Source organism: Podarcis tiliguerta (genome assembly GCF_965153285.1).
Source record: "Podarcis tiliguerta genome assembly, chromosome: 13".
Lineage (NCBI taxonomy): Eukaryota > Metazoa > Chordata > Lepidosauria > Squamata > Lacertidae > Podarcis > Podarcis tiliguerta.
In genome coordinates, this window is record NC_139546.1 from 32316576 (window position 1) to 32460754 (window position 144179).

Consider the following 144179-nt stretch of genomic DNA (forward strand, 5'->3'; position numbering starts at 1 on the left):
CCTAATCTGCCCTATGGGTTTAATCAGGGATCCCAATCAGGATGGTCTACTGTGGGGCAACTCAAGTATCACAGGATACATCCCAAATTAGTTTGGTGAGGGACTAATGTTTAATTAGTTTAAAAATAAAAATAAACCTAATTAAACTTACAGCAGATGGAGGGGGGAGAGATGCCCTTTGCCCTCTCAAACAATAGCAGAGGCATTTGATTTTGCAGTGTATTCCTTTTCGAGGGACTCATCTGCAGGGAAGCTTCTTGAAAAGCAGAACCGTGCACCATGCAAGATTGATAACTCTGTGCAACAGATTCTGTGGGGTGGCATCAATCCCACAGGTACTGCTTCACAAATATCTCTGCAGGAAACCTCTCAATACCTCTGCTAAACAGTTCTTGCACAGAGTCATCTATTCAGTGCTAGATTTACACATGGGCTGAACAGGGTTTCTCAATTCATTGTCATGGTTCACCTTTCAACCTGGAAGACACAAGGCTTAAATCCTTATAAGCAGCAGTTGAATTAAGCATACCTTCTGTCCATCATTTTCATTAAGAGAATTCTAACATAAACCATTCCTTACAGATAACATTTATGGTCCAAAGCTTTGAATTAATATTTATCTGACCAGACATAAAACTCCCCGCCAAAAAAAAATTCTTTACCATGCATATTCCAAACAAATATCACAACACATATTTCCTTTTTTCAGATATGAATGACTGCAATCAATGTTCAGAAGAAGAATATCCAAACAATAATCGGGATGTGTGTATTCCCAAGGAAATAAGCTTTTTGACTTATGGAGAACCTTTGGGGATCATTTTAGCCTGTTTTGCCCTTTCTTTTTCTTTCATCACAGCTCTGGTCCTGGGAACATTTTTGAAGCATCACAACACACCCATTGTCAAAGCCAACAACCGGGACCTCACCTACACTCTTCTCCTCTCCCTCCTGCTCTGCTTCCTTTCTGCACTGCTGTTCATCGGCCGGCCTGGAAGGGTATTCTGTCTCCTTCAACAGACTGCTTTTGGCATCATCTTCTCAGTGGCTATTTCTTGTATACTGGCAAAAACTTTCACGGTGGTTCTGGCTTTCATGGCCACCAAACCAGGATCCAGGATGAGGAAGTGGGTAGGGAAAAGAATGACCAATTCCATTGTAGTTTCCTGTTCCCTTATTCAAATAGGTATCTGTACTGCTTGGCTGGGATCCTCACCCCCATTCCCTGATGTTGACATGCACTCTATGGCTAAGGAAGTTGTACTAGAATGTAATGTGGGATCTGTCACTATGTTTTACTGTGTCCTGGGCTACATGGGCTTCCTGGCTCTTGTCAGCTTCACTGTGGCTTTCCTTGCCAGGAAGTTACCTGACAGTTTCAACGAAGCCAAGTTCATCACTTTCAGTATGCTGGTCTTTTGTAGTGTTTGGATATCTTTCTTTCCAAGCTACCTCAGTACCAAGGGAAAATACATGGTAGCTGTGGAGATCTTTTCTATCTTAGCCTCCAGTGCTGGTCTGCTGTGCTGCATCTTTGCCCCCAAATGCTACATTATTGTGTTACGGCCTGAGCTGAACAACAGGGAACATCTAATAAGAAATAAGGCCTGAAGAATTTGCGTACTTGCATGTTTTAGAACTGGAGTTTTGTTTTTATTTGCACATCAGAATATTTGTAAGATCTTCCCTTTCAGCAGGTGCCATAAATATGTTTCCCCATAGATGTCACTGTGTTCTTAAACCTGTAATCTGTTCTTCACTGTAAAAGGCGCTCTATGTGGGTAGTATTCAAAAATAACAACATTAAATCAATTTAAAACTAGAGCAAATGATCTTTGAACAAAATCCATTGTATACCATCCTTAAACTACAATACTGATGGGAGGGTTCATCACTTTCAGTATGCTGGTCTTTTGTAGTTTGGATATCTTTCTTTCCAAGCTACCTCAGTACCAAGGGGAAATAAATGGTAGCTGTGGAAATCTTAGCCTCTTCTGACTTGCATTTTTGCCCAGAAATGCTACATTTTTGTGTTGCAGCCTGAGCTGAACAACAGAGAACATTTAATAAAAAATAAAGGATGAAGAATTTATATCTCGGCATTATTCACCATAATTTCAAAGTTGAGGGTTTTGTTTCTGTTTGTGCAGCAGAGTATTTATGAGATATTCCTTTCAACAGGTGCCCTAAATATGTTTTCCCAGAGGCCTCAATGTTCTTCTAACTTTCAATTTCTTTCTAAAATGTATATTCCCACCCTCCATATAGAATGTTCTCAGTGTTGGCAACATAACCCATCTAAACACTACAGCAAAGTATCTTTATATAAAATCCTGCATGCAGCATCCTTCAAACTTCATACTATGATATTTAGAAGCAAGCTGTTTAATCAAGAAACCTTCTGATCAACAAAAGGCAACACGTGGGCTAATAATGTATTAGCTATATTTATGAAATACTATTAATTGTTTCTTAATTCATAAACAAAAGCCATATAATACATGTAAGAAGTCACAAGCTAATAGAAGTCAAATAAATATTCCATCAACAGGGATTCTTAGAATGGTGCGAAAACACAAATAAACACCGAAGTTGAGGCAGAAAGCCTTTCCACAGTTTATATCTACATCAAAGTTTGGTTGAGAATGAACTGGAGCTGGGTGGTGTTGTAAGCACAGCAGCAACAAACAGCAACAACCAGCAAACAAAACAGTTCTTCTGGGACAATGAACTATTTCAACGATATTTCTTCATCAGCTGGCAGTAGTATAAAGGAATGAAAAATGGAATACATTACATTAGATACAGTGCAATAATTGAAATGACATGGCTGCATATTCACAACAAAATTATGATACATTAATTAATACATTAGCAAGTTAATAGTCCCAAAGGTACATAAAATGATTCAGTTCTCACTCAAAAGTGTCAACCATAACATCCTTCTTGACCGTCTAGAGGGGCTGGGAACTAGGGTCAATGTTATACAGTGGTTCCGCTCCTTCCTCCTGGGCCATGTTCAGAAAGTGGTGGAGGGGATGAGTTTTCAGACCCCTGGGCCCTCACTTGTGGGGTGTCTCAGGGTTCCGTGCTCTCCCCCATGCTTTTTAACTTCTATATGAAGCCGCTGGGAGAGATCATCAGGGGGGTTGGACTGGGTGTCAGTCAATATGCAGATGATACCCAGCTCTACCTCTCTTTCAAATCAAAACCAGCGAAGGCAGTGAAGGTCCTGTGTGAGTGCCTGGAGGCGGTTGGAGGATGGATGGCGGCTAATGGATTGAGATCGAATCCTGACAAGACAGAAGTACTGTTTTGGGGGGACAGGGGGTGGGCTGGTGTGGAGGACTCCCTGAAGGACCAGTTGCGCAGCCTGGGAATCATTTTGGGCTCACAGCTATCCATGGAGGTACAGGTCAATTCTGTATCCAGGGCAGCTGTCTACCAGCTCCACCTGGTACGCAGGCTGAGACCCTACCTGCCCGCGGAATGTCTCGCCAGAGTGGTGCATGCTCTAGTTATCTCCCGCTTGGACTACTGCAATGCGCTCTACATGGGGCTACCTTTGAAGGTGACCCGGAAACTACAACTAATCCAGAATGCGGCAGCTAGACTGGTAACTGGGGGCAGCAACCGAGACCACATAACACCGGTCTTGAAAGACCTACATTGGCTCCCAGTACGTTTCCGAGCACAATTCAAAGTGTTGGTGTTGACCTTTAAAGCCCTAAATGGCCTCGGGCCAGTATACCTGAAGGAGCGTCTCCACCGCACCGTTCTGCCTGGACTCTGAGGTCCAACGCCGAGGGCCTTCTGGCGGTTCCCTCATTGTGAGAAGCAAAGCTACAGGGAACCAGGCAGAGGGCCTTCTCGGTAGTGGCGCCCACCCTGTGGAACGCCCTCCCATCAGATGTCAAAGATACAAACAACTACCTGACATTCAGAAGACATCTTCTGTTTAGGGAAGTGTTTAATGTGTGACATCTTAGTGTATTTTTGGTCTTTGTGGAAGCCGCCCAGAGTGGCTGGGGAAACCCAGCCAGATGGGCGGGGTACAAATAAACTTATTATTATTATTATTATTATTATTATTATTATTATTATTATTATCTTATTAAGTACACCACATTTTTGGTCTGACACGTACTAAAATTAGGGATGCTGAATCTGAAGTTAGAATGAGCATCATACATCTCTTTCGGCTGTAATCAGGAAACCTGCCAGAATAAGGAATTTATTTATCTGGCTAATGTTAGTGCCAGTTTAATGTATGGAAGAATAGTGGTCCACAGCTGGGATGCTATGTCTGACAAGGCACTGTTTGCAACCAACTGTAAATCACAGAGTAATTCTTGGTTTTATCTCTGGTTAGTCTGCAAAGAGCCACCCGCAAGACTGTGCTGGATAATATGTTAAGCTCAGTTATGCTTAGCTAAGTGATGTGCAGCAGCTGAATGACCAGAAAGGAGCAAATCCCTGTGTCTCCAGGACCCTGTATCTTCATGCTGTGGATATGAGCTCATATACCTTCATCTATTCTTGCTTTGATATGCACTAATTGGCTTGCTTTGATGGTGCGCTTATCTGTGGAACTGGGATGTTGGGCTCAGAGCCCAGAAGAGGAACTATCTGTAATGTTTGAGTATTTGCCACATAACCTCTCTTTTTCAGGTAGGTGCCTCGCTATATAACGAATGTATGCACTTTCACTTGGGTTTGGACAAGCCATCTCCTTGCTGTGAAGGCCACCCCCTGTGAGTTTTGAACTGGGCAAGGGGAACTGGCAGGCTGCTTTGCTGTAAGCCAACGTCTTCCTTCAATAAAGCATTAGACCTGATCATTCTGATGTTTGGGGCTTCTTCCTTTGAACTCCTATACCATACAAACTCCCATGAGCCCTGCTCTGGCTCTGGGGCTGTGCTGTGCAACAGCACACTGGCACACACAAGTGCCATGTTGGTGACGCTTATCATAAAGCAGCGAATACAATATCCCTATCTTGCTGTCAGTGACTCCAAGTCATGCCATCCATTTTTGTCTAGCTGAGAACGAATCTTTCAGTTCAGAATATGTGACAAACAAATTTTCTCTATTCCCCAGTGGCTCCCCAACTTTAACTCAACAATTACTTCCACAATTACATGGTCAGAAGAACTGCAATTACTTTCGATGTTCAGGTAAATCCCAGTGGAATACCAATGCCCACTAGCAAAACAAAGAGCAAAGTCTGTGAACAATGTAATAAATATACCCTGTAAAATTCAAGGGCAGGGAGAAGAACCGGGAGCAGGGCAGAGATCCACAGTTCTGCTCTTGGATATTCCAGGTTTGGGGCTATCAGGGAAATGTACAATGTTCAGCTCAAGCAGTTTTTAATCAGAGAGACTGTAATGATTATGCTGTAGAACAAAATAGGGGCTTTTGTATGTAGCGTTAAAATCTGGGCTTGTACTGAGAATGGTTTTAGTCATTTTGCTACTGGCCCTGTTACCTCATATGGCATGCATGGCTCACAGGGTTCAGTGCAGTGTCCGTTATCCACAGCCGCCAGTTCACACATATTATCAGCCAGGAAACTTCATCATTGGTTCTGTAGCTTATCACGGCTGCGTGGTCACCAGTGAAATACTTTTCTCAGAAGAACCCCTGCCATCATTGACAGATATATTTATGTAAGGCCTTAATAATGGTTGTTTGCTTTTCTTTCATATAATTTGACCCTGGGATAATGAGCGTTAGAGGCGCACCTTCAGAACACTGAGTTCTTGTCTTTAGAAGAGTGAATGCAGGGGTGACCAAGGTGCTGTCCTCTGAGTGCCGTTAGAATGCAACTCCCATCAGCCCTAGGCAAAATGGCCAATGGCCAGAGTTATGGGAGTTGTACAATGGCTAACCATCAATTAGGGGATCCTGAAAAAAATGGAGGGTTTGTTTTGTCAAGTGTCAAAAAAGGTACCATGGATGGATGGAGGAAGTTTGTATATCAGTTTTAGTTTTGACCATCTGTATACTGTAGATCCACCTCTTTATTCACTTTAATTAAAGTCAATTCAAAAAGGACAGATCTGTGATTTTTGCATTTTCTCCAAAATAGTGCACAAGCTTATGCTTGTTATTTAGCATTGCTTCTTTCTTTTGGTAAGAAAGACTTAAGCCAAGCCTCTATTTCAAATAGATATTATTTAACTTACCGTATCACCTGCTATGCAGGGAAACTCAAAATAAAACCGCAGGATATGCATTTGAAGGCAGAACTCCATGTTGTTTCTTCTGGGGCACCATATCAAGCCCCAGTCCATGAAAAGCTTAGAGACTCACACACAAACCCCTTTTGATTCACTTTGATTCACACCAACATTGTTTTAATATCGCCTAAATTTCAACAGATGCTCATCATGAGTATGACTATGCTGAGTCAGCTTGACCATATTGGCTGCAATCCTTTACTAAATTACCTAGGAGAAGGGATGGATGAATCTGTCAGATTCAGCATCTCTGTCAGATGCTACCCAGCCTCTGCTTAATACCTCCAGCCAAGCATAGCTCACAACAACGCAAGGCAGTCTGTTTCATACTCAAAAAGCCCTTACAGATAAAATGTTTCTTCTAACGTTCAGCTAAAATTTTCTCCACCAATTAACTCAAACCTTTTTGTCAAAAACAAGAGCAAATAATGCATTTCCACCTAATTCGTGGCAAATTTTCAGACATTTAACAATGGCTAACAAGTTTCCCCTTAAGCATTTCTTTTCAAAGTAAATATGATCAGCTCATTCAATTTTTCAATGCAGTTCATTTTCGCAAACAATATCAAAAAAGACACCATACTCAGAAAGCAAAAGGTGTGTCATGTTCTGAATGTGAATTCTGGTATTGTTTATCTCTTAGGGCAAAGAATGGATCAAGAAAGTGAATATTTGAATACTGTAATAATGAATAATTCAATAAGATGTACAACACAATGACAATGATTAAACTATGTATAAAATATGCTTTTGATACAGAATGCAATTCTCATTCCAGCATAGTGCCCAAGTATTACCAACACTTCACAGCCTTGGTTTTTGCAGTAAAGGAGATCAATGAAAACCCTCATATCTTACCCAATCTCACGTTGGGATTCAACATCTATGACAGCCATAACAATGCAAGGAAGACCTATTATGCCACAATGCTGCTTCTATCAGCTCTGGAAAGATTTATCCCTAACTACATAAAGAACAACCAGAAAAATCTAATTGCTGTCATTGGGGGACTAGATGCCCACATTTCTTTTAACATGGCAAATCTCTTGAATAACTATAAGATTCCGCAGGTAGGAGATTTGTGTGTGTTATAGGAATTTAACTGACACTTACCATTACTTGTTCCTTCTTTTTAAAAATAATATTTTTATTAGTTTTCAATTACAGTCCAATAATAGCCTCATTATAACAATTCCAATTTATAATATAATTATTACTACAAATCGTTCAAATACCGAATTATATTATTTAGTGGGACCCCAGTGTGCTAGATTTGATGTTTTGATCATTTTCTTTATATTTGTGTTCCAAAATCTAATTAATTTCAATTACGTTCTGGTCATAATAAGAATTCCTCATACAACAACTGCAATATGAATAACTTCTATTCGTGTTGACACATTAAATGATTTATAAAACTACAAGTGAGGAACTCAACATATATCCTTGTTTTTCCTGTGTGTGGCAATTATTCTGTCTGTGGTGTTTCTTCCTGTTCTTGTAAGATGTTATGTTTTTCTTTCCCCTGGTTGTTGCTGTTTTCTGTCATGCCTTGGGTGGAGCTGATATCCCATTGTTGTTCCAAAAATTTCTCTGTTGCTCTGTCCCATGTTTTGTTGTTTTGCAACTTTAATAACAGCTGCAAAAGGCACTCTGTCCTAGTAAATATTACCTGTTGCCACCATTTTTCCTCTCAGCCTGGGAAGAAGAGCAGTCTGTCGAACTGCAGATGACTCAATAAAGAACCTTATCAGTTCTTGGCAGTTCACAGACTCCTTTCATCCTTCCTTCCTACTAAAGATATATGAGCAATTACACTTCCAATTAAATTAAATTCCAAGTCCTTTTAGTGTTATTCAGTTCACTTTGTAAATAACAAAGGATTGGGAAGAGTCAGCTCTAAGTTTCCATCGTAAATCTTTTGCAAAATAGAGCTTCGCTCCCTCTTTCCCTTTTTTACATGCACAGTTCCGTTTGATGTTATAGTCCATATTTATAATCCAATTTCTTCCATCTCATTTGTATAAATATAATTTGAACTAACATTCAGAGGAGGGTTGCTGAATTGTAAATGTAGAGAATAAAACTTTAAACAAAGAAACTGTAGGCTCCTCTCCCCCTCACTGTATTTTGCTCTGAAAGCCTTATCTCAAGTTCAAACCTTAAAGTCCTTGCAGTTGATTTGTTCTGCAGTTTGTGATCTCATCTCTTCTAGCATGTTCCTGTACTTTAGTCCAATTAAGCTCTAATTAACAGGAAAACCTTTGCTTATTAGTGGCAGTGTTGGTGGGTTTTCAGCAGGTGAAGTGATTTTGCACTCAACACCTCCCTGCCCCCCTCATTCCATGTCGGAGCAAGGGTACTGAGATTCAGCTCTCCATATCCTGATAAAGAAAAAAGTTAAAGAACTTGTGTATGGTCAAAATAACATTGCTTGAGAAGGGCTGTTACTCAGTGTTGGAGCATCTTCTTTGTATGCAAACTCTCCCAGGTTCCATGTAGGACTGGGAAACACCCCTGCAAAGTCATTGCCAATCACAATACACAGCTAGATGGACAATTGGTCTTATGCTGTATAAGGCAACTTCCTCTAAGAGTTACCTCTTACTTTATCTTGACAATATTTTTATCAGAATGTTGGAGTCATGTAGCAATTAAAAAAATGAAAATAATGAAAATAATCCCCACTGTATTTCCACCTCACCCATGGAGCCACTCAATGGTCATAGATAATCCCATATTTAGTCACAGCTATCTTGAGAAATAAAGCAGTACAATTCACTTGTATTATTGTTGTGAAGACTGATAATATAAGGTGTGGGATGAATCAAATGCCTTCCCCCCTCAGATGATCATCCATCAGTGGTAGGAATCAATTTTTGGCCATTTCTCCCACTCTTGCTAGGCCCCACACTTTACAAAGATCTACTTTGGAGGGTCCCCAAATCCTCTGGAGCAGATTTAGAGAGGGGCAAGCACTCCTGAGGGGAGGGGGAATTGGCAAATATTGAATCCCTCCTTATTTTGCAGACAGGTAGCTTTGATTAGGAGAGAGATGGCATGGTACTTCATGGTTTTGAAACCTTCAGCATGACAGATACATTCTATTACTGTTCTTTCTCCCCCTTCCCCAATCTCTCTCCAGCTCATATATGGCTCCGTTCCATTGATGAATGATGAAACCACAGGACATTCCTTCTACCAGATGGTCCCCCGTGAAGCCCTTCAATATACAGGGATTCTTTCTTTGCTTCTATATTTCAAATGGACATGGATAGGAGTCTTTATAATGGATGATGAAAACGGCGAAAGATTTTTGCAAACTGTATTACCACTCTTTTCCCAGAAAGGTGTCTGCTATGCATTCATAAAAAGAGTCCCCCTATTCACTGATCCCTCTCAAATTAACAAAGTAGTAGAACATGGTGAGGAAATATATAATGAAGTAATGCATAGTACAACAAATGTTGTTCTGTTTTATGGGGAATCAAAATCAACGGTGTTCTTGAGGTGGATTCCATATTTTGCAGAAAATCCACCATGTCTACCAAAAGCTATGGTATGGATAACAACAGCCCAAATGGAGCTCACTTCACAAGTGTTTCAAAGGGACTGGGAAACAGAAATATTTCATGGTGTCCTATCCTTCACAATCCACTCCAACGACTTCCCAAAATTCAAATCATTTGTTGAGAGAAGAAATCCTTTCAGCACAAAAGGAGACGGCTTCATCAGGGACTTCTGGAAACAGGCCTTTGGCTGTGTATTCCCAGATGCAGATATGGCAGATGTGGATGAGAATATATGCACTGGGGAGGAGAAATTGGAGAGCCTCCCAGCACCATTCTTTGAGATGAACATGAATGGCCACAGCTATAGCATCTACAACGCTGTCTATGCTATAGCCCATGCTTTACATGACATGTCCTTATCTAGACTCAAACACAGAGCAATGGAAAGTAAAATGGAGCATCAGAATCAACAGTTGTGGCAGGTAATATGCTCAGCAACGTTAACTGACAGACTACCACAACCGTGGTACAATAGACTCAAATCTATATAAGAAAATTGTTTCCCCACAACTCTACCACTGTTCATCTTTATTCATTTTCACCAAGTAGTATGAAAATAGTAGCCCATTGGTCTTCTAAGATTGGCTCCTTGGTTCCATTGAATTTAGTGTATGAACCATACTTGGTTTTATATCTATAAAGTGTGTAGGTGTAGCTTTAAGAACCATTCTCTCTGCCCCTCATTATTCTTCCCAAGTGATCCCCTTCTATCACACACTTTGATTAACTAAGTAACCCACATTCTGGTTCAAGGCTCTCCTCCAGATATTTATTGGACTACAATGCCCATCATCCCTAACAATTAGCCATGCTGGTTTGGACTGATGGGGGTTAGAATCCAACAAAATCTGGAGAAGGGCGCTACGTTAAATAGTTCTGCTTTAGGTTGAGTATAGACATATAGAAACATGTCACAATACGTTCCAACATTCATTCATTCATTCATTCATGCTTGCTATGGCTTACTGTACTGCTGCAATTGGTTTATTTTGCTCAAGTCTTTTCGACATTTTGAAATTTTATTTGTTCATTTAAGAGTTTTATCTATGATTTGGAAGCATAATAATGATAATGATAATAATGATAATAAACCTACAGAGACAAAGACAGTGAAACAAGGGCTAAAAAGCAATATTATCCAGAACATAGAACAGAAATCAATTCAATCACAGGTAATTCAATTTCAGTAATTACCTCTTTTTTATGGGGGGATGCAGAGAAACGCATACCCCTAAACATTTTGTGAATCTAAGTTTGGCCTCATTAAGGGGTTGTATTTCAATATGAGTAGGAAAATGAGAGCACCCCTAAACATTTTTAGTAGAAAAAAGCAATGTATATATCTCTGTGTGAGAGAGAATAAAACATTTTTTAAAAAAATTGCAGTCCTCAGCAACATAAAAACCCTACTTATACACAAACAAATTCAGCAAACTATACGTCAGGGGGGGGGAATGAATGCAATGAATCATCTGTTGGGACAGTAGCAGTTATGCATATTATTATTATTATTATTATACCACCATATACCTGGAGGTCTCAGGGTGGCTCACATAAAAGGATCACAGTATATAAAATAAAAATAAAAGCAATAACCAAAAAGAGCCACATTTTAAAAGGGTATGGGATGTTGATCAGGTCAACCAAAGGCCTGTTTAAAAAAGAACGTTTTTGCCCAGTGCCTAAAGGTGTATGAATGAATGTGCAAACTATTCAATGTAATGGGTGAATGTTCAAAAAAGACATTTGCTGTAGAAGCATTTATTGGAAGATACGTTTTCATGATGGGAGTTAAATAGGTGGATGACCAAATAGCTTCCTGGTGGCATCATCACTGCTGTTGGCCAGAAGGGAGATGAGCAGGGGAAAGTGGCAGGGAAGTTGAGATAGAGCAGCTGCCCTGTGGGAGCACTGGTTCTGCTGGTGCACTCAAACTACACAGATCTCTCCACTGCCTTCCTCCTCTCCATCACTCTCTTGGGAAAGAGTACGAACAAACATGACAGGAAGTTTGCTTTGCGGTGGTATAATGTATTGCATTTTGTAAACTGATGTGAGACTTCTGTTTAAGGCAACTCTTGGGTCAAATTCATTATAACATTGATAATAATGTCACAGTTATGATTTTCATCATTAATTGTATCTGCTTCCATCTCTAAATCATAAACTTTGAGAGTATTTTTCATGATTCCCCCCCAAAAAAGATCAAAACCCATACATAACATTACTTCTTGATATGAAAAATCCAATTGCAGTCCTTTCTCAACTCTCACCTTCTTCTAACCAACCTAGCTCCATCATTTCCTCAGAAGTGTCTCCTTTAACAACAATGCTGGAGACACAGTTTCCTTTAACCAGAATGGGGAGATAGTGGCTGGATTTGATGTGATCAACTGGATTGTTTCCCCAAACCAATCATTTCATAGGGTGAAAGTTGGAAGGGTGGATCCTAACCAAGTGTTCACCATCAATGCGGATGCCATAACATGGTACAGTGGGTTTAACCAGGTAGGTCCCTTGCCTAGTGAACATTATATCCAATTTTGAATGAGTACAAACTGTCTGGGGTGTATGTGGTGTTAGCGATGGGGTAGTACCTCTGGTGGGCAACATATCATGCTTTTTCTGGGGTAGTTTTGGTCCCCACCCTGCTCTCAGCCCTCAGCTATAACTCCTAGAAGCTTGCAGCATAGGACAATGGCCAAACCCTGGGAAAGGTTTCAACTGGCCTGATAAGTGAGGTGTGGGTAGTCAAACCCTTGTTTAGTAAGGGACTTCACCTGCAGGCAAATACATGCTCCAATGGATAGAGCAGACAAGAGCAATACTGCGTTGAACGGTCAAGAAGGCAGTTTTTGCACATGCTGTAAAGCAGAGTGAGGGGCAGATAGGACCTAACAACCTGGAAAGGTAGTCCATCTGGGAGAAAGAAAACTCTGGGGCTAAACCTCTGCTACTTGCATGATATTTTCAGGAAAAGAAAATGCTAAGAAGTAAAGCCTACACAGATCCAGAGTGCCATACATCTGGGAAATCCAAGATATGTCCTTTGGGGGAGCATCTGAAACATTTTAACGGAAATGTCTGGGTTTTTGGGTGGGTGGGCTTGAGCTTGGATGCAGGCACGGGCGGCTCGGGTGTGGGCTTGGGAACGGGCAGCTCGGGCGCAGTCGTGGGCTGCTCTGCATGCCACAGCTGCTGCCCCATGCACCCATACCCATACCAATCCACCTCCTTCTGCAGCTTGTGCTGGCAGCAGCTTTGGCTGTCCTCTTTTTTGCTCTTCAAGATATGGCAACACTACCCTAAAACGGTTGGACAGCACATTGTATGCCTCCTTCCGGCAACTCCTGCCGGCAAGCTGGTGCCAAATGTATTGCTCCATTGGACCACATCAGTGAGACGGGGGGGGGGCGTCTTGGGGCTGTCAGGAACCTCCATATACACTACCCGGGTTTATACCCCCAGGGATGTCACTTTGGTTCTGCTAATGCAGCAGTTTGACTTCACATCCAGAGCCACATTCCATTGTCTCCTGAGACAAACAGATGCCTACAACTATCTGTCCTGATGTCTAAAACTGATTTTTTAATCAGATATTAATGAAACCCTATGAAAATATACTGCTGCTGTTGTTGCTTTTTTTCCTCAAAGAAAGATGCACAGTAGATTAAATATAGTATATGGGGTTCCAAAAGTTACTATGGCTAATATATTTTTTTCTCTATTAACCTAGAATGATTTTGAGGAAATGTAATATGGAATTTAATTATATCTCTATGTTATTTAACAGTCACCAAATTCCACCACTAGAAGCAGATGATACCTGGCACCCTTTGCCAGCATATACTAACAATGGGTTGTTGAAACATACCAATAGTTGAAAGAAAATGATATGTATGTATGTCTGAAAAAACATGCATTGCAATGATTGAATAACCTAAAGTGTAAAAGCCCATATAGGAATATAGGAATCAAAATAGGGAATCAATTTACAAAAAACCCATCACTTTGACAAGTGTAATTAATGTAAATATTTAGGCACAATAGGATATCATTTTATTTATGTTAATAAAGAAAGGTAGCAGTCTTAACCATATGCTGCTTATGGTGATATCACTTTGGAACAAAAAAGAAGTCAAAAGAAACAAGAATTACACCTCCTATTTTGCTTTCTCATTTATGGATTAGTCACAGCCGCTTTCTTTATGCAATGAGAGGTGCAATCCTGGCTTTAGGAAGAAAGTGAAGGACGGGAAACCATTTTGCTGTTATGATTGCATCCCATGTCCAGAAGGGAAGATTTCAGACCAGGAGGGTAAGAATTAAGTATATACTGTATTACTCGACACAATTGTTCCAACTTAAAGACAGAGGAAAATGCCTATATCACAGTTACTTTTCTTCAATGTTTGAAGTGTTTGGAATGTGGCTGGAATGATTATGAATGGAGAGCTAGCAGAAAGGTGCTGCTGCAGAAGAAATTATCTGGTGGTTATCATCATTTGCTTCAGGTTATTCATATCAGATTCTATCAAGAAATGATAATGCCTTCTGAGTAGTTATCTGAAGGGAGGTAGTGGTGATATTTAGGAAAGAATGTAACTTTCAATGGTAGGGTTGAATTGTTCATGGATGGCAGCCATTAAACGCCCCAACCCAGGCATTATGTATCCAATACTTTAAACATATTCACATGCACTTTGCACCAGGTTGGGGGGGGGGGCAGCGATATAGGATGCAGGAAGGGGGGGGGGAAGGCATCAGGGCTTGCAGAGGAAGTATGCCACCCTGTGAGAACTTGGATCCTGAGCCAGCACCTCTGCCACCATTGGGACTGATTTGGTCTGAACATTGTGACACAGGCCCACACTGGTAAAGCAATGTCAGGCTGGTGGGGGTAGGATAGAATTGCACACTAATATTACATCTATTCAACAACACTTTGTATTGAGACTCCCAAACTTTTGTAAGATAGCTCACGTCCTAATTTCTACATAATAACACACACACAAACACAGACACCTGATTTTGGATATTGCACATATATCTGCAGCACTGGGAGGGAGAAGCAGTTTCCTTTGAGACTGATGATGATCTAGAGATTTTATGCTGGAGCAAGTAGTGCTAGCACCACTCATCAGCTGACCGCTCCAGGGAAGGAAAGGAAAGTAGGGGAGCACATTTTTAGTTTCTGATTATTACCACATTGAAGCCCAAGATTTACCTGCACCACATCCTGACATTTGGTGCAAGGCAGGTGGACATGGCTTATTCAAAGGGGCCCCAAGAGTCAAATGAGGAGGCCTGGCATGTCAAGTTTGGGCTGCAGGCAGCAGGTTCACCAACCCTGCTCTAGTGAAAGCCAGAGCAGTTCAAGTCACAGTGGAGTACTTTTGATGACGGGGGAGTGTGATTTCACCTGGCTCCATCATTACAGCACTTAGGTGGCATGCCTACAAGTGATAGAAAGGGTAAACACATGCCAACACCATGAGTTTTTTGAAGAACAGAAGTGAATTGGAAAATAATCTTTTTGATCCCCCTCAGCCTAGATGCTGGCAACTTGCAGCTCCAGGCCTTTTTGCTGTGCCATCCTGGGAGCTGGCATAGCACAAATATAACAATTTCTCGCTCCTCTGCTATTCGCCTAGCCTGCATTAGATGCTGTGCTATGGATGTATACCTTTTAAACAAGGCCACCAAAGCAAATTAACTGTGACTTAGTAATCCCACGTTCTGTGCCAGTTAGAGGATGAGTGATACTTTTCATACTGCACATGCTGAAGGAATTATGGACTAAAATATGTTCTCTGTTTGCAAAAACAACAACCCAATTATAACTCCGCCCCCCCAATTAAGACCATATGCCTTCTTTTTCAGACATGAATGATTGTAATAAATGCTCAGAAGAGGAATATCCAAACACAAATCGGGATATGTGTCTTCCCAAGGAAATAAGCTTCTTGTCTTTTGAAGAAACTTTGGGGAGCATTTTAGTCTGCTTTGTTCTTTCCTTTTCTTTGGTGACAGCTCTGGTGCTGTGGACATTTCTAAAGCACCACAGCACACCCATCGTCAAAGCCAACAATCGGGACCTCACCTACACACTCCTCATCGCCCTTCTCTTCTGCTTCCTTTGTGCATTGCTATTCATCGGAAAGCCTGAGAAGCTGACATGCCTCCTCCGACAAACAACATTTGGCATCATCTTCTCAGTGGCTGTTTCTTGCGTGTTAGCAAAAACCATCACAGTAGTTCTGGCTTTTATGGCCACCAAACCAGGATCCAAGATGAGGAAGTGGGTGGGGAAGAGAACAACCACTTCCATTGTAGCTTCCAGCTCCCTTATTCAAGCAGCTGTCTGTACTGTGTGGCTGGGATTCTCACCCCCATTCCCAGATGTTGACACACACTCATTGACTAAAGAAGTCGTACTAGAATGCAATGAGGGATCCGTGACTATGTTTTATTGTGTCCTGGGCTACATGGGTTTCCTGGCTATTGTCAGCTTCACTGTGGCTTTCCTTGCCCGAAAGTTACCTGACAGTTTCAATGAAGCCAAGTTCATCACTTTCAGCATGCTAGTCTTTTGCAGTGTTTGGCTGTCCTTTATTCCCTCCTACCTCAGTACCAAGGGAAAATACATGGTAGCTGTGGAGATCTTTTCTATCTTAGCCTCCAGTGCTGGTCTGCTGTGCTGCATCTTTGCCCCCAAATGCTACATTATTGTGTTACGGCCTGAGCTGAACAACAGGGAACATTTAATAAGAAATAAGACCTGAAGAATTTGTGCACCTTCATGTTTTAGAACTCTGGAGTTTTGTTTTTGTTTGCACATCAGAATATTTGTAAGAGCTTCCCTTTCAGCAGGTGCCATAAATATGTTTCCTTACAGATGTCACTGTGTTTTTAAATTTATAATCTGTTCTTCACTGTAAAAGGCTCTCTATGTGGGTAGTATTCAAAAATAACAACATTAAATCAATTTAAAACTAGAGCAAATGATCTTTAAACTACAACATTCATTCTATATTGTTGGAATAAATAGCTAGTTGCATCAGGCCTCCTCCATTATTTGTCTTCTAACAACAACACTCTGCCCATCTGACTGGGTTGCATTACATTACACATTGAAAGGCTTCCCCATACAGGGCTGCATTCAGGTGTCTTCTAAATGTTATATACTTATTCATCTCATTGACATCTGATGGGAGGGTATTCCACAGGGTGGGTGACACTACCAAAAATCAACCTGTTCAGTCAGAAAGCTTGGTGAAGTGGAATGTGATTTAATGGCAAAACCTTATATTATATAATTGCACATTCTATTTAATTATTTTATTTAAATATTTGTATACTTTTTTTATATAAACTATATCAAAGCAATATGCAACAATGTTAAACAATGAAACTAAGAAAGAAACAAATTTATCATACTTTAGTCCAAAAATGCACACCAAAAAGTGAGCTAGTTAATCAAGAGTCTGCAAATACTTGGGCTAACAAAAATGTGTTCAACCACTGGCAAAGCACATCACAGAAGGTGCCCACCAAATCACTAAATGAAGAATATTCCATAATATAGGTGCCACCACAGATAATGCTCTGGGTTATATTGCAGAATAATGTTTACTAGGTTTGAATTTAATTGGATTAGTGTTTTATTTGGTTGCATCTCATTGAATTGTTAAATAAATGAAAGTATAAAATAAAATAAAACAGGAGTAAGGAGAATTAATGGGACGCGGGTGGCACTGTGGGTTAAACCACAGAGCCTAGGACTTGCTGATCAGAAGGTCAGCGGTTTGAATACCCGCAACGGGGTGAGCTCCCATTGCTTGGTCCCTGCTCCTGCCAACCTAGCAGTTCGAACGCACGTCAAGTGCGTTCCATGCACTGGAACTTTCCCTCCCTCCTCTCTCCCTAAATCTGTTCCACAACACTTTGGAGCAGATGAGACAAGGGAGTGATGGGCCAGGGAAAGAGAGAAGGTCTCTTGAAAGAGAAGGTCTGTTAAACAAGCAGCTGGCAGATAAATCTAGTTGGCTATCTCTCAGAGGGCTGGTCCATTTTGCTAGTGTAAAAATTATACATATATAGGCATGATGCAGCACTGTAATTATTATGTTAATAGAGAAAAGTAGCACTTGCTTGTAACACTGAGCAGAGGCTTGACAACCATATGTCAGGAGTGCTCTGATGGTGTTTCCTGCTTGGCAGGGGGTTGGACTCAATGGCCCTTGTGGTCTCTTCCAACTCTATGATTCTATGATTCTATATTACTGGAAAGAAGTATGAACAGAAGAAATGACCCCCCAAAATATAATGGTTCCAAATATTGTTTTGCTCTCTCATTTATGAATTAGTCACAGCCTCTTTCTTTATGTACTGAGAGGTGCCATCCTGGTTTTAGAAAGAAAGTGAAGGAGAGGGAACCATTTTGCTGCTACGATTGCATCCCATGTCCTGAAGGGAAGATTTCAGACCAGGAGGGTAAGAATTATGCATCTACTGAACTATATTATAAAATACAACTTCTCTGGCTGAAAATCAAAGGGATGTGCCTTTAAGATTATGGCCATATCAAATTCCAGTGTTTGAAATGGGATTGATATATTTGTTATGATGGGGCTTTGAGGGAACAACTGCTGAAGGAGAAACACTTTGATGTGTGTGCATCAGGTTATTCAGAACAGATTCCATCAATAAAATGACAATACAATATAAAAATTTTTTTTTTAAATCTTTAAAAACTGTTTAAAATTTCTGAAGATAAAATATGTAAAATAACTAAGCAAGTATTAGACATGCACATGAAAGCTTATTCCTAGAAAAAGCTTAGTTGCTCTCTAAGGTGCTACTGGACTATTTTTAAATTTTTAATTTTGACTACTTTCAATGCGTAGATAAAGAAGGAGGTTTTATTTCTCATGATCAAATGCTATTAAGTTTAGGCCTCCCAAGGTCTCTTAGCCTAGGAACTCCTGTTGTTTTAATTTGGACCTGCACCTATCTGCTCTGGTACTGCTGCATCAATTTCCTGCAGGCAGCAGCTCCCTTTGCAAGCAGCTCCCACACCCCACAGAATCAATGCATGCCCTCAACAGCTGGTGAGCAGAGCTATCACTTCTGCAGGGCATCAGGCAGGCAGGAGTGTCAGGCAACATCAGGATCCTCTTTCAGCCTAACTTGTCCACGGCCCAAATTCCTCTCAAAGTACCCAATTTGGCTCAGTACTTGAACCTCAGCCAAATCCAGAACACAATCATATCAATGACAACAATGTAGCTGAGTTTTTGAAGAATGCTTGGACCCTACAATTGTTGTGGAACACAGAGTCCGGTCCTTTATTATCAAAGGGCTCCAGGAGTATATAATTGTTTTTACATTTCATACATATATACAGTTCTGGAAACTTAAGAAAGTTGATACCCCACTAGAGGTGGATCTCAAAAAATGGTATTCTATCAATTTATGTACATGTGAAAATTTGAGCATTTTGATAAGATGGAAATTAGAGCTATCTTAGTGTAGTGGTTAGAATGTCAGTTTTCAAGCTGGAAGACACAAAATTTAAATTCTTATTAAGCAGCAGTTGAATTAGGCTTACCTTCTATTCATCATTTTCATTAAGAGAATTCTAGCACAAACCGTTCCTTACAGATAACATTTATGGTCATAAGCTTTAAATATTTTTTTATCAAACCAGACATAAAACCTCAAAAAAAATGCATTACCATGAATATTCAAACAAATATCACAAAACATATTTTCTTTTTAAAGATATGAATGACTGCAATCAATGTTCAGAAGAAGAATATCCAAACAATAATTGGAATATGTGTATTCCCAAGGATATAAGCTTTTTGACTTATGGAGAACCTTTGGGGATCATTTTAGCCTGTTTTGCCCTTTCTTTTTCTTTCATCACAGCTCTGGTCCTGGGAACATTTTTGAAGCATCACAACACACCCATTGTCAAAGCCAACAACCGGGACCTCACCTACACTCTTCTCCTCTCCCTCCTGCTCTGCTTCCTTTCTGCACTGCTGTTCATCGGCCGGCCTGGAAGGGTATTCTGTCTCCTTCAACAGACTGCTTTTGGCATCATCTTCTCAGTGGCTATTTCTTGTATACTGGCAAAAACTTTCACAGTGGTTCTGGCTTTCATGGCCACCAAACCAGGATCCAGGATGAGGAAGTGGGTAGGGAAAAGAATGACCAATTCCATTGTGGTTTCCTGTTCCCTTATTCAAATAGGTATCTGTACTGCTTGGCTGGGATACTCACCCCCATTCCCTGATGTTGACATGCACTCAATGGCTAAGGAAGTTGTACTAGAATGTAATGTGGGATCTGTGACTATGTTTTACTGTGTCCTGGGCTACATGGGCTTCCTGGCTCTTTTCAGCTTCACTGTGGCTTTCCTTACCTGACAGTTTCAACGAAGCCAAGTTCATCACTTTCAGTATGCTGGTCTTTTGTGGTGTTTGGATATCTTTCTTTCCAAGCTACCTGAACACCAAGGGAAAATACATGGTAGCTGTGGAGATCTTTTCTATCTTAGCCTCCAGTGCTGGTCTGCTGTGCTGCATCTTTGCCCCCAAATGCTACATTATTGTGTTACGGCCTGAGCTGAACAACAGGGAACATCTAATAAGAAATAAGGCCTGAAGAATTTGCGTACTTTGCATGTTTTAGAACTGGAGTTTTGTTTTTATTTGCACATCAGAATATTTGTAAGATCTTCCCTTTCAGCGGGTGCCATAAATATGTTTCTTATAAATATGCCTCTTGTCAGCTTCACTGTGGCTTTCCTTGCCAGGAAGTTACCTGACAATTTCAATGAAGCCAAGTTCATCACTTTCAGTATGCTGGTCTTTTGTTGTGTTTGGATATCTTTCTTTCCAAGCTACCTCAGTACCAAGGGAAAATATATGGTAGCTGTGGATATCTTCTTTATCTTAGCCTCTAGTGCTGGACTTCTGACTTGCATTTTTGCCCCAAAATGCTACATTATTGTGTTGCGGCCTGAGCTGAACAACAGGGAACATTTAATAAGAAATAAAGGCTGAAGAATTTATATGTGTGCATTATTCACCATTATTTCAAAGTTTAATGGTTTGTTTGCACAGCAGAGTATTCATAAGATATTTCCTCTCAGCAGGTGCCCTAAATATGTTTTCCCAGAGGCCTCAACGTTCTTCTAACTTGAAATTGGTTTCTTTCTTTCTAAAATTTAAATTCCATCCTCCATACAGAATGATCTCAATGTTGGCAACGTAAACCCATTTAAACACTGCAGCAAAGGCTCTTTATATAGAATCTTTATATAATATCCTCTCTTGCTATGATATCTAGAAGCAAGCTGTTTAATCAAGAAGCCTGCCAGTATAAGGAATTTATTTATCTGGCTAATGTTTGTGCCAGTTTAATGTATGGAAGAATAGTGGTCCACAGCTGGGATGCTTTGTCTGACAAGGCACCGTTTGCAACCAATTGAAAATCACAGAGTAATTCTTGGTTTTATCTCTGGTTAGTCTGCAAAGAGCCACCCGCAAGACTGTGCTGGATAATATGTTAAACTCAGTTATGCTTAGCTAAGTGATGTGCAGCAGCTGAATGACCAGAAAGGAGCAAAGTCCCTGTGTCTCCAGGACCCTGCTATGGATATGAGCTCATATACCTTCATACATTCTTGCTTTGATATGCACTAATTGGCTTGCTTTGATGGTGCGCTTATCTGTGGGACTGGGATGTTGGGCTCAGAGCCCAGAAGAGGAACTATCTGTAATGTTTAGGTATTTGCCACAAAACCTCTCTTTCTCAGGTAGGTGCCTCGCTATATAACGAATGTATGCACTTTCACTTGGGTTTGGACAAGCAATCTCCTTGCTGTGAAGGCCACCCCCTGTGAGTTTTGAACTGGGCAAGGGGAACTGGCAGGCTGCTTTGCTGTAAGCCAACGTCTTCCTTCAATAAAGCATTAGACCTGATCATTCTGATGTCTGGGGCTTCTTCCTTTGAACTCCTATACCATGCAAACTCCCATGAGCCCTGCTCTGGCTCTGGGGCTGTGCTGTGCAACAGCACACTGACACACACAAGTGCCATGTTGGTGACGCTTATCATAAAGCATTGAATACTGTCTTGCTGTCAGTGACTCCAAGTCATGCCATCCATTTTTGTCTAGCTGAGAACGAATTTTTCAGTTCAGAATATGTGACAAACAAATTTTCTCTATTCCCCAGTGGCTCCCCAACTTTAACTCAACAATTCCTTTCACAATTACCTTTTCAGAAGAACAGCAATTACTTTCAATGTTCAGTGAAATCCGAGTGGAATATCAATGTCCACTAGCAAAACAAAGAGCAAAGTCTGTGAACGATGTAATAAATATACCCTGTAAAATTCAAGGACAGGGAGAAGAACTGGGAGCAGGGCAGAGATCCACAGTTCTGCTCTTGGATATTCCAGGTTTGGGGCTATCAGGGAAATGTACAATGTTCAGCTCAAGCAGTTTTTAATCAGAGAGACTGTAATGATTATGCTGTAGAACAAAATAGGGGCTTTTGTATGTAGCGTTAAAATCTGGGCTTGTACTGAGAATGGTTTTAGTCATTTTGCTACTGGCCCTGTTACCTCATATGGCATGCATGGCTCACAGGGTTCAGTGCAGTGTCCGTTATCCACAGCCACCAGTTCACACATATTATCAGCCAGGAAACTTCATCATTGGTTCTGTAGCTTATCACGGCTGCGTGGTCACCAGTGAAATACTTTTCTCAGAAGAACCCCTGCCATCATTGACAGATATCTTTATGTAAGGCCTTAATAATGGTTGTTTGCTTTTCTTTCATACAATTTGACCCTGGGAGAATGAGCATTAGAGGCGCACCTTCAGAACACTGAGTTCTCGTCTTTAGAAGAGTGAATGCAGGGGTGGCCAAGATGCTGTCCTCTGAGTGCCGTTAGAATGCAACTCCCATCAGCCCTAGGCAAAATGGCCAATGGCCAGAGTTATGGGAGTTGTACAATGACTAACCATCAATTAGGGGATCCTGAAAAAAGTGGAGGGGTGGTTTTGTCAAGTGTCAAAAAAGGTACCATGGATGGATGGAGGAAGTTTGTGTATCAGTTTTAGTTTTGACCATCTATATACTGTAGATCCACCTCTTTATTCACTTTAATTAAAGTCAATTCAAAAAGGACAGATCTGTGATTTTTGTATTTTCTCCCAAATAGTGCACAAGCTTATGCTTGTTGTTTAGCATTTCTTCTTTCTTTTGGTAAGAAAGACTTAAGCCAAGCCTCTATTTCAAATAGATATTATTTAACTTACCGTATCACCTGATATGCAGGGAAACTCAAAATAAAACTGCAGGATATGCATTTGAAGGCAGAACTCCATGTTGTTTCTTCTGGGGCACCATATCAAGCACCAGTCCATGAAAAGCTTAGAGTCAGCTTGACTATATTGGCTGCAATCCTTTACTAAATTACCTAGGAGAAGGGATGTATGAATCTGTCAAATTCAGCATCTCTGTCAGATGCTACCCAGCCTCTGCTTAATACCTCCAGCCAAGCATAGCTCACAACAACGCAAGGCAGTCTGCTTCATACTCAAACAGCCCTTACAGATAAAACGTTCCTTCTAATGTTCAGCCAAAATTTTCTCCACCAATTAACTCAAACCTTTTTGTCAAGAACAAGAGCAAATAATGCTGTTCTTCCTAATTCATGGCAAATTTTCAGACATTTAACAATGGCTAACAAGTTTCCCCTTAAGCATTCCTTTTCAAACTAAATATGATCAGCTCATTCTATTTTTCAATGCAGTTCATTTTCGCAAACAATATCAAAAAAGACACCATACTCAGAAAGCAAATGGTGTGTCATGATCTGAATGTGAATTCTGGTATTGTTTATCTCTTAGGGCAAAGAGTGGATCAAGAAAGAGAATATTTGAATACTGTAATAATGAATAAATCAATAAGATGTGCAACACAATGACAATGATTAAACTATGTATAAAATATGCTTTTGATACAGAATGCAATTCTCATTCCAGCGTAGTGCCCAAGTTTTACCAACACCTCGCAGCCTTGATTTTTGCAGTAAAGGAGATCAATGAAAACCCTCATATCTTACCCAATCTCACATTGGGATTCAACATCTATGACAGCCATAACAATGCAAGGAAGACCTATTATGCCACAATGCTGCTTCTATCAGCTCTGGAAAGATTTATCCCTAACTACATAAAGAACAACCAGAAAAATCTAATTGCTGTCATTGGGGGACTAGATGCCCACATTTCTATTAACATGGCAAATCTCTTGAATAACTATAAGATTCCGCAGGTAGGAGATTTGTGTGTTTTTGTGTGTCTTATTGGAATTTAACTGACACTCACCTTTACTTGTTCCTTCTTTTTTAAAATTATATTTTTATTAGCTTTCAATTTCAGTCCAATTATAACAATAATTTCAGCCTCATTATAACAATATCAATCTATAATATAATTATTAATACAAATCATTCAAATACCGAATTATATTATTTAGATACAGTGGGGGCCCCGTGTGCTAGATTTGATGGTTTGATGGTTTTCTTTATTTTTGTGTTCCAAAATCTTATTAATTTCCATTACATTCTGGTTATAATAAGAATCCCTCATACAACAACTGCAATATTAATAACTTCTATTCATGTTGACACATTAAACAAAATAACATTACATGAGAAGGGCTGTTACTCAGTGTTTGAGCATCTTCTTTGTATGCAACCAAGTTCCATGGAGGACTGGGAAACATTGCCAATCACTAGAGACAACACTTAGCAAGATGGACAATTGCTATTACACTGTATAAGGCGGCTTCCTCTAAGAGTTACCTTTTACCTTATCTTGACAATATTTTTGCAGAATTTTGGAGTATTGCAGCAATGAAAATAATGAAAAAAGATAGAATCCCCACTGTGTTTCCACCTCACCTATGGAGCCACTCAATGGCTGTAGATAATCCCATATTCTTTAAGTCACAGCTATCTTGAGAAATAAAATAGTACAATTCATTCACTTGTATTATTGTTGTTGTGAAGACTGATAATATGAGGTGTGGGATGAATCAAATGCCTTCCCCCTCAGATGATCATCCATCAGTGGTAGGAAGCAATTTTCTGCCATTTCTCCCACTCTTGCTAGCACCCCTCCCACTTTACAAAGATCTACTTTGGAGGGTCCCCAAATCCTCTGAAGCAGATTTAGAGAGGGGCAAGCACTCCTGAGGGGAGGGGGAAATGGCAAATATTGAATCCCTCCTTATTTTTCAGGCAGGTGGCTTTGATTAGGAGAGAGATGTTCATGGTTTTGAAACCTTCAGCATGACAGATACATTCTATTACTGTTCTCTTTCTCCCCCTTCCCCAATCTCTCTCCAGCTCATATATGGCTCCGTTCCATTGATGAATGGTGAAACCACAGGACATTCCTTCTACCAGATGGTCCCCCGTGAAGCCCTTCAATATACAGGGATTCTTTCTTTGCTTCTATATTTCAGATGGACATGGATTGGAGTCTTTACAACAGATGATGAAAACGGTGAAAGATTTTTGCAAACTGTATTACCACTCTTTTCCCAGAAAGGTGTCTGCTATGCATTCATAAAAAGAGTCTGCCCATTAACTGATCCCTCTCAAATTAACAAAGTAGTAGAACATGGCGAGGAAATATATAATGAAATAATGAATAGTACAGCAAATGTTGTTCTGTTTTATGGAGAATCAAAATCAACGGTGTTCTTGAGATGGATTCCATATTTTGCAGAAAATCCACCACGTCTGCCAAAAGGTATGGTATGGATAACAACAGCCCAAATGGAGTTCACTTCACAAGTGTTTCAAAGGGACTGGGAAACAGAAATCTTTCATGGTGTCCTATCCTTCACAATCCACTCCAATGACTTCCCAGAATTCAAATCATTTGTTGAGAGAAGAAATCCTTTCAGCACAAAAGGAGATGGTTTCATCAGGGACTTCTGGAAACAGGCCTTTGGCTGTGTATTCCCAGATGTAAATGTGGAAGATGTGGATGAGAATATATGCACTGGGGAGGAGAAATTGGAGAGCCTCCCAGCACCATTCTTTGAGATGAACATGAATGGCCACAGCTATAGCATCTACAACGCTGTCTATGCTGTAGCCCATGCTTTACATGACATGTTCTCATCTAGACTCAAACACAGAGCAATGGAAAGTAAAATGGAGCATCAGAATCAACAGTTGTGGCAGGTAATATGCTCAACAACATTAATTGACAGACTACCACAACTGTGGTACAATAGACTCAAATCTGTATAAGAAAATTGTTTCCCCATGACTCTTCCACTCTTCATCTTTACTCATCTCACACCAGCTAGTGTGAAAATAGTACGCCACTAGTTTTTAAGATTGGCTCCTTGGTTACATTGAATTTAGTATATGAACCATGTACACTGCTATAAATTTCCTGATTCCTGTAAGATAGCCACCAATAATTGCTTTTTTAACTACAGTATCTATAAGGTTTGTGGTATGTGGGTGGCGCTTTGGGTTAAACCACAGAGCCTAGGACTTGCCAATCAGAAGGTCGGCGGTTCAAATCCCCGTGACAGGGTGAGCTCCCGTTGCTCAGTCCCTGCTCCTGCCAACCTAGCAGTTCGAAAGCACGTCAAAGTTTACCGGCGGGAAGGTAAACAGCATTTCCCTGCGCTGCTCTGGTTCGCCAGAAATGGCTGTACGCCGGCTCCCTCGGCCAATAAAGCGATATGAGCGCTGCAACCCCAGATTCGGTCACAACTGGACCTAATGGTCAGGGGTCCCTTTACCCTTTACCTTTATAAGGTGTATAGGTGTAGCTTTAAGAAGCATGCTTTCTGCCCCTCATTATTCTTCCCAAGTGATCCCTTTCTCTCACACACTCTGATCAACTAAATAACCCACATTTCAGTTCAAGGCTATCCAACATGCTGCCCCCCTACAGATATTTGTTGGACTACAACACCCATCATCCCTAACAATTAGCCATGCTGGTTTGGACTGATGGGGGTTAGAGCCCAACAAAATCTGGAGGAGGGTGCTATGCTAAGTAGTTCTGCTTTAGGTTGAGTTTAGGGATGTACAAACATGCCACAATATGTTCCAATATTCATTCATGCTTGCTACTGCTTACTGTACTGCTGCAACTGGTTTATTTTCCACAAGCATTTTTTGCCATTTTGAGATTTTGTTTGCTCATTTAAGAGTTTTATCTATAATTTGGAAAGTTAATAATGACCACTCCCCACATCAAATGGGGGACATACTTTGCGTGGTCACGTGCAGCACCCTGATCCTACACAGCTCCTCTTGTGTACTTTGTGGTATTTTTAATGTATTGCATTTTGTAAACTGATGTGAGACTTCTGTTTAAGGCAACTCTTAAGTCAAATCCATTATAACATTGACAATAATGTCACAGTTTTGATTTTCATCATTAATTGTGTCTGCTCCTACCTCTAAATCATTAAGAGTGAGAGCATTAGTCAATATCCCCCCCCCCCCGGCAAATCAAAACCCATACACAACATTACTTCTTAATATGAAAAATCCAATTGCAGTCCTTTCTCAACTCTCACCTTCTTCTAACCAACCTAGCTCCATCATTTCCTCAGAGGTGTCTCCTTTAACAACAATGCTGGAGACACAGTTTCCTTTGACCAGAATGGGGAGATAGTGGCTGGATTTGATGTGATCAACTGGATTGTTTCCCCAAACCAATCATTTCATAGGGTGAAAGTTGGAAGGGTGGATCCCAACCAAGGGTTCACCATCAATGCGGATGCCATAACATGGTACAGTGGGTTTAACAAGGTAGGTCCCTTACCTAGTGAACATTATATCCAATTTTGAATGAATATAAACTGTCTGGGGTGTTGGGGTCCCCCTCTGGTGGGGGACACATGATACGCCTTCTGTGGTTTGTACACCTTTGGTCCCCACCCTGCATTCCGCTCTCACCTGTGACTCCCAGAAGCTGCCAGCATAGGACAATGGCCAAACTCTGGTAAAGGTTTCAACTGGCCTGCTAAGTGAAGCGTGGATAGCCAATGGGTCTCAAACCCTTGGTTTGTTAGGGACTTCACCTGTAGGCAAATACATGCTCCAGTGGATAGAGCAAACAAGAGCAATACTGGGTTGAACGGTTAGGGTAGTTTTTGCACATGCTGTAAAGGAGAGCGAGGGGCAGATAGGACCTATCAACCTGGGAAGGTAGCCCATCTGGGAGAAGGAAAACTCTGATGCTAAACCTCTGCTACTTGCATGATATTTTCAGGAAAAGAAAAGGCTCAGTAAAGCCTACACAAATCCAGAGTGGAGTCTCTAAGACAGGGTTGCCACACATCTGAGAAATCCAAGATATGTCCTCTTCTTAAACATTTTAAAGGAAATGTCTGGGGGTTTTGGGGGGTGGGCTTGAGCTCGGACGCAGGCACACGGGCAGCTCAGGCGCAGGCATGGGCTGCTCTGCATGCCACAGCTGCTGCCAACCTGAGCAGGAGAAAGATGTGCATGGCCATGGGTGCTCTGCACACCATGGCCACTGCCAGCACGAGCTGGAGAAAGGGGAGCATAGGCACGGTGGCAGCCCTGTGCACCCATACCCATCCACCTCCTTCCTCAGCTTGTGCTGGCAGCAGCTTTGGCTGTCCTCTTTTTTGCTCTTCAAGATATGGCAACCCTATCCTAAAACGGTTGGACAGCACATTGTATGCCTCCTTCTGGCAACTCCTGCAGCCAAGCTGGTGCCAAATGTATTGCTCCATTGGGCAATGTCAGTGATACCAGGGAGGGGGGTCTTGGGGCAGTCAAGAACCTCCATATACACTACCTGGGTTTACACCCCAGGGATGTCACTTTGGTTCTGGTAATGTAGCAGTTTGACTTCACATCCAGAGCCACACTCCGTTGTCTCCTGAGACAAACGAATGTCAACAACTATCTGTCCTGATGTCTAAAACTGATTTATTAATCAGATATTAATGAAACCCTATAAAAATATACTGCTGCTGTTGTTGCTTTTTTTCCTCAAAGAAAGATGCACAATAGATTAAATACAGTATATGGGGTTCCAAAAGTTACTATGGCTAATATATTTTTTTCTCTATTAGCCTAGAATTTAATATAGAATTTAATTATATCTCTATGTTATGTAACAGTCACCAAATTCCACCACTAGAAGCAGATGATACCTCGCACCCTCTGCCAGCATATACTAACAATGGGTTGTTGAAACATACCAATAGTTGAAAGAAAATGATATGTATGTATGTCTGAAAAAACATGCATTGCAATGATTGAATAACCTAAAATGTAAAAGCCCATATAGGAATCAAAGTAGGGAATCAAGAACCCATCACTTTGACAAGTGTAATTAATGTAAATATTTAGGCACAATAGGATATCATTTTATTTGTGTTAATAAAGAAAGGTAGCAGCCTTAACCATATGCTGCTTATGGTGATATCACTTTGGAACAAAAAAGAAGTCAAAAGAAACATAAGAATTACACCTCCTATTTTGCTTTCTCATTTATGGATTAGTCACAGCCGCTTTCTTTATGTAATGAGAGGTGCCATCCTGGCTTTAGGAAGAAAGTGAAGGACGGGAAACCATTTTGCTGTTATGATTGCATCCCATGTCCAGAAGGGAAGATTTCAGACCAGGAGGGTAAGAATTAAGTATATACTGTATTACTCGACACAATTGTTGCAACTTAAAGACAGAGGAAAATGCCTACATCACAGTTACTTTTCTTCAATGTTTGAAGTGTTTGAAATGTGCAGCCATTAAACACCCCAACCCAGGCATTATGTATGCAATATTTTAAACATACTCACATTTGCACCAGGCAGGAGCGGGGTGGTGGAATAGGATGCAGGAAGGGGGGATGGCATCAGGGCTTGCAGGGGAAGTATGCCAGCCTGGAGAACTTGGATCCTGAGCCAGCCCCTCTGCCACCATTGGGACTGATTTGGTCCAAACACTATGACACAGGCCCACACTGCTAAAGCAATGGCAGGCTAGGGGGGGGGGGGCGGGTAGGATAGTATTGCATGCTAAGATTCCATCTATTCAACAACACTTTGTATTGAGACTCCCAAACTTTTGTAAGATAACTAACTTTCTAATTTCTCCATAATAACACACACACACAGAGAGAGAGAGAGAGAGAGAGAGAGAGAGAGAGAGAGAGAGAGAACTGATTTTGGATATTGCACATATATCTGCAGCACGAAGGGAGAAGCAGTTTCCTTTGAGACTGCTGAGGATCTAGAGATTTTATGCTGGAGCAAGTAGTGCTAGCACCACTCAGAAGCTGACTGCTCCAGTGAAGGAAAGAAGGGGAGCTCATTTTTAGCTTCTGATTATTACCATATTGAAGCCCAAGATTTACCTGCACCACAGCCTGACATTTGGTGCAAGGCAGGTGGACATGGCTTATTCAAAGGGGCCCCAAGAGTTAAATGAGGAGGCCTGGCATGTCAGGTTTGGACTGCAGGCAGCAAGTTCACCACCCCTACTCTAGTGAAAGGCAGAGACAGTGGCGTAGTGTGGGTTGTCAGCACCCGGGGCAAGGCAAGTGATTTGCGCCCCCTAACATGTGGATTTGCGCCCCCTAACCCGTGGATTTGCGCCCCCTAACCCTAACCCCCAGATGTTGCGCCCTGTGCGGCCGGGCCCCCCTGCATCCCCCATGCTACACCACTGGGCAGAGAGTTCAAATCACAGTGGAGTACTTTTGATGACAGGGAAGTGTGACTTCACCTGGCTCCATCATTACAGCACTTAGGTGGCATGCCTACAAGTGATAGAAAGGGTAAACACATGCTGACACCATGAGATGTTTGAAGAAAAGAAGTGAATTGGAAAATGATCTTTTTGACCCCCCTCAGCCTAGATGCTGGCAACTTGCAGCACCAGGCCTTTTTGCTGTGCCATCCTGGGAGCTGGCATAGCACAAATATAACAATTTCTTGCTCCTCTACTATTCGCCTAGCCTGCATTAGATGCTGTGCTATGGATGTATACCTTTTAAACAAGGCCACCAAAGCAAATTAACTGTGACTTAGTAATCCCACGTTCTGTGCCAGTTAGAGGATGAGTGATACTTTACATACTGCACGTGCTGAAGGAAGTGTGGACTAAAATATGTTCTCTGTTTGCAAAAACAACAACCCAATTAGAACTCCGCCCCCCTCCCCAATTAAGACCATATGCCTTCTTCTTCAGACATGAATGATTGTAATAAATGCTCAGAAGAGGAATATCCAAACACAAATCAGGATATGTGTCTTCCCAAGGAAATAAGCTTCTTGTCTTTTGAAGAAACTTTGGGGAGCATTTTAGTCTGCTTTGTTCTTTCCTTTTCTTTGGTGACAGCTCTGGTGCTGTGGACATTTCTAAAGCACCACAGCACACCCATCGTCAAAGCCAACAATCGGGACCTCACCTACACACTCCTCATCGCCCTTCTCTTCTGCTTCCTTTGTGCATTGCTATTCATCGGAAAGCCTGAGAAGCTGACATGCCTCCTCCGACAAACAACATTTGGCATCATCTTCTCAGTAGCTGTTTCTTGTGTGTTAGCAAAAACCATCACAGTAGTTCTGGCTTTTATGGCCACCAAACCAGGATCCAAGATGAGGAAGTGGGTGGGGAAGAGAACAACCACTTCCATTGTGGCTTCCAGCTCCCTTATTCAAGCAGCTGTCTGTACTGTGTGGCTGGGATTCTCACCCCCATTCCCAGATGTTGACACACACTCGTTGACTAAAGAAGTCGTACTAGAATGCAATGAGGGATCCGTGACTATGTTTTACTGTGTCCTGGGCTACATGGGCTTCCTGGCTATTGTCAGTTTCACTGTGGCTTTCCTTGCCCGAAAGTTACCTGACAGTTTCAATGAAGCCAAGTTCATCACTTTCAGCATGCTGGTCTTTTGCAGTGTTTGGCTGTCCTTTATTCCCTCCTACCTGAGCACCAAGGGAAAATACATGGTAGCTGTGGAGATCTTTTCTATCTTAGCCTCCAGTGCTGGTCTGCTGTGCTGTATCTTTGCCCCCAAATGCTACATTATTGTGTTACGGCCTGAGCTGAACAACAGGGAACATCTAATAAGAAATAAGGCCTGAAGAATTTGTGCACCTTCATGTTTTAGAACTCTGGAGTTTTGTTATTGTTAGCACATCAGAATATTTGTAAGAGCTTCCCTTTCAGCAGGTGCCATAAATATGTTTCCCTACAGATGTCACTGTGTTTTTAAATTTGTAATCTGTTCTTCACTGTAAAAGGCTCTCTATGTGGGTAGTATTCAAAAATAACAACATTAAATCAATTTAAAACTAGAGTAAATGATCTTTAAACTACAATATTCATTCTATATTGTTGGAATAAATAGCTAGTTGCATCAGGCCTCCTCCATTATTTGTCTTCTAACAACAACAACAACACTCTGCCCACCTGACTGGGTTGATTAACATTACACATTGAAAGGCTTCCCTATACAGGGCTGCATTCAGGTGTCTTCTAAATGTTATATACTTATTCATCTCATTGACATCTGATGGGAGGGTATTCCACAGGGTGGGTGACACTACCAAAAATCAACCTGTTCAGTCAGAAAGCTTGGTAAAGTGGAATGTGCTTTAATGGCAAAACCTTATATTATATAATGGCACATTCTATTTAATTATTTTATTCAAATATTTGTATACTTTTTTTACAAACTATATGAAAGCAATATACAACAATGTTAAACAATGAAACTAAGAAAGAAACAAATTTATGATACTTTAGTTCAAAAATACACACCAAAAAGTGAGCTAGTTAATCAAGAGTTTGCAAATACTTGGGCTAACAAGAATGTGTTCAACCTCTAGCAGAGCACATCACAGAAGGTGCCCACCAAATCACTAAATGAAGAATATTCCATAATATAGGTGCCACCACAGATAATGCTCTGGGTTATATTGCAGAATAATGTTTACTAGGTTTGAATTTAATTGGATTAGTGTTTTATTTGTTTGCATCTCATTGAATTGTTAAATAAATGAAAGTATAAAATAAAATAAAACAGGAGTAAGGAGAATTAATGGGACACGGGTGGCACTGTGGGTTAAACCTCAGAGCCTAGGACTTGCTGATCAGAAGGTCAGCGGTTCGAATCCCTGCGACGGGGTGAGCTCCCGTTGCTTGGTCCCTGCTCCTGCCAACCTAGCAGTTCGAAAGCACGTCAAGTGCCAGTAGATAAATAGGTACCGCTCCAGCGGGAAGGTAAATGGCATTTCCGTGCGCTGCTCTGGTTTGCCAGAAGCAGCTTAGTCATGCTGGCCACATGACCCGGAAGCTGTACGCCAGCTCCCTTGGCCAATAAAGTGAGATGAGCGCCGCAACCCCAGAGTCAGCCACGACTGGACCTAATGGTCAGGGGTCCCTTTACCTTTAAGGAGAATTAATAGGGCTTATTTCATTAGAATCACCAACTGATTTTTTTTTAAAAAAAAAAACCAGGGAGGAACCATTCAGGGACTCTTTCACATATACACAGGAAGGTGGCAGGCCAGAATACAGACAATGTCTATAACTCAATGGATCACAAGTGGTTCACATTTCATCATGGGCAATCAAACTCATAGTTGCCTGATAACAAGGATTGTCAAAGAAACATGTGTGGCATTACACAAGGTGGCGGTTGTGGGGACAAAACACAATAACTTTAATGTCGGAGCAGGTGACCCAATGCAAACATTGGTAATATCTGTGAATATTGATGGAATATTCACAAAGAAACTTCACTCCTATTATTGGAAGTACAGGTGGGCACAGTAGCACTCACAGGCACCATGTTGGTCACCCTTGAATAGAGTCTTCTTTCCTTACTGGGGGGTCATTACAAGCTCTGCCATCTGTTCCTATCTGAGAGAGATAATTCAGCTGAGAATACGTGACAAACAAGTTTTCTCAATTCCATAGGGACTACCCAACCTTAACTCAACAGCTGCCTTTAACCCAATAACTATCTTCACAATTACCTCATCAGATCTGTAATTAGTTCTGATATTCATTCAAACCCCAGTGGGATTTCAGTGTCCTCTCACAAAACAAAGAGCAAAACCTGCTATTAATATACCCAGTACAATTCAAAGGGAGGAAGACAGACTAGGAACAGGCAAAGATCCACAGCTCTGATCTTGGATATTACAGGCTTTGGGAATATCAGGAAAATGTGAAATGTTCAAGTAAGAAGAAAACAGAGGATTTTGTATGTAGAGTGAAGATTTGGTCTTGTACTGAGAATGGTTTCAGTCATCCTGCTACTGTCCCTGTTTCCTCACATGACATGCGTAGCATATGCTGTCCAATGCAGCTTCCATTATCCACAAGCTCCAGTTCAGACTTATAACCAGCCAGGAAACTTCATCATTGGTGGCATTGCTTATCACGCCTGCATTGTCAACAGTGAAATACTTTTCACAGAAGAACCCCTGCCAACGTTGACAGAATCATTTGTGTAAGGCATTAAAGATCATTTCCTTTTCTGTCAACACTCAGATAATGAGTGAAGTTGTAGACCAACATTTGGAGGAAGGTACCAGTTTTACTACCCCAAACCTAGCAGTTTCTCCTAATGTTTAGCAAAAAGTCTGCTCTTTTTTGCAATTCTTACTCATTACACATTTCCCTTTGTAGCAACAGCAAACAGCTCCACCTTCTTCCTGATAGCTTATCAAATATTTGAAGACAGCTATATTTTCTCCTCTTAAGCATTTCTTTTTCAGAATGAATATACACAGCTCATTCGACTTTTCAATGATCTTTAGATACCCTACTCAGACAGCACACGGTGTGTCATGTTCTGAACTTGAACACTAGTTTTGCTTATCTTTTAGGGCAAATAGTTATTTAAGATTAACTGCTGTAATCATGAATAAATTAAAGGGACATTAACACAGTGGAAATAATTAAGTTATGTGTGGAATATCATTTTGATACAGAATAAAACTTTCATTCTAGCATTGTGTCTAAGTATTACCAGCACATCGCAGCCTTGGCTTTTGCAGTAAAGGAGATCAATGGAAACCCTCAAATCTTACCCAATCTCACATTGGGATTCAACATCTATGACAGCCATAACAATGCAAAGAAGACCTATCATGCCACAATGCTGCTTCTATCAGCTCTGGAAAGATTTATCCCTAACTACCTATGTGACAACCAGAAACATCTAATAGCTGTCATTGGGGGGCTGGATGCCCAAATTTCCATTAATGTGGCAAACCTCTTGAATAACTATAAGATTCCACAGGTAGGACATCTCTCTCTCTCTCTCTCTCTCTCTCTCTGTGTGTGTGTGTGTGTGTGTGTGTGTGTGGTATGAGAATTTAAGAGACACAGTTGATGTAGTCTTATGTTTCTGATGCCATTTTATTTTATTAATGAATTTTATTTTCACTTTTCAAAAATTTACAAGTACACATCTTATAGTCACATACTTTCAATACAGATACATATCAAGCCCCACCCCCCAGTTTTGTGGTTTATTCTCTTAGATTTTTAACACTGCATTTTCCACTGTACTCCATTTTTTAGCTACTCTACAATTAATCTTGGTAACACTTTAAACTGCTTGGTTTAAGTTAACCCTACCAATGCACTTAGTTGCATGCCATTATTTTTCAGATATACCACAAATATTTCCCACTCCTTTTAAAAAAAAATCCTCTTAGCACACCTGTTAATTTTGCCATTTTGGCATAATCCTTCAATTTAATCAACTACTCTTCATTAGTTGGAACAGCATCCTCTTTCCATCTCTGGGCAAATGCCATTCTGGCTGTGGTTGTAGCAGACATAAACAAATTTCTAAGGTCCTTCAGAATGTCTGTATTCACTATCCATAAAACAAAAGCTTCTAGCTTTTTTCTAAAAGTTATTTTGAACATTTTCTTCAATTCATTATAAATCATCTCCTAGAAAGCTTGTGTTCTCTTACAGGACCAACTGATGTCATTTATGAGGTTGTCAGTGCTGTCAGTATAGCTGCTTTCCCTTTTCCCTTTACTTAGGATTATTTTTTTTAGTTCAGAGTGATTTCTATTTCTATTTGCAGATCGCCCTGAACTTTATTTAATTACAAGTGCAATAAAAGTGCAATTCAATTTATTACAAGTGCAATGAAAGTGCAGTTCAAGAGATGAAATACATTATAAGAGAAGTTTATATTTATGGTTCATTCATAGATTATAGAAATTATTCATAGAAATTATAGGTGTGATACACAACTATATCATCATAAACTATGTAAGAAGAAATCCTACTTTGCCATGTTAACTCTGATTTGAATTTGAAGCAAAACAAAAGTGCTCAAAACTTGCATTGCTGTTATTCAGGCAACAGAGAAAGTTCAAAACAGGCAGTATACTTTCTGTACCCAATGACTACATGTTCCTATTTTGAAAAGTTAGTTGGCATTTTTCTGTCTTGGGAGACAATGGAGGAGTGTGCCTTTGGAGGTGAAGTCAAACTGTTGGAAGGTTTGCCTGATGTGACTATAGAGAAACAACATTTCATTATTTATGTGAATCCACATGCTCTGGCAACCTCTAGATTGGATTACTGTAATGTATTATATGTGAGGCTGCCTCTAAAGATGGTCTGGTGAAGAATTTGGTAGCCAATGCAAGATGATTTGAATATATAGCACTGATCCTGGCCCTAATGAACTAGTTGAGCGTCAAGCCCCCAAAACCTAAAGACACGATGAAGACAGAATTTAGTTTAAATGTTAATGGGCAAATTTAGGCCATGACTTTATTGAATACACAAGTGTGACTGGTATTGGCTTAGGCGTTGGTATCAATGACTATAACTGGCTCCTGCCCCACTCTGCAGGCAGACTGAAAGGGTAAACTACCAGCAGGAGGTGCTCCATCAATGGCTATTGACTGGTGCTCACCCGTGGGGTTCAATCAGTTTATGGGCCCAATTCAAAGTGCTGATTTTGACCTATACAGCCTTTAAAGGCTCAGGACCACAATACCTCGAAGACCACCCCTCCTCAGATGAACCAATCGAAACCCTGAGATCATCATCAGAGGCCCTTCTTCATGTGCCTCATCTGTGATAGGTCCAGAGGGTGGCAGCACAAGAACAGGCATTTTCTGTGCAATGTCCTTTACAGGAGGCTTGCCTGGCACCTTCATTGCTTATCTTTAAGCGTCAGGCAAAAACGTTTCTCTATAACCAGGCCTTTGGTTGCTTAAACAATCTATATCCTCATAAAATATGCTTGCGAAAGGAGGTTATTGGTTTTGTTATGTATTTTGTGTTCTCTCTCTCTCTATATATATATAGTTGCAAACTGCCTTGTGTTCTTGAGATGAAAGTTGCTATAGAAATGTACCATATTTTTCGCCCTATAAGACGCACCTTTTCCCCTCCAAAAATGATGGGGAAATGTGTGTGCGTCTTATGGGGCGAATGCAGGCTCCTTGGCTTCAGCGATAGCAACACGAAGCCTCCGAAGCCTGCACTCCAGAGGCTTCACATTGCTTCTGCTGAAGCCAGGAGAGTCTGCTCTTTGAGGCTGGTGGTGGGGGGAAGCACCTCCCGCAAAAGCAGGAAGAAGGTCTTGGAGTAGCACACAGGCTGCGTGCAGCCTGTCCACTGCTCCCAAAGCTGCAGGGGGGAAATCATATTTTTCCACTTGATTTCCCCCCCTGAAAACTAGGTGCGTCCTATGGGCTGCTGCGTCCTATAGGGTGAAAAATACGGTAATTGACTAATCAATAAAGCACAAGAGGCAGACTAGCCTCCACTAAAGCCAGTGTCAATCCCTCTGTGTAGCCACAGTGTTTTAAATAGAAATAGAGGTTCTGTGGTATGCAATATAAATTCTGTTATTGTTGTCTTACTTCCCCATCCTGCAATCTCTCTTCAGCTCATATATGGCTCTGTGCCATTGATGAATGCTGAATCCTGTGGACGTTCTTTCTACCAGATGGTCCCCCAGGAATCCCTTCAGTACACAGGGATTCTTTCTTTGATTCTGCATTTCAGGTGGACGTGGATTGGCGTCCTTGTAATGGATAATGAAAATGGTGAAAGATTTCTGCAAACGTTGTTGCCAATGTTTTCCCAGAAAGGTGTCTGCTCTGCCTTCATAAGCAGAGTGCCTACATTAACTACTGACTCCCAAATTGATGAAATACTAAATGATGGGACAAAAATATATACTGAAGTAATGAATAGCAAAGCGAATGTTGTCCTGTTTTATGGAGAATCTAAATCCATGGTGTTTTTGAGATGGATTCCATATTTTGCAGAAAATCCACCATGTCTACCCAGAAGTATAGTGTGGATAACGACAGCCCAAATGGAACTCGCTTCACAATTTTATCAAAGGGACTGGGAAACAAAAATATTTCATGGTGTCCTCTCCTTCACAGTTCACTCCAATAATGTACCAGATTTCAAATCATTTGTTGAGAAACAAAATCCTTCCCATGCAAAAGGAGATGGTTTTATCACGGGCTTCTGGCAACAAGCGTTTGGCTGTGTATTCCCAAATCCAGATGTGGGAGATGTGAAAGGGGATATTTGCACTGGGAAGGAGAAATTGGAGAGCCTTTCAGCACCATTTTTTGAAATGAGCATGTCAGGCCACAGCTACAACATATACAATGCTGTCTATGCTGTTGCCTATGCTTTACATGGTATGTCCTCATCTATATTCAGACACAGAGCAACGGAAGTTAAAGTGGGAGTGAAGCATCAGAATAAACAAATGTGGCAGGTAATGGGCTCAGTTTCAAGTGGTACAGCACCAGAAGCAGTGCATGCTGGAGATGTACATGATATTGCATATACTGTGGGCCTGCCCCAAAATCACATTTTGGGAGGTGGAGAAGAAGATATAACTGAAATTGAATGTGTGTGTGTGTGTGTGAGAGAGAGAGAGAGAGAGAGAGAGAGAGAGAGAGAGAGAAGAGAAATAAAATAACAACTTTCCCTTCAGGAAACCACTAAATGTTTGTTGAAGGCCTTTTTGCCATAACCACCTTATCTGGTGGAAATCCTTGTCTTTAGACCTCTTTCCCAGCTGTTGTGTTGCTTGTTAATTCTATAATCAGGATGTATTTATATATTTTATTTAACAATTTTGCAATTGATCCTTTCATAACCAATACTTAGAATTCCATTGGTGCATGTAGAGCTCTCTGTGTTAAAATTAAAGTATAAATTACATGCCTAATTTGTTGTTATTTTTTCAATGTAAACACAGTGTGTGAGTGTGCACGCGCGCGTCACAGCCCTTTTTAAATTCTTGCCTTTTCCAATTTAACCTAGCTCCACCATTTTCTCAGAAGTGTCTCCTTTAACAACAGTGGTGGGGACACCATTTCGTTTAACCAGCATGGAGAGTTAATGGCTGGGTTTGATATGATCAATTGGATTGTTTTCTCAAACCAATCATTTCATAGAGTGAAAGTTGGGAGGGTGGATCCCAACCAAATGTTCACCATCAATGAGGAGGCCATAACATGGTACAGTGGGTTTAATCAGGTAGGTCCCTCAGTAATTGCAAGTGACATCCAAATTTCAGTGATCACTGACTAAAATTAATTTCATCATCTGGTCATGAACCTCCATAGAATTCTGTTATTCGTTTTTTTTTAAAAAAAAAGCTAACTTACATAATGTCAATACATGCAGATCCCGCTATCTGAACATAATGCATTCTCAGGAAATCGTTTGTTAGCTGAGTGTTTGCATAACAAATCATCAATTTCCTTCAATTCATATCGGGAGATTTCAAATACATTCCCAATCACAGAATTTTGACCCCCAAATAACCCCAAAACAAAACAAAACAGGAAAACCCTTTGAAAACTTGCAAAAAGGGAAGCAAAGGTGGAGGGAAATGATCTCTTATTTGCCTAACTTTTTTCCCTCTTCCCTTGTCCTCCCACCGTTGTTTCAGGCAAAATGCCTGCTATGGACCAGAAGAACACAAAAAACTAAGCCTTTTAAAAGGCTGCTTATTTGTTTACAGTAGTACATGAAGGTCCAGCTGTTTGGATGTCAGAATGTTTGGTGCATTTAGCAAGGTTTGGGCACTAATTCCTTGTGTTTGGATAAGTGATTTTTTGTACAATGAGCATTTGGATAGTGGCACCTGTGTGTTTTGATAACGTATAGGCATGATACGATACCATATTTATTGGGTTAATAAAGAAAGGTAGCAAAAGCTTGCAACCTTGACCATATATGATTTATGCTGATATTACTTAGGAACAAAAGAATAGCCCACAAAAACATTTTATTATGTTTTTATGTGTGCAGGAAGCCACCCAGAGTGGCTGGGGGAACCCAGAAAGATGGGTAATAATAATAAAATTGTTATTGTTATTGTTATATTGATTTCAAAGCTTATTTTGAACTTTCATTTATTAATTAGTTGCAGCCTGTTTCCTTATGTAATAAGAGGTGCCATCCTGGCTTTAGGAAGAAAGTGAAGGACGGGGAACCATTTTGCTGCTATGATTGTATCCCATGTCCTGAAGGAAAGATCTCAGGCCAAGAGGGTGAGTACTAGGGAGTGCCTCTAAGCTTATGGCTGTTTTATGACTACTTTCCTTCAGTGCTTGAAATGTGATCATAATGTTTATTAATGTGTACCTTTACGGTTGTAATTCATTTGCCTTGGGTTATTTACATAACCACACATTGAAGGGGGGGGTCTCCTCAGGGTTGTCATCTATGCTGAGGGGAGAAAGCAGCTGACTGACAGGATTGGTGACCAGGCCTATCTCAGGGCACCACAAGCACCTTTGCCTCCTCCTCCTTGGCCACTTGAATCTCCTCAGCCAGTGGCCTTCCTGCTGTCATTGGGTTTGTGGTGGTGATAAAGGCTTTTGAAAGGCCTCTGCACTGCCTGCTGTACTTCTTCTCTACTGCCATGACACTTCCTCCCTTACTTGGGTTGCACAGTGACAGGGGATTCCAGCAAGATCTTGAATAACTCTTACAGCACCTTGTGCTTTCCACAGAGCAGGCAGGGAGCCCATAGGGACACCAGCACTTGGGTTTCAGCTGGTGGGCCGGACATGATAAAATTACACTGTATTCAATATTTTGCACTGTTCCCTATATACTTTTACAGAGATTGAGAAATTACTAATTTCTCCCTGATTCCCTAATATTCAGTTTTGGATGGTGCTGGCATATATCTGTGGTGTCTGCAGCCCTGGGAGGAGAAAGTGGTGGGAAAATGTTAGCATGTCAACATATGTGTGAATGGAAACAAACGAGTTGAAATCACACCGCTATTTGATTGCTCCAGCAAAGAAATGCACACTGAATCTACCCTGCAATTTAAATATGAAATATTTCCTTTCTGAAAGAAACAATAACACCGTGATATTGAGATTAAAACCACTTATTTTCTTTTTCAGACATGAATGATTGTGATATATGCTCAGAAGAAAAATATGCGAATAATAATCAGGATGAGTGCATTCCCAAGGATATAAGCTTCTTGTCCTTTGGAGAACCTTTGGGAGTCAGTTTAGTCTATTTCGCTCTTTCCCTTTCTTTGGTGACAGCTCTGGTGCTGTGGACATTTATGAAGCACCATGACACACCTATTATCAAGGCCAACAATCGGGACCTCACCTACACTCTCCTCATTGCCCTTCTGTTCTGCTTCCTTTGTGCACTGCTATTCATTGGACAGCCAGAGAGGGTGAGATGTCTCCTCCGACAAATTGCTTTTGGCATCATCTTCTCAGTAGCTGTTTCTTGCATATTGGCAAAAACCATCACAGTAGTTCTCGCTTTTATGGCCACCAAACCTGGATCCAGGATGCGGAAGTGGGTAGGGAAGAGAATGACCACTTCCATTGTGGCTTCCTGCTCCCTTATTCAAGCAGCTGTCTGTATTATGTGGCTTGGATTCTCACCCCCATTCCCAGATGTTGACATGCACTCAATGGCTAAGGAAATTGTTCTAGAATGTAACGAGGGATCAGTGACTATGTTTTACTGTGTCCTGGGCTACATGGGCTTCCTGGCTCTTGTCAGCTTCACTGTGGCTTTCCTTGCCCGGAAGTTACCTGACAGTTTCAACGAAGCCAAGTTCATCACTTTCAGTATGCTGGTCTTTTGCAGTGTTTGGGTATCTTTTGTTCCAACCTACCTCAGTACCAAGGGAAAATACATGGTTGCTGTGGAGATCTTTTCTATCTTAGCCTCTGGTGCTGGTCTGCTAGGTTGCATCTTTGCCCCCAAATGCTACATTATTTTGTTGCAGCCTGAGCTGAACAATAGGGAACATCTAATAAGAAATAAGGCCTGAAAAATTTGAATGTACACATCATTTGCTATAGTTTCAACTCTGAAAATACGTGTCTGTGTGCACAGCAGAATGTTGTAAAACTTTCCCTCTCAGCAATGGATACATACATTTTTCAATAAAAGTAAGAGAGTATGTATCTGAGTCCTATGTTTTACTGTTTTTACCTTTTAAGCAGCTCTTTTAAAATCCTATAATATTATTTTTAAATTGTTCTATAATAGTAGTTGCTGAGGAAACTCTCAGAGTAAATGTCCCTGGGTCATGTGATGGGGTAATGAGTCTGATGTCCCATGCATTGGGCATATAGCACCATATATCCTTAGCACCATAGATCAATCAATGACAGGATGTGGTTTGTCTATTTATTACTAAACTTTATATTCCATCCATCATTAATGTATCACAGTGTGGGTAACAACAACAACAAAAATCAACATATCAGTTAAAAAGTAGAGGAAATAATCTTTATACTCTGGGTTCTCTTCATATTGTATAAATCTTTTGGATCTCTATAACAAGATGCACCATCCTTCAGGTACCATACTCTGTCACCTAGACTCAAGCTTTTTAATCAGAAAGTCTGGTTTATCTGGCCAATGTCAGTGCCAGTCTAAAGCACAAGAGAAGAATGTTTCACACCTAGGGTGTCACCACTCAGAAGGCCCTCCTTGTAATAAGCTGTAAAGCATAAGAGAATCTTTAGTTACAGCCCATGGTTGGAGCTAAACCACAAGCCCAGGCTTGGATAACGTGCTAAGTCAAATCATCACTCTGCTCACTGCAGTGCAGCAGTAGAATAATAAGAGAGGAGCAAAGTGGCCAGGAGCCCATACATTCATTCATTCATTCATGCATTCATGCTTGAATGGCCTTGGTTATCAGGCCATAGTAACAATGAACTCTGAGGTTGAGTTATGATGTCTCTGTATTCAAAATGGGTCATCTGAGAAATAATGCAGGTATTATCATACTAAGGGTAAGAAGGTTGTAGTTTGCCCATACTTGTAAATTTCTTAGCTGTGCAGAAGTATATGTTTGCAACATAAATATAAGAATAAACTGTGAGATAAGAACCTATACATTTACAACATAGTGAGGGCAGTTGAGCCTGTTCATAGAGAAAAGTGAACAATAGTGTCCAAAGGTCACACAGATTGTGTGCGTTTCTATAGTTGAGCAGTTAAGAAACTGAATATGAGCAAACTAAGGTGTCAGTAGAAAACAATCTAACCCCCAAAGCAACATTAATGTCAGTTGCCCATGAGGTCACACAGGACCAAACTGCATTTTGAAGTCAGGAGTTTCCTATTGCTCTTCTGCTTCTGCTTGTCTACTTTTCTTTTTCTTGTTTATTAAAGATATGTTCTCTAAACTTTAAACTCAGTACAAAGAGAGCCCAACTTTTCTTAGACCAGTTTAATGAGGAAAACTTCTGTGCAGAATATGTGACAAACAAATTTTCTCCAGCAATTCCATGAGGAATTGACTTAATAATTACTGTCCTCTTTCCCCTAAGAACTAAACCTGCTGCTTCTCAAAACCCCTGTGACATTTCAGTAGCCACTAGTAAAGCTAATAGACTGTGGAGAATGTTTTTCATATGCACAATACCATTTAGAGCTATGAAAAGGGAATGGGAAGAGGCAAGAATCTATTATTCTGATCTTGGATACCCCAGGATTCAGGCCATTCATGAGAATGTGCCATTCAAATTAGTCTCTTATGGTATTGTTGTAGAAGAAATAAGAGATCTGTTCCAGTGTCAACATTTGTACTCATTCCCGGGATGTCAGTTTTAGTTGTTTTGCTGCTGGTACTGCTTCCTCACATGGTGTGCAATGCTCACAGGGTTAGATGCAGTATTCGTGTTCCTCACCCTCCCCTTCATACATATCATCAGGCAGGAGACTTGATCATTGGTGCTGTTGTTTCTCACCTTGGCATTATAACCAATTCAATAATTCCCTTCACTAAAGAACCCCCACCAACATTATTGGAGGAGCTTGTGTAAGGTTTCATTCTCATTTATTATTATTATTATTTTGTCATTGCAATTATCAGTCCTACCACTCCATTCAGAGCTGGGGTTTATCAGCACAGGTCAGGGATTTAGAACTGTCACAGTGTAGGCCAGATATATTCTTCAGCTAGATCCTCTGGGTCTCCTCCTGCCCCTTAGCTGTCCTGCAGATGTAAGGCCTTTTAAGTGTGCAACTGATGCTCTTTCCTCTGCAAGACGTTCTGCTGCAAGGAGATCAGAACAGAGGAGGTTGAAATAATGAGGTCTCAGCAGAGAGGCGGGCTGTGCTCCTTGCAAATACAGGGGTGGGGTGGGGAATCAGACATGCATTTTGCAATTGCATATATTCAATTCTCAAAATGCAATTGCATATTGAATGTTGAGACTTTGAATACATGTAGAGGATGGCTTGCAGTTCAACTGTATCTTTGCATTATTTGCATTCTACTGGGATTGTGGTACTCTTATTGCACAGTCAGAATTTATAAATGGCATTGGAAATCTTTTCCTTTTTAAAATTTTGTTTAAAAAAGCAAGTCTATAAAAAAATGAAAACTGAAACTTGAATAATAATAATTAAATATATACCTCTGTTTCTATAGGAAATAACCTTTTGTGTTTCCATATGCGTGTGAGAGAGAGACAGACTGCATGTCTACATGCTCATACATTGAGGATGTGTGATTGCCCATGTGTCTGGCTCTGCTTGCTATTGTAATGCATTCCCAAAGAGCTTTTCACTGGGATAATGCAGTCAGCCTGAGAAAAGTTTCCCACATCTGATCCAGGGGCAGAAATGTGTAATATGCTAACATAAAGCAAGGATTTGGGACTTAAGGGTTTCAAGGGACCATGCTGAATTTACTGTTCTGGAGTCAAATTGCAAAACTGGATTTAACTCAGAATTTTTAATCCTGCCCTTCAGTAGACTTGCCATTTATTGACTTCATATAAACCACATTACACTAAAGACTGTCTTAATTAAAATAAGAGTGTATCCAGCTAAGTTCTGTTCAAAGAATGGTATTCCATTCTAGTCTTACACAGAGTAGACCCATTGAAAGTAATGGACATTACTTGTTATAAGGATTTAAGTATAAATAGATTAATGGGATTTTAAAGGTAAAATAAGGTTAGAATGTGTTAAGATAATTATATGACAGATAACAGAGGAAGATGGAAAGGAATTGCTGAAACATTTGACAGAAGTGGAATACAAAAAGGGAGGTGTGAGGAGGTCGGTGAAATATGTGAATGAAAGATAACATATTGAAATGGTTTGAGTGTTTTAAATTGTTTTTGTTTGGTTTTGTTAGTTTAATGTGTTTAGTGTTATGTAGTGTCTTTATATTGTATTGTATTTTTTTCTGTTTTTGTTTGGTTTTGTAGTGTTTAAATTGTTCAAAAAGCAATAAATATTATATAAAAAAAGAAGAAAGTAATGGAGATGACTAAGTAAGGCACCTTAATTTCAGTGGATCTACTCTGAACAGAATTTAATTGGATACAATACACAATCAATGTGGTGTGGTGTAGCGTTAGTGTACCATGAAGCTCACCGGGTGACCTTGGGCCAGTCACTGCCTCTCATTCTAATTTACCTCACATGGTTGTTGTGGGGATTAAATGAAGAGGGGGGAAACCAGGGCTTTTTTTCAGTTGGAACTCATTGGAACTCAGTTCTGGTACCTCTCTGGTGGGCGCCATTGCTATTATAAGAGAACAAGGGAGGTATGCATTGTGAGTTCCGGCACCTCTTTTTCTAGAAAAATAGCACTAAGGGAAACCATGTATGCCACTGTGTGTGTGTGTGTGTGTGAGAGAGAGAGAGAGAGAGAGAGAGAGAGAGAGAGATTTAATGAGTTTAAAAACCTAAATGCAACAATAAGGGCACAGATTAGCACAGAACAAACTAAGTGTGGATATCCTTGCATGTAATATCCTTCTAACAACTCTCGTTCTAGTGTAGTACCTAAGTATTATCAGAATATTCTGGCCTTGGCATTTGCAGTGAAGGAGATCAATGAAAACCCTCAGATCTTACCCAATCTTACTTTGGGTTTCCACATCTATGACAGCTACGACAATGCAAGGAGGACCTATCATGCCACATTGCTACTGCTATCAGCACTAAAGAGATTGCTTCCTAACTATGTATGTGACATTCAACAAAATCTAATAGCAATCATTGGAGGACTGGAACCCCAAATTTCTCTTTATGTGGCAACCATACTGGATATCTATAAGATTCCACAGGTAAGACATCATGTGTGGTGTTGGTTTGAGTATTCAACTCACAGTTTCTTCGGTCTTCCAGATTTGTATATGTGTGTATAATTAAAAGACAGAAAAAAAGTGCTTTGGACCTCATGATATGGATCTTAGAAAAATAAGACTACATGTACAGATAAAGGACAATAGTGTTTATAGTGTGTTCATAAATTACACAAAGGCATACACACACAGTTTGTGTTCTTAGTGTTTAAGTGGGTAAGCTTGGACTTTTGTCCTGTTCAGAATTTCACTTTTTTATTTTTTGCTATTTTTTTGTATTTTATTTATAATTTTCATTTGAAACAAATATACATTTTCAACAGTTCAGCAATAATTCTAACATTTCAAACATCGACTTCCCTCCCCCTCTTCTTTCTTCAGTTCCTTAAATTTATTTTCATCATTCCCTGCATTTTCCAAATTATCTCACCCTTATTCTTTAGTTCAACTGTTTTCATATATGTTTTTGAAACTGCAAGTTTCTACAATAATCCTGCCAATGTCTTGATCTGTTTGCAATTTGTTTGTAAATATTCAATAAACCATTTCCATTCCTTTATTTAAAAAATTGCTGTCTTGATTTCTTATTCTTCCAGTAAGTTTCGCCATTTCTATTAACTTCTGTAGCCATTCTTCTCTCATTGGAACTTCTTCTTCTTTAAGTTTTTTGGGCAAATGACATTTTTGCAGCTGTAGTTACATACATAAATTAATTTCTATACTGTTTAGGTACGTAGCTCCGATCCCATAATCCCCAAGAGAAAAACTTCTGGTGTTGTTGGGTGTGTTTTTTTACAAACGTTCTCTTAAACATATTTTTCAATTCATTGTATTCATTATATACATTTCCCAGTAAACTTTAACCTTATTACAAGACCACCACATATGGAAAAAGGTACCTTCTTTCTCTTTACATTTCCAACACTTATTCAATTTTGATTTATACATTTTTGCCTGTCTACTAGGTGTTAGGTACCATCTATATAACATTTTCGTATCATTTTCTCTTAAACATTTCATATCCATATTCCACAATCGTTCCCATGCTTCCATTTCTATGTTATGACCAATATCTGTTGCCCAGTGTGTCATTGACAATTTCACTTCTTCATCTTTTGTCTCCCATTCCAATAACATCTTATACATTTTAGACATCACTTTAACATTGCAGTCTAAGGTCTCTCTCTGGTTGAGATAATTGTTCCCCAAACACCCATTTCATATCCTTTTAAAATACTTCATTCAAATGATGATATTATATCCATGTACAGTCATACCTCAGGTTACAGATCCTTTGGGTTGCACGATTTCGGGTTGCACACCACGCCGAACCCAGAAGTACTGGAACAGGTTACTTCCGGGTTTTGGCACTTGCGCATGTGCAGAAGCACTAAATCACACTTTGCGCATGCGCAGAAGCAATGAATCGTGACCCACGTGTGTGCAGACATGCGGGTCACGGGTTGCGAACACTGCGGGTTGCGAACTTGCCTCCCACACAGATCACGTTCACATCCCAAGCATCCACTGTATGTATATAACATTCCTAATAAATCCTTAAACCCTTTTAATTTAAATTCTTCACCCTCCTCTCTTAGCAAATTTCTATAGGTTACCCAATTTTCCTCCCCCTCCTCCTCCTCCTTCATCTTCTTCACCTCAATGGCATCCAATGGTGAAAGCCAAAGTGGTGTTTTTGTCTCCAGTAAAGTTTTATATTTATCTCATACTCTGTACAGATTTTTCCTAATTATATTCAGAAATTAAAATATTGTTCTTCCCTTTTTCTTTCTTGCAACCTGCATGTAGAATGAATATTGTTAGAGACTGAACAATTTTGGGTTATATAACTACATATAATGTGAAGAGAACCAATTTTGTGTTATGCTTGTATATTTTATTTTAGTAGTAAATATTATTTTTATTATAACTACTACTACAACTAACAACTAGTGCTTTCTGCAAACCACTTCTGCATGGACAGGCCACCTGCCAACCCCAGAACATCTGTAGGAAGGTGGTGTATTTCACAAAGTAGACCATGATTTTGACTGAAGCAACAATAAAAGACTCAAAACATGAGCAACTTATATTCAGGTGAGAGAGATTGTTCAGCCTATGCAGCTAGTGTAAATTTTTTTGACTAGACATTCATTGTAATGAGTGTTTTGTAATGCTTTTAAGAATACACACATTTTTAATTTAATTTGGAAAGCCTTGTATCTGAATATTAGTGAAAAGAATGGCCATTTTGAGGCAATAAAGCTCAGCACAGTTCCTCTCTCAGATATGAACCCATGAAATTGGAGTTGGCCAGACACAGATTCATTGCATGAGGGCAATAACACACATTTACTTTACAGGGTTGTTGCAAGGATTGTTGGCACAATGTATGCAAATTGCTATGAACAATGTAAGCTGGTTTATAAATGCTGCTAGTATTTCCCTCCATGCATCTCCCCTTAGGTCATATATGGCTCCACTCCAGTAATGAATGATAAAACCCCAGGCCTTGCCTTCTACCAGATGGTCCCTCAGGAAGCCCATCAGTATGCAGGAATTCTTTCTTTGCTCCTACATTTTAAGTGGACATGGATCGGGATCCTTATTATGGATGATGAGAATGGAGAAAGATTTGTGCAAGCTGTGTTTGAAGAATTTTCCCAGAAAGGCGTCTGTTTTGCCTTCATAGAAAGAGCCCCCAAATTCATTTCTGTCAGTCAGTTTAACGATATGCTACAACAGGGTGCAAAAATATATGACAGTATCATGGGCAGCAAAGCTAACACAGTGCTTTTCTATGGAGATTCTTATTCCATGGTGGTTCTGAGATGGTTGTTGTATCTACCAAAAATCGAGCATGTTGTAAACCAACCCAAAGGAAGAGTGTGGATAATGACAGCTCAGATGGAACTCATTGCTTTCCTCTATCAAAGGTATTGGGATACAGAAATAATCCATGGTGCTCTGTCTTTCATGATTCACTCGAATGACCCACCAGGATTCAGGACATTTGCTCAGAGAAGAAACCCTTCCAGCACAAAAGAAGATGGGTTTATCAGAGACTTCTGGCCCCAAGTCTTTGACTGTGATCTCCCAAATACTACTGTGAGTGAAGTGGATGGGAATATGTGCACTGGGAAAGAGAAGCTAGAGAGTCTTCCAGAGATCTTCTTTGAGATGAGCATGACTGGTCACAGCTACAGCATCTACAATGCTGTGTACGCAGTGGCACATGCTTTGCATGCCATATCGTCTTCAAGAGCCTTGACAGAAAAAAGAGTACTGAACTTCCATAATCAAGATTCATGGCAGGTAATGGGCTCAACATCTTCACATAGCAGAGCACCATATCTGTGGCTCTTGCCAGGGCTGTCTTACCCATAGGTGCTGGGGGTGTGGGGAACCCAGGTGCTGGGCTCTCAGGGGTGCCAGGCTGAGAGTCCGTGGCCCAAGAGTTGAGACCGGGGAAGAGCCTGCCCATGGGTCGGAGTGCCACGGTTGGCTCTTCTGTTATGGGCAGCTCTGTGCTGTGAGTTTGGAGATGACCGAGCCAGCGAGATGCTGAGGTGGCTGGCAGGCTCCACCCTCCTGCATACCTGGGACTGGGCAACCGGCGGGGCACTGGGTGGATATTTGCACCCCGGTACCACATATTCTTGGCTGTTGCATCAGACTCTTAACTTTGTAGCAAACTCTCTAACCAATTTCTTGGGCTGTTCACATCACCTCCCCATCAGTTAACAATGAAAGAGTAATCTACACTTTTGTAAGCCTCTTTTTTCTTGTCTCCAAGCTGCCTTTGAAATATTTAGACCCTTGGACTATCTAGCTCAGTCTTCTTGACACTGATAGTTCTTCCAGAGAATTTTGGGCAGCTGTGTTTCTAAGACCTGGAGATGCAAGAGAGTGAACAGTTGCGTCTTTGCATACAAAACCTGTGTTCTACTGTGTTCTAAATGTGTGCCACCACCCAAACAGTGCATATATTGCTGTGACCTTAGAGGCATTAAAATGTGATATACTGTATGTTACAAATGTGCAGTAATTCTGAGCTAGGGCTCAATAATGATTTTATCTCACTCTGAATCAAACTACAATGTCAGAAAAGCTTCCCCAGTCTTTCAGTAATTTCTGCTTTTCTGAGAAAAACATATTTATGCGTTCTTATATTTATTTAGGTTTCTCTAGGTCAATGGGCTTTGCAAGAAATAAGTCTATTTGCTGCTTTTGGAGCAGTAAAGTGTTATGGTTAAAGCAAGGAAGTAGGAACTTTTTTTCTTATGTAAAATCCTTATTATCTTATTAAAAATTGTCCACTACTCTGCCTAACCACAGAAAACATTTCTTCTGCAGAAGGAGGCCTCCCAAGACTTACCAGGGTCAACAAACCAATGAAAAAAACTCAGGTCTCCTCTTTGTGTTTACTGAGATGCATTTCAGTTGAACTCTCCCCCCCCTGCCCCGTAACACCCTCCCTGTGCTGCTTTCTGTGCTTCTTTTCGTTCAAATGAATCTCTGCTTACGAACAATATATAAAAATAACATAATAGAACAATGATACAAAGAATGAGTCATAGTTCTCCCCCTACCAATAGACTATAGTATAGAGCATCCTGGTGCCCTTTTCTGATCTATTGACTTCGCTTTTTCAACCTAGCTCCACCACTTTCTGAGAGGTATTTCATTTAACAACACTGCTGGGGATGAGGTTTCCTTCAATCACAATGGAGAATTGGTAGCTGGATTTGATCTTATCAACTTGATCGCTTCTGTAAACAAATCCTTTCACAGAGTGCACATCGGGAGGATCGACCCCAAAGCTCCTCCAGAGCAAGTTTTCAGCATCAACGAGAGTGCCATAACATGGCCCAACTGGTTTAATCAGGTAGGATCCAAAAGCTGGCAGTTTGGAAAGTCTTTCAATTTTGCATGGAAACACTTGTCAATGAAAATGATTGCATTAGACAATGATAACGAATACCTATAAAATGCTGGTTGTTAATTGAAAGAAGCACAGTGCATATGTCACAGTACCAGAATCAAAAAGCCCCTCAGAGTTTAGGGCACATGAAGGTAGATAAACCAGACTAGCATTCCTTTCCTGATCATTTATCCTACATCAAGTGTCAGTCTCTGTCTTCATTTGGATTCTCTTTGTCTTCCGTTTCCCTGTCAATTTCTCTTTCTGAAGGTTATATGACATCTGGATGAGCTTGTAGGCTGGCATTCTCTCACCAAACCCACCCTTGCCAACCTACAGCCCCTCATGTCTGAATACTAGTATGGCCACTTGCAAGAAAGCAGCTGACCTAACAGATTCTATGGGATGCCTGTGTTGGGCAAGTTAGGTTCTATATGTTTCAGCCCCCATTTTATGATCTTCACTTTATTAACTGAGAAATGTTTTGGAGGGAATTGATATGAATGCTACTTTATTTATTTTTATATATTCAATTATATATCACCCGTTATCAAAGATCAATGAAACTGTGACACAGTTGCTCAAAATTGTCTGCCCAGGAGGATTGAAACTAGATTGAAACAAAGCAGGTACAAAAACAAGTAAATATTATACTATAGGATAAAATGAACATGAAGGAGTACCTATGTATATATGTGAAAATCCAAGCCACATTATACCAGTATATAATATTTATACTATTAGGTAATAGTAAAAGTGTTGTTAATAACATCGATTTGCATTTATTATCAGGTGCAAATTGTATGCTTCAAAGATTGTTTCAACCTAGAGTCAATGGTGAAACTTCCACATAGGAAGAAAATGAGGTAATAAATTTATACAGAACTAGTTGACAAAAATAAGAACTTAATTTTGTAACTTTTTTTAAAAAAAAGATAAAGAAAAGTAAAAAAGGCCGTAGGCTATCTAATGCTATCTGTTGAACACACTCACATACGTATGGAATGTAGTACTGTATCTCTTTAGTAAGAAAAGGAAAGACCCTCCAAACCTTAAAGACTCCAAATTCCTTCTTCTCAAAGCTATGGTTCATTTTTTTTTATTTATGGGTTAGACACAGCCTCTTTCTATCTGCACTGAGAGTTGCCATCCTGGTTCTAGCAAGAAAGCGAAAGATGGAGAGCCATTTTGTTGCTATGATTGTATTCCATGCCCAGTAGGGAAGATTTCAGACCAGAAAGGTAAGAATTAAACTGTAAAGATTTATAAAACATAAAGTCTTTGCTTCAGAGAATTGACATGTAAAAGAGGATTGCTTTTCTTTAGTGCTTGGAATATGATGGAAAGGTTTTGTTTTGAATGGCTAGGAAGAAGCCATTGAAGAGCGAAGAAACTGCCGTGTGATTGAAAATCACATCCCATTATTATAGCATTTCTAGATGTGTGGTCCTTGCTGTTTTTCTTTTCATATATGTGCAGAAATTGTATATATTTAATGAAATCTGCAAAGTTGGGGGGGAGAGTTGGGAACTATCCAAATTGCTTTTAAAACCCAATATTATTTTAACACCTCCATAATTCCAAAATATTTAAATGAGTGTTGCAAAATTCCACAGTACCACAAAGGAATGCAGTTTGTAATTTTGAATAAATTGCATGGATTAGATTTATGGCATGTTTGTGAAACCAAGACCATCTTTTCCTCTTCAGACAGGAATGAGTGTCACAAATGCAAAGATGAAAACTATCCAAACAAAAACCGGGATTTCTGTATTCCTAAGATTGTAACCTTCTTGTCCTATGAAGAACCTTTGGGGCTCAGTTTAACATGTTTTGCTGTTTCCTTTGCTCTTAATACAGCTCTGGTGCTAGGAACATTTATGAAGCACCATGACACTCCCATAGTCATAGCAAACAACAGGAACCTCACTTACACTCTCCTCATCTCACTTCTGTTCTGCTTCCTTTGTGCATTGTTATTTATTGGCCAGCCTCAGAATGTGGCATGTCTCCTCCGACAAACTGCTTTTGGTGTCATCTTCTCTGTTGCTGTTTCTTGTGTGCTGGCAAAGACCATCACAGTGGTTCTGGCTTTCATGGCCACCAAACCAGGATCCAGGATGAGGAAGTGGGTGGGGAAAAGACTGGCAAACTCCATTGTTCTTTTCTGTTCTTTTGTCCAGGTAGGCATTTGTATTGTGTGGCTGGTAACTTCTCCCCCATACCCAGATGTAGACATGCACTCAATGACTGAAGAAATTGTACTAGAATGTAATGAGGGGTCTGTGATAATGTTTTGCTGTGTCCTCATCTACATGGGCTGCCTAGCTATTATCAGTTTCACTGTGGCTTTCCTTGCCAGGAAGTTACCTAACAGTTTCAATGAAGCCAAGTTTATCACTTTCAGCATGTTGGTTTTTTGCAGTGTTTGGCTGTCCTTTATTCCCTCCTACCTGAGCACTAAAGGAAAATACATGGTAGCTGTGGAGATCTTCTCTATTTTAGCCTCCAGTGCTGGGCTTCTGGTGTGCATCTTTGCCCCAAAATGTTATATTATTTTGTTAAGGCCTGAAATGAACAATAAGGAACAGCTTGTAAGAAGGAAAAAATGAAGAATTCAAATCTGTAATTTGATACACATCAAGGTGGAGAACCTCTGGTTTGCAGACCAGTCTTCATCCACCAAGGAGTCTAATTTGGCCTGCCAGGCCATTTGCACAAAACTGTGCACAGCTGCCCATCAATTGATGTCATTGATGGAAATGGATTAATATTGCTTGGGTTCCCCATCCTGCAGGGAATATAATTACACAGCTTGAACAGTGTTTCATCTTTGCTATGCTGATGAGTAGAGAGGCAATATAAGTGGAAAATGGGTACTTGAAGGGGAAGACTTCCTCCCTCTTACCCTTTAAGTTATTAATCTCAGGATACATGAAGAAGGCTCACAAAGGTTTTTGTGAATCTTCTCTCTTTTAAGACCCCACCTTGTTCAGATCTTCCTTCCCTTCAAAATAAACATCTTATGAGTGCAGGAAGGGCTGGAAGAGTTGATTCCACTGCCTTTGCTTGTGCAACCTACTTCTCCTTCCCACTAATGGAGAAAGAAAGGCCACATGCAGTAAGTCCGTCTTAAGTTCTTAGCAAAAGCACCCTTTGAAGCAGCCTCCATCCTCACCTTCAAAGGAAAATCCACTGTTTACCGTTGAATCAGAGCATGTTTCAGCCAGGTTTTCCACACATTGACGTTTGCTTCTATTCTGTGGTAAAGAGTGGGTTTTCCCAGCGGAAGCAGTGGGGGAAAGGGAAAACTCCTTGGATCCATGCCTAGAAAGCATGGGACAAGTGGAACACTGCTCTAGGATGAGCCCTAGGTCTTGATGACAGTGAACCATAGTGTGAAGAAAGTACAAAATTGGTTACTGCCTGAGCCCACATGATGCTGTCTTCTCTGCTTGGGATAAGTAGCTATAAGCCTTTCATCCTTAACATTTATGCCAACTATATAGCTGGGAATTTTGACTAGATGATTGGCACAGTTTTAGTGACCCAATGTATAATTTAGCAATGCTTAAAATGCATCTTGCATGTGGTGATCTTGCAATTCAGAGTTCTGGTTTGAACCTATAAGGCCTTAAACGGTTCAGAACGGCAATACCTCAAGAACTGCCTCTCCCCATGTAATCCAACCTGGACTCTGTGTTCATCATCGGAGCTCTTTTTCATGTGCCTCTTCCACATGAGGTCCAGAGGGTGGCAACATGAGAACGGAGTTTTTTGCAGTGGCTCCCTGCTTGTGGAATGCTCTGCTCAGGAAATTACGTCTGGCCACCTTCATTATACACCTTTAGGCACCAGGCAAAAATGTTCCTCTATAACCAGGCATTTGGCTGAGCAATATTCTACAGCCTTTTAAGTGTGCTGGCGAGGGGCAGGGTGCTATTTTGATGTTGTTGTTTAAACTATTTACTTGTGCTTCTATCTTGTTAAAATGTTTACAAATGAATTCACTGCATTATTTATTTCATTCCATTTATGAACCACACATTTGAAACAATTACACAGATAAAAATAATTAAAAATAATTTCATAGGTGTTTGCCCCCTCAGTTTTTTGAGACCCCAGTTTCAGCTGACATTTGTGTCTGTTATTGTCCATTGATTAGTTGTTAGCTCCTTGGGTAGAATTCATATCCCTGCTTAAAGGTAAAGGTACCCCTGCCCATACAGGCCAGTCTTGCCAGACTCTAGGGTTGTGTGCTCATCTCACTCTATAGGCCGGGAGCCAGCGCTGTCCACAGACACTTCCGGGTCACGTGGCCAGCATGACAAGCTGCATCTGGTGAGCCAGCGCAGCACACAGAACGCCGTTTACCTTCCCGCTGGTAAACGGTCCCTATTTATCTACTTGCACCCGGGGGTGCTTTTGAACTGCTAGGTTGGCAGGCACTGGGACCGAACAACGGGAGCGCACCCCGCCGCGGGATTCAAACCGCCGACCATGCGATCGGCAAGTCCTAGGCGCTGAGGTTTTACCCACAGCGCCACCCGCGCCCCCTGCTTACATATCCCTGCTTACTTTTCCTTATCAGAAGGAAAGCTTCCCTCTGGCCTGCCTCTCTGATATGCTGATTTTTGGACCGAGCTGCACTCTGAGCTGCAGCCTTGCATTGTCTTTTCAATTCATCTATATGATTTCTTAAGTCAATCAGAGTCAACCTTCCATTAATTCTTCTTCTGCAGCAAGGATGGGCAATATTGGGCCCACCAGTTTCTCTCATTTTCACCCAGCATGACCATTGGTCAGAGATGATGGGTGTTGTAGTCAAACAACATATGGAGGGACCTCACTAGTTATCATTGCCCCCTCTATTCTACAGTTTATTTATCTCACTTACTAGTTTCTTGCTGTTCAAGTAGCATCATCAATAAAGGTGAAGGTTGATTTACATGAACACATGCATTGAATATAAGTTTATATTCAATCTATGAACACATGGATTGGATATAAATTTAGCTGGATGGATGGAAATGTTGGTTAACAAGAATTGAGGACAGAACTTCTTTAGCAAAATTTAAAACAGATCATTTATTCTCTAGCTCCAGATAACTGTTTATTATTTATAATGTTCTTCTCTTGCTGTATGTCATTCCAAGTCCAATTGTCCCTTGTTAGCTAAGTGGAAGAGAAAATATCTGTTTAGACATGAAAACCAGCTTTCTCCAGCAATTCCACTGGGAAATTCCAGGGCTGAACTAGTGATTATAATCAAAGCCTAGCAATTAATTCTGCTTCTGAAAATCCTTGAAGGCATTCAGCAGAGCTAATATCAAGGACGGGAAAAGAAGTCATAAGTATACTGAATACCATTCTGAACTATGGAGAAGTGCTGAAAGCAAGCATGGATCTTCCTGTATAGTCTAAGGTGCAGAACTATCAGGAGATTAAGCTTGTATGCAAGCCAAGTGGCTTTAATCACAGAAACTCTAGATCACACTGTTATTGAAGAAAACAGGCGAATTTGTGTGTAGAGAGAAGATTTGTACTAGTACTGAAGATGTCAGTCTTGATCATCTTGCTGCTGCTATTTCTTTCTCACATGGTATGCAAGACACACATTGTTAAATGCAATGTCTGTGAGCTACAGTCTCCACTTCACAAATATCATCAGTCTGGAGACCTCATTATTGGATTCATTGCTTCTCAGGCTCGCTTCACCGCCAGTCCAGTACGTTTTGTTGCAAAACCTCCACCAGCATTGCTTGAAGAACTTCTGTAAGGACTTACTTTCCCTTCCTTTGATTGTTTTTAATCTCCATATATTTTGTCACTGGAATGATCAGTTGCAGAGATGGAGCCTCAGAATACTGCCTCATTGGTTTAGGCTATAGAAACAGATAATGCAATTAATATAATGTTGTGGGGAAGCTCCTATTTCTCTACAGAGAAGAATGATCAGTCCAAGCTTATTGCTTAAAATCACAAAATAGAACAGCAGAGATGGACAATGTTTAGCAAATATGCTGTGGGGGGACATACTGAATCATAAAATAAAATTAAAAGCAACAACTGGCAGTTGACACTACAGATGGTGTCATTACTACATCCAGCTCAGCCAATTATCTATGTAGATTTGAATTTCCATCCTCTTGTTTTATATTAAAAGATAGAATAAAGATAAGTGATCAAGCTTCTTCCAGTAGTATATTTTACATTGTTCTCTAAAATCTGACTCCTGCCTTGGTTAGTTTCAATAAGAATGTAGCAACCCTTCTCAGGATCTTAATGAAGTAAGAAATTCATTTTTTAAAAATCTGATCAATGATTTTTCAGCCAACCAACATGATCTTTTTTCTAAAACTTTGTGTCAGAGAACAATTGAACATACAATTAGGGAAATATTCAGTGTTGTCTAAAGCACACTGACACAATAATATTTTATATTGTTTATTTGTTAATCTACAGTAGAGGGCATTAATTGGAACCTACAAAGATTAGGTTGTTCCTAAAAACTTATTGATCCTCTGGACTGAGTTGTATATTTTTTAAAAAATATATATATTAATTTTTAAAATAAAGATAAAATAATGACAGCCTCAAGCATAAAAAGAGAGAGAGAAAGAAGAAACAGAGTGGATAATAGGGAGGGGAGGGAAAATGAATATAATACCCTACATTAATTCATATGATGCATATTTTATAGTCAGAGTCTAAGGTATCAAGAAATCACTTTACCCTAACCTTCTGAAATATATCCTCTCCACAAACTTAATTGGACCATTGGGGGTCTGAGTTCCATCACTGTTGTCAATTGTAAAGATTTTTTGACCCAAGCAAACCACTCAAAAGCAAATATCTGCCATTAGGGTGATGGAGAGCATCTGTGAATACCAAGGGACTCTTTTTAGCAATAATAGCCACACTCTGTGTCTTTGATGTTGCTGGTGCACATATTTGATCACCTACCCAATTCCCTTTGAATATTTCTGCCCTCAAGTCTTTTCCTTTGGTGGGGGGGGGGGGTAAGTTTCCTGAACTGAAGCAATATTCAGATGTTCCCTTTTCAGTAAAGCTTCAATTATTGCTCTTTTAACTGGTGACACAATGTTTTTTAACCCATTGGCATTTGAGACATGAGTCCTTCGACTTTTTACATAATTCATTGATGAATTTGGGGGAGTGCATCACATTACATCACTTTGAAAAACTGCATCACACAAACGCCTTTGAATAACGAGGACACTGCAAAACTAAGAGGGTATAAGACTTCTAACAAAACAAAAACAAAAAAATTGAAGTGCATAGACCCAAGAAATCCTAGAGCAGGGAAACCTCCCTGATGCACCAGAAATGAAATGGGGAGCCAAGGCAGGAGTTTGTTCCCATCTGATACAGAATGCAACTCTCTTTCTAGTGTAGTGCCTAAGAATTACCAGCACATCCTGGCCTTTGCATTTGCAGTGAAGGAGATCAATGAAAACTCTCAGATCTTACCCAATCTCACGTTGGGTTTCCACATCTATGACAGCTATGTCAATGCAAGGAAGACAAATCATGCCACAATGCTGCTTTTATCCACACTGGAGAAATTTGTCCCCAACTATAGATGTTACATCCAGAATGATCTAATTGCAGTCATTGGTGGGCTGGATGCCGAAACCTCCTATCATGTGGCAACTATCTTGGATATATATAAGATTCCACAGGTAGGACATTTGTGAGCATGTGAGCATGGAATACAGGAACTGAACTTACACTACCATGGAGTATACATTTTGTGGATTGGAGATAGAAATGACTGCATTGGAGAAGACAGATTCTTTCCCTTACCTTCTTTGTAAAAATTAAGAAAAAGAAGCAGTCTTTATGTTTCACTTATAAATCGCCTCTCCCCCCCCTCCCCCGGATAAGCAGCAGTGGTCCACCTGCTGAGAAACTAGTAGTGCAATAGCTCCACCCAACCCAGGCAGCAACTTCTCTTTATTTCCTATAATAAAAAGGTTCCTAAACTCTTTTAAGAAATGATATTGAGAGATTGAAGCTGAGAAAGGATTGTTGCCTTCAGAGCTGACCTAAGGAGGAGGTCACCTGAGGAGAACCAAAACATGACACCCCCACAACCTGGGAAGAAGCTGTGAGTAAAGATCTTCATGAGGAAGTAGAGGGGGAAATGTACATTGAGCACAAGGGTGGAGGAGACCAGCAGCACCTCCTATTCATTGCAATATGTCTAGAGAAATTTCTATTATGGGGAGGAATACAAACACCACAAATAAATGCATACCTACATGCTAATCTTGCTATCGTCCCTCCTTACCCTAATCTCTTTTTAGCTCCTATATGGCTCTGCTCCAGTAATGAATGATAAAACTCCAGGCCTTTCCTTCTACCAGGTAGCTCCTCAGGAATCTCGTCAGTCTGTGGGGATTCTCTATTTGCTTATACATTTCAAGTGGACATGGATTGGGGTCATTGTTATGGACAGTGACAATGCAGAACGGTTTGTGCAAACTGTGCTTCCATTGTTTTCTCAGCATGGTGTCTGCTTTGCCTTCTTGGAAAAAATGCCCAAATTTACTTTTGCCACCGAAGGTTATGACATGCTGGAACAGGGTACAAAGATACACGAGAAAGTGATGAGCAGTAGAGCCAATGTAGTGCTGGCCTATGGAGAATCTTATTCCATGGCATTTTTCTTATGGCTTCCATATCTATCAGATCTTGAATATGTGAAAACTAAACCCAGAGGTAAAGTGTGGATAACAACAGCCCAGCTAGAGTTCAGTTCACTGGTGTTCCAAAAGACTTGGGATACAAAAATATTCCATGGTGCTTTGGCTTTTGCAATCCACTCAAATGATGAACCAAGATTTCACCAATTTGTTAGGAACAGAAAGCCCTCCAGCACAATAGAAGATGGTTTTATCAGGGACTTCTGGCAACAGGCTTTTGCCTGTGTATTCCCAAATCCAGATGAGGGTCATGCAGAGGAGGATGTTTGCACTGAGGAAGAGCAGCTGGAGAGCCTTCCTGGATCTTTTTTTGAAAAAAGCATGACTGGCCACAGCTATAGCATCTACAATGCTGTGTATGCTGTGGCCCATGCTTTACATGCCATGTCCTTATCCAGAGTCAAATACAGAGCAGTGTTAAATGCTAAAGGACAGAAGCTTCAGAAACAAGAGCTATGGAAGGTAATGCACTTAACTTCTTCATGAAAGAGAGCATTTCATGGGTGTTTCAAGAAGCTTCCATCTGTGGTGAGAACTTTACATCCTAACTCATCATCTGCTCAAAGTTGCACCTTTATTGTTCCTCCCATTAGCAAAAGTGGAAGTCTATATTTCAATTTGCCTTCTCTGTTTTGCATTGATCATCCAGCTCCCCTTTGATGAAGCTTTATTTCCCTATGAAGGTGTGGGTGAGTGTGTAACACACACACACACAGCGAAAGAGAGAATTTGAGGGACTGGGTAGGGACATGTTACTCGAAATATTAGATAAGGTCATCCAAGGGTATTGTTTTATTTCCTACCCTTTTTCCACTGCAAAGAAAAAAGAAAAAAAAGAAATACTAAGCCACCTTTTGGGGCAATTGATTACTTTGAATACAGTTTCTAATAACTCTACATGATGATATAACTTCATTCCCAGGAATGTTGATGCTGGGGATGAAGAGGAGATTACTGTTATAATAGACCTATTCCTGATTTTTTTTAAAGAAAAATAAGTAAGAAAGGTAATCCATACCCAGTCTACCTTATCTAATAGTGCATGTACAGTCCCTTCTACTAAAACATTTGTTCATCCCAACCAATTCTGGAACAGTTATCTCCTCCACTCATCCCCTAAATGTTGTAGAAAAATGCTTGGTCAAATATGTCTGTCAAGTTAATTATAATGGCACGCAGCGTTGAAATTTTGATGATGCATGTAGTATCCATGGTTTCTGTACATTTGCCGCAACGTGTGAGCAATTCTTCCATCAATCTTTTCTCACCCCCATACTGTTTCTGCTGTTAGTTGGAGAGAAAATTGTGTTGCAGCCTTGCCTAAACTATTGCCTTTCCCTTTCCAATTTAGTTCCATCGTTTTCTGAAAAATGTCTCATTTAACAGTAGTGCTGGAGACAAGGTTTCTTTCAACCACAACGGGGAATTAATAGCTGGGTTTGATATTATCAACTTGATTGTTTCTTCAAACCAATCCTTTCACAGAGTAAAAGTTGGGAGGATGGGTCCTCAGGGTCCTCCAGAACAAGCATTTTCCATCAATGAGGATGCCATAACATGGCACAACTGGTTTAACCAGGTAGGATCCAATTGTAGGCACTTTAGAAAGACTTCCAGTTTTTAATGAGTATTTCCTTGGTATTGATACAAAAAATTAATTTCATATAACAGTAAAAGTCCCCTATAAAAATCTTGCTTTTCAAAGGCATGAAGACATTAGGACCCACATATTTTTTGCCCTTTGCTGCTTTATTTAGTGAGAAATATTTAAATTAGAATTTGATTACATTCTTGCTAATTGAATATAAACCCACACTTGATTTTCTACATTCAGCCAACCTCCTTCCATTCAACTAAACTTAAAGATAAAGATAAAATCTTGTTTAGTTAATGTTTAACTGCAGCTCAGATATATCTATTTCCTGCGTCTGCTGGCAATATCTTCTCGGAAACCAAATCTATGGGACAAAGCTAAAATTTAAATGTGTTGCTCCACCCACTTTTACCTCTGGCTTCACCCACCACTGGCATGAGACTCTTGATAGGCTGCCCAGAAGTAAATGTGGTCCTCAAGCACTCTTTACTTAGTGTCTACTTGAAATATAAAATCATTTGATATAACTGCATTTAGTGTTTTCACTAAAGAAACATAATCACAAAACCACTAGTTAAGTGGTTACAGGAAAACCATATCTAACCAAAAAAATGCATAAAAACATGCATGAGACTTGCTGGTATCAGGTCTCTGAACTGATGCATAATCAAGAAATTCAAAGTTTTACTGAAATGCCTTGTTCCTTAAGAATATTCAGAAATGTCCCAGAAATTTAATGATCCCAAGTTTATTATTCACCAGATTATCACCGATCTCTTTTATTTGTGGATTAGACACAGCCTGTCTCTCTTTGTACGGGGAGTTGCCAACCTGGTTCTAGCCAGAAAATGAAAGAGGGGAAGCCATTTTGCTGTTACGATTGCACCCCATGTCCAGAGGGGAAGATTTCAGAGCACGAAGGTATGAAAATATTATAATGCAGCATGGCTGTTGTTCAGTGGAAGATTGGAATAAAACAATGTAATGTGTAGAGGATTACTTTTCATCCATGTATGACGTGTGATTGAAATGCTGATGGAGGAGGATCTTGGATGAAGCTGCTGAATGTAGAAGTTTCTGGGTTGTATAGTAATCCAAAGGAAGCCAAGTATCAGACATTAGGGGACAAATGTAATGCAAGAATGTCAGAATGGGAGGATTCAGAACTGAGGGAGAACGCCAAGACTCAGACTGGAGGCTGGGGTGTTAAAATAATAGCAGAGGGGGACAGTTGTGTCATTTAGTAGAGATTTCTACCATGTTCATGAGATAAAACCCCCTTTTTTTTTTCTTCAGACATGCAGGACTGCCATAAATGTGCAGAGAAAGATTATCCAAGCAAGAATCAAGATTTCTGCATACCGAAAACTGTAACCTTTTTGTCTCATGAAGAGCCTTTAGGCATCAGTTTAATATCTCTTGCACTTTCCTTTGCTTTGACCACAGTTTTGGTAGTAGGAACATTTGTGAAGCACCATGACACCCCCATTGTCATTGCCAACAACAGGGGTCTCACCTACACTCTCCTTATCTCCCTCCTGCTCTGCTTCCTTTCTGCTTTGTTGTTTATTGGAAAGCCACAGAAGGTGACCTGTCTCCTCCGACAAACTGCTTTTGGCATCATCTTCTCAGTGGCTGTATCATGTGTGCTGTCAAAAACCATCATAGTGGTTCTGGCTTTCATGGCCACCAAGCCAGGATCTAAGATGAGGAAGTGGGTGGGGAAGAGGCTAGCCAACTCCATTGTTCTCTTCTGCTCTTTTGTTCAGGCAGTCATTTGTATTGTGTGGTGGGCAACTGCTCCACCATTCCCACATATTGATATGAGTTCAATGACTTATGAAATTGTGTTAGAATGTAATGAGGGCTCAGCTCCAATGTTTTGCTGTGTCCTGAGCTACATGGGTTTTCTGGCTGTTGTGAGCTTCACTGTGGCATTCCTTGCCAGGAAGTTGCCTGATAGTTTCAATGAAGCCAAATTCATCACTTTTAGCATGTTAGTGTTTTGTAGTGTTTGGTTGTCATTTGTTCCAACCTACCTGAGCACCAAGGGAAAATACATGGTAGCTGTGGAGATCTTTTCTATTTTAGCCTCTAGTGCTGGGTTGCTGGGTTTCATCTTTTTCCCTAAATATTATATAATTGTGCTAAAGCCTGAATTAAACAACAGGGAACAGCTGATAAGGAAAAAAAGATAGAAGAATTTGGGCATATATGTCCTCTACTATAATTTATACTTCCATCATTCCATGTGATTGCAAACTTGAAATTTCAAGTGGCTTTCGGTTTCAGAGCAAAACAGAGTGATTTCTGCATAATTAGGAGACTAAGTAGGGAATTTGTAAATTAAAAAATTAAAGATATCATTTTAAAAGACAAAAAAAAATTGACAAACTCTTTTTAGCTTTTAGGGTTAAGGGCATGTCATGGAAGGCATAGAGGACAAGCAATTCAGTAAAACAGACAACAACTTTATTGTCATTCGTAGGTAAGACTAGAACAGGCTTCCTCAACCTTGGCCCTCCAGATGTTTTGAGACTACAATTCCCATCATCCCTGATCACTGGTCCTGCTAGCTAGGGATCATGGGAGTTATAGTCCCAAAACACCTGGAAGGCTGAGATTGAGGAAGCCTGGACTAGAACATCAGGAGAAATTAAGTCCAGTGTTGCCTAGTGACTTTACTGCATGATGACATTATCAATGCAGAAAGAAAGTATAAGAAAATTAAGTACTTAAAGTTAAGGGCCTTGCTGAATCAGGGGAAAGGTCCATTTAGCGCACCATTTTGTTTTCGCAGTGGCCAACCCAAGGTAAATATTCCCTTATGTACAAAATATCCATTTAATAGGGCTCTCCCAGTTTGTTTTGGGCCCCAAACATCAAGCAGGCCACACGCTGGATTTGATCTTTGGCGCAGGTATAGATGTGATCATGGCTCCTTCCATGAAGGTGCCATGGTCTGATCACTACGCTCTGAAAGCCAGCATTGACTTTCCACCCCCACCCTGCTTAGGTGGCGATCCGATTTGGCCGCAGAGGCTGATGGACCCTGATAGATTCCGTCAAGCCTTGCAGGACCTTCCCCCCCTGGTGACTCATTGACTGAGCTTGTTGAGGGCTGGAATATCCGGCTGTTGGCGGCCATCGATGAGATCGCACCTAAGCGCCCTCTGCGACCCCACAGAAACTGGGCACCCTGGTTTACCAAAAAGCTCCAAAAAATGAAGCGAGACTTCAGACTGCTAGAGCTGGGGAGGCCCAGCCAGATGGGCGGGGTATAAATAATAAATTGTTGTTGTTGTTGTTGTTGTTGTTGTTGTTGTTGTTATACTGAAAACAAGTGGGACTGAAAGAACCGTTTCCTTGTAGGGTGTATGGATTGTGATATGAGCAGTCTATGGCAACTTTTCATTCTACAGATTGTCAAGGACATTTTGTTGAGCCTTATTATCAAACATGCTAATTTCATCTGTAATTATTCCTATGGTGCTTTTTTTTGCTGTGGGTCTCTTATATTGACTAAGGCATTGAGCATGTATCCAGCATCAGGTAGCTCCCTTGTTACTTGATAGGAACCTGGGGGAGTCAAACTTGCATTGGGGAGTCACCTCCAACACAGATTGGATGCCACAACCCCACACAGGCCACCACTGGGAGAGGTGTACTGGCCCATCGGTCCCCCAGTGGACTCCCAGAGTCACTGCTCCTGGACCCCTCTGACAGGGTAGCCCTGTGACTAAGAATCCAGCCCAATGCCATATCTTCCAAAGTTGTGATGGTTGCTATGACGAAAGCGAAAACATGTACATGTATATGGATTGTGATTTGAGCAGCCTAGGGCAACTGTTCATTCTACCATTGTCAAGAACAAATGGTGAGATGACCAGCCTTATTATCAAACATGTTAATTTTGTCTGTAGTTGTAGAATACAGCAATGCCTGGTGTGCCTCCCCCCCCCCATGGATCTCTATATCTGTGGGAAAGAACATTTCATTCCAGATGTTGCAAACATGTTTCTTCACCAATTTCCACAAGAAATACCCAGATTTGAACAGGTGATTACCTTCGTCTATAATTATCAAAACCAGTTAATTATACTGGATTGTCCAACCTCTTGTGGAATTTCAGTAGCCACAAGCAAAACTAATAGGAGAGGCTGTGAAGGATGTTATAAAGAAACCCAGCACTGTTTAGAGCAAGAGAGGGGAACTGGGGGAATCTGTGTGTAGATTGAAAATCTGCCCTTTTACTTATGATGGTTGTTTTAGTGGCCTTGCTGCTGGTGCTGTTTCCTCACATGGCATTGATAGCTCACATTGTTAAATGCAGGGTTTGGTACCTACACCGTCCACTTCACATGTATCATCAGTCAGGAAATTTCATCATTGGACACATTGCTTCTTATGGTGGTTTCACTTCCAGTTCAGCACTATTCACTGAAGAACCCCCACCAGCATTGCCCGAAGAGTTGGCGTAAGAACTTGATTTATTTCATTTATTTTGTTGTTAACAAATTGTACATATATAAATAATAAAACATGACAAGACTAACGAAAAATGGATCACTAAACATATTATTTTATAGTACATAATAATGAGATGATTACAGTAAACCAGCAAAACGAGTTCCTCACTAAATCAGCTTTGAAAACGTAAAAACTATAGGAGTAATGCCATATTGCAACATATATATTATAGATATATCTCATCTGTATGTACCTTTGTTCCAGCAAAGAGATTTACTGTTGTAGCTGCATCTTTTGTATCCTGTATAAAGCATATGCTTTATTCAACTTTCTGGATGTATCATTGACTGTTTAGTACCCATTTTGAGGAAGTCCTGGTTAGTAAAGCTTTAAATCATATTTATGGCTCTGGACAATTTTTATTTGAAAAGGATTCAGTTTTTATGTATCCAGTATTAATATCTGCAATAGTTCAGTGAGACCTTTCCTTGTCCTGCTCACTAAGAGTCTCTTTAAACTGAGGCTGCTGGGGTAGAATCCAGAAATATCTGGAAACAAAGGATATACCCCATGCCAGTCAAGTATCCCTATTTTCTGAGACATTCAGTGAATTACAGAAGCAATCCCAAATTCTGATTTCATCAGAGAATATCCTGTTTTCCCTCCACCGATAATGGGAGAAAGATGAGCCGGTGCTTGCCACTTGCACTTGCACTTAGCAGAGGGACCTTCATGAAATGGAACTTTTGTGTGTAGGAGAGGCAGTTCCCTGCAGGAGCAGAGGTAGCAGACACATGGCATGCTCTTGCTTGCCCCTCTCTGCCACTGTCCAAGCCATTGCTGCTGTCATGGCGGTGTGATGATCAGGAGGAGGAAAAGAATGAGGAGGGAAGAGAGCAAGCAGCTTCCAGGTAGGGGCTGTGACAGGAGAGGCAGCCAGCAGATTCACACATCTTTTGGTGCCATTCTCCTGCGTGAGCCAGCCAACGAGCCAGCTAACATGCATCCTGATTTTCTGCTGGAAAAGGTTGGAGGGTATGTGTGCCCAGTTTAGCCTTCCCCAAAATCCACAACTGATTTTTTAAGGGTAGTGCTCATTGGCAATTTGGGGAAATGAACTACATCTCAGTGCTACCATCAGCCAAAGAATTTTCATGGATCCAAATTCATAATTCTGGCAGCCCTTTCTCTGTAAAAGTCATGTAACCTGAATTTTGACTTTTTGGAAACATCATTCTCCTCATATCAGAGGAGATTTATGATTTCCATTATTCAGATGTAGCCTATTTTATTTATGTCACCTGATATACAAAGCAATAATCCTTCAGTTTACAAATGTCGTCACCACCACCATCACTTTCTTGTGTTCCTAACGCATGATATTAAAATGATTATTTCTTTTTGATTTTCATTTTCAATCCAGCTTATTTTCAGTGAAAGCATCTTCACAAAATGCTTGATGTGTTTCATGGTTGGTGCTTCTTGTTTCCATTATCTTTGCATAGGCCACCTTAAACTAAAGACTGCCTTCAAAATATTTTAATAATACTGAGATACAGATGCAGAAAGTAAAGTAAATCCCATAGTGTTCTTTGGGTTTCCTTAAAGGTAATTCTGCACAGAATCTCAGTCTTAAAATGTTATACCAATGCTTATGGGATTGAGCACCAATGGCTTCAAAGGGATTGCTTTGGAATTACCTTTCGGGTTGTGCAACAGGTGTAGAACACTCTTCTGATAAAGTACACTATTCTTATTCTAGAGTGGTGCCCAAGAGTTACCAGCTCATCCTGGCCTTGACATTTGCGGTAAAGGAAATCAATGAAAACCCTCAGCTATTACCAAATATCACCTTGGGCTTCAACATCTATGACAGCTATGCTGATGCAAGGAAAACATATCATGCCACAATGCTACTTTTATTCACACTGGAGAAATTTTTACCCAACTATATATGTAGCATCCAAAATAATCTGACAGCTGTCATCGGTGGTCTGGATGCACAAATCTCCCTTCATGTGGCAACTATCTTGGATATTTATAAGATTCCACAGGTAGGACATCTGTGCCTGGTTTTCTGTGGGGAATATTAAAAATTCATACTATTTTCATTCTTTCTTGCAGATTGTATTTTATAGTTTAGAGACAGAAATACATACATTGGGAGTAATCAGATCAACCATTATCTTTCTTTGCTTCTTTTGCAAAGCACACTGAGACTAAGGAAAAATATATTCATAGTTCATTTGCAAATGAGAAAAACCACATGACATTCATAAAGTTTAACTGCAAATCAGTACTACATTTACATGGGTAGTCAAAGATCTGGAAACAGAAAGCATGTCTTTCATTATTGCATGCCATGTTCAAATGGACATCTTATTCATTGTTTCCAATGTGCCAAGTTGTTAATTCTTTGTCTATATTGCTGACATCCAATAATAATGAATGGGGTATCATGTGAGCCAATTGTTCGTGCCAACCATGGACTGACCATTTTGAAGACTGGGAAGCAGACCCATTCATAAAGTGGAGGTTAATTTTCACCGAAGTAACACCAAAATAGTTCAAAACATAATTAAGGGCTCATCTACACTTATCGTTGTTCCATATTTCTATACACAGGTCTGGGCTTTCTAGGTCTGTGTCTGAGAGCTTGTTTCCCCATGAAAACCTGCTCTTTACTCAAAGAAACTGGGAATCCATGGAATCCATGGAAAAAGCACTTTGTTGTTGGCTCTGATTCAGCTGTAAATATTGAGTTTTTCTTGAGCAAGTGGGCGGGGGGGGGGAGTGCTTGGACACAGACCGGGAAAGTGTGGACCTCTGCCTAGAAAGTGTGGGGCAAAAGTTAAATATGGATAAGTTCTACCTGTTTGAGGAGAGAACCTTATCCTGAAGATATCCAGCAAGGCAGTGGAGGTTGAGCACCAGAGTTTTCCTTCTCCTAGATGGGCTACCTCCCCAGGTTGATGGGTTACATCTGCCTCTCACTTCCCTCTGGACCATGTGAGGAAACCACCTTCTCAACTGTTGGACCCACTATTGGTCTTGTCCATTCAATGCACCAGAGCCTGTTGTTACATTTAAGACCAACAATAATAAATTATTTTAATATATTAGTAGCAGGAGACTGTCTTGGGAAGCAGGCAGATGCTTGGATGACTAGAGAGTCAAAGGTGTGCTAAAGTAGGATAAGGAAATTGTAGAGAAACTGAATGAATTCTTTGCAACTGCCTTCAACAGAGGAAGATATAGGGCAGATCCACAATAATCAAATCACTGATGAGAGAGGCCTTACTCAGAACTAGCATGGCATTCAGCAACAGCAGCCTTAGACTCTAAGGGCTGGCTGTTAGGACAACCACAATTCCCTAGGTTAAAGTTGGGGCTGGCACTAACTGCTTGTGCCCAAGCTGTCCCACACCCCACACCACAAATGCCGCTGCGTAGAACCACTTATGGTTATAATTATCTTTCCTACCCATTTCTCTTTAGCTCATATATGGCCCCGCTCCAGTGATGAATGATAAAACCCCACGGATTCCTTTCTATCAGATGGCACCCCAGGAAGGCCACCAGTTTGCAGGAATTCTCTCTTTACTTCTGTATTTCAGGTGGACATGGATTGGGATCACTGTGATGGATAATGACAATGGAGAAAGTTTTGTACAAAATGTGCTCCCACTCTTCTCCCAGAGTGGCATCTGTTTTGCCTTTATAGAAAGAGTCCCCAAACATAGTTTTATCATTGATGGTCTTGCCATGATGGAACAGGGGGCAAACATACATGATAAAGTGATGAGCAGCAACGCCAATGTAGTGGTAGTCTATGGAGAAGCTTATTCCTTTGTATTTTTTAGATGGCTTCCGTATCTATCAAAATTAGGGCAAATGTCAAATAATGCAAAAAGTAAAGTATGGATAACCACAGCTCAAATGGAGTTCATTTCATTGAGCTTTCAGCGGGATTGGGATGCAACTATATTCAATGGTGCTATAGCCTTCAGAATTCATTCCAATAATCTACCAGGATTTCATCAATACATTGAGGGCAGAAACCCTTTCAATGCAGAAGATGATGATTTCATCTGGGATTTCTGGCAACATGCCTTTGGCTGTGTATTTCCCCATCGCATTCTGGACGAAGTGGTGGGGGATATCTGCACTGGAATGGAGAAGGTAGAGAACCTTCATGAATCTCTCTTTGAAATGACAGTGCAAGGTCAAAGCTACAGCATCTACAATGCTGTCTTTGCCTTGGCCCATGCTTTACATGCCATGTCCTTAGCAAGACTCAAACATTCACAAATGGTGAATAGAGGAAGGCAAAAGCTTTGGAAGCAACAATTTTGGCAGGTAAAGGAGTAGACCACCTCAAGTGGGTGTTACATTCTTTCCAAGTCTTCCTCTACGGACATTTTCCTCTTCCTTCTTTTCCAGGCAACTAGAAAGTAGAGATTAGCTCTATTCAGTCAGGCATTCTGATTTCCTCTTTGAGGTCTGTGAAATCAATGTATACATTATTTACAGAGGGATAATCATATCATTCTGTTGCAGCATGTAATGATAGTATTGCTGATTTATGTAGTAACATTTCATGAAATATTTTTGATGAGTACATCAAAGGATGAGTACATATCCCCTCCATTTTATTATTTGAAATTGAAATTATTTGAAATTGCCCACAGCATTATTCTACTGGTAGCATTAGAATGGGGATGGCAAATCTTTTTTTGTGTTTGAAAACTTCATTTCCTCATGGCTAAATATCCTAGAATTTCATTCCAGCAGTAGCTAGGGCAAAAATGATGGTGGGCATGGTTGGAGCTAGTAGTGGACTGCACCACCTCACAAACACACATTCACATATACACATGCACTGACCATATAGATATGCATGCGGACATTTATTCACACATTTTTCTACACCAATTGATTCTCTTTCCCTGTTTCACTCAAAAACATACACCCACTAATATATTAACTCATTCATTGTCTCCCCTTCCCCATTAGGCTTTAGTTTGTAAATATAAAATTTATAGCATGTTATGGTTTAAGGGGAAATTATATGAAAATGATACCGTGGTACCTCGGGTTAAGTACTTAATTCGTTCCAGAGATCCGTTCTTAACATGAAACTGTTCTTAACCTGAAGCACCACTTTAGCTAATGGGGCCTCTGTTCTCATCCTGAAGCAAAGTTCTTAACCCAAGGTACTATTTCTGGATTAGCAGAGTCTGTAACCTGAAGCGTATGTAACCTGAAGCATATGTAACCCTAGGTACCAGTGTATATTGATGGTATCTAAAGGTAAAGGGACCGCTGACCATTAAGACCAGACTCGGATAACTGTGGGGTTGCAGCACTAATCTCGCTGTACTGGCTGAGGGAGCCGGCGTTTGTCCACAGACAACTTCCAGGTCATGCGGCCAGCATGACTAAGCAGCTTCTGGCGAACCAGAGCAGCGCACGGAAACACCATTTACCTTCCTGCTGGAGTGGTACCTATACATCTACTTGCACTTTGACGTGCTTTTGAACTCACCCCGTCACGGGGCCTCAAACCACAACCTTCTGATCAGCAAGCCCTAGGCTATGCTGTTTAGACCACAGCACCACCGCGTCACTCTATTGATGGTATCTAACACTAGTAAATTGGCAAAAATGTATAAATCTAAATCCAGTAAGTGTTGGAAATGGAAAGAGAAAGACGGTTCTTTTTATCATAAGTGGTGGTCCTGCGGTAAGGTTAAAGCTTACTGGGAAATGATATATAATGGAATGAAAAAAATGTTTAAAATACCTTTGTTTAAAAAACCCAGAAGCTTTTCTTTTGGGAATTATAGAAACAGAACTACCTAAAATGTATAGAAACTTATTTGTGTGGGTGGCTCGTACTCCCTACGATGAAGCATATTCAAAAATGTTTGTTTATGAGATTTACTTTTACTTTTTTCATTTTCTTTTGTTTTATTTTCTTTTTCTTTGTATATTTTATATGTATATGTATATGTACTGTAAATACTGTATCTAATAAAGAAAAGAAAAAGAAAAGAAACTTATTTGTGTATGCTATTACAGCAGCAAGAATGTTACTTGCTCCAAAATGGAAAGAAGCAGAAGTCCCAGCAAAGGAAGAATTGATACAAAAACTTATGGAATACACAGAAATGGAGAAACTTACCAGAAGAATAAGAAATAAAGATAAACTTTTTATAAAAGAATGCAAATGGCTTATTGAATATTTACAGACAAATTGTAAACAGATAAGAACACTGGCAGGATTATTGTAATAACCTGCAGTTTTATAAGCGTATATATATATATATATAAAGTAGATGAATAAATGAGCAAAGTAAGTTAATTTGGATATGCAGAGGGTATTAAAAAATAAATTTAAGGAACCGCAGAAAGGAGGGGGGAGAAGTCAAGTTTTGAAATGTTAAAATGATTGTAAAATTAGTGAAATGTATAAAACCAGTGAAATGTATAACTAAAAAGTATAAATAAAAATTGAAAACTGGGGGGGGGGGGTAGATTGTAAATGCTTATGCACTATTTTCTATATTTTTGCCTTTTGTTTTCAATTTAGCTTCACCACTTTCTGAGAGGTGTGTCATTTAACAACACTGCAGGAGACACAGTTTCCTTTAACCAGAACGGAGAAATAATATCTGGCTTGGATGTCATCAACTGCATTATTTTCCCCAACCAATCCCTTCACAAAGTGGAAATTGGGAGAATAGATCCCCGGGCTCCGCCAGGCCGAGTGTTCACCATTGATGAAGATGCCATAACATGGCATGGCTGGTTTAACCAGGTAGATTCCAGGTGACATTTATCTAGAAAGTAATCCAGTTTTGAATGAGCATTGAACATCTGTCCTGATGCCTAGATTTAAGTTTGTTTAATAAATATAAAGACCTGTGGAAATACTGGTATTTGCCTTATGAAACAAACTGGACCCAAAAATTTCCATCCTAATTGCTGACCCAGAAAGGGTGTGAGAATAAGTGTGGATAGTGGAGGCAACAGAAGACCAGAGGGAAGAGCCAATAGCAAACAGAAACAGGTAGAAGAGACAACTAAAGCTTTACATGGAAACAGTAGAAGAGGTGGTGAAGATGAACAGAATGGAAAAGGGAGGGAGAGAAATGGAGTCAAGCTGCTGGGACAGATGGGGCACACTGGGTCTAGGAATTAATGCATCTCTCTATTAGTGCTTCATGTCACCGATTCATTTTTTGTTCCATTTTAAAAAGTTTCAAATTATATATATATATGGGTGTTTTAATTGTTATTTTCTCTCAAAATACATATTTAATTAAATCCACATTTTAATCTGCATATTGAGAATTGTTTTGCAGTTCTAGGGGTTCTTTTGAAAGGTATGATTGGCATCACTATTGGCCTCACTCTCACTTTATGGCCTAGATTTCCAAGCTGTTTCTTCCTTGGTTTAGAGTCTTCGACTGAGGCTGCTGGTTTTTAGTGCCAGAAAGAATTTTACCCTTAGCACAATTAGCCTTTGGTTGAGACGTTCCTGCCTTTCTCAGTGGATAAAATGTTGGATTCCAAGTGTATGAATTTTAAGATTCTCATTCTGTTCTTTTTTTACTGATTAGACTCAGCCTCTTTCTGTCTGTACTGAGAGTTGCCACCCCGGTTTTAGGAAGAAAGTGAAGGAGGGGGAGCCATCTTGCTGCTATGATTGCATCCCATGTCCAGAGGGGAAGATTTCAAATCAAAAGGGTAAGAGATATACCAAGGAGATTGGATCCAGATGCAATAGTTACTGCTAAATAAAAGAAATGAGGCTTGTATTAAGCCATGTCTAGGTTGCTAGAGAAGGTAAATGACCCACAACTTATGAGACAGACACACACACACACAGAGAGAGAAAGAGAGAGAGAGAGAGAGAGAGAGAGAGAGAGAGCACTCAGTTGCTAGAGCACAAGACTCTTAATCTCAGAGTCATGGGTTCGAGCCTCATGTTAGGCAAAAGATTCCTGCATTGCAGGGGTTTGGACTAGATGGCCATCTTGGTTCCTTCCAAGTGTACAATTCTATGATTTGTGCTGGCTGCCAACCTGCTACAGGACCATGATCAGTGCCGGATTTATGTATAAGCTAAACAAGCTATAGCTTAGGGCCCCACTCTCTTGGGCCCCCCAAAAAAATTAAAGAAAAAAACACTGGATATACATTTCCAAAATATAAGAGAAGAAACAAATAAAATAAAACCTACATACAGCAACTGTGTTTTGTGTTGTGTAGGCTCCTATGACGTAAGTAATGGGCCCCACCGGCTAGCCTGCTCCCTAAAATATCATTGGTTTGGACATATAAAGGGCCCCATCACCTCCAGTAGCTTAGGGCCTCATCAAACCTAAATCTGGCCCTGACCATGGTTTTGGTACTAGCATCTGATGCCATATGTAGCTCAGGCCAAGGTTACTTGTAAGACCCCTTATTCCTTACATACCTAACAGGGAACTGGGGTCTGTGGGAAAACTCCTTGTAGCACTTCCAGAGATATCAGATGCTTGTACCACACTAACTCAAAGTAGGGCTTTTATGGTGGCTGTCCCTCTTACATGGAATAGCATTATGGTCAAGATTTGACAGGTACTATCTGCATTTTCTGCAAACAATTTTTTTATTATTATTATTATTTGTTCTGTCAGGTTTTCCCAACCGGATGAATGGGTTTCTATAGGTTTTTGAATGCCATGGTGTCAGTTCTGTATTGAATTGTTTCAGGTTTTTTAAAGTTTTTTACTTGAGACACGTATGTAGAAGGTGATGAATAAATGAATAGTGATAATAACAATAATAATTTCTTACTTTTCCACTTAATTTCAAAAGGGATCTTTATATTGACAACTATAACTATAGGGAGCTAAAGGTGCACAGAAGATCTGTGATCCACAGGAACAAACATGTCAGACTATGCATACCTCATGACTGCTTTTCTTTACTATTTAAATTTGGATGAAATCTTTTGCAAGGGCTGGAAAGAAGCTTTAGAATTGGACATAATCTGTCATGTTTTGTGTGTGTTTTTCTGATCACTGGCCTTTGGGTATTCTGGGTACATTTATCCAGTAAGAATGACAAAGGGCTTGTGGTTCTTTTGTAATTGAAGGGGAACTGGTCAACTCTTCTGCTACCTGCAGCATGCACCCAGACTATACATTCAACAACTGTGAGGGTGAATAGCCTATAACCTTACAAACCACCCCAGTTCCTGCATAAACCTGGGATGTGAGCCAAATTTAACATGGCTTCCTGTCAGCAGGTTTACCACATCTTTTTAGAAAAAAAATGCTGCTTTATGTCTACATTCGTTCTAAACAAGTTAAACCAACCTGTGCCACAATCTATAGTGCCAGCACTCCTTTCTCTGAACTGAACTGAAAGGAGACATTTGATTTGAGAGAGAGGAACAATTTCAGCATGTTGTTGATATTTGTGGCATGTAATTGGGATCAAGACCTCATATTTCTTTTTCCAGATACAGCTGAATGTAATAAATGCTTAGATGAAGACTATCCAAGCAAGAATCGAGATGCATGCATTCCCAAGAGTAGAAGCTTCTTGTCTTATGGAGAACCTTTGGGCATCAGTTTAGCCTGTTTTTCTCTTTCCTTTTCTCTGATCACAGCTCTGGTGCTGGGTACATTTATGAAGCACCATGACACTCCTATTGTCATTGCAAACAACAGGAACATCACCTACACTCTCCTCATCTCCCTCCTGCTCTGCTTCCTTTGTGCATTGCTATTTATAGGCCAACCTCAGAAGGTAACATGTCTCCTCCGACAAACCACTTTTGGCATCATCTTCTCAGTGGCTGTTTCTTGTGTATTGGCAAAAACCATTACAGTGGTTTTGGCTTTCTTGGCCACCAAACCAGGATCTAGGGTGAGAACCTTTGTGGGGAAGGGACTGGCCAACACTATTGTTTTTTCCTGCTGCTTTGTTCAGGCAGGGATCTGTACTGTATGGCTAGCAACCTCTCCCCCATTTCCAGATTTTGACAGTCACTCAATGGCAGAAGAAATTATACTAGAATGTAATGAGGGGTCTGTGACTATGTTTTACTGTGTTGTTAGCTATATGGGTTTTCTGGCAATTATCTGTTTCACTGTTGCTTTCCTTGCCCGGACATTACCCGACAGTTTCAATGAAGCCAAGTTTATCACTTTTAGCATGTTGGTCTTTTGCAGTGTTTGGCTGTCCTTTATTCCATCGTACCTGAGCACCAAGGGAAAATACATGGTTGCTGTGGAGATCTTCTCTATCTTAGCCTCCAGTGCTGGGTTGATGGGTTGCATCTTTTTTCCTAAATGTTATATTATTGTGTTGAGGCCTGAACTGAACAACAGGGAACAACTAATAAGAAGAAAAGCCTGAAGAATTTAATAAGTGCCCTTTGCTATAATTTGTACCCAATACAGGAGATGTGTTTGTGTACCACAGAATATTGGTAAAGACCAACTCAACAGTTGCCTGAGCACCAAGGGAAAATACATGCCAGCTGTGGAGATCCTCTCTATCTTAGCCTCCAGCCTTGGGTTGCTGGGTTGCATCTTTCTCCCAAAATGTTATATACTATTGCTGAGGCCTGAGTTGAGCAACATGGAACAGCTAATAATAATAATAAGGAAGAAAAACTAAAGAAATAATAAACCTGTCCTTTGCTATAATCTGTGTTTTTCTCTGCATGTATAGGAGAATATTTTCACACATGTTCAGCAGCTCCCTTATAAATGTTTCTAGTTTCCAAAAATCCCTAGCTGAAAATTTATTTGGAAAAATGCTTTGGCATTTGTTTTTAGGAATACAATAATAACAGTACATTGTACACACACATTATTCTCTTGTAGTATATGTTACTTTGGAGACTCGGAGCAATTCTTACCAAAATTTACTTATAAGCAAATCTGTATCTGGTCTTAATTCGCAATGATAAAACTTGCCTCAAAGCTTTCAGCATAATGGAATCTGTAAGACTACAATGAATGAAGTTCATCCTTTTCAAGCCATTTGTGAAATATTAGTTGACTATTTTCCTTTCTAGTTCATTGAGCCAGATTTGACTGTCAGCTATTCCCTACTACAGAACAACAGAATGAAAGATAAAGCCTGTTGGATCAAGCTAGTGACCCTTCTGGTGCAGCAACCTGAATGCAAAGTGAACAAGTAGATGCCTGTGGGAAATCTGCAAGTGATTTACAGCAACTGGTATGCAGAAGCATTACCGTCTCCAACCACAGAGGCAGAGCATAGCCATCATGGCTATAATAATAATAATAAATTTTATTTATACCCCATCCTCCCCGGCCAGGACCGGGTTCAGGGTGGCTAACATCAAAGTATTTTGTTGTTTAGTCGTTTAGTCGTGTCCGACTCTTCGTGACCCCATGGACCAGAGCACGCCAGGCACTCCTGTCTTCCACTGCCTCCTGCATTTTGGTCAGACTCATGCTGGTAGCTTCGAGAACACTGTCCAACCATCTCGTCCTCTGTCGTCCCCTTCTCCTTGTGCCCTCCATCTTTCCCAGCATCAGGGTCTTTTCCAGGGAGTCATCTCTTCTCAGGTGGCCAAAGTATTGGAGCCTCAGCTTCACGATCTGTCCTTCCAGTGAGCACTCAGGGCTGATTTCCTTAAGAATGGAGAGGTTTGATCTTCTTGCAGTCCCTGGGACTCTCAAGAGTCTCCTCCAGCACCATAATTCAAAAGCATCAATTCTTTGGCGATCAGCCTTCTTTATGGTCCAGCTCTCACTTCCATACATCACTACTGGGAAAACCATGGCTTTACTTTACGGACCTTTGTTGGCAAGGTGATGTCTCTGCTTTTGAAAAACATCAAAGTATATGATACATTAAAAACATAAATCAAACAATCCTAGCCATATCCTCTAGGAATTTCTCTAATTCACTTTTAAAACCATCTATGCTGCTGGCCATCATTGCTACCCCCAGCAGCGAGTTCCATAGTTTAATTATATGCTGTGAGATAATACAGTTCCCATAGCAATGTTTTTGTAAAAATATATTGTCTGAATCAGGTCCCCTTGAGATGTCTAGAAAAGGCTTTATGAATAAACCATGCTCTGGCCCATCACACTTTCTTATTCATTCTGCTAGCCCAGACATTTTGATAGAATATTGTTATAGAATAGAATATTATGTCTCACAATGCCTTTCTATTAAGCTGACAATAGTTGCTACTATTGCTGCTGTTCCTTGTTAGTCCCCTGTTATGCAAAGATCTCCAGGTGACCTTGAAGCATTTTTAAAACAAAAACAAAAACAAAACATAAACATAAATGCATTATTCAGAATTCATGCAAAACATTTGGTTTGCGAAACACACATGTACCAGCCACAGGAAGCTTTGGCAGCATAACAACAGCAAGACATAATCTCAGACCATCCAAAACCCAGGGGAAAGGGTAGGTCTGGAGGGTGACAAGCATGAGAATGGGCCTTTTCTGCAGTAACTCTCCATTTGTGGAATACTCCTGGCGCCTTCCTCACATACCTTTAGGTGCCAGGCAAAATCATTCCTCTTTTTGCAAGTCTTTGGCTAATTAAACAATCTATGACACTTTGAACTGTGTGTGGTGGGGTATTGTTTTTGTTTCTTATTTTGGTAAGTATTTCTGTGTTTTTATATTGTAAACTGTCCTGTGATCTTTGGCTGAATGGCATTATAGAAATTTAATAAATTATTTTAAAAATTACCTGGCATCAGAAAGGTTTCAGCAAAGCACCAGGTGGAGCTCAGTGGGCAGAGCATTCTGAAATGTTTTAGTTCACCAACTTGTCTCATGGATCAGAACACAATATTCATAATGTATATAGGTCACTGGATTGATCGGGGGGGGGGGGATTCACCAGATATAGAACTGAAAGCCAATATGTATTTTAGGGCTGCACAGGCTTCCCCCTCCCCATCTCCAGTTCAATTTACAGCCTGATTCAGTGACTCAGATTTTCCCCTCCCTCTGCATTCAGACTGAATCCATTTAAATGGGTTGACCACTAGGCCAAGGACTTAATGTTTTCTATGGGCTCCTTTCCTTCATTGCCCCTCTCCCTGACCTTTGACTTCCTCCACCAGAAACTCATTCTTCCTGGTTTTCTGCCTGCAAAGTCTGTCCTTTTCTCACAGAAGAAGAAGAGTTTGGATTTGATGACCCGCTTTATGATTACCCGAAGGAGTCTCAAAGCGGCTAACATTCTCCTTTCCCTTCCTCCCCCACAACAAACACTCTGTGAGGTGAGTGGGGCTGAGAGGCTTCAGAGAAGTGTGACTAGCCCAAGGTCACCCAGCAGCTGCATGTGAAGGAGCGGAGATGCGAACCCAGTTCACCAGATTATGAGAGTACCGCTCTTAACCACTACACCATACTGGCTCCCATGCCACTGGTGGCCAACATGCATTTCCTTTCCTGGCATTCCACCCACACCATTAAGTCACACCTCAGCCTAGTAGCAACTATGCATACTTCTAGCAGGAGGTTGCTGTAACCAACATTAACCAACCCAGTGCTTGTATTCTAGCACAAGTGCTAGTGCTGGGTCTGTTTGCTGCTCCTCCCATCACTGGGCTTTGTCTCAATAGTCCTTTGTGGGGGTCCTGTGCTGCAATAACTAAGCTTCCAAGTTTTACTGCTGTTTGTGATTAGTATAGTGGAAGTCAAACATCAGGGAACATAATAAAGCAGAGATTGGATTTTTCTTTCATTTAGCAGTATTCTCTCCTTCATATGTTTTATAAGTGTTGTACAACTTTGCAATCAGAGATGAACATGGAGTTCAAGGGAGCTTAGTCTCAAGTAGCTACTATGCATAGGGCTGCAGTCATGACGCATGGGGGACAAATATGTGAAACCATGTCTCCCCAAACAAATTCCAGGATACTAGCTATACCTTGCTACATTTTGGAATCTCCTTTCGTTATAGGATTTCATATGCTGAGCTTCTAACTTCAAAATTCACCACTACACCACTGGTTCCTTATTACCTAACCAAAGGGAATTAAAAAATGACAGTACTGAATATGGGACAAATTCATATTCTACAGCAATTCCACAGGGAGTCCCCAGCCTTGAATGAATAACTATGGTCATGTTAGATTATTAAGAGGACTGTAATTAAATCTGCTGCTTTTCAAAAATCCACTGGCAAAACTAAGGGCAAAGGATGCAATAAATCTAACCAGGGTAATTGAGGTGAGGCCTGGATTCTGATTTTGAGTACTCCTAGATTGCAGCCTCTGAGGAAACTAAACTAGCATTCAAACAGTTTTCGTTTTGAAGATGCTGATTATAATATTCCTGGGGAAATAGCAGCTTCTGTGTAGAATGAAGATTTACCCTTGTATTAAGGATGGTGATTTTAGTGGTCTTGCTGCTGGCACTGTTTCCTTACAACATATGTCAGACTCATAAGGTGATATGCAAGCTCCAAGATCCACACCATCCACTACACGCCTATTATCAGCCAGGTGATTTCATCATCGGTGGCATTGTTTCCCATGAAGGCTTCTTATCCACTTCTGTAACATTCACGGTGGAATCTCCACCAGTACTGCCTGAAGAGTTTGTGTAAGAACTCAGCTTCACATGATCAATCCTAGAGCAGCAGCTTCAGAACACTGGCTGAAACTGCAAATGTCAGCTCATTTATCTGAGGATAATTCTCTTTGATTTTAATACAATTTTTCTTGATCTGAAAACTCACAGGAATCTGGTTTGAATAAAAATAAATAAATAAATAAATAAATAAATAAATAAATAAAAATTTATACCCCGCCCTCCCCAGCCAGAGCCAGACTCAGGGCAGCTAACACCAGTAAAATTACAATAAAAACATAAGGGGGGGGGGCAATTTAAAATATGGGGTTAAAATACAATTTAAAATGCAGCCTCATTTTAAAAGTAGCCCATAGATCAAAACCATAAGGGGAGGGAAACATAACAGTCAGACTGAGTCCGAACCAAAGGCCAGGCAGAACAGCTCTGTCTTGCAGGCCCTGCGGAAAGATGTCAAGTCCCACAAGGCCCTAGTCTCTTGTGACAGAGGGCTCCAAGTCGGGGCCAGTACTGAAAAGGCCCTGGCCCTAGTTGAGACCAATCTAACCACCTTGCGACCTGGGACCTCCAAAGTGTTGTCATTTGTGGACCTTAAGGTCCTCCGCGGGGCATACCAAGAGAGGCGGTCCCGTAGGTACATGGGTCCTAGGCCACATAGGGCTTTAAAGGTCAAAACCAGCACCTTAAACCTGACCCTGTACTCCACCAGGAGCCAGTGCAGTTGGTAAAGCACTGGGTGAATGTGATCCTGTGGGAAGGACCCCGTAAGGAGCCTAACCATGGCATTCTGCACCCACTGGAGTTTATGGGTCAGCTTCAAGGGCAGCCCCGCATAGAGCAAGTTACAATAATCAAACCTGGAGGTGACCGTTGCAGGGATAATTGTGGCCAGATCAGGATGAGAAAGGTAAGGGACCAACTGCTTAATATGGCGGAGATGGAAAAATGCCACCTTTGCTTTGTCTGCAACCTGCGCCTCCATGGAAAGGGAGGTGTTGAAGGTTACACCCAAGCTTTTGACAGAAGGCGCTGGCACTAATTAAGCCCCCAAAAGAGATGGGAGTTGGCCTCCCAACCCCATCTCATCCTGACCCAGCCAGAGGACCAATGTCTTCGAAGGATTTAACTTCAACCAGCTCCCACAAAGCCATCCAGCCACAGCTTCCAAGCATCTGGTCAGTGTGTCTGGGGCCAAGTCAGGGCAGCCGTCCATCAACAGATAAAGCTGGGTGTCATCAGCATATTGATGACAACCCAGCCCAAAGCTCCAGACAATCTGGGCAAGGGGGTGCATAAAGCTATTGAAAAGCATTGGGTAAAGGATTGCACCCTGTGGAACTCCACACACCAAGGAGTGCCATGGCGACAACTCCATCCCTAGCACCACCCTCTGTTTCCGACCTGAGATAAAGGACACAGCCATTGTTGGACTGTGCCCTGAATCCCCACGTCGGCAAGTGAGAGCATGATCACATCTATACCCACACCAAAAATCAAATTCAGCATGTGGCCTGCTTGGTGTGTGGGACCCAAAACAAACTGGGAGAGCCCTAATGTCGCCATGTAAGACACCAGGTCCAGAGCCCGTGAGGAGTTGGTGGCATCAGCATGAACGTTGAAGTCCCCCAAAACCAGTAGGCTAGGGAACTCCAAGGCCCAGCCTGCCACCATATCCAACAGGCCTGACAGCATGGCTGCTGATGCGCTAGGTGGTTGGTACACCAGCCAGACAGCCAAGCTCTCCTTGGTGCCCCAAACTAGGCCAACACATTCAATGCCCGATATTGATGGTGATGGCAGAGCCCTGAAAGAGCAGTCCTCCCGGATTAATGTAAAATGGATTTCAGTTATAAAACCTAGAAATTACCAAAATATGGAAAATTGAAGGAAAGCTTTCCCCATTTAGACACTGTCCCATCTAAGTTATGAGCCAAATCTAGTAAAAGGCACTTCATGCCACCGGAATGTTTTATTTTTATAGGGATCTTCTAAGGAGCAGCTGTGGGACGCGGGTGGTGCTGTGCGTTAAACCTAGGGCTTGCAGATTGGAAGGTCGGCGGTTCGAATCCCCATGACAGGGTGAGCTCCCATTGCTCGGTCCCAGCTCCTGCCAACCTAGCAGTTCAAAAGCACGTCAAAGTGCAAGTAGATAAATAGGTACCGCTCCAGCGGGAAGGCTAAACAGCTTTTCTGTGCACTGCTCTGGTTCGCCAGAAGCAGCTTAGTCATGCTGGCCACATGACCCAGAAGCTGTACGCCGGCTCCCTCAGCCAATAAAGCGAGATGAGCGCCACAACCCCAGAGTTGTCCGCAACTGCACCTAATGGTCAGGGGTCCCTTTACCTTTTTAAGGAGCAGCTAGAAATGAAAGAGTTCAAGGAGGAGTCAAGCATTGCTAGTCTCTCAGCTGAGATGATTGAGAGTACTTGCATTCCTGTCTTTCCCTCTTCTATAATCTAATGGATTATTAATTAATAATATTATTTATTGGGAAGTTTTTAATGTTTGATGTTTTACTATGCTTTATTTGTACAATAAACTGCTCAGAGTGGCTGGGGAAACCCAGCCAGATGGGTGGGGTATGATGATGATGATGATGATTATGGTTGTTGCTAGAGGACAACTAATGGAGGAGCCTGATGCAACTGGATATTTTACTTTATTCCAACAGTATAGAATGACTACAGAATTCCTTCTCCAAAGACACAGCTGATATTGATTGAATATCCATTGATATTCCCTGTTCGCAACAAGTGTACCTCTCAAAAACAGATGCTGAAAACAGCATTTGAGGGTAAGTTCATAAATATATAGTTTAAAGATACAATCCGTAAAATAGTTTGTTGCAGGCCCACACTTATCCTCTGTTATTTTGTGTGTCCATTTCATGTTCTGCATCATTCCAAGACGAAATATTCCTTGCCATGGTGAAGAGGAGCAGTTAAAATGACAGTTCTGAATATTCTTCAGCAAATCTACAGAGGTTCCTCCATTTTGACTTAATTATTGCCCTCCTGATTGGTGATCAAAATGTCTGTAATTAATCCTGCTGCTTCTCAAATCCCTGGTGCAGTTTCAGTGGCCGCTGGAAAAACTCAAAATAAAGCTTGTGGAGGATGTGATAAATAGAATCATGGTCATGTAAAAAGGTGTGGGGTACATTGAGAATACTGTATCTAAAGGTAGAAGGAAGATATGCCCTTGTATGGAAGATGGTGGCTTTTGTTGTTTTTCTGCTGGTACTATTTACTCAAAAGGTTTGTCAGGTCTACATGGAAAACTGCAGGGGTCAGTATATACATAAGCCACTTCATAAGTACCATCAGTCAGGAGATTATATCATTGGTGGCATTGTTTCTCATGGTGGCTTCGTCTCCAGTCCAAGAGCCTTCACTGAAGAATTTCCACCGGAATTATCTGAAGAGCTTGTGTAAGAACTTTTTGTTTTTACTTCTATTTATTATGTCGCTGGGGACGCGGGTGGCGCTGTGGGTTAAAGCCTCAGCGCCTAGGGCTTGCCGATCGTCAGGTCGGCGGTTCGAATCCCGGTGGCGGGGTGCGCTCCCGTTGTTCGGTCCCAGCGCCTGCCAACCTAGCAGTTCAAAAGCGCTCTCGGGTGCAAGTAGATAAATAGGGACCGCTTACTAGCGGGAAGGTAAACGGCGTTTCCGTGTGCGGCTCTGGCTCACCAGAGCAGCGATGTCACGCTAGCCACGTGACCCGGAAGTGTCTTCGGACAGCGCTGGCCCCCGGCCTTTTTGAGTGAGATCGGCGCACAACCCTAGAGTCTGTCAAGACTGGCCCGTACGGGCAGGGGTACCTTTACCTTTTATTATGTCACTGGAGTCCTAGAATAGCAGCATCAGAACACCTGCGGCTCAACCCTGAGGCTGAGTTGGGAGGAAGAAAGACATGCTCACACGTTACACAGTGCCAGACACGTGTTTGTTGTGGAACGTGTGTGAGAGAGAAGGCATTTGCCAAGCTGTGCCATGTTTTTCTTTTTCAAGATGATTAAATTCTGTGGGAACCAGATGTATTTAACTTTAACCGGTCTCCTTTTTTAACTCCTTTCCCAGTTCCCTTATTTCAAAATAAAATTTCTTCTTTTCTTTTTGAGGACTAATCAGAACACTTGGAGGAAGCACAGACCAGTATTACCCAAATGGAAACTCACTTATCATACTAAGAAGTTTCCTAATAACCAGCTTGGTATCACAGTATTCCTCCCTTTCTCCTTCCATCCCATAACCACTGCAGCAATGTAACCTGCCTTCACTTTTCCTCCCCTACTCTGGCCTGACACCTTGCAAATCCAAGTTTATGATATGACTCTATAAATCCATTAATGGGGGCTGTGCTATGAGGGAATGCAAATACAGTATGGTGATGTGGAACTACAGATCCTACAACTGGGGCTGCATGGCGACATTCTTACACTTTTGTTATACAGAGAGAAAGCTCAAAGTCTTGGTCCCCTGAAGGGTGGAATTGCTTGCAATGTCACAATTATAATCCAGTTGTTCTTGTTGTTGATAATAATAATATACAGAACAAAATAATAATTAAACTCACAACACAGCAGAAAGGGAGATCCGTGTTATTTATTAGGGTCTTACAATCTTATTCCCTTACAATCCTATGCCCCTATGCCAGTGATAAAGCCCACTAAATTCAAAATAATTAACTTTGTGTTTTGATATAGATTGCAACTCTTGTTCTAGGGTGGTGCCTAAGGGTTACCAGCACATCCTGGCCTTGGCATTTGCAGTAAAAGAGATCAACGAAAACCCTCACATCTTACCCAACTACACCTTGGGCTTCCACATCTATGACAGCAACAACAATGCAAGGAAGACCTGTCATGTCACTATGCTACTTTTATCCACACTGGAGAAATTTGCCCCAAATTATATATGTGATATCCAGAATAATCTGACAGCTGTCATCGGGGGACTTGACACTGAAATCTCCCTTCACGTGGCAACTATTTTACATCTCTATAAGATTCCACAGGTAGGGCACTTCTGTGTGTTTGTGTGTATGGGGATCCAACACCATTTTCATACTTCCTTGGTCCTTCCAGATTTTATTTTGTGGGTTGGAATCAGAAATGGATGGAATAGGAATAGCCAGATTCCTTCCTTCCTTCCTTCCTTCCTTCCTTCCTTCCTTCCTTCCTTCCTTCCTTCCTTTTCCAAGACTAAGAAATCCCTGTGATATAGTTCATTTATAAATGCGGGAGGAAATTGGAATTGGGAACAAAGCAGCTTCTGATTTTCCCGTATTCATAGGTTTGTGCAGTGCTATTTTCCTTAAAAAAGGTTTAGAGGTACTCTCATTTTCCTACTCATATTGAAATACTGCCCCTCATTGAGGCCATACTTAAATTTACAAAATGTTTAGAGGTATGCATACCCCCCCCCCCCCGAAAAAAGCACTGAGCTTGTGACAAATACCAGCCAATCACACATACTGTCTTTTTAGGGATGGTTATTGAAAGGATGTAATGCAACAATGAAAGCATTTGCCAACAATTTATTTCTGTGACAAATCATATTGTCGACATAAGTGGAATCTTCCCATCTCCAGCCAAGGAAATCTTAGCAGCAAAATGAGAAGCCTTACAGAGATCTGAACACAGATTTCAAAAACAAGCATAAGACCCATATTGAGATTAATCCCTGCTTTTAATAATTTCATTATTTGTACCCCACCCATCTGACTGGGTTGCTCCAGCCACTTTTGATCTATTCCAATCAGCATTTCCAACCATAGCATTTATTTCTCCAATCTCTCCTTAGCTCACATATGGCCCTGCTCCAATGATGAATGATCAAACCCCAGGATTTTCCTTCTACCAGATGGCCCCCCAGGAATGCCACCAATTTGCAGGGATTCTCTCTTTGCTTCTGCATTTCAGATGGACATGGATCGGGGTCCTTGTGATGGATAACGACAATGGAGAAAGATTTGTGCACACTGTGCTCCCAGTGTTTACACAAAGTGGTATCTGCTTTGCCTTTCTAGAAAAAATTCCAAAAATGAGTTTTGCCAGTGACACAGAGAGTATGTTTCAACATGGGGCAAAGCTGCATGATGAAATAATGAGCAGCAAAGCTAACGTAGTGCTGGTCTATGGAGAATCTTATTCAATGGTAGTTTTAAGATGGCTTCCATTTCTAAAAAACTTCGTGCCTGTGACAATGAATATACAAGGTAAGGTATGGATAACAACAGCCCAGATGGAGTTCACTTCATTTGTCCTTCAACGCAATTGGGAGTCAAGATTGTTCCATGGCACTATATCTTTTGGAATTCACTTAAATGATTTAAGAGGATTTCATCATTATGTTAAAAGCATAAATCCTTCTACCACAGATGGAGATGGTTTCCTCAGGGACTTCTGGCAACAAGCCTTTGACTGTGGATTCCCAAATTCCATGGATGGCAATGTGGTGGGGACTATATGCACTGGGAAAGAGAAGCTGGAGAGCCTTCCTGGGGATTTTTTTGAAATGAGCATGACTGGCCATGGCTATAGCATCTACAATGCTGTTTATGCTGTGGCCCATGCTTTGCATGTGTTGACCTCATCTAACTTCAGAGGAATGGTTGACAAAAGGAGACAGAAGGATTGGAACCAACAGTTATGGAAGGTATGGGGTTGAAGATTCTCATCTTGCATAGCACCTTGGAATAATGTTACTTCCTCCCAACATCTGGGGTTCCTCAGTTCTGTTTGATTCCTGGCTTTACTACTTTCTGCATGGGTGTGAGAAAGAGGAAACTAGTGTTGAATTGATAAATGTATGGCATATTGAGATGCTTTCAAATTTTGGCTAAACAATGGTGGTACCACACATATGAAAGAGGAATGAGTCAATGAGCTTATTCCAGCAGAAAATATCCATGGTGGGGGTGGGGCTGATGAATGAGCAGTCAATTGAGATGCGGCTCCAATCACAACTTGAAAGCAGTGATGGCAGCCAGAGGCATCTGCATCATTCTCTTAGCATCCTCTAGTCCCCAAATGCTTCGTCAGAGCAAGTGATCCCACAACAATCTTGAGAGAGAGCAGACTGACAAAAATAACAAGCAAGCAGGATGTGTAGGATATAAAATATATTGGAAAATCCACTTCCACCCACATATGACTCAGTCACCATCAACCATTGACTCTGAGCTCGGCTCACCATTAAATTAAATTTGAGGTTTAAAAGTTTCCCATGTGTGAGCATCTTTTCACAGAAACAAACTTCACCATTCCTACATTAAATCTTTATCTGAAAGATAAAAATGCGGCCTTTCCTAAGCTCCTGCTTTTTTCAATCTAGCTCCACCACTTTTTGAGAAGTATCTCATTTAACAACACTGTAGGAGATGAGGTCTCCTTCAACCAGTATGGGGAGGTAATCACTGGCTTGGATATTATCAACTGGATTATTTCCTCCAACCAATCCTTTCATAGAGTGAGAGTTGGAAGGATGAACCCAAAGGCTTCTCCAGATCGTGCATTTACCCTTGATGAAGATGCCATAACATGGCACAGCTGGTTTAACCAGGTAGGGTCCAAGGGTCTTTTATTTCAAAGGAGTTCCACTACTGAATAAGCACTGATTTATTGTCCAGATTTCTAAAATTGCTTTCATTTAACAATCATACACACCCATGAAAATCCGATTTTTGATTGAAATAATATTACTGTTTATGAATTGATATAAATAGGAAACCCCACAGATTTCTGCCCTGGCTGATGTGCCAGAAAGAATGAAGAAGTAATGTGGGTGGAAAGGCAACATAAATTGCAAAGAGACTAGAAGGAAAAATTGAGAGAAGACAGGATAAAGTAGAAGAGGAAACAGAAGGAGCAGAAGAAGAGGAGAAAAGAGGAGCGATAGTGAAGAAGCTTGAGCAGGAAATTTTACACACATCAGTCTTACAGGAATGGCTGTCAGGGAAAGGTTACACAGCACACCTGCCCTCCCGACAGCAATGTTGCTGCATTACCAGGAGGGAGATAGGTAGGCACAATGCAGTGGAAGTTCAGCGCTGCACTGGCAGTGGGTATGCATTGGTCCATATGACTTTTAGACCATCTCTCTCTCTCCCTTCCACTAAATGGCAGTAGCACCACTGCCAGTACGACTGAAGTATGGCAGCCTTCACTGCCAACCACTCTTTCTGATTTTTATTGTACTTTTTTATTTTTCAGTTGTTAACTACATCTGTACACTACCCATGGAACTAATTTTTGCTGCCAGTTTTTGTAATAGATGCATATTTTTACCCATAGATTGGTTCTGTTCCATTTCCTCATAAATTAGTTTTTTAATGAAAAGAACACTCACAAAATACATATGTTAAGATGCATATTCAGAATATATATGAGAGGAGTGATATCCTCTTTTTCAGCAAGCAGAAAAACCACTGGGAGCAAAGCAGAAAAGAGTACTGGAAATTCCTGGCTCCTCGCTAAATTTACAAAGCTATCAGGACAGGAAAGTAAGCAAAATTTTACAAATTGGGAGATCAAAATAAACATTGGTGAGGCAGAATAAAACGGAGTAGGATAGGGGGAATAAAAACTCTAATGCAGTTATCCTGAGTTATTTGAACAAAAAGCCCACCACATAAACTTTAAGGTAAGAGTTAACCTGACATTCATAAGAGCCTTTGTAAAAACGTAAATTGGTTCCAACAAAAAAGAATGACAAGTATCATGAATATTTTTATCAAATAATATAAAAATATATAGTTATATTATGCTTGCTTTTCTGCTCTGTAATGTGTGAGCTCTGCCCAAACACTTCAGTATCAGTGAAAAAGAGGTATTATTGCCAGCTTTCAATGAACAGTAATATCTGCTATATCATACCAGGTATTTTCTCCCTCTTACAAACAAAAAGGACCAAAATCCAAAAGATTCCCTAATAATTTTTCTCTTTATTATAATTATGCTCTTTCATTTATGGATCAGACTCAGCCTCTTTCTGTCTGTACCGAGAGTTGCCAACCTGGATCTAGCAAGAAAGTGAAGGAAGGAGAGCCATTTTGTTGCTACGATTGCACTCCATGCCCAGAGGGGAAGATTTCAAGTATGGAAGGTAAGAAATACACATAGACGCCTGAATCCACTCTGCATTACTTGGACTCAGCTCCCATTGAAATAAATGCAAGACATGTAAATATGCTTAAGTTAGTCTGGATCAAACTCAGAACAGCTGTTAATCAGAGGAATATGCACATAACTCAATAGGTTAATCTTTTAATGGTTAGAATGTTAATGAAAGGTTATGGAGACTTCTAATGCTGTTTGCCTAGAGAATGGCAATCTCTACCACATTTAGCATACCTATAACACCCTAAATAGAAGATCACACCATTTTCCTTGCAGCATCCCTCTCTTCACTCTGATACTACTTTAGATTCATGTAACATTTAAGCAGTTATACTCAGCCCTGTAGACATTTTACAATATCTGCACTGACTGTATTATCGGAATGGGCTTGTGAAAACTATGGCATGTTGTAGAAATAATGGCAATAAACATCTTTCCTTTTCCAGATATGAATGACTGTAATAAATGCTCAGATGAAAACTATCCTAGCAAGAGGCAAGATACATGTGTTCCCAAGGTTATAAGCTTCTTGTCTTATGCAGAACCTTTGGGCATCAGTTTAGCCTTCCTTGCTCTTTGCTTTGCTTTGATCACAGCACTGGTGCTGGGAATATTTCTAAAGAACCACAATACTCCCATCATCAAAGCCAGCAACCGGAACCTCACCTACACTCTCCTCATCTCCCTACAGCTCTGCTTCCTTTCCGCTTTATTGTTCATTGGCCAACCTGAGACCGTGACATGTCTCCTCCGACAAACTGCTTTTGGCATCATCTTCTCAGTGGCAGTTTCTTGTGTGCTGGCAAAGACCATCACTGTGGTTCTGGCTTTCATGGCCACCAAACCAGGTTCCAGGATGAGGAAGTGGGTGGGGAAAAGACTGGCCTCCTCCATTGTTCTTTCCTGCTCCCTTATTCAAACTTTCATATGTACTGTGTGGCTGGCAACCTCTCCTCCATTCCCAGATCTTGACATGCATTCACTGGCTGAAGAAATTATACTAGAATGTAACGAAGGCTCTGTGACAATGTTTTACTCTACCCTTAGCTATATGGGCTTCCTGGCAGCTGTGAGTTTCACAGTGGCTTTTCTTGCTAGGAAGTTACCTGACAGTTTCAATGAAGCCAAGTTTATAACTTTTAGCATGTTGGTCTTTTGTAGTGTTTGGCTGTCCTTTATTCCCTCCTACCTGAGCACCAAGGGGAAATACATGGTGGCTGTGGAGATCTTCTCTATCTTAGCTTCCAGCTCTGGTCTGCTATGTTGCATCTTTGCCCCCAAATGCTACATTATTCTGTTGCAGCCTCAACTAAACAACAGGGATCAGCTAATAAGAAGAAAAGAATGAAATTTTTATTGTGAGTTATTTGTTATGATATATTAGTGTATGTTTATCTTAGTTTTTTGTAGTGTTTACCTTTTTTCCAATTTACTTGAGCTTGAAAGGGAAATATATGGGAACTGAGGAGATCTTCTGCATTTTAGCCTCTAGTGCTGGATTGTAAGGTTGCATTCCCCCCACCCCCAATACCCGATTCCTTTTTTCAAGCAAGCATGTAATATTCTGTGGCTAATACCTTCTCTCCCATTCACCGACCAAAGAAATTATACTAGAACATAACAAGGGGTCTTTGACTATGTTTTACTCTGCTCTTGGTTACATGGCTTTTTTTGCCAGGAAGTTACCTGACAGCTTTACTGAAGTCAATATGATCACTTACAGCATGTTGATCCATTGCAGTGTTTGGTTGTAGACCCAAGCTGTTAGGAGTCCAGGTTCCCAGATTGATAACATAGTAAACATATATAATTAAAAAGGAGAATTAAGTGCAAAAGCAAGCAATTAGCTCTGGACTGCTCTAGCCAAGCATCCGGCATCACCACTAAATTGACCCTTCTAAGGAGTCCTTCCTACGTCTACAGAAGATATTGAACCTGTGACCCTTAGATTTCTTGTTTTGTTTCCTGTCTAGTAGCCTTCCTATTCGTGTATGTCTCAGGCTCCTTGGCTCACCTGCAGCCCCGTCCTGTGACGAAAGGCTGTCTCTCTCACTTTTCATGCCTGTTTGTGCTTCCTGAGAGCTTTGGCTTGGTTCCAGCCTGCTCTCAGCTACTACCTTATCAGTCTGCCTTTCAAGGTCATGAGGAGGCGAAGCCTGCAGCTGTCGGTTCTCTTCTGCCTGAGTAAAATCCAAGCCTCTCTGATCCTGTCTGCTTTCTGCAGCCGGCTGCAAACCTACACTGGGAGCTGGCGTATTCATGACACAATCACAGTGTGGGGGTGAGCTGATAAGTGATGGACAAACTGACACAACAACTTTCTGAGATTGAAAATTACCACAACTTTATTGATTAGAGATGTAGGTAGGCTTTGGTTTAGGCATTGGGTGTGCATCCTGATTATATAATAATAATAATAATTTATTATTTATACCCCACCTATCTGGCTGGGTTTTCCCGGCCACTCTAGGCAGCTTCCAACCAAATAGTAAAAACAATACAGCATCAGGCATTAAAAACTTCCCTAAACAGGGCTGCCTTCAGTTGTCTTTTAAAAGTAAAATAGTTGTTTATTGCCTTGACATCTGCTGGGAGGGTGTTCCACAGGACAGGAGCCACTACTGAGAAGGCCCTCTCTCTGGTTCCCTGTAACCTCACTTCTCACAGGGAGGGAACCGCCAGAAGGCCCTCAACACTGGAACTCAGGCTGGATGATGGGGGTGGAGACGCTCATTCAGGTATATGGGACCGAGGCTGTTTAGGGCTTTAAAGGTCAGCATCAACACTTTGAATTGTGCTCGGAAACGTACTGGGAGCCAATGAAGATCTTTCAGGACCAGTGTTATATGGTCTCGGTGGCCACTCCCAGTCACCAGTCTATCTGCCATATTCCGGATTAATTGCAGTTTCCAAGTCACCTTCAAAGGTAGCCCCACATAGAGTGCATTGCAGTAGTCCAAGCAGGAGATAACTAAAGCATGTGCCCCTCTGGCAAGACAATCTGCGGGCAGGTATGGTCTCTGCCTTCATACCAGATGGAGCTGGTAAACAGCTGCCCTGGACACAGAATTAACCTGTGCCTCCATGTACAGCTGTGAGTCCAAAATGACTCCCAGGCTGCGCACCTAGTCCTTCAGAGGCACAGTTACCCCATTCAAGATCAGGGAGTCCTTCTTACCAGCCCGCCTCCTGTTCCACAAGAACAGTACTTCTGTCTTGTCAGGATTCAACCTCAATCCGTTAGCTGCCTCCAGACACTCACACAGGACTTTCACTGGTTCTGATTTAAAAGAGAGGTAGCTCTGGGTATCATCCACATATTGATGAACACCCAACCCAAACCCCCTGATGATCTCTCCCAGAGGCTGCATGTAGATGTTGAAAAGCATGGAGGAGAGGGCGGAACCCTGAGGCACCCCACAAGTGAGAGCCCAGGGTTCTGAACACTCATCCCCCACCACCACTTTTTGGACACAGCCCAGGAGAAAGGAGCAGAACCACTGTATAACAGTGCCCCCAGCTCCCACCCCCTCAAGACGGTCCAGAAGGATGTTATGGTCGATTGTATCAAAAGCCACTGAGAGATCCAGCAGAACTAGGAAACAGCTCTCACCTTTGTCCCTAGCCTGGTGGAGATCATCAACCAGCACGACCAAGGCAGTTTCAGTCCCATGGTGAGGCCTGAATCCCAATTGGGATCACATAGGGACATTGCAGTCTAGGGATCTTGGTCACACACAACATCTGAAAGCCATGGCGGCAGCTCCTAAGCAAGAAATGTGCCCTGTGAAATCATTGGCATTCAAACCACAAGCTAATATTGCCTTTTTGAGGACACCTGTGCATTGGCTATGGGAATGTCAGGGACTGGGTGGAGGCAGAGGAATGGTGGAGACTGCCTCTCCATCCTGACCCTTCCAGGGAAGAGGAAGACAGTATAGATTTACAATAAGGGTTTGGGGGAGGTGACAACCCAGAGGCAGATGAGGGGGGAAGTTGGGAAATAATGGGAAAGCCAGAGCAGCAGCTGGCTGGCATATTGACATTAGAAAGCATTCCAGACCCACCATCTCCCAGAACCCGGCAAGCCTTAAAAGTAGGAGAGCAAAGAGCTCAAAGACAGAGGGCACTTAGCAGTACGAGGAGGTGATGGTGGTGATGAATGAGGAAGTGGGAGAGACAGAGGGTGGAGATTCACTTGGGACAACATTATCCAAGAGGCTGGGTTCTATAGCCTTTCTGTGTAAAGTTTGAAATAAAAAAGGACTGTAAGAAACTTTCTCTTGACTTTCTACTTTCTGGGTAACCAGGAGCCGACGATAGCATCCTGACAGGGACAAGAATGATTTCTCGGCCAGCTTCTTGAAGGCAGTTCTCAGACCCAGCAGGAATAATAATTAAAAAGTAATCTCAGTCATGAATGACCTGATGTAGCCCTGTTCTGTGTTTCATTGTCCATTACAAAAAGGTGCTGAATGTTTTGAATGCTGCAAATGCGGTGGAGCAACCAACGAGCATGGCTTTGTTGAAGAACTAATTGTCCTGAAACTTGAAATACAATAAATGAAAATCCTTTGAATGTATGGGGAGCATGCAAAAGGTGGTTTCAATATCGCACTCTGCCATGAGGGCACCCAACCTACACTTTCTGATCAATTTTACTTCATGGTCCATGGCTGGGTATCCAACGAAACATAGCTCGGGTGCTAAACCTCAGTTACTGGATCTTTCCTTTTTCTTGAATATTGAATCTAGTCTCCATATCTTGTTGTGGTACATTCCAAATCCCACTCTCCCTTCCAATCTATCTATCTGAGAAAGGTTCTGATCAGAATATGCAACAAATAACTTCTCTCAATTTCCCAACTTTAGCTTACCGTATTTTTCTGTGTATAACACAAGGGGTTTTTTTGCCCCAAAACTATGTTTAAAATTGAGGCTCGTCTTATACACGGATAGTGCAAAGTGGTGACGGGCGATTGTTGGGAGCCGCGACCAGGAGATTGTAAGTGGCGAGTTGTAGCTGCTGATTGGTGTCAGCAGCGAGGGCTGCTGTCAATTGGCTGCTCCTGTGGCAATTGGGAGGGCGATTTGTGGCTGCTGTTAGCAAGCATGTCGACGATATGTGGCTCCTGCAATGTGTGCGACTTTATGTGCTGGTTGGGTGACCGATGTTCAGTAATCCCCCCCGAAAAAGCTCAATAACTCTGATCAGTCTCCCCCCCCCCCCCCAAAAAAGCCTAACCAGTCTTGGCAACTTTTTTCCTTTTCTTAGTTTTGAGTCCCCAAAAATAGGGGGTGGGTTATACATGGAAAAATACGGTAATTACTTTTCACTTAACAATTAACTACACTATTGCTTTGTCAAAAGGACAGTAATTAGTTCTCTTACTCATTCAACCCCCTGTGGAATTTCAGTGCCCATTAGCAAAACAAAGAGCAAAGACTGTGAAGGATGTCATAAATAAACCTAATACAATTCGGAGGTAGGGAGAGGGATGGGGAATAGGCAAAGCTCCACAGCTCTAATCTTAGATATTCTAGGCTTCAAATCTATCCAGGTGGGGGGAGTAAACTGTTCAAGTCAGGAAGTTTGAACTGTGGAGGGTTTAATGACTGTGATGTAGAGGAACATGGGGGTTTTCTAGGTTGAGGGAAGATTTGTCCTATACTGACAATGATGGTTTTAGTCATCTTTCTGCTGGTCCTATTTCCTCACATGTCGTGTGCACCTAATGTTGTTCAATGCCGTATCCGTTATCCACAGCCTCCAGTTCATAAATACCACCAGAAAGGAGACCTCATCATTGGTGGCATTGCTTACCATGCTGGTATTGTTGCCAGTAAAATACTCTTCAATGAAGAACCCCTACCAACACTGACAGAGTCATTTGTGTAAGTCCTTAACGATTGTTTGCATTTCTCTCTATGTATTTTGTCACTGGCAACACTAGAGCTGCAGAGCTCTGACTTTCAGGTTTGGACTGCAGGAAAAATTTAGTCCATTAAGTCAGGGATAGCCAATGTGCTACCCTTCAGAGGTTAATGAACTACAACTCCCATCAGCCCCAACCAGGTAGGTGAGTGGTCAGGGATTATGGAAGCTGTGGTCCAACAATGTTTGGAAGAGAGCACCACAATGGCTACCCCTGATTTAAGGGGACGTAGATAAAAAGACTTATTTCACATCAGCACTGTGAATGTTTATACATATATTGTGTGTGTATGTGTGTGCTTGTACAAATCACTTTACTTATTTTTAAAAACATTCTCTTTGCCCCCTTTATGTTTCTTTCTTCTTCCATCAAATGCTGCACCACAACTTTTGTGCCACAACTTACTGTAGGGAATTGGTTTTATAATAAACACCAGTTTAGCTATTTGTGCTTGTTTATTTTTTATGAGCCTGTGGAGCTCCCTGCCACATTAATTCAGATTTCCTCAATGGGACGATTTTCCACTGCTGCTATTCCCCTTAAAGTGCCTTTAAAGCATCCGATTAACTTGCTCTGATAGCTTTAGTTATAAAACGGACACTTAATCTGGAGACTGGATTAACTATTCACTAGGATTTTTTATGAAAGGTACATAATGGGGTACTGAAATATACAGCTATATGTGCTTGACAACAGTTTCTAAAGAAATTCATGGTTACTGACACCAATCTATATACAGTTTTTACCTCAGGCCAAATTCTCTAAATCTCCACCCCAGTCAAATTCACTCACAACCTAGTCCAAGTCTTGGGAAAACCCAATTTGCATAGCCTTCTTCTGGTAAGATCTTGATATAGGGCAGCCTCTCAGGTCTTACAGCCACCTGCTGCCTTCTTCTGACCTTCACAAGAACAGTATGTTTGTGCATTGGGGATTAATAACTTAACATTCAGAACTTCGCTATCCACTTTCATCTCAGCTTCTCTGGTTTGGGTCTCACACGTTCCTCTTTCCCAACTGAAAGTTAACCCACAACTGTCAGTTAACTGTCCTGCTTATGTAGAATGCGAATGTTACTAGTATGACTGTGAATTAGTGTGTTAAATAGCACCTTTAAAAGATGGTAGGAATTGTAGAGTTGGAACAAAGTCTGTGCTCTCTGCAGGAATGTTAACAACTGCAGTATCCCTGACAGATGCCATTCAGCCTCTGCTTAAATACTTCCAGTCAAGTACTTCCAGCTCACCACTTTTCAAAACATTCTCTTTCACTCGGAAGGAGTGATTAATAATACAATGTTTCTCCTAATGTACAGCTAAAATCTGATTTCTTGAAATTTTCAATCATTACCCCAAGTCCTCCTTTTGATGCAATATAGAGAATAAGTCTGCTCCACCTTCTGCATGACAGCTTTTTGATATTTTACCAAAGGTATCCTGCCTCTCTAAAGGATTCCCTTTTCAGTCTAAATATGCCCGGCTCACTCAAGTTTTCAGGTTAGTTCATTTTAGGAAATTATCTCTACAAAGATACCCTACACAGATATTATATGGAGTGTCATGCTTTGAACACATATGGAACAAACTCCATATGAAAGGGAAATTGCAAAACACACAAAAAAGTATAGATTTCCTACAAAAGAGACACAAAACTCTTGATAAAGTATGATAACGTTTTTCAATATTAGAAGTACTGGGGAAGGCAGCAATAGTTTTATTACAGATTTATATGGGCATTTCTTATTTCTTAGGGCAAACAGTGCTTCAAGAAAGGGAATATATAGATATTGAAATAATTAAGTAATAATAAATAAATGTGGCGCAGAACAAAGTGGCAATAGTTAAACTAAATACCTTTCTGATCCAGAATACTACTCTCATTCTAGTGTAGTGCCTAAGCATTACCAACATTCCGTGGCCTTGGCCTTTGCAGTAAAGGAGATCAATGAAAACCACCAGATTTTACCCAATCTCACTTTGGGCTTCCACATCTATGACAGCCATAACAATGCAAGGAGGACCTATCATGCCACATTGATACTTCTATCAGCACTGGAGAGATTAATCCCTAGTTATCTTTGTGACAAACAGAAAAATCTAATAGCTGTCATTGGGGGACTGGACGCCCACATTTCCACTAATGTGGCAACTCTCCTGAATAACTATAAGATTCCACAGGTAGGACAGTTGTGTGTGATTGCGCACTCACTATGGGAATTTATCTTATACTGCCTTGATCCTTTCACATTTACTATGTGTGCCTTGGAAATAATGAGGTACACTTCACATCTGCAATTAATCCAGAATGCGGCAGCTAGGCTGGTGACTGGGAGTGGCCACCGAGACCATATAACACCCATTCTAAGAGACCTACATTGGCTCCCAGTACATTTCTGAGCACAATTCAAAGTGTTGGTGCTGACCTTTAAAGCCCTAAATGCCCTTGGCCCAGTATACCTGAAGGAGCATCTCCACCCCCCACCATTCAGCCCAGACCCTGAGGTCCAGTGCCAAGGGCCTTCTGGCGGTTCTCTCCCTGTGAGACGTGAGGCTACAGGGTACCAGGCAGAGGGCCTTCTTAGTAGTGGCACCTGCCCTGTGAAACGCCCTCCCATCAGATGTCAAGAAAATAAGCAACTATCTTACTTTTAAAAGACATCTGAAGGCAGCCCTGCTTAGGGAAGTTTTTAATGTTTAATGCTATATTGTGTTTTTAATATTTATTTGGGAGCCACCCCAAGCGGCTGGGGAAACCCAGCCAGATGGGCGGGGTATAAATATTATTATTATTATTATTATTATTATTATTATTATTATTATTATTATATTTTAGTCTGCTTAGTCTTAGTCTTTAGTCTGCTGCTGGTGATTTCTCTTGGTGCTACAGTTTGATTTGCTTTGTTTTTAGGGTTGTTTTTAATTCAGGGTGTCTGAGATTTGTATTTGAAAACTGTCAAGTTTTATTTTATCACAGGAAGGTGGAGTTTAAATGATGCAATAAATAATAAATGAAAATGCTCTTTATGGTTCATTCATAAATGTAAAAATATGTAAGTGGGATTTAGGACCCTATTCATATAATCCATGTAAGATGGAACCCCACTTTTCCAATGACACTTGGAACAGGCAACAGGGAAAGGTCAAGGGGTATAGGGCTCACTATTTATTGTGGACACCCAAGTAGATACAAGGGCTTCCATCAGCAGATCCATAGATGGCTTCCATCAACAGAGGAAACAGCACTGGATTCCATTGTAAGTGGGTTGTTTCAAACACTTCATGATACAATATAAATTCTGCTATTATTGTCTTCTATATGCCCCCTACCCAATCTCTTTTCAGCTCATATATGGCTCTGTTCCATCAACGAACGATGGGCATTCATTCTACCAGATGGTCCCACATGAAGCCCTTCAACATACAGGAATTGTCTCTTTGCTTCTGTATTTCGGGTGGACATGGATTGGGGTCCTTTTACTGAATGACGAAAGTAGTGATAGGCATTTGCAAACAGTATTGCCAATGTTTTCCCAGAGAGGAATTTGCTTTGCCTTCATAAAAAGAGTCCCTACATTAACATCTGATGCTGAAGTGGACAATATCCTAGAAAACGGAGCAAAAATGTATAATGAAATAATGGACAGCAGCACCAGTGTAGTTGTGTTTTATGGAAAATCTAATTCCATGACATTTTTGAGATGGTTCCCATATTATTCAGGACATGAGCCACGTCTACGGAAAGGCATAGTGTGGATAACGACGGCTCAAATGGAACTCACTTCATTGGTTTATCAAAAATACTGGAAAACAGAAATATTCAATGGTATACTGTCTTTCACAATCCACTCCAATGACCTACCAGAATTCAAACAATTTGTTGAGAAACGAAATCCTTCCAGCACAAAAGAAGATGGTTTTATCAGACAATTCTGGCAAGAGGCCTTTGGCTGTGTCTTCCCCGATGCAGATGTGGAAGAAGTGATCGGCGATATTTGCAGTAGTGAAGAGAAGCTAGAGACCCTTCCAGCACCGTTTTTTGAGATGAGCATGACGGGCTACAGCTACAGTGTGTACAATGCTGTCAATGTTGTTGCTCATGCTTTACATGACATGTCCTCATCTAGACTCAAACTCAGAGCAATGGAAGGCAGAGGAGGCAAAAGCAACTGGCAAAAGCAACAGTTTTGGCAGGTAATAGGCACAACAACATCATACTGTATAACAGAGTTCTGCAATTGTGCTGCAGTAGAACTCAATCAGTGTAATAAAACTTGCCAAACCCACACCCCACTCATCTTTCATCCTTCATCTTCCATCAACTAATATTAAAAGTTTCAGGCCTTGAGGGATGACATTCTTGTCCATAGAAGTGTGAAGTATGGGGAAAATATCCTCCAGGTCTAACTTTCATGGTAGCAGGCTTCCCTCTGAGCCATCCCCAATGTTGCCGTTAAAATCCCCACATAATAGAATTCATGCAGCTGTGAAATTCACACTTATTTGCTCTATAAGAGTTGTTAGCTCTGTCCAAATCCTAACCGCCACAGCTAAGGTGTGTGCCGGAGAGAGGTAGATGTTAATACAGAAAAAAGGGCTTCCTGCCACTGTACTAATTTGTAGTGGTAAGAAATGTTCATAAAGGAGACCAGACTCCACAATGCTGATTTTGCCAGGTAGATCCAATGAGATAAAGGTGGTAGACCCCCCCCCCACTTCCTCGAACCTTTATATGCCTCTTGACTCCTGGGAGAGTATGCTGGCAGTATTCCTGCAGGTGCGGTGGGTGGGTAAATTGCAGCCAAGTTTCTTGCAGGCTGTGCTGGTCCAGGGGGGAGGTTACCATGGGGCGAGGTCCAGGACCTGAGTTGAGGGTCGGCAGACAGTCCTCCACGGGCGAAGCAGGGTCCACAGCGAGAAGCCGGGCAAGGACAGGAACTCTGGGGGAACAGGACTTGATGCTGGCCAAAACAGCTCTTCAAGGACATTGCTCCCACAACCTGGGACCGGGCTGACGGGCCTTTATCTTCTCTGAGGCCAGGGGCAGTCCCAGCTCCCAGGAGACCCGCCTCTCCTGGCCTTAAGGCGAACACTCCTCCTGGGAGAAACCAGTTCCCTTCGCCTCTCTGCCCTGAGCCTCTGCAGTTCAGGAGAGGCTGAAGGGTTACTGGATCCAGGGGGAGACTCACCTGTAGGCACTGAGTCCTCAACCACCTTCGGAGCCAGAGTGGATTCACCTGGTGCCTGCTCCTGAGGATCCGGCACAGGTGCAGGCGCTTCAGAATCAAGGCCCTATCCCAGTTCAGCCGGCCCTGGAGGCGGGGACTCCTGTGCAGGCTGGGATTCCTCCGGTTCAGCCTCTGAATCGGATTCCCAGGCCATCACACCAGGCAGAGGATATCAAATTTCTGTTGGAACATAGTAGATCTTTCTTGTTGTCCCACCCTGCCAAGTTCCATGTGAGAATATAAATATATTTCTGGGGTCTGCTAAGTCAATACTGGGAGCTCTCAGGTGGTCTCATTGTAGCACCAACGCCACTGTCACCAGCTTTTGATCTTGATAATGCAAGGGTTATTTTTGCTACAGGTCTTTTTTGGAATTTACAAATGTCAGTTTCCCTTCCCTAGATGAGAGCCCTCTGCATTCAGTCGAATTCTTAGGCTGAATCTGTGTGTTATTGGGAAAGATATCAAATGCTGCCATCTCGGCTCTCCATCTCACCCTACCTCTCCTACTTTGTTTTCCATTTCTGGACCCTGCAGCCTGGTTTCTATTTTGTGCTGTGGGTCCCCTGTTCCTCTGTCTGTTCTCAAGCTTTGTTAGTACAAAAGGAGCCTATTGGTTTATTGTCAGTGAATAGAGCATAGTATTATGAGTTGTTGTCTTTGTCCATGGAGTTTGAGACAACAACTCATAATACTATGAGTTTTCCCAGTGGTGATGTATGGAAGTGAGAGCTGGACCATAAAGAAGGCTGATCGCCGAAGAATTGATGCTTTTGAACTATGGTGCTGAAGGAGACTCTTGAGAGTCCCATGGACTGCAAGAAGATCAAACCTATCCATTCTTAAGGAAATCAGCCCTGAGTGCTCACTGGAAGGACAGATCCTGAAGCTGAGACTCCAATACTTTGGCCACCTCATGAGAAAAGAAGACTCCCTGGAAAAGACCCTGATGTTGGGAAAGATGGAGGGCACAAGGAGAAGGGGATGACAGAGGACGAGTTGGTTGGATAGTGTTCTCGAAGCTACCAACATGAGTTTGACCAAACTGCGGGAGGCAGTGGAAGACAGGAGTGCCTGGTGTGCTCTGGTCCATGGGGTCATGAAGAGTCGGGCACGACTAAACAACTAAACAACAACAACAGCATTATGAGTTGAGGGGTGCTAGATCCCTCTAAATTCCTGATTCCAGAAGGGTTTAGAATTTAACCAATGCTTGGAGTCTTAACCTGGCTGCCAACAAATGTAAAAATATAAGACAGGCCAGGTTCCTGAGTTCAGGAAATGAACTGGGAGAAGAGCCATTAAGGAGGAAAGTATTGGATGAACAACAAAGCAAAGACTCTGTGTCAGATGGCTCTTGGGAGGGGGGGTCCTTTTCCAGCTCTGAGATAGATAGCAGAGACTTAGCAGGATTGAATTTAGAATTGCACTTAGGGTTGATGTGACCTAGCACAAAAATGTTGCAGGCTGTAAGCGGTGGCAAGCTGGAAGGGAAAATGAGCATGTTTGATTTCTGTTTGAAGCTGAGGCTGCAGCTATAGTAGAAGCAATACGCTTTTGGCATGTGATGCTGGGAATCCCCCCATCATAGGCTCAGAATGTATATATGTGTAAATAAACCATATATCGTAAAGACACCACAGTTTCTGCTGTGCCTCGTTTCCCAAAATATTTGCCATGTATATTGTATTTCATTTTGCAAATCACTTTGAGAGTTGGTTTTTGCAAAATTTGTAATAAATCTGAAATTAATAATAAAATATCATCATTATTATTATACTTGTTAACATGGTGCCCCTCTTCCTATCTCTGTGTCATAAAGAATGAAAATTTTCCCCAAAATGAAAAACATACACAACATTAGACCTCAATATGATCCAACTTAAGCCTTTTCTAAACTCTTGCTTTTCCCTATTCAACCTAGCTCCATCACTTTCTCAAAAGTGTCTCGTTTAACAACAGCGGTGGGGACAAGGTTGCCTTTGACCAGCATGGGGAGTTAGTAGCTGGATTTGATGTCATCAACTGGATTGTTTCTTCAAACCAAACATTTCATAGAGTGAAAGTTGGGAGGGTAGATCCCAACCAAGTATTCACTATCAATGCGGAAGCCATAACGTGGTACAGCTGGTTTAACCAGGTAGGGCCCTATTGTAAGCAATTTGAAAATACATCAAATTTTGAATGAGCATTATAAACACCTATAAAATATTGCCTTTTAAAAATGGGGTTTCACAAGCTGCGATGGTCTTGTCTTTATCAATTGAGGAGTCTGAAGGAAACTTAAATTGTCACTCTATTGATTTAAATAGACAAAAAATCACAATCTCTGTCATTTAACATTCAACCAAGCTCCATCCATTCTAGACAGTAGATGCTGTTTTAAAAGTGTGTCTATAACTCTTATGCATCTGATCACAGCATCTATTTGCAATGTCCAGTTGTGTATGAAAACCCAAGCTTTATAAGTCTTAAATAAACTACTGTGTAATAGCCCATATAGGAAACAAAGTACAGTGTTAATTTATGGAGAACTGCTCGATTTTATAATGTAAAAATTGTAAATATAGACATTATAGGTATATATTGTGTTAATTTTTGAAAAATCGCAAGAGATGGTAGCATTGACCTCATCAATACATTACTGAAAGGAGGCATTACTTTAGTAGCATATGAAAAGTTGCTGAAAATATAAGAATTCCATCCCCATTATTCACAGCATGATAATTCTGATCTCTCATATATGGATTAGTCACAGCCTGTGTCTTTGTGTTCTGAGAGATGCCATCCTGGTTCTAGGAAGAAAGTGAAAGAAGGGGAGCAATTCTGCTGCTACGATTGCATCTCATGTCCTGAAGGGAAGATCTCAGCTCAGGAGGGTAAGAATTATGAGTATATGGAACAGAATTACAAAACTGAATCACTTTGGTTAAAAGATAGAGTGTGCATGTAAGATTATGGCTATATCAGATTGTCTCCTCCACAGTGCTTGAATTGTGATTGAAATTTTTGATACAGTGGGATTTGGAGGGAGCTGTTACTGAAGAAGAAACAACCTGGTGTGTGATCATTTGCCTCAGGTTTTTCACAACAGATTCCATCAGTAAAAATGACAATGCCTTCTGAGTATTTAGACAAGATGTAGTTCTGGTGATATGAAAGGCAAGGTTGACGTTCCCCCACTAAGTGGGTGTCTCAATTGTGGTTTTTTTGTTCCTCTTCAGTAGTTATTGCCAGAAGAGGACGAGCATTAGGAAAGTTGTGAACTATTTTTCTGGACTTAGCTGCCAACTTTCATTTATTTGTCAAATTGACTATTGTAATCTACTTTACTTGATTCTGTTTTGAACAACAGTAGAGAGAGTTCTACAGACATTGTGTGATGGCATCTGGCCTGACTTGGTGTAAAACTCCAGACTGGCAAAGAAACTTCTCTGGCCCACCACGTGTAGCAGGGCTGTAGATGTGATGATGGCCCCACACATCCATAAAGCCCCACCTGCCCGGGAGAAAGTTAGGCCTGCACTCTAAGACTCCATCCATTTAACAATGTATACGCTTAGATTAACAGACATAGAAAACTGTTTCATTTTCCATGATACCACCCCACCTCCACAACTGATTCTGGCTATCACAGAATATATCAGAAGGCCACAGAATCCCAGTTGTTTCTGGCATTGTTTTGGTACAGTTGAGAAAGATATCCCACAGCTGTCCGATTCCCTGACCTGCAACAGTGAAGGAATTTTTGATGAGGTGGATGTCCTCTTTCATGTGGCTCTGCCACTCTGGGCAGGTGGAATCTACCACTGGGGGTATGCCTGCCAGCAGTAACTCACCCCCATGGAGTGTTTCAGGGAAAGATCTCAGCCAAACCAGCTCAGATGCTAGGAAGCTGCCTGGGAGCTGGCATAGCAAAAATACAAGATCCCCATGGGTGGAGTAGGAATCCATCCTGAGAGGAATTTTCTGGTCTGTGTTAGAAACTGCTTGAATATGAGTGTGAAATGTTCTCTGTAGAAAACAAAAAATTATGGCATGTTGTGATTAAGACTACATGTTTTCTTTTATAGACATGAATGACTGTAATACATGCTCAGATGAAGAATATCCAAACAAGAACCAGAATTTGTGCATACCAAAGGATATAAGTTTCTTATCTTATGGAGAACCTTTGGGCATCAGTTTAGCTTCTTTTGCTCTTTACTTTTCTATGATCACAGCTCTAATGCTGGGAACATTTATGAAGCACCACAACACGGCCCTTGTCAAAGCCAACAATCGAGACCTCACCTACACTCTCCTCATCTCACTCCTACTCTGCTTCCTTTGTGTGTTTCTATTTATAGGCCAACGTAATATGGTGACATGTCTCCTCCGACAAACGGCTTTTGGCATCATCTTCTCAGTAGCTGTTTCTTGTGTGTTGGCAAAAACTATCACAGTGGTTTTGGCTTTCATGGCCACCAAACCAGGATCTAGGATGAGGATGTGGGTGGGGAAGAGACTGACCAATTCCATTGTGGTTTCCTGCTCCCTTGTACAAACAGGTGTTTGTGCTGTCTGGTTGGGATCCTCACCCCCATTCCCCGATGCTGATGTGCACTCAGTGACTAAAGAAGTTGTACTGGAATGTAATGAGGGATCTGTGTCTATGTTTTACTGTGTCCTGGGCTACATGGGCTTCCTGGCTCTTGTCAGCTTCACTGTGGCCTTCTTTGCCAGGAAGTTACCTGACAGTTTCAATGAAGCAAAATTCTTCACTTTCAGTATGCTGGTCTTTTGCAGTGTTTGGCTATCTTTTGTTCCAACCTACCTTAGTGCCAAGGGGAAATACATGGTAGCTGTGGAGATCTTCTCTATCTTAGCCTCTGGAGCTGGTCTGCTGTGCTGCATCTTTGCTCCCAAATGCTACATTATTTTGTTGCGACCTGAGCTGAACAACAGAGAGCATCTAGTAAGAAGTAAGGTCTGAAGTGTTGTTGTGTCTGCATCATACCATATAATTTCAAAATCTAGTGTTGTACATCAGCGTGAAAAGCAGAATATTAGCTGGTAATGATTTCCTCCTATAGGGTACAGGTTACTGGTCCTTCACTGAGACTTGGCGAGGGGTGCCTCATTCTATTTCTAAATTCGGGATCTGTAGGGTGGGGGGTGCACACAAACTCCTATTCTTTTCATGGGACTTAGAAATAAGGGTCTCTATGTATCTAACACCTTGTAGGCTTTCATACATGATCTGTGGGCTGCATTTGGAGCACACACAGCTGATTTGTTGGTTCATTTAGCTCAGTATTGTCTGGGCCAGTGTCCCAAGGCAGTGGTGAACTGGATGAGGGGCAATAAACCAAATCTTGGGAAGACAGATGTTCTATGTTGAGTTGGTTCCTGTATCCAGAGGACGGGCCCACTGCTTGTCCTGGATGAGGCTAAACTCCCTCTAAAGGAGCAGGTGCATAGCTTGGGAATACTCTTGGATATGTGTTAATCATGAGAGGCCCAAGTGACCCTGGTGGGTTGCAGTGCCTTTTACCAGCTTCATTTCTTATGGCATCTATGAATGTACATTATGTGGACAAACATGTTTTCCATAGCAATTCCCAGGGGAAATGCCCAGATCTGAACAGGTGATTTCCTGATTCATTAATTCTGAAAAGCGCCAATTTTTGTGCTCATCCAGCCCACTGTAGAAATTCAGTTGCCATGAACAAAACAAGTAGCAAAGGCACTAAAGGATATTACAAATCTGTCCCCCACCATTTACAGACGGGGGGGGGGGGGCTGGGGACCAAGGACAGCCATCTGTTGTGATCTCTGATACTTTGCACTATTGACCCTGAAGCTCAGGATTATCTGGTTATGTGTGCAGAGTTAGGGCAGCATCACTTAGAATCTAGGGGCTGAATTATTACTAAAAAAAAAAATCACTTTAATACAGACCTGGAGAGTTTACTAACTTCTTTATTGAGAAATACACATAATTTTACATGGTTTGCTGATATTACCCTCAAACTCAGGCAAATAGGGGTTGCAACAGATTCCCTTCTTCTATCAGATGAGTCACAAATCTTCTTTCTCATCAAGCAGAGACTGCTAGACCATGAAATGCAAGAACTCTACCCCTCCCAGCCTTTTGTATTTTCATGGAGCAATGCCTTATTATTTTTATAATTTAGATACTCCATCGCATCACAGATATTTTATGCTAGCTTGTCTAAATGCAATCCCCTCATCTGCTCTGTTCGGAAGGTTTCCCATTCCAGAACAGATTCTGCTCCTGTAATAAGAAAACACAAGTTGCAATACATCACATAATTTTGGGTTACTGTCTTCTTGACGTCCTTCGCAGAGATCTCCTAGGGACGCCCTTACAGCATAAAATATTTGTTTCTGGCACTTTTCTTGGAAACAGAATGGAAGAAGTGGGAATGGAAGTATGATTTTCTTTAAACTAGAATGAAAAATCATGGCAAGTGCAACAGGAAATGGGATCAGAAGATATGGAACTGGGTGTGAATTAATTAATACACAGTAAATAAATATGGAATATTGTTCTAACATATGACCACAGCAGAAAGACTCTTGTGTGATTAAAGACAAAGAGATTTAGCATTGTTTAAAAAGTTTGGGGAAAAGCTTACATAAGGATATAATCCCTAAAATACCATATTTTTCGTTTTATAGTACGCACTTTTCCCCCTCCAAAAATTAAGGGGAAATGTGTGTGCGTCCTATGGAGCGAGTGCAGGCTCCTTGGCTTCAGCGATAGCAAGGCGAAGCCTCCGAAGCGCAGAGGGAGCGCTCCCTCTGCGCTCCTGAGGCTTCGCATTGCTTTCGCTGAAGCCTGGAGAGCGAGAGGGGTCGGTGCACACCGACCCTTCTCGCTCTCCAGGCTTCAGGGATAGCTGCCTGAAGCCTTCGGAGTGCAGCGCGAGTTCCCGCTGGGCTCCGCAGGCTTTGGGTTCCTTTTGCTGAAACCTGGAGAGCAAGACTCTCCTGGCTTCAGCAGAGAGGGAGAGCTGCACAGCGACCCTTCAGCCAAGCAGGAGGACAAATGGAAGGGGCTCTGTTTCTCCTGCCACTTCACTGAAGGGTCGCTGAGCAGAGAGGGGGAGTTGGTTTTTTTCCCTGTTCTCCCCCTCTAAAACAAGGTGCGTCCTATGGTGCAGTGTGCCCTATAGAGTGAAAAAAACAGTAGTTTGCTGCAGGTCCAGCTTGACTGCTAATGAGGAGAAAATCAGCCTTTCACGTTTTGTTATTGCTTGTGAATGAATATTGTACTGGAACTCACAGATTGGGGGAAATCATCAAGGAGAGAATGGGTTATTTTTCGTTTGAGAGCCTTCCTCGTTTATACTAACAGTTTACAAAGTAACTTTCTTTACAAGTATTTTGTATTTTTAATTAAAAGTTAATGGTTGTCTTTTAGCTCACTGACTATATTTTGTTAAAGCTAAATGTGCTTTACATGTTGAAATTTGTAAAACTGCTGAGTTAAGAAATACAGAATTAAATGGAGCTTTCTCTCAAACAACTATTACATATATAGACTAGAGGTCCTGCCTCATGGCTTCTTCAGAGATGTGAACTGAGGTTCCCATGGCCTGATTCCAAGATGCTACATACACCATTTTACATTTTGGAGTCTCCTTTGGCTACAGGAGCTGTTAGGATGAATTCCAAACTTCACCATTTCCCTCTCCACCACTGTTCCCATATAATTAACAAAGGAGAATTTAAAATGAGAGTTGTAAATATTCTCCAGCAATCCTACAGGGAACCCAGCATTTTGTCTTTCTAATTACCTTACCTACAGATCAAAAGTCTGTAATTAATTCTGCTGCTACTCAAACCCCTGGTGAAGCTTCAGTGGCCACTTGAAAAACTCAAAGCAAAGCTTGGGGATGGTCTGATAAATAGACATGATTATGATCCTCAATATTCAAGATTTCAGCCTCTCATGAAACTATAGTACCTTTCAGGTTAGACAGTTTTAATATCTTGATAGTTCTGTAGAAGAGATTAAATGAATCTGTGGATAGATAGAATATGTGCCCTTGTATGCAAGATGTGGGTTGTCTTGCTGCTGGCACTATTTACTCCAAAGGTATGTCAGCTCCACATAGCAAATTGCAAGGTTCCATATATACACCAGCCACTTCATAAGTACCATCGATCAGGAGATTTTATCATTGGTGGCATTGCTTCTCATGGTGGCTTTGTCTCCAATCCAGGAACCTTCACTGAACAAGCCCCACCAGAATTATCTGAAGAGATTGTGTAAGAATGTTTTGTTCCCCCTTCTATTTATTATGTCGCTGGAGTGGTCAGTCCTAGAACAGCAGCCTAAGAACACTTGCTGGGGCTGCAACCCTATACACACGTACTTGAGAATGCCTTCCTTCAAATTAAATAAGATCTATCTCGGTCTGCATGTGAAGACAGGCTCCAGTGGATTGAGCAGATGAAACCAATAGTGGGTCCAACGGTCAAGAAGGCAGTTTCTGCACATGCGGTAGAGAGAAGTGAGAAGTACATGGGGCCTGTCAACTTGGGAAGCTCACTCATGTAGGAGAAGGATAACTCTGATCCTAAACCTCTGTTGCCTTGTGAGATATCTTTGTGAGAAGAAAAGGTTGAGCAGTAAACCCTGAACAAATCTTGAATAGAGTCCCTAAGATGGTTGGATGGTGCCTTGTGTGCCTCCAGGAGATTTCATTATTGGTAGCATAGCTTCTCCTGATGCCTTTATTTTCAGTTCAGCAACTTTCACTGAAGAGCCCCTATCTGCATTGCCTGAAGAGCTTGTGTGAGAACTTGTCTGTTTTTATTTTCACTTAATATTTCCATTTAGTTAAAAGAAATATCTCTGCAGAAGAAGATCACACAACCAGAGGAATCTCTCTCTCTCTCTCTCTCTCTCTCTCTGTGTGTGTGTGTGTGTGTGTGTAGGAAGGATTTATTTGTTTAAGCACACAGTCTTTGTTCTCTTCCTTTTGGTTCTTTCTCACTACTTTATTGAGCCACATTCCTCCTTGTTTTTTACTCATCTTGTGCCCCCTTTTCTGTTTCTATTCTGGCACCACTCATTTTGTTGTTCAGCAGTTATCATAAACCATCCTCACAGTAGGTAGGAGACCTCATTCCAGTAACAGTACCCTGATAAGACAAATTGACTGAGAAATTGCTCTCGCTAACCTTAACAAACAGCAGCTTCCATGATTCTTTGTGGAAGCCAAGCCTGTTTAAAGTGGTATCATATTGCTATAGAAGTATGGTTATATAATGTGCTTCTGTGGGCTGAGCAGAAAGTTGTGCTGCCTAATAATTTTATTTATGCTACCTTGCTTGGTGGTTAAAAACTATACTGTAGTAAATAATGTACTGGTTTAAATGCATAGTCTTGTGCTTGAAATAGCTCCTTTATTCTGTGCATTTTGACAAAGTGTCTTTAAAAAGGAATCTCACTGAGAATGTATAGCATATGGTGTGTTCTGGAGTTGGCATTGTGTAGTTCTGTTTTTTTTTTTTCCTTATGCTAAAGACTGCCTAAATCTAAAGATTTAAGCTAAAGAATGCCTCAGAATAGATAGGACCTAAATGTGATTACTGTAAATAGATTTAGAGCATTGTTGTCTTTCAGCAAAAAGCAGAAAAGAAAGAAAACCCCACTGTGGTAGTGGGTATATTTGGGGGGGGCAGCTTATTCCAATGTAACAATGGATGGGATTTCAGCCTTACATTCTGTATCTATAAATATTGTTGGAACTGTGAGATACTCTTCTGATCAGGAATGTAACTCTTGTTCCAGCGTGGTGCCTAAGGGTTACCAGCATATCCTGGCCTTGGCATTTGCAGTCAAGGAGATCAATGAAAACCCTCACATCTTACCAAATCTCACCTTGGGCTTCCACATCTATGACAGCTATGTCAATGCAATTAAGACGTATCATGCCACAATGCTACTTTTATCTTCACTGGAGAAATTTCTCCCCAACTATATATGTGATACACAGAATAATCTGACAGCTGTCATTGGGGGTCTCGACTCCCAGACCTCCCTCCATGTGGCAACTATCTTGGATATTTATAAGATTCCACAGGTAGGACACCTATGCCTGCTTCTGAGAGGAGTATGAAAATTCAGTAAGGCAGTCATAGTTTTCTTTATTTCTTCCAGCTTGTATTATGCTGTTTAGAAACATAAATGGGAACATTGGGAATAACCATATCAATTATTCTTTTCTTTCTTTCCTTTGCATGTATTATGCACACTGAGAGCAGTTCATTAACAGCTGAAAAACAAAAAAACCTATAACTGGAACATGATTTCCCTAGATTAGAACTGAATTTGAAAATAGATAGCATCCTCTGCTGAATCACAAACCCTGTTATGAACTCCCCATCTGTAGGCATAAATTGAGAACCAACTTTATAAAATAGATCCTCATTTCCTCTGAAGCAACACCATAAAGTTGAAAAACTAATTAAGTTGATTTTAACTGAGGGGGAATTAGATGCTATGCCAGTCAGGCAATTAAAAATACTTTGATTAGCTGATGGAGATTGAGCTCCTTATGTGAATGGAAATAGTTTGTATATCCCATTGCTCTGTAATTCAGGATTGATCAGAACTGACTCTGCTGGGTCTTTCATCATTGCTGACTCAGGTAGTACAGTTTAGATATGAAATGCTTTCTGATGCTAAAGGTGCACTATTTATATGGATGTTCAAATGGACATGTCAACTGCATTTCACAATGCATAACACTGCTATATAAATGGATGGTGTTTCTTCTCTCTTTCCAACACACCTCTCTTTAGCTCATATATGGCCCGGCTCCAGTGATGAATGATAAAACACCAGGACTTCCCTTCTACCAGATGGCCCCCCAAGAAGGCCACCAGTTTGCAGGGATGCTTTCTCTGCTTCTGCATTTCAGGTGGACGTGGATTGGGGTTGCTGTGGTTGACAATGAGAGTGGAGAAAGATTTCTACAAAATGTGCTCCCACTCTTTTCAAACAGAGGTATTTGTTTTGCCTTTCAAGAAACAATCCCCAAATTTACTTTTCTCACTGAAGGACTCACTCTGATGAAACAGGGAGCAATAATACATGATAGAGTGATGGGTAGCAAAGCCAATGTTGTGGTGGTCTATGGAGAAGCTTCGACCACTGTATTTTTGAGATGGCTTCCATATCTATCAATGCTTGGGAACACGAAAACAAATACAAAAGGTAAAGTATGGATATCAACAGCCCAAGTGGAGTTCATTTCATTGGCCTTTCAGCGGAATTGGGATGCAGAAATATTCAATGGTGCTATAACCTTCAAAATTCACTCCAATGATCTACCACGATTTCATCAATATGTTGAGGGCAGAAACCCTTTCAATGCAGAAGGTGATGATTTCATCTCGGATTTCTGGCAACAAGCCTTTGGCTGTGTATTCCCACATCACATTCTGGGTGATGCCAAGGGGGATATCTGCACTGGGAAAGAGAGAGTGGAGAATCTTCCTGCATCTCTCTTTGAAATGACAGTGCAAGGTCTAAGCTACAGCATCTACAATGCTGTCCACACTGTTGTCCATGCATTGCATGCCATGTTCTTACAAAGACTCAGATACCCAGGAATGGTGGATGGAAGGAGAGAGAAGCTTCAGAAGCAGCAGTTTTGGCAGGTAAGGGGCAACAAATCATTAGGTTGCATGAGACTACAGTGGTATCTCAGTCTACGAACTGAATTCATCCCAGAAGTCCATTCTTAAACCAAAGTGTTCTTAAACTGAGGCGCGCTGTCCCTACTGAGGCCTCCCGCCACTGGTGCCCTTGCACCATTCAGCTTCCGTTTGTCTTCTGAGGCAAAGCTTGCTAGCCAGAATACCTACTTCCGGTTTTACGGAGTTCATTGACCAAATAGTTTGTGAACAGGACTGTTTGTAGAGCGAGGTATCACTGTATATAGTGAGTGATCAAATTCCCTAAGAAATATTTCCTCCTCCCTGCCTTCCCTGGTGATCTGTGTAGCATCCCTGTCTGCAATCTTTGTAGGATGAATCTTCCTTCAATCTGTTACTTCAAATCTGTTCAGGTATGCTGATGATCCAGCAGACTCTCATCCTTTTATTCCACATACATACACCTCCATGCACAAAAGCACAGAAAGACATTTATTTACTCCTAGATTATTAACCTATTCACACATACACCCATTCATTTCTTTTCTCACTATCACCCCAGTTCACAGTTATTACGGTATATCATTCCTTGGCTGCAATATGAGGCTCTTTTCAAGAACTAATGGGGCATGCAGAACTTTTGATGGCTTGGGGGGGGGGGAGTTTAGAAGCATTAACATTTCCCTCTCTACCTAAAACCTATCTAAAACATCCCCCATATTAATACCAATATGATTCCAAAATACACACATCTAGGCCTACACGCACAGCTAATATAGAGTGGAGAAAAAGGGAAATTGCAGGCCATCCATGAGCCCCAAATAGGCTACATGCATGTTTCAAGCAGTGGGACTCCCCACTCTGCACTAGATCTCTTTCTGAAACATTCATATCCACCCTTTTCTAAATGCTTGCTTTCTCTTTTTTTCTATCTAGCTCCATCATTTTCTGAGAGCTGTCTCATTCAACAACAGTGCTGGAGACATGGTGTCCTTCAATCAGAATGGGGAAGTAATATCTAGTCTGGACATTATCAACTGGGTTATTTTCTCCAACCAGTCCTTTCATAGGGTAAAAGTTGGGAGAATGGATCCTGAGGCTCCTCCAGACCAAGCCTTCACCCTTCATGAAGATGCCATAATATGGCACAAATGGTTTAATCAGGTAGAGTCATATTGTTAGCTAATTCAAAAGAAATTCATTCTAAAACGAGCAATGATTATTTGCCTTGATGTCTAAGATAAAGTACACTTGAGAATCAGGGGGAAAAACCTTATGAAGAAATCTCAATTATTTGCTTGATGTAAATTGATGTATTTGTCCAGGATGTGTGTGTTTATCGCTCTCTTCCCAAATGCAATGTAATGTTGTGTGATCCCTAAAACTATCTATGATATCTGCTATGTATTCTTTGTCTTAACACAGACAAGAATGCATTCAATGCAGAGCTGAACCTGACTGATTCCAAACTCATCATTCTCATGAATATCATGCTTCTGCTTCATTTACGGATTAGGTTCAGCCTCTTTCTGTCTGTACTGAGAATTGCCACGCAGGATCAAGGAAGAAAGTGAAGGAAGGAGAACCGTTTTGCTGCTATGATTGCATCCCATGCCCAGAGGGAAAGATTTCAATCCAGGAAGGTAAGAGATATTTACCTTAAGTATAATTTGGATCCAGATTCAGTACTTCTATTGAGTTCCCTTTAACAGGAATGGGACAAATTTAGCCATGACTAATTTGTCCACTTGCTTTCAAAGGGACCAAGTGACACACAGGGCACTTCCATACAATCACTTCATGGAGCCTTCACCTGATTTGTGTGCACAATGTTTACAAGGAGTTTGTTCAATTAAAATCTGAATGTGCTAGACAAAAGTATCTGTATATTGTGTACTCATTCTACTTAGTTTGTGTGAATGTCAGAAAAGGTTGCATCAAGAAAATGTAATCTCAAACTTTCCAGTGTACTCCCCAATCACTTTCCTTATTGTAAAAAGTCTGTGCTTTTTGAGGTGGGGGCTTCTTGGACAAGAGCTCCAAATCTACTTTAATGGCAGAACATGAATTTGCACATATGTGATTTAATCCCACAGCCAAATACTGGCAGTCTGGATGCACCATATATATTCAGTAACCATACATATTCCTTCAGTACATCATCCGTTCCCTTGAGATCTCCCCCACTTCACAATCATTCAGTACAGGGTTTATTTTGCCTAAGTTTCTGCCTCACCAGGTATCATTGCTCTTTTACAAATATGGGCTGCATTTAGCATGCCTTTCTGTTCATATCTGCTATAGCACCTTGGAGCATGTCATCTTACACAATGAAATTTAATTTTTGTGAATTTCTTCAGTAAAAATAAGTTTAAAGAAGTTTAATTTTACCTTCTCAAAATGTCAGGTAAAGCTAAATAATAATAAAAAATATAATATTAATACATAATATAACTGGAAGTAATTGTCAGTCACTTTTAATGACTTCATGCATCTTTACACATATTTTACTTACCATGCAAAACTGTACAGTGGTACCTCTGGTTATGTACTTAATTCATTCCAGAGGTCCGTTCTTAACCTGAAACTGTTCTTAACCTGAAGCACCACTTTAGCTAATGGGGCCTCCCACTGCCGCTGCTGCGCCACCGCCGCGTGATTTCTGTTCTCATCCTGAAGCAAAGTTCTTAACCCAGGTACTATTTCTGGGTTAGTGGTGTCTGTAACCTGAAGCGTAGGTAACCTGAAGCATATGTAACCCGAGGAACCACTGTATCTTAACCAAAACATCTTTTAACTTTCGAAGTCATACTCCAAATTTTGAGCACCACTCATATTTGGAAATCAGCACACTATATAATACAACATTGATGCTCTTAGAGCACAAGATGTGGTACCATTTAGCTCTGTACCAATTAGGCCACCAACTACCACAATTACATAGGATCACAAAGTGCAGAATGTATGTTCTGACTTATATTTTGAGTGAACAAAAAAAAATGAAGCATGTTGATGTGATTGATAGATTATGTATGAGCTGGGGACTGTACCATTATTTCTTTTTCCCCAGATATGAATGACTGTGATAAATGCTCAGACAAAGACTATCCAAGCAACAACCAAGATGCATGTATTCCCAAGGATATAAGCTTCTTGTCTTATGAAGAACCTTTGGGCATCAGTTTAGTCTGCTTTTTGCTTTCATTTTCTCTGATCACAGCTCTGGTGCTGGGTACATTTGTCAAGCACCATGACACTCCCATAGTCATTGCAAACAACAGGAACCTCACCTACACTCTCCTCATTTCTCTCCTGCTCTGCTTCCTTTGTGCACTGCTCTTCCTGGGCCAACCAAAGAAGCTGACATGTCTCCTCCGACAAACCGCTTTTGGCATCATCTTCTCAGTGGCTGTTTCGTGTGTATTGGCAAAAACCATCACTGTGGTCCTGGCTTTCATGGCCACCAAACCTGGATCCCGGATGAGGAGATGGGTGGGGAAGGAACTGGCCAGCACCATTGTCCTTTGCTGCTCCTTTGTCCAGGCAGGGATCTGTATTGTGTGGCTAGCAACCTTTCCCCCATTTCCAGATGTAGACAGTTACTCAGTGGCTAAAGAAATTATACTAGAATGCAATGAGGGGTCTGTGATGATGTTTTATGTTGTTCTGAGCTATATGGGCTTCCTGGCATTTATTAGTTTCATTGTAGCTTTCCTGGCCAGGAAATTGCCTGACAGCTTCAATGAAGCCAAGTTCATCAGTTTCAGCATGTTGGTCTTTTGCAGTGTTTGGCTATCCTTTATTCCCTCCTACCTGAGCACCAAGGGAAAATACATGGTTGCTGTGGAGATCTTCTCTATCTTAGCCTCTGGTGCTGGACTGCTGGGTTGCATCTTTTCCCCAAAATGTTATATTATTGTATTCAGGCCTCATCTGAACAACAGGGAGCAGCTTATGAGGAAGAAAAACTAAAGAAAGAAAAAAAGACTGTCCTTTTCTAATTAAAAGGGTGTTTGTGCATTTTTCTCTCTGTATATACATCAAATATTTGTGCATACATATAAAGGCTTATACACATTTCACTGTTGTCTCATTCTCATTGGCTGGAAAAAATTCACTTGGAATCCAAAAAAGCACAGAAAATCCCTTCCTTAAAAACTACCGTTGCAACTTTCAAATCTAGATGAAAACAACGAATTCCTACCCAGTCCACACTTTCTTCTTTTATCTACAAAAATAAAACCCAGTTCTTAATATATGATCAACACACCAATTACACAAGATTTCCTATAAATTTGTGTTCTAATATTTACCTCATAAATGGGAAATAATATGGAACAAGGTGCCTACGAAATTAATTCAGCAAAGATTCATCTATTTCCCCCCTATTTTTAAGATACTCCTTAGGTGATATTATACCATGGTAATTCTACCATCCATGAACTCCAATCTGTCCCCTAAATGCAGGTGTTTTTTTTATTAAAAAAAACACCCCATAAAGTCACATATTTCCACTTTGGGGAGTTTGTTTTCCTAGAAATTAATTTAATTACCAAACCAGCACTGATACCAGTTCCTTCATTAGCATTACTAGGGGTAAGAGGTGGGCCAAATATAGTTTGGATAAATAATTGATTATGTTGTTATTGATACCCACCAGTATGGTTATCATGAGAATATGGAAATGATGAGAGGAACTAAATAATGATGTATCGTATCATCTAATCCGGTCCAAAGCTACTGCGGAATAAATAACTCAGCAATGAAGGTATAATACAGGACAAACAAACAAAAATGTTTGGGGGGAATGTGGGCAATTAAAAATATGCTTATCATTATAATGGTGTTCAAATGCTTCCTTTGAAATAGGCTGCAATTTGGAATGCTTAGTTACTTTTAAGTGAGAATATCATAAGACCTCGAGGACCATTTCCTGATATTTATAAATAAAGCATTTTTACTACCCTCAACTCCAGTAATTATTATTATTTTCAACAAATTTTCTTTGTATTTTTAAATTTCCTTTACATTCAGTTCTATTGTTTTTCTTTCTTTCTTCTTCTTGTGTCACTGAAATAAATATTTTTGTTTAAATGAATACATTTTTTTAAAAAATGCAAGACTCCAGAGAAGAAAGCCAATCTCTTTTACTTTTCCCCTTCTCCTCAAAAAGAATAAACTTTAAGGGCTACAAAACAGATACAGATATGCTGTAAAATGGTAGTTTTGCTTTGAACGGAAATAGATATACCTCTCTGTTAACTGGGAAGGTATAATCAATCTTAAATAGGTACCATCATTTTTTCCTCTTCAAAAGAGAGTTGCTACTTTTTTGTACATGCGATTGACTAACATTTTCCCCTCTTCTGTAACTGTGAATTATATTTGCTTCAGTAAGGAGATACATTGATCAAAACTAATAGACTCAGATTCCGTGCTGAATCCTAAATATTCAGTGAGCTGAATACAGAGGAGGAGCTCTGTATTGGTAGCTGTTTCTGGAATGATCTAAGGGACTGCTTTAACCATTGAACCAAGGGTTTGATACATAAATAAATACACTTAAAGTTTTACCATGAGCAAAGCTATATTTGTCACACATCAAACAATATAAATCAATTTTACAAAAGGATCAGGATCAGCAAGGCCTGCAGCAGCCATCAGCAGAAACATTTTATACAAAAGACACTAGTTTCTCAGCTGATATAGGTTATATAGTCTGGCAAAGACCAATGAAAGCTGTTGGGAAAGTGGATAGCTGATGCTTCAGTATTAAGCTACTTTCCACCTGTGTCATAGTTACACTATGCTGGTGAAGATCAAAGGAAGGAGGCTGGAAAAGGTTGCACCGGTGGGGTTCAGCAATCAGCAAAACTGTCCTAGTAGCCAGAAGTATGAGTGGAGAAGCACTGGAGTCAGGAGCAAAGAGTGTTCACTAGATGGAGTATGTCAACAGCATCTCTTGAGTCTCTCCAAGAAAGACAGCCTAAGGCTTAAATGCAAGGTATTTGGAGAGGCAGAGCTTTGATTTCAGCTCTGCATGGAGATATTCATATTTCTATGATGTTTTTGTCTCAGTTGGGGTCAGGACATAATGTTATGCATCTAACTTTATTGTTTTAAGTTTGTTTTGGAGTAAGTTCTGTTAGTAAAGCTTTTGAACTATATTTTTTGACCGGGCAATTTTTATTTCAAGAAGTATCAGTTTTTACTCATCCTATTTTTAAAAGATGATGCTGTTAAGGTGCTACACTCAATATGCCAACAAATTTGGAAAACTCAGCAGTGGCCAGAGGATTGGAGAAGATCAGTCTACATCCCAATCCCAAAGAAGGGCAGTGCCAAAGAATGCTCCAACTACCGCACAATTGCACTCATTTCACACGCTAGCAAGGTTATGCTTAAAATTCTACAAGGCAGGCTTAAGCAGCATGTGGACCGAGACTCCCAGAAGTGCAAGCTGGATTTCGAAGGGGCAGAGGAACCAGAGACCAAATTGCAAACATGTGCTGGATTATGGAGAAAGCTAGAGAGTTCCAGAAAGATATCTGCTTCATTGACTATGCAAAAGCCTTTGACTGTGTCGACCACAGCAAACTAGGCAAGTTCTTAAAGAAATGGGAGTGCCTGATCACCTCATCTGTCTCCTGAGAAATCTCTATGTGGGACAAGAAGCTACAGTTAGAACTGGATATGGAACAACTGATTGGTTCAAAATTGGGGAAGGAGTACGGCAATGCTGCATATTGTCTCCCTGCTTATTTAACTTATATGCAGAATTCATCATGCGAAAGGCTGGGCTGGATGAATCCCAAGCCGGAATTAAGATCGCCGGAAGAAATATCAACAACCTCAGATATGCAGATGACACAACCTTGAGGGCAGAAAGTGAGGAGGAATTAAAGAACCTTTTAATGAGGGTGAAAGAGGAGAGAATTTCAGAGGTCAATGAAGCTCTCTCTCAAATAACTACTATACACAGAATTGCTGTCACGCCTAATAATAATAATAATAATAATAATAATAATAATTTATTATTTATACCCCACCTATCTGGCTGAGATTGGCGGCTCCCAATCGAGTGTTAAAAGCAATACAGCATTAAATATTAAAAACTTCCCTAAGCAGGGCTGCCTTCAGATATCTTTTAAAAATAGGATAGATGCTTATTTCCTTGACATCTGGTGGGAGGGTGTTCCACAGGGTGGGCGCCACTACCAAGAAGGGTCTCTGTCTGATTCCCTGTAACCTCACTTTCGCAATGAGGGAACCACCAGAAGGCCCTCGGTGCTGGATCTCAGTGACCAGAGCTGTGAACCCAGGTTGCCATGCCCTTATACCAACTTGCTACATATACCACTTTACACTTTGGAATCTCCTTTGGCTACAACTTCAAAATTCCTCTCTGCACTACGGCTCCTATATTATATAACCAAGGGGAATTTAAGATGACAGTTCTGACTATTCTCCAGCAATCCTACAGGGAACTCAGCATTTTAACTTAATAATCACCTTCCTATAGTCAAAAGGACTATAATTAATTCTGATGCTTCTCAAATCCATGGTGCAATTTCAGTGGCCAATGTAAAAACTCAAAGCAAAGTTTGTGGGAAATGTTATAAATATAGCCTCTCGTGAAATTAAACTACTTTTCAGGTTAGCCAGTTTTAATGTATTGACAGTGCTGTAGAAGGGATTACATGAATATGTGGATAAAAGTTAGATGTGTCCTTGTATGGAAGACAGCAGTTTTTGTTGTCTTGCAACTAGCACTATTTACTCAAAAGACATGTCAGGTCCACATAGCAAACTGCAGGATTCAGTATATACATAAGCCACTTCATAAGTACCATCAGTCAGGAGATTTTATCATTGGTGGCATTGCTTCTCATGGTGGCTTTGTCTCCAATCCAGGAACCTTCACTGAACAAGCCCCACCAGAATTATCTGAAGAGATTGTGTAAGAATGTTTTGTTCCCCCTTCTATTTATTATGTCGCTGGAGTGGTCAGTCCTAGAACAGCAGCCTAAGAACACTTGCTGGGGCTGCAACCCTATACACACGTACTTGAGAATACCTTCCTTCAAATTAAATAAGATCTATCTCTGTCTGCATGTGAAGACAGGCTCCAGTGGATTGAGCAGATGAAACCAATAGTGGGTCCAACGGTCAAGAAGGCAGTTTCTGCACATGCGGTAGAGAGAAGTGAGAAGTACATGGGGCCTGTCAACTTGGGAAGCTCACTCATGTAGGAGAAGGATAACTCTGATCCTAAACCCCTGTTGCCTTGTGAGATATCTTTGTGAGAAGAAAAGGTTGAGCAGTAAACCCTGAACAAATCTTGAATAGAGTCCCTAAGATGGTTGGATGGTGCCTTGTGTGCCTCCAGGAGATTTCATTATTGGTAGCATAGCTTCTCCTGATGCCTTTATTTTCAGTTCAGCAACTTTCACTGAAGAGCCCCTATCTGCATTGCCTGAAGAGCTTGTGTAGGAACTAGTTTTGTGTCTGTTTTTATTTTCATTTAATATTTCCATTTAGTTAAAAGAAATATCTCTGCAGAAGAAGATCACACAACCAGAGGAATCTCCAAAGGGAAATGCAAGAGGTCTCTCTCTCTCTCTCTCTCTCTCTCTCTCTCTCTCTGTGTGTGTGTGTGTGTGTGTGTGTGTAGGAAGGATTTATTTGTTTAAGCACACAATCTTTGTTCTCTTCCTTTTGGTTCTTTCTCACTACTTTATTGCGCCACATTCCTCCTTGTTTTTTACTCATCTTGTGCCCCCTTTTCTGTTTCTATTCTGGCACCACTCATTTTGTTGTTCAGCAGTTATCATAGACCATCCTCACAGTAGGTAGGAGACCTCATAAGACAAATTGACTGAGAAATTGCTCTCACTAACCTTAACAAACAGCAGCTTCCATGATTTTTTGTGGAAGCCAAGCCTGTTTAAAGTGGTATCATATTGCTATAGAAGTGTGGTTTGAATATGGCCTTTGAGAGACTGATTACCCCATGGTTTGAAGGCTGAGCAAGGATTGGACACTAGTCATTCCCTTTCTAGTCTAAGGTTACCAGATGTCCCCATTTCCCGGGGACAGTCTCCGGATTTACGGATTTACAAATCAGTCCCCATACAAAATCCATTGAAGTTGAAAAGTGTCCCCAGATTCATTGAAAAAAATCTGGTAACCTTATTCTAATCCAATGCCCTAAACACTGTACCATATTAATTTTCTCTCCTCACACATGAGGCTTCCCAGCAAAATTATGAGGCCACCTTATTTTCTATCAAGTCAGTCAATTTCCTCCCCCAACGCAGTAATAATGTGCTTCTGTGGGCTGAGCAGAAAGTTGTGCTGCCTAATAATTTTATTTATGCTACCTTGCTTGGTGGTAAAAACTGTACTGTAGTAAATAATGTACTGATTTAAATGCATAGTCTTGTGCTTGAAATAGCCCCTTTATTCTGTGCATTTTGACAAAGTGTCTTTAAAAAGGAATCTCACTGAGAATGTATAGCATATGGTGTGTTCTGGAGTTGGCATTGTGTAGTTCTTATGCTAAAGACTGCCTAAATCTAAAGATTTGAGCTAAAGAATGCCTCAGAATAGATAGGATCTAAATGTGATTACTGTAAATAGATTCAGAGCATTGTTGTCTTTCAGCAAAAAGCAGAAGAGAAAGAAATCCCCACTGTCGTAGTGGGTATATTGGGGGGGGGGGGGGACAGCTTATTCCAATGTAACAATGCATGCGATTTCAGCCTTACATTCTGTACCTATAAATATTGTTGGAACTCTGAGATACTCTTCTGATCAGGAATGTAACTCTTGTTCCAGAGTGGTGCCTAAGGCTTACCAGCACATCCTGGCCTTGGCGTTTGCTGTCAAGGAGATCAATGAAAACCCTCACATCTTACCAAATCTCACCTTGGGCTTCCACATCTATGACAGCTATATCAATGCAATTAAGACATATCATGCCACAATGCTACTTTTATCTACACTGGAGAAATTTCTCCCCAACTATATATGTGATACACAGAATAATCTGACAGCTGTCATTGGTAGTCTCGACTCCCAGGTCTCCCTTCATGTCGCAACTATCTTGGATATTTATAAGATTCCACAGGTAGGACACCTATGCCTGCTTCTGAGTGAAATATGAAAATTCAGTAATGCAGTCATACTTTTTCTTTATTTCTTCCAGCTTTTATTAGAAACAGAAATGAGTGCATTGAGAATAATCAGATCAATTATTCTTTTCTTTCTTTCCTTTACGTGTTTTATGCACACTGAGAACAGTTCATTCACAACTGAAAAACAAAGAAACCTATAATGTTACGGTAGTTCCGCTCTCCCTTCCTGCGGCTCCCCGATAATAAGTAACAAGCATTTGCTAGATTTATAGTCCTTTTATTGCAGAATTATATTACAAGCACACACAGGCAACCCTTTGCAAGGATATCATTTGCCTACTCTTACTCCTCCTCACTTCCACAGTAAGAAGTGCACCAAAAGGAAGTCGTCGTCATCGTCCGTCCCCCCGTCTCCTTTGTTCTCTGACACACTTGGCCCTCCGAGCTCGGGGGAAGGGAGGGGGCTCCCCTCCACTCTTGACTGATGTATTGGCCAGCTGCTCCCTTCCTTCTGGTTGTTTAGCTGTGATCTCATAACTACTGAAGAAATGAACCTATGCTGCCAATTCTCATAGTAGACCAGTATAAAATAAGCAGCACATAAGCGGCACACAAAACGCTCTAAATCTTATATTAATAATCCAAAAATTGAGGGAGCTATGTACAAGATCTACTACAGAAGCCACAAACAGAAAACTCATTCAAATTGTGTCCAAAAGGAAGATTCGGTCTTTAAAGTTCCTTTAGCCAGGCTCCTGTAGATATCAACAGAGGTAAGTTTGATCAAACGAAGTGTCGGTGATGTTACACACAAGACTGAGACAGGGTGCCGGTGTTTGTCACCTGTTTCGCCCCTGAAGAGTCTCAGGCTTCTTCATTTTCTCTCACGGTTTTGATATATTTATAAACGTTCAAGTCCACATGTTACATTTCTTCTTAGATTAAGCTACAATATTTAATTTCTTTCTTCAGGAAATTCTCCCTCAAGATTTTGGTGTATTTACATACATTCAACTTCATAAGCTAAGTTCTTTCTTGACTTAGTAAATGAATAAATGCTTAAGTCAAGAAAGAACTTAGCATATGAAGTTGAATGTATATAAATACACCACAATCTTGAGGGAGAATTTACTGAAGATTCTGCTGGGTTTGCAATTTCATCATTGGTGACTCAGATAGTACTGTTGAGATACTCTGATGCTAAGGAGACACTATTTATATGGATGTTCAGATGCACATGTCAACTGCATTTCACCATGCATAACACTGCTATATCGGTAAATGGATGGTGTTTTTTCTCTCTTTCCAACACACCTCTCTTTAGCTCATATATGGCCTGGCTCCAGTGATGAATGATAAAACTCCGGGACTTCCCTTCTACCAGATGGCCCCCCAAGAAGGCCACCAGTTTGCAGGGATTCTTTCTTTGCTTCTGCATTTCAGGTGGACGTGGATTGGGGTCGCTGTGGTTGACAATGACAATGGAGAAAGATTTATACAAAAGGTGCGCCCACTCTTTTCAAACAGAGGTATTTGTTTTGCCTTTCTAGAAACAATCCCCAAATTTAGTTTTCTCGCTGAAGGACTCACCCTGATGCAACAGGGGGCAAAAATACATGATAGAGTGATGGGTAGCAAAGCCAATGTTGTGGTGGTCTATGGAGAAGCTTCTACCACTATATTTTTGAGATGGCTTCCATATCTATCAATGCTTGGGAGTACGAAAACAAATGCAAAAGGTAAAGTATGGATATTTACAGCCCAATTTGAGTTCATATCATTGGCCTTTCAACAGGATTGGGATGCAACTATATTCAATGGTGCTATAACCTTCAAAATTCACTCCAATGATATACCTGGATTTCATCAATATGTTGAGGGCAGAAACCCTTTCCATGCAGAAGGTGATGATTTCATTTGGGATTTCTGGCAACAGGCCTTTGGCTGTGTATCCCCACATCACATTCTGGATGATGTGATGGGGGATATCTGCACAGGAATGGAGAATTTAGAGAAGCTTCCTGCATCTCTCTTTGAAATGACAGTGCAAGGTCTAAGCTATAGCATCTACAATGCTGTCCACGGTGTTGCCCATGCATTGCATGCCATGTTCTTACGAGGACTCAGTTACCCAGGAATGGTGGATGGAAGGAGAGAGAAGCTTCAGAAGCAGCGGTTTTGGCAGGTAAGGGGCAATAAATCCTTAAGTTGCAAGAGGCTAAATATTGGGTTTTTAACGTCACTAACTGCTAACAATTTTTTCTTCTTTCCTGTCTTCCCTGGCCCCTTATTCAATGTACCACCCTGCTTTCCTCACAGTCTAAAAACGTAATTTTATGTCAGAATAAGTCCCTCTCTGAGAGGCAGCAAAAGAGCAGACACAGAGAGACAAGGAGGAGGCAGTGAGGAATTCCAGAGAGAGAGGAAAGAAGCTGCGAGCAGCAGTGATCTGACCTTTGTGCACAAAGAAGGACAGTGTGGAAATAGGCAGCCAGCAAATTCTGATAATGACACCGAAGCAGTGGTGATAAGGAAAGCAAAATCTCCCAAAACTCGTAGGCGAGCAAAGTTTGCTGAGAGTGGGGGAAGGGGGAAAAGAAACAGTGGGGGCTTTCCTGTTGTGGCAGAAAGGGGTGGCGATCAGTCTCAGCACCTGGAAGTTCCAGTGAGGACTGAATTAGCTGAGCTCTAACCAGAGCTGTTCATGGAGCAATAAATCTGAAATAATTAACAGCTGGAGTCGTGTTGTGTTTGTGTGGGGGAGACCCCAACCCGACATTTTACAAATACTTTCCAGAAATGCAACTGCATTATTCTGTAACAGTATGGAAAACACAGACACTTGATTTTGAGTATTTCAGATTTTGCACAAGGCTCCTTGTTCTGTATGCACAATATATACTGTATACTGGCAATTCTGCTTATTTTTGTAGCATCTGTGTTTGCACTCCCTCAGTCCTAATGGATGAATGTATCTTCCTTCAATATTGTGCTTCACAGATGCCTAGATATACCTGCTGGCCCAGTACACCTTCACCCTTGTATTACAAGGGAAGACAGGAGTGCCTGGCGTGCTCCGGTCCATGGGGTCACGACGAGTCGGACACAACTAAACGACTAAACAACAACACACTCTCCATGCACAAAATACACAGAGATATGTTTATTTAATCCGAGGTTGTTCACACACCTATTCATTTCTTTTCTCAATATCAGCCCAATTACAACTACAATCTCATTCACTATTAGAAAGCCAACCATTTGAAATACGATTAGTCTTTCAGAAAGCCTTTCGCTGGCTACACTATAAGCCAAAATGTGGCATGCAGAACATTTGGTAAGAATTTGGTTCGGGATGAAAGGTTGTGAAGCATTAACACTTCTTTCTCTACCTGAAGCCTTCAATACTGAACATGGACCGTTTGGGGCTGAAGCCACACACCTCCCCCACTCCTCCTCCCCAGTTAAAACCAAGAGGATTCCAAGACACACACAACTAAGCCTACATGCATTGCTAATGGGGAGTGGATTATAGGGAACACTGCCAGCCATATGTGAGCCCCAAATAGGCTACATGTATGTTGCAGGCAGGGTTGCTCCCCTCTCTACCCTAGATATCTTTTTGAAGCATTCAGATCCACCCTCTTCTAAATGCTTGCCTTCTCTCTTTTCATTCTAGCTCCATCATTTTCTGAGAGGTGTCTCATTTAACAACAGTGCTGGAGACACAGTGTCCTTCAATCAGAACTGGGAGGTAATATCTAGCTTGGATGTTATCAACTGGGTTATTTCCTCCAACCAGTCCTTTCATAGGGTAAAAGTTGGGAGGATGAATCCTGAGACTTCTCCAGATCTTGCCCTCACCCTTCATGAAGATGCCATAACATGGCATGGATGGTTTAACCAGGTAGAGTCACATTGTTAGCTAATTCAAACGAGATTCATTCTTGAGTGAGCAATTGATGTCAAAGATTAAATTCAATTGAGAATCAGAAAAACTTACAAAATACTCATTTTATTTTACTGGATGTAAACTCATGTATTTCTCCAGGATATAATTGCACACATTTTCAATGCTAAAGGGGTGTAATATGGTGCAATCTGGTAAATTATGTATAATATCTCCTATGTATTCATTGTTTTAATACAGACGATGATGAATTACTCTCTGCAGAGCTGATCTATGGCTTACTGAAATATTGTGACAATTTAGCAACATAGGGAAGGTCTCCAGAACCTGGCCGGTTCCAGACTCATTATTCTCATGTTTCTCCTTCATTTACTGGTTAGGTTCGGCCTCTTTCTGTCTGTACTGAGAATTGTCACGCAGGGTCAAGGAAGAAAGTGAAGGAAGGAGAACCATTTTGCTGCTATGATTGCATCCCATGCCCAGAGGGAAAGATTTCAAACCAGGAAGGTAAGAGAAAAATGCGGAAATTTGGATACAGATGCAGAACTCCCGTGGATGTTTACAGGGCGTTTGTTAGAGAATGTCCTATTAAGCAGTCAGGGAGTGGGCAGCTGTTGTGGCTTATTGTGACAGGCCCACATCTCTAGAGAGCATTGCTGGGGTCAAGCGGCCACGTATCAGGGAGCTCCCTGGCTGCCACTCTGGATTGTCGGGCTTTCCCACCATCTGGTCATTCAGTTCCAGCCACCTGGTCGTACGGAGTGGGTGGGGCTGTAAACTGTTAGTCCTCAGGGACTGTAGTTGGCTGAAGAACCACTCTTCCTGCCCTCCCTATTCACTGATGCTGTGGGTTTGTTCTTTGTTAATCTTTTTTCTTCCTAACGCACTGTGTTTATTGGCTTTGCTCTAGTTCAGTAATGATTCCTGTATTCAGAACCAGGAAGGAATTTGACTCTAAACAGTTTGGCCCCTTTTGTTGTTTTTGCCTTCCCCATAGCAATAGTCACATCTTTGGCAGGGAACGCATTGGGTGGACTCCTTCTAGTCTAACATTCTACGGTGGGTGAAGTGATGCACACACCCCACCTCAGAACTGTGTGATAACAGTGTACCCTGTTAGAGTGGTCTAGTTCAGGGGTCTGCAACCTTTAAGACAAAAAGAGCCACTTGGACCCGTTTCCGAAGGAAAAAAAACTGGGCGCCGCAAAACTCGTCATTATAAGAATAACTTTTTTGTCACTTTTTTATTATTTCTTTGTTTGACCCCTCAGAATTACTCCTCCTCATAGAAATAAATGTTAAATTAACAAGTTACCTTTTGTGTGTGTGTGTGTGTGTGTGTGTGTGTGTGTTCTTCACTCCCCTTCAAAACAGTGACCAGCGTACATGCCCCTTACAATGTGGCGGGCGGGTGGGAAGGTGACGTCGGGATGGTGCGTGACTAACACACGCACCGCCCCCATGCAACGTCACAGCCAGTACAGCGCCCGCCACAGTGGGGAGTGTTGGGGCGCACAATGCGCCTCCTCCCCTCACTAGTATCCACCCCAGAGCCGCGGCAAAGGTGTAAAAGAGCCACATGCGGCTCCGGAGCCGCGGGTTGCAGACCCCTGTTCTAGTTGGAAGTCTATGTCCAAAACCAAGTCATGTAGCAGATGGCCCATAGATGTTTCTTCACCAACCTGGGAGACTGTGTGGGATATAAGCCCATTGCCTAAGCAAAGTCCAACCTACATCTGGAATCAATAAAGTTGTGGCTAAAATTAAAACCCAGACGATTGTCCTGTCCAGTCATTTCACCTTCACAGGCTTGGCCTTGCTCCCTCAGGAGGGGTCATGGTGAGTGGGTCCACAATAAATCAGCTGTTCATTGTGAATTCATTCTGCTTAATTTGTGGGAATATTACAAAAGGTTGCATCAAGCAAATGTAAATCTTAAATGTTCTAGTGTAAGTCCAAATCACATTCCTTATTGTAAAATGTCTGTGCTTTTTGAGGTGGGACTTTCTTATGCAAGAGCTCCAAATTCAATATAATAGCACATTACCCTATGTCATCATAGGGAATGAAACTTAATTTTAGCAAGTTTCATTAATAAAGATAAGTTTCCATGTGTTAGGAACTCATATCTGCTATCATCTTTGTGACTGAACAACAATTAGCTATGTAAGTCTACATTCGAATAAAAAGCAGATAAAATGCTTTAGGAAAATCAAAGGATTTCACCTTCTGAAAATGTCAGGTAATGCTAAATAATAACAAAATTAAATAAATTCTGTATATAATATTAATATATAATATAACTGCAAGTACTTGAAAGTCATTTTAATTAATTTATATATTTATGTATTTTTACAAACATTTTACTATGGGAATATTAACTTAACTAAAATATCTCCTGAATTCACAAGTCATGTTACAGCTTTTATGCAGCCTTGATTTCGGCTTATGAAAGATGAAAAATTCAACATGCCCCAAATAATAACACAAGGATGCCTTTAGAGCACAAGATGCTGCAGCATGTAGATCTCCCTACGAATTAGGCCACCATCTACGACAACTACATAGGATCAGAGAGCACAGAATATATTTTCTGGTTTGAAGAGATCCTTATATTCTGAGTGAACAAAAAAAAATGAAGCATGTTGATGTGATTGATGAATTATGACTGAGCTTGGGACCGTACCATTCTTTCTTTTTCCCCAGATATGAATGACTGTGATAAATGCTCAGACAAAGACTATCCAAGCAAGAACCGAGATGCATGTATTCCCAAGGATATAAGCTTCTTGTCTTATGAAGAACCTTTGGGCATCTGTTTAGTCTGCTTTTCGCTTTCATTTTCTCTGATTACAGCTCTGGTGCTGGGTACATTTGTCAAGCACCATGACACTCCCATAGTCATTGCAAACAACAGGAACCTCACCTACACTCTCCTCATTTCTCTCCTGCTCTGCTTCCTTTGTGCACTGCTCTTCCTGGGCCAGCCTGAGAACGTGACATGCTTCTTTCGACAAACAACCTTCGGTATCATCTTCTCAGTGGCTGTTTCTTGTGTATTGGCAAAAACCATCACTGTGGTTCTGGCTTTCATGGCCACCAAACCTGGATCCAAGATGAGGAGATGGGTGGGGAAGGAACTGGCCAACACCATTGTCCTTTGCTGCTCCTTTGTCCAGGCAGGGATCTGTATTGTGTGGCTAGCAACCTTTCCCCCATTTCCAGATGTAGACAGTTACTCAGTGGCTAAAGAAATTATACTAGAATGCAATGAAGGGTCTGTGATGATGTTTTATGTTGTTTTGAGCTATATGGGCTTCCTGGCAATTTTTAGTTTCATTGTCGCTTTCCTGGCCAGGAAATTACCTGACAGTTTCAATGAAGCCAAGTTCATCAGTTTCAGCATGTTGGTCTTTTGCAGTGTTTGGCTATCCTTTATTCCATCCTACCTGAGCACCAAGGGAAAATACATGGTTGCTGTGGAGATCTTCTCTATCTTAGCCTCTGGTGCTGGACTGCTGGGTTGCATCTTTTCCCCTAAATGTTATATTATTGTGTTCAGGCCTCAGCTGAACAACAGGGAGCAGCTAATAAGAAAGAAAAGCTAAAGAATGAAAGAATGAAAGCAAAACTGTCCTTTGCTCATCAAAAGGGAGTGTGTGTATCTTTCTTTGTGTATATACAGTAGAACATTTCACTGTTGTCCAATTCTCCTTGGCTGGAAAAAAATCACTTGGAAACTACAAAAGCACAGAAAAGCTCCTTCCTTAAAAACTACAGTTAAAACTTTCAAATCTAGATGAAAGCTACTAATTCCTACCTAGTCCACACTTTCTTCTTTTATCTGCAAAAGTTAAGTCACTTGGAATAATGAATTCAGTCTACAAAATCACAAAGAAAATTCTTTCTTAAAAACTACCTTTGGATTTTTCAATTCTAGATGGAAGCAACTAATCTTTCCGGGGGTGGGGTGAGATATGGAAATGCCGTTTACCTTCCTATTTATCTACTTGCACTTTGACATGCTTTTGAACTGCTAGGTTGGCAGGAGCAGGGACTGAGCAACGGGAGCTCACCCCGTCGCGGGGATTCAAACCGCCAACCTTCTGATTGGCAAGTCCTAGGCTCTGTGGTTTAACCCACAGTGCCACCCGCGTCCCAATGATACCTACAAACTGGCAAAAGAATAAGGCATGAACAGCTAGGAAGAAAAAGAACAAACATCAGAAAAATGAGATTTCAGCTTTTTGTAGAAATAAGGGAGGACGACATGGGAGTTGAATGCATGTGAGCTGCACAGGAGCACACAAGCTGCCGGCTAGCTTTTCAGGAGCTCTTTTTATTAGCAGAAATCAACAGTTTAGAAATAGTAGTGAAACCACCCCGAACTTAACATATTTCCAGCAAGGCACATTTCCAGCGTTAGCGATACAAGTGTCAAACCAGGTGTTACGCTCCAGTCAAGTGGAACATTAAGCAAAACTTTCTGCAAGGGAGGCAAAGGTCAGAGAGTGGGCATGGTGGCTAGACATGCTGTGGAGTGTCTTATGCTGAAGTGGAGGTGTGCCCCCATGCTGCATCTGCCATCCCCACACTTTTTTACTGCAAAATTAGGTGGGGGGCAGGTCCAGACTTGTGTTCTGCACATTTAGTACGAAAAGTCACAGAAATGAAGCACAAAGCTGATTTGGCAGGAGTGTGTTATAGGCCTGTGGCACAGAGGCAAAAGACAACCCATCAGTTTGATTTGATGCTGAAATCATTGGGGTCACTGCCTCCTGAGCATAAATCTCCAACTATTATCTGCTTATCTGCTTGATTTTTCCCTTTGGTTGCACTTCATAAGGTTTGCAAAGGATGTTCTCTTTTACTTACTGAATCCTTTATGCTTTCTATATATTAAACATATTATACAATAATGTGTTTGTTATTTGAATTTTTATTCCCCATTTTTCTCTTCCCTACGCCCAATAATTTGGCTTCTGTTAATTGGTTTAGTTTTCACTAGTTATTCTTCAGCCGGACTGTATATAACCAAATTGAATTAAGATAAACCTGAACTAGAAAGGTTTTTCTGAAAAAGAAAATGCCCCCAAGTGCTTCAGAGGTCCCTGTGTCAGTTTGAGATGATTGGCAAAAACCCACTTCTGCTCAGCTGCCTCATTCCATTTCTTAATTCAGGATTTGTAGAGTGGGGGGCAGGGTTGCACACTCCTAATTTCCCATGGCTCACTGCTTGTCCTGGGTTAATTTGCACTCCATCTAAAGGAGCAGGTTCATAGCTTGGCAATACTCTTGGATATGTCTTAATCATGAGAGGGACAAATGACCCTGCTGGCTAGGAATGGCTTGTACCAGCTTCACTTGATACACCATCTATGGCTGTATATAGATTGGAATCACTTAGCTACAGTATACAATGCATCATAGCACCATCTCCTGAGTTCTTAGAAATTGCCTAATGTAAGTATCAGTTTTCCATTGATGTATAAAATATCAATTTAACAATCTTAGTGAATAGTTAATTTTGCATCCAGCTGATCTAAAGTAAGTTGTGGAAATTCCTTCCCATGGGGGTGTTTCTATGATTGCAAAGGGATGGATGACAGCACAAAGGGGTCACATTGAGAAACTTTGAGTTATTGTGGCATGAGAAGTTTGTATGTTTAAAAAACTGGAGCAATGCTTACAAAAAGATACTGAAGCAACTTTTCTTTCTATACATTATGTTGGCAATAACATTTTTTCAGGAAGATCATCCCTTTCAAGAAAAAAGTTGCTTTTTGCTCTAATGGTGGTACACAATTATCTCCAGTGTCAGTCACTCAATCTTCTTATTACAATCAATGATAAGTATGCAGTATTTCCTTCACAGCCTTTTGGCTAAGATCATGCAAAACATCCAATTTGTTTCATTCTGTGGGTCATTCCAATCACAGTAGTCTCTTGCCATCTAACTGTTCAGAAAAGAAATATTTCCATTCCAATGTGACAAACATGTTTTCTTCAGCAATTCCCAGAGGAAATCCCCACATCTGAACAGGCAATTTCCTGATTCATTATTTCTGAAAAGCACCAATTTTGGTGCTCATCTAGCCCACTGTGGAATTTCAGTTGCCATGAACAAAACAAATAGCAAGGACACTGAAGAATATTACAAATATGTCTGCCACCATTTAGAGACAGAGGGGCTGGGGACCAAGAACAACCATCTGTTGTGATCTCTGATTCTTTGCACGATTGACCCTGAAGCTCAGGGCTGTGTACAGAGTGAACTGTCATTAAGGCAAGAAGTTCTCATCACAGAGACTCTCATGGTTGTACTACAGCAAACAACGGAGGAATCTGTGTTTAGACTGAAGATTTACCATTCCATTGAGGATGGTAGTTTTAGTGGTCTTGCTGCTGGCTCTGTTTCCTCACATGGCACAGGAGGCCCACACCGTTAAATGCAGGGTTCAGTATCTACACCACCCACTTCACAAGTATCATCAGCCGGGAGATTTCATCATTGGTGGCATAGCTTCTCACGGTACCTTTATTTACAGTTCAGCAAGTTTCTCTGAAGAACCCCCACCTGCATTATCAGAAGAGCTTGCGTAAGAACTTGTATTGTGTCTGTTTTTATTTCCATTTTGTAGTTCCATTGAGTTAAAAGGGATATCTCTGAGTAGACATGAGAAAGGATCGTGTTAATCTTCACGCAGGCTGCAGTAGCAGTTAAAATAACCAAAGGAATCTCCACAGGAAATGCAAGATGCGTTGTTGTTTTTAAAATGCATTTGTTTATTTAACTATACCATCTTTGTCCTCTTCCTTTTGATTCTTTCCTCTCACTTTTTGCTCTGTTATCCTTTGTTCCTCTTTGATTTTTACTCATCTTGTGTCGCCTTTCTATTTCCATTCTGACAACTCTCATTTTGTATTTCAGCAATTTCCATAGACACTCCTGAGAGCAGTTTCCCTAACAGCTACAATTTTCAGAGTTCTTTGAAAAGAGGGATTGACTATGAAATTTCTCTCGCTAGCCTTAACAAACAGCAGCTTCCAGGATTCTTTGTGGAAGCCATGACTCGTTAAAATGTTATCATAGCACTATAAATGTATGGTTTTAATATAGCCTAATATAGGCTTTTAATATAGGCTGAGTGAGGATTTGAAACTGGTTCTTACCCTAGTTCTATCTAGTCCAATGCCCTAACCACTGTACTATATTGAATTCTGTTCCTTGCGAATGAGGCTTCCAAGCAAAAATATGTAGCTCCCTTACTCATATCAAGTCATGGAATTTGCTCTCGTAACCCAGTAATAATCTACTACTGTGGACCCAGCAGAAGGTTGTTGCTTAAGCTATGAAGTACAACTCTTGTGACTTATGATTGGTACCATCATCATTTTCACACAGCTATCCTGCTTCTTTTATCTTCCTTCTACATCTCTGTTTCATGTAAAGGTCATTTCAACATGCCTCATGAATGCTGTATTGTAGTAAATGTAGTAAGAATGAACAGGATTAAATATATAGTTTAAATAGTATGACTAGATGAAATGTGTGAAATAGCTCCTTTATTCTCTCCATTTTGACAAACATTCTTTAAAAGGAATCTCACTGAGAAAGTACAGCATATGGTGTGTTCTCAAGTTGGCATTGTGTACTATTTTTTTCTTGAAGTCGCCTTAAGCTAAAGACTCCCTCAGAAGATATAATATCTAAACGAGATAACTGTAAAAAAAATTCAAAGCATCATGGCCATTAAGCAAAAAGCAGAAGGGAGTGAAAATGCAGTAAAGTGGGTTTTTTGGAGACAGGCAGCTTATTCCCTTGGAACAGTCTGTGGGATTGTAGTCTTACAGTTTTATATCCACATACAAGGGACAAAACCTCAATAAACTCTTCCTTCTACAACTCTCAATTAAAGGTATTTTCAAGATGATTGGTGGTAAGCGCTGTACTGTAGTAAAAGAATGTACTGAATTTAATGTCTCACTGTTTGAATGAAATAGCTCTTTTATTCTGTTCATTTTAACAAAAAGTTTCTTTAAAAAGGAATCTCACTCGGAAAGTTTAGTATATGGTGTGTTCTGAAGTTGGTGTAGTTTAGTAATATCATGATTTCTTTTTCTTTCTCATGCAAAAAGTCCAGGACAAGTTTCCAATCTTTAACAAATATTAACAATGGCTTCTCTCCGATTAAACATTTTAGTTTTACCAGGCATTCTTCCATTGTTGGTAATGATGGGTCCTTCAGTCTTTCTACATATAAAAGTCTTGCAGCAATAATCATTTATTGTAATAAAGTTCAATAGTCCTTTTCTAACTATGCATCCATAAGTTCCAGCAGCAAAAGTTCTAGTTTCAATTGAAAATTAATCTTCAAAATTCTCTGTATCAAAGTATATATTTGAGTCCAATATGTTTTGGCTTTTCTACATTTCTACCAAGCATGATAAAATGTCTCTTCCCTTGGCTCATTTGGAAGGAATAGCAAGATGTGAATTTCATTAGGGATGTTTTTAATGAATAACACCAGTACAGATAGCAAAAATGTACAAAACTGGGTCAAACACATGTTGGAAATGTAAAGAAAAGGAAGGGACCTTTTATCATATGTGGTGGGAATGTAGAGAAATAAAAAAATGGGAAATGATATGTAATGAATTGAAGAAAATGTTTAAAATGACATTTTTAAAAAAAGAAGAATAAGCATTTTTTTAAGGGATTGTAGGACAAGACCTGCCAAGAAAAACAAATAACGTATTCATGTATGCTACAACAGCGGCAAGAGTCTTGATAGCACAAGAATGGAATAATGAGGAAACCCCAACACAGGAACAGTGTGAAGAGAAATTGATGAATAATGCAGAACTGCCTAAACTGACATACAAACTGCGAGATAAGGACAACTGTGACTTCAAAGAAGAATGGGAACTTTTTACAAAGTACTTAAAAAGACAACAAAATGAATTGGACTGCTTGGCAGGTTTTGAATAAACATACACAAATTTAGTGATTGATAACATGGTAGACAGATAATATAAGGATTGAAATAATTTTATAATATGAAGAGAATAACATGCTGAGAAATCAGAGAGAGGAGATGAGGGAAGTCTCGGTGGAGAGGGTTTGATGGGGAATGGGGGGAAAGGAGGGAAATAATGAATAGGATATGTTTTGATATATTGTTATGTTGAAATTGTTAATAAAAACATTTTTTTTAAAAAAGGGAAGTTTTTAATGTTTGATGTTTTATTGAGTTTTTAATATCCTGTTGGAAGCTACCCAGAGTGGTGGGGGAAGCCCAGCCAGATGGGCGGGGTATAAGAATGATGTTGTTGTTGTTGTTGTTGTTGTTGTTGTTGTTGTTCATTCAAATTGTGGAATTGTGATCAAGAATGCAATTGTTGTTCCAGCGTGGTGCCAAAGGGTTACCAGCACATCCTGGCCTTGGCATTTGCTGTCAAGGAGATCAATGAAAACCCTCACATCTTACCAAATCTCACCTTGGGCTTCCACATCTATGACAGCTATATCAATGCAATTAAGACATATCATGCCACAATGCTACTTTTATCTACACTGGAGAAATTTCTCCCCAACTATATATGTGATACACAGAATAATCTGACAGCTGTCATTGGTAGTCTCGACTCCCAGGTCTCCCTTCATGTTGCAACTATCTTGGATATTTATAAGATTCCACAGGTAGGACACCTATGCCTGCTTCTGAGAGGAGTATGAAAATTTAATAGTGCTTTCATACTTTTTTGTTTCTTCCAGCTTGTATTATGCTGTTTGGAAACAGGAATGGGTGCATTAAGAATAATCAGATTAATTATTCGTTTTCTTTCTTTCATTTGCATGTTTTATGCAGACTGAAAGCAGTTCATTAACAAATAAAAAAGTAAAGGAACCTAAAACTGGAACATGGTTTTCATAGAACTAAAATTGAGCAATATATTTTTTCACATGGAAATCCCACTTACTGTTTCTAATGCTCCTAATTGTTGATTCTATATTGTTCATGGAAGGCATTCTTCAATAATTATTAGGGCACCATTTAAAACTTCTTGGGGCCCATTCATACCAACCGTGAACTGCCAATCTATATACATAGGCTGGGAGACCGCTTTATAAAGCAGAGCCTGGCTTTCATTGAAGCAACACCATAAAGTTCAAAAGCTAATTAAGTTGGATTTATCAAAGGAGGAATTGGACGCACTGCCCATCAGGCAATTGAAAATACCGTGATAGTTTTAAACAAAAACTGGGTGGTGGCTGATACAGATTGAGATCCTTGTGTGAATGGAGATTGTGTCTTTATCCCGCTTCAGTATTGATCAGAATAGACTCCCCTGGATCTGCAATTTCATCATTAGTCACTCAGGTAGTACAGTTGAGAGATAAAATGTTTGCTGCTGTAAAGGATGCACTATTTATATGGATGCCCAAATGCAAATACCAAGTGCATTTGACCATTCATAAAACTGCTATATTAATGGAGGGTGTTGTTGTTTCTCTCTCTCTCTCTCTCTCTCTCTCTCTCTCCAAACAATTATCTCTTTAGCTCATATATGGCCCCACTCCAGTGATGAATACTAAAATCCCAGGACTACCTTTCTACCAGATGGCCCCCCCAGAAAGCCACCAGTTTGCAGGGATTCTTTCTTTGCTTCTGCATTTCAGGTGGACCTGGATTGGGGTCGCTGTGGTTGACAATGACAATGGAGAAAGATTTATACAAAAGGTGCTCCCACTCTTTTCAAACAGAGGTATTTGTTTTGCCTTTGTAGAAACAATCCCCAAGTTTAGTTATCTCGGTGAAGGATACACCCTGATGCAACAGGGGGCTAAAATACATGATATAGTGATGGGTAGCAAAGCCAATGTTGTGGTGGCCTATGGAGAAGCTTCGACCACTATATTTTTGAGATGGCTTCCATATCTATCAATGCTTGGGAGAACAAAAACAAATACAAAAGGTAAAGTATGGATATCGACAACCCAAGTGGAGTTTATTTCCGTGGCCTTTCAGCGGGATTGGGATGCAACTATATTCAATGGTGCCATAACCTTCAGAATTCACTCCAATGATCTACCAGGATTTCATCAATACGTTGAGGGCAGAAACCCCTTCAATGCAGAAGGTGATGATTTCATCTGGGATTTCTGGCAAAATGCGTTTGGCTGTGTATTTCCCCATCGCGTTCTGGATGAAGTGGTGGGGGATATCTGCACAGGAATGGAGAATTTAGAGAACCTTCCTGCATCTCTATTTGAAATGACAGTGCAAGGTCAAACTTACAGTATTTACAATGCTGTCTATGCCATGGCCCATGCTTTACATGCCATGTCCTTAGCAATACACAAACACTCACAAGTGGTGAGCAGAGGGAGACAGAAGCTTCAGAAGCAGCAGTTTTGGCAGGTAAGGGGCAAGAAATCCATACGTTGCATGGAATATATACTAGGTGTTCAATTTCTCTAACTACTAACCATTTTGTCCTCCTCCCTATTCTCCCTGGCACCTAGAAAGGATAGATTACCCATCATGCAATGTACCATCCTGCTTTCTTCACTGTCTGAAAACTGAATTTTAATAATACTTTCCAGTGATATGCTTACATAATTCTGTTACAGTATGGAAAACACAGAAACTTGATTTGGGAGTCTTTCACGTTTAGCACACTACTCCTGCTGTTTCTGAACAGTGCATATGCCAGCAATTCAGCTGATTTTTGTAGCGTCCCTGTTTGCAATATCTGGGTCGTAAAGGGTGATTGTATCTTCCTTCGGTCTTGTACTTCATAACTGTCCAAGTTTGCTTGATGGGACAGTACACTTTCCACATTGTACTCTACATACATACATTGTCCATGCACAGACGCAGAGAAAGACATTTATTTACTACTTTATGTACCTATTCACACACCCATCCATTTATTTTCTTTCCACTCCACCTGAAACCTGTCAAACACACACACACACACACACACACACACACACACACAGACCTTAGCCCACACCTTAACAGTGCTACTGGGGAATGTAGCATAGAGAACACTGCAGACCATGTGTGAGCCTAAAATAGGCTACATGACGCAGGTGGCGCTTTGGGTTAAACCACAGAGCCTAGGACTTGCCGATCAGAAGGTTGGCGGTTTGAATCCCTGCGACGGGGTGAGCTCCCATTGCTCAGTACCTGCTCCTGCCAACCTAGCATTTTGAAAGCACGTCAAAGTGCAAGTAGGTAAATAGGTACTGCTCTGGCTGGAAGGTAAACGGCGTTTCCGTGCACTGCTCTGGTTCGCCAGAAGTGGCTTTGTCATGGTGGCCACATGACCCGGAAGCTGTATGCCGGCTCCATCAGCAAATAAAGTGAGATGAGCGCCGCAGCCACAGAGTCAACCACAACTGGACCTAATGGTCAGGGGTCCCTTTACCTTTACCTTCTGTTGCAGGCAGCAGGGCTCCCATCTCTGCAGTAGATCTCTCTTTGAAACATTCAGATCCACCATCTTCTAAATGCTTGCCTTCTCTCTTTTCATTCTAGCTCCATCGTTTTCTGAGAGGTGTCTCATTTAACAACAGTGCTGGAGACACAGTGTCCTTCAATCAGAACGGGGAGGTAATATCTACCTTGGATGTTATCAACTGGGTTATTTCCTCCAACCAGTCCTTTCATAGGGTAAAAATTGGGAGGATGGATCCTGAGGCTCCTCCAGACCAAGCCTTCACCCTTCATGAAGATGCCATAACATGGCATGGATGGTTTAATCAGGTGGGGTCACATTCTTAGCTAATTCAAAAGAGATTAATTTTTCAATGAGCAATAGTTCTGTGCTTTGATGTCTAAGATAATGTTCACTGGAGAATCAGAAAATTTACAAAATGTATTTCTCCAGGATCAAATTGTGCACACTTTCCATCCCAAAGGGATATAATATCGTGCAATCTGGTAAAATATGTATAAAATCTCCTTTGTATTCATTGTTTTAATACAGACGATGATTAATTACTCTCTGCAGAGCTGATCCACGGCTTAGTGAATTGCTGTGACAATTTATCAACATAAAGAAGGTCTCCAGAACCTGACTGATTCCAAATTCATTATTCTCATGAATATCATGTTTCTCCTTCATTTACTGATTAGGTTCGGCCTCTTTCTGTGTGTACTGAAAATTGTCACGCAGGATCAAGGAAGAAAGTGAAAGAAGGAGAACCATTTTGCTGCTATGATTGCATCCCATGCCCAGAGGGAAAGATTTCAAACCAGGAAGGTAAGAGAAATTCACAGAAATTTGGATCCAGATGCAGTACTTCCATTGAGTTTCCCATAAAAGGAATGGGACAAATTAAGTTATGACTAACTGGTCCACTTGCTTTCAAGGCGACCAAGTGTTACTCACTGAGGTTACTTCCAAGCAATCTCTTTATTAAGCCTTAATGCATGATTTGTGTGCTCAATGTTTACATGCAATTTGTTAGAGAAAAAACTGAAGCAGCTGTTTATTGTGTACTCATTCTGCTTAGTTTGTGGCAATATTAGAAAAGGTTGCATTAAGCCAATGTAATTTCAAACTTTGCAGTGTACTTCCCAATGACTTTCCATATTTTAAAAAGTCTGCGCTTTTTGAGGTGGAGGCTTCCTGAGCGAGAGCTCCAAATCCACTTCAATGGCAGAATGTGAATTTGCACATATGTGATTTAATCCCACACCCAAATAATAGCAGTCTTGATGCACCCTATATATTTAGGTACCATGCAGGTCAGTGCCTCATCTTTTCCTTTGAGAGCTCTCTGACTTAATTATGTAACCAGTTTCCATTGCTCTTTCACAAACATGTGATAAATTTAGCATGCCTTTCTGATCATACCTGGCTTAGCACATGATGGCATGTCATCTTAGGGAATGAAACTTAATTTTAGCAAATTTCTTCAGTAAAAATAAGTTTTTGGGTGTTAGGAATTCAAATCTGCTATTATCTTTGTGACTGGACAACAATTAGCTTTTCGAACGTTTTGGAAGTCAAACGGTCTTCTGGAGCGGTAAAGGTAAAGGGACCCCTGACCATTAGGTCCAGTCGTGGCCAACTCTGGGGTTGTGGTGCTCATCTCGCTTTATTGGCCAAGGGAGCCGGTGTACAGCTTCTGGGTCATGTGGCCAGCATGACTAAACCGCTTCTGGCAAACCAGAGCAGCGCACGGAAATGCCATTTACCTTCTTGTTGGAGCAGCATCTATTTATCTACATGCAGTTTGACGTGCTTTCAAACTGCTAATTTGGCAGGAGCAGGGACCAAGCAACGGGAACTCACCCCACTGCGGGGATTAGAACCGCCGACCTTCTGATCAGCAAGTCCTAGGCTCTGTGGTTTAACCCACAGCACCACCTGCGTCCCCTTCTATAGGGTTTGGATTACATCCAAAACCAAGGTTCCACTATATTATCTTGGTGACTGAACAATAATAAGCTTCATAACTCTATGTTTGATTAAAAACCATATAAAACTGATTAAAAACCATATAAACTGCTTTCAGAAAATAAAAATAAATTAATCTTACCTTCTGTATATGTCAGGTAATGCTCAATAATAATAAAATTACATAGGTTTTGTATATAATATTAATATATAATATAACTGCAATTACTTGAATGTCATTTTTATTGAATTTATGTATTTCTACAATCATTTTACTTGGGGAATATTAACTTAACCAAAATATCTTTTGAATTCCCAAATCATGTTATAGCTTTTGAGCATCCTTCAATGTTGATGTGATTGATGGAACGTGTATGAGCTGGGGACTGTAACTTTCTTTCCCCCCAGATATGAGTGACTGTGATAAATGCTCAGACAAAGACTATCCAAGCAAGAACCAAGATGCATGTATTCCCAAGGATATAAGCTTCTTGTCTTATGAAGAACCTTTGGGCATCAGTTTAGTCTGCTTTTCGCTTTCATTTTCTCTGATCACAGCTCTGGTGCTGGGTACATTTGTCAAGCACCATGACACTCCCATAGTCATTGCAAACAACAGGAACCTCACCTACACTCTCCTCATTTCTCTCCTGCTCTGCTTCCTTTGTGCACTGCTCTTCCTGGGCCAGCCAAAGAAGCTGACATGTCTCCTCCGACAAACCACTTTTGGCATCATCTTCTCAGTGGCTGTTTCGTGTGTATTGGCAAAAACCATCACTGTGGTTCTGGCTTTCATGGCCACCAAACCTGGATCCCAGATGAGGAGATGGGTGGGGAAGGAACTGGCCAGCACCATTGTCCTTTCCTGCTCCTTTGTTCAGGCAGGGATCTGTATTGTGTGGCTAGCAACCTTTCCCCCATTTCCAGATGTAGACAGTTACTCAGTGGCTAAAGAAATTATACTAGAATGCAATGAGGGGTCTGTGATGATGTTTTATGTTGTTCTGAGCTATATGGGCTTCCTGGCAATTATTAGTTTCATTGTCGCTTTCCTGGCCAGGAAATTACCTGACAGCTTCAATGAAGCCAAGTTCATCAGTTTCAGCATGTTGGTCTTTTGCAGTGTTTGGCTATCCTTTATTCCATCCTACCTGAGCACCAAGGGAAAATACATGGTTGCTGTGGAGATCTTCTCTATCTTAGCCTCTGGTGCTGGACTGCTGGGTTGCATCTTTTCCCCAAAATGTTATATTATTGTGTTCAGGCCTCAGCTGAACAACAGGGAGCAACTTATGAGGAAGAAAAACTAAAGAAAGAAAGAAAGAAAGAAAGAAAGAAAGAAAGAAAGAAAGAAAGAAAGAAAGAAAGAATATGCCCCTTGCTCATCTAAACGGAGTGTATGTGTGTATGTTTCTTTCTGTATATGCAGTAGAATATTTGTACATACATATTAAGCCTTCTACACATTTCACTGTTGTGCAATTCTCCTTGGCTGGAAAAAAATCACTTGGAATCTACAAAAGCACTGAAAAGCTCCTTCCTTAAAAACTACAGTTGCATTATTCAAATCTAGATGGAAGCAACTAATCTTTCGGGGGTGGAGTGCAGAAAGGAATGGCAGGCATCAGAGCTTTATGCAACAGAGATTTCAAAGAGCCCCATGTTGCCCTTGGGCTGTACACGTCTTTTTCCGTTGGGGAACATGTTAATACCAAATGGCCAAAATAAGCAGGACTGGAGCTGGTGAAAGATGAGGATAATCATGCTGGTTGCAAGGTTTTAGAAACTGTAGTTAACAGTTATGAATTAGTATTAAGTATGATCTCTGCCAGGAATTTTGCTATCAATAATAATTATTTTTATTTATTTATTTATTTTCATTATTTATATTATTTATAATATAAGCATACTCTGAAGCCATGGCTTGCTATGCTCATGGCTTGCTATTTGCACATGTGGTTTGATTTTGCCTGTGAATTCAGAACTTAAATCATTGATGGTTGCTTCCTAGCCTAATGATACCTACAAAGTCGCAAAAGAATAAGACATGAAGAGCTAGGAAGAAGGAAAAAAACAAATGTCAGAAAAACAAGCTTGGATGTGGGGGGCACGTCCAGACTTGTGTTCTGCACATTTAGTATGAAAAGTCACAGAAATGAAGCACAAAGTTGTTTTGACATGAGTATGTTGTTGGCCTGTGGCACAGAGGCAAAAGAAAACCCATCAGTTTGATTTGATGCTGAAATCATTGGGGTCACTGCCTCCTGAGCATAAATCTCCAACTATTATCTGCTTATCTGCTTGATTCTTCCCTTTGGTTGCACTTCATAAGGTTTGCAAAGGATGTTCTCTTTTACTTACTGAATCCTTTATGCTTTCTATATATTAAACATATTATACAATAATGTGTTTGTTATTTGAATTTTTATTCCCCATTTTTCTCTCCCCTACGCCCAATAATTTGGCTTCTGTTAATTGGTTTAGTTTTCACTAGTTATTCTTCAGCCGGACTGTATATAACCAAATTGAATTAAGATAAACCTGAACTAGAAAGGTTTTTCTGAAAAAGAAAATGCCCCCAAGTGCTTCAGAGGTCCCTGTGTCAGTTTGAGATGTTTGGCAAAAACCCACTTCTGCTCAGCTGCCTCATTCCATTTCTTAATTCAGGATTTGTAGAGTGGGGGGCAGGGTTGCACACTCCTAATTTCCCATGGCTCACTGCTTGTCCTGGGTTAATTTGCACTCCATCTAAAGGAGCAGGTTCATAGCTTGGCAATACTCTTGGATATGTCTTAATCATGAGAGGGACAAATGACCCTGCTGGCTAGGAATGGCTTGTACCAGCTTCACTTGA

The 144179-nt window shown here is 40.9% G+C and overlaps 2 protein-coding genes across 2 annotated transcripts; both read left to right on the top strand.

The window, feature by feature from the left end:
• Nucleotides 1-9825: 9825 nt before the first annotated feature.
• LOC310662587 (vomeronasal type-2 receptor 26-like) lies at nt 9826-76693 on the top strand (the record flags this gene model as incomplete). Its single annotated transcript, XM_083409526.1, has 7 exons — nt 9826-10239; nt 12110-12306; nt 14069-14135; nt 69770-70630; nt 72867-73094; nt 73900-74026; nt 75792-76693. The coding sequence occupies 7 exons, from the start codon at nt 9826-9828 to the stop codon at nt 76691-76693; spliced, it is 2796 nt and encodes a 931-aa protein (XP_083265652.1).
• A 47649-nt stretch (nt 76694-124342) lies between these two features.
• On the top strand, nt 124343-130512 carry LOC310662205 (vomeronasal type-2 receptor 26-like; the record flags this gene model as incomplete). Its single annotated transcript, XM_083408974.1, has 4 exons — nt 124343-125179; nt 126674-126901; nt 127285-127411; nt 129611-130512. 4 exons carry the CDS (start codon nt 124343-124345, stop codon nt 130510-130512), a joined length of 2094 nt encoding a protein of 697 aa, XP_083265100.1.
• Nucleotides 130513-144179: the final 13667 nt, after the last annotated feature.